At 39.7% G+C, this 144,179-nt stretch overlaps 2 protein-coding genes across 3 annotated transcripts; both read right to left on the bottom strand.

The window, feature by feature from the left end:
- Nucleotides 1–80,820: 80,820 nt before the first annotated feature.
- Nucleotides 80,821–125,337, bottom strand: EFNB2 (ephrin B2). The gene is made up of 5 exons (XM_065638287.1): nucleotides 124,889–125,337; nucleotides 103,450–103,733; nucleotides 86,949–87,041; nucleotides 86,075–86,188; nucleotides 80,821–84,446 (listed from the first exon to the last, which is right to left on the bottom strand). Exons 1-5 carry the CDS (start codon nucleotides 125,014–125,016, stop codon nucleotides 84,064–84,066), a joined length of 1,002 nt encoding a protein of 333 aa, XP_065494359.1. The 5' UTR covers nucleotides 125,017–125,337; the 3' UTR covers nucleotides 80,821–84,063.
- Nucleotides 125,338–133,298: 7,961 nt separating this feature from the next.
- ARGLU1 (arginine and glutamate rich 1) lies at nucleotides 133,299–142,551 on the bottom strand. Of its 2 annotated transcripts, XM_065645539.1 has the most exons (4): nucleotides 141,948–142,549; nucleotides 137,867–138,092; nucleotides 135,436–135,519; nucleotides 133,299–134,174 (listed from the first exon to the last, which is right to left on the bottom strand). In XM_065645539.1, the coding sequence occupies exons 1-4, from the start codon at nucleotides 142,295–142,297 to the stop codon at nucleotides 134,010–134,012; spliced, it is 825 nt and encodes a 274-aa protein (XP_065501611.1). In that variant the 5' UTR covers nucleotides 142,298–142,549; the 3' UTR covers nucleotides 133,299–134,009. The 2 variants fall into 2 exon arrangements, 1 of the variants encoding a protein (XP_065501611.1); XR_010607039.1 differs by lacking the exon at nucleotides 133,299–134,174 and having other exon boundaries at nucleotides 135,435–135,519; nucleotides 135,947–138,092; nucleotides 141,948–142,551.
- Between the last annotated feature and the right edge of the window lie 1,628 nt (nucleotides 142,552–144,179).

The raw sequence follows: 144,179 nt of genomic DNA, 5'->3' as shown, positions 1-144,179 counted from the left end.
TGTCAGCCAGAAAAGGAAGGTCAAAGAAGGCATACCCTCCCTGATGAACATGACCGGCAAAGTAGTGACAATGGATTAAGAGAAGGCTCAGGTACTCAGCAACACTTTTGCCTCAGTCTTCACTGGCAACCTCGCTTCCCACACGTCTCGAGTGGATGGACTGCAAGACAGTGACTGGGGGAGCAAAGTTCCTCCCACTGTAAGAGAACACCAGGCTTGTGACCACCTTGTGAGAAATGTGAACACGCATAAGTCTATGGGACCTGTTGAGATGCATCCCAGAATCCTGAGGGAATTGGCTGATGTAGTTGCCAAGCCACTCTCCATGATATCTGAAAAGTCATAGCAGTCAGGTAAAGTCCCTGGTGACTGGAAGAAGGGAAACATCACACCCATTTTTAAAAAGGGTAGAAAGGAGGACCCTGGGAACTATCAGCCTGTCAGCCCTGCCTCTATACCTAGGAAGATCCTCCTAGAAGCTATGCTAAGGCACATGGAGAACAGGGAGGTGATTCAAGACACCAAATATAACTTCACCAAAGGCAAGTCCTACCTGACTAACATAGTGGTCTTCTACAATGGAGTAACTACATCAGTGGACAAAGGAAGGGCTATGGATGTCATCTATGTGGACTTCTGTAAAGCCTTTGACACACACCCCGCAACATCCTTCTCTAAATTGGAGAGGTATGGATTTGCTGGGTGGATTGTCCAGTGGATGAGGAATTAACTGGATGGTCTCCCCCAGAGGCTAGTAGTCAATGACACAATGTCTGGATGGACACCAGTAACAAGCAGTGACCCTTAGTCGTCCATATTGGGACAAGTACTGTTTAATATCTTCATGAATGACATAGTGGGATCAAGTGCACCCTCAGCAAATTCACAGACGATGTCAAGATGAGTGGTGCAGTTGACACACCTGAGGGATGAGATGCCATCCAGAAGGACCTGGAAAAGCTTGAGTAGTGGGCCCATGTGAACCTCATAAGGTACAATGAGGCCAGGTGCAAGGCCCTGTACCTGGGTCAGGAAAAATCCCAGTATCAATATAGGCTGGGGGGTAAAGGAATTGAGAGCAGCCCTGCCAAGAAGGACTTGGGGGTACTGGTGGATGAAAAGCTGGACATAAGCCAGCAATGTGCGCTTGCAGCCCAGAAAGCAAACTGTATCCTGGGCTGCATCAAAAGAAGTGTGGCCAGCAGGTCAAGTGAGGTGATTGTCCCCCTCTACTCTGTTCTCGTGAGACCCCACCTGGAGTCCTGCATTCAGCTCTGGGTCTCCCAACATAAGAAGGACATAGACCTGTTGGAGCAAGTCCAGAGGAGGCCATAAAAATGATCAGAGGGCTGGAACACCTGTCCTATGAGGACAGGCTGAGAGAGTTGGGGTTGTTCAGCCTGGGGAAGAAGGAGGCTCTCGGAAGACTTTTTTGTAGCCTTTCAGTACATAAGTGGGGCTTATAAGAAAGATGGGGACAAACTCTTTAGCAGGGCTTGTTGCAATAGAACAAGGGTTAATGGTTTTAAATTAAAAGAGGGAAGATTCGGTTTAGACAAGAGGAAGAAATTTTTTACAATGAGGGTGGTGAAACACTGGCCCAGGTTGCCCAGAGAGGTGGTAGATACCCCATCCCTGGAGACATTCAAGGCCAGGCTGGACAGGGCTCTGAGCAACCTGATCTAGTTGAATATGTCCCTGCTTATTGCAGGGGGGTTGGACTAGACCTTTGAAGGTCTCATCCAACCCAAGCTATTCTGTGATTCTATATACCAGTTAAATTGTTTATTTTTCAATCTCAAGAGTCCTCGTCTATTAAGTTACTTGTTGTATTGAAGCCATTCCACACTTTTCATCATTGTCATTCCCTCTACCATTTTCAGCTTTACTGTATAGTTTTTTACTTGCCAGTCAATTGCCCATTCACTCAGTTCAGTGAGGTCCTTCTACAATGACTTTTGCAGGAAGTTTCTTATTCTTACTATATTTAATAACTTATGATGCTTAGATAAATCTATCTTTCTGTTAGTTGCTCTGTCCATGTAATTTATGGCTATGTTGAAAGGTACATGATCTAGTAAAGGCCCCTAAGGGTCTTCACTTGATATATCCTCCCAGGGAGAAAATTCACATTAATTCCCTACTCTTTGCTTCTCACTTTTTAAAGTGCAACTTAAGTATTCACCTCATGGTTCCAAACTGCACCTGAAATCCTTTTAGGTGTCAAAAAGGTGTTCGCTATAATGCTCGGCTATGCAGTATATAGCATCGGGTTTGGATCTAATCAAAATTGCAACTGTAAGTTCTAGGAGACATCTGATCATCTGAGTAATAAACATTGCAATAGTTGCTCATGCACTATTGTTGCCATAACTTCGAATTTCTAACATCTACGGTAAAAAAAAACAATTTTTAATGCTTAAACACAAGTCAACATGCCATACAGTGCTCTATTCAAGACTCTGCCACAGATTTGTGATGTGTAGCAAATGTTTTTGATAACTCTTTCGGTTTCAGGCCCCAATCATCTGCTCAGTATTTGTCATACTTTTTAAACTTTACATCTTCAGCGCACAAGCTGTGTTCTGTTGTGGGTGTCTGTGACAATCCGTACAGTGATTCTTGATTTGGTGGCAATGCTTGGACAGAGCTTCAAGGTACTTATTGCAATAACAAGTATAAATAATGATGTGTATCAGACATGTAGGACTGTGAATGCCCTAGCATTGTTCACTGTTCTGCTTCATGATACTTTCTATCACCAAGCTATATCTTTCACAGATATAGGTCCAGATAGAGACTAGACAATGCTTTTTTGCTGGTTCAGTTAGAAAAAAGTTCTGTCATGGCAGTCAGGCAAGCCTACTGATCTAAGTACAGACTGAGTGTTCATTTTGCTGGGAAATACATAAGGATGGCATATTTAAGTCCCATGGTTGTTAACCTTGGGTCATCATTTAACTCGGGAAGTAAGTCAGAATGATTAATCAGAAGAACGCAGATGCTGCTGCAGTTTCTTAACTCTTTGAATGTGTAAAGGAGGTGGACCTCTTTTTTAGCTATCTCCTTGCGCCACGCTCATCCCACCAGGACTCTTAGTTCAGGGATCGGTATGCAAAATGGAGATTTGGACAAAATAAAGAGAAGACTCAAGTTTATTTAGGTATATATTTCATCAACAACATCTAGATCCATTGATTTATTTAATAGCAGTGGAGTAAGACCTTAAACAAAGTAAGCACCTATTTGAGATCCAACCGTGATGTCACGAACTACACTTTCCAAAAGACTCACCTATGTGTCTGGTGTCTCCTGACTCTCTTGAAATGAGGTCCCTGCTCATCCAACAGGAATGAGATTCTACTTCACTAGCTAGAAATCAGTAGTTGCAATTTGAAAAGTTATGAAAGGAAAAGAAAAATGAAAACGAACCAGAGATGTTTGAAGTTACATTTTCAAAATTAGTGGTTTTGTGTTAAAAAAGACAGGAGGATTACTGACAAAGTGATCACATCTCATTCAATCAGATTCAGACTCAGATTTTTAAATATATTAAATGTATTACAAATTCACTTTAACATTCATTTTTTTAATTCATGAAAAGTTTTTAATTTTACACAGCTGAAAAAAAATGCTTACAAAGAATTGTAATTTGTAAGTTGGTAGAGGATGAGTATTTCCATTCTTCTATTGTGAGAATTCCTACATGATCTCTTAAATTTGCTAATACACTGCAGTGGAATATCTGGTTCTCAGATATGTTTTGTGACAGTTTAATAGAGAGAGGAAGAAGCCATTACTTGCCACAGTATTTCAGGACTAAGTTCACTCATGCAATGCCTAGAGCAGAGACGAAAAAAGGATAATCTGTGTAAAAGGAGATCAGACATCCAGTGCTCATCCTGAAACTATTCCCTTTGTATTGAAGGCATGTAAGAGCTCATTTAATGAGCTCTGGGTAGAAGTGTTAGTTTGAAGGAAGTGTTACCACACAGAGGCTGCAAATAGTGTGCCATTATCTTCACTTTCATGAGAGAAGCTGTTTGGAAAGTAAATAAAAAAGTTTATTCTAACATGAGATGTTAAGCATATGTGATCAAAAGATGTGAGTTTGACACTACATACTGAAAATGAGACTTCAGTAGTAGGAATACTCAATACAGCAGGAGTTCTAGTGGGTTCTGTCTCCATCTTGTATGGAAACAATTACAAAATTCAAGTATTTATAAATGGCACGCACCAAACTGCAGTGTTCAGTATAATTTCTAGAAAAAATGAAATATCTTACTATGAAAGTGATCCTACCCTGCTGTTCAGAGAAAATAGAATAAGAAGTTCCTACAGCGTCAGATGATTCCTGCTTTGTTGAACAATATTGAAATCAGCTTGATTTTCCATTGATGTTTTGTTTTTCTAATTCTTCTTAGAAGAGTAAATGCTGACAATGCAAATGCTGAGCTTACAGATGGAAGGACTGAATTTACTGAACTGGAAAAAAAATTGTCTTCATACAGAGAAGAATGGTTTGTTTGGGTTTTCTTTGTTATTTTGAATTTTATCTAGAAAATAAAATTAAGGATTGGAGATACTGGGATCTCCTGAGTGTAATTTTGGCAGCCAGTAACTGAACTTAAATAAGTAGGCATGCAACTTATCTATGGCTGAGCCATTATACTGTCACTATTCAAACAATTTAGATGCTGTTTGGATCTACTTTGCTGATTTCATCATGTTTTATGGAATAAATTAGGGGACGCAGAGACTCCCCATTTCAAACACTTCCAGTTATATGTAGCTTTTCAGAAAAACAAGCTTCTGTATTCAAACAAGTTGTGGAGAACAAGGAAAAACACCCATAAAATTGGATCTTAGTTGGATTTTGTTTCCCTGAGAAAGGAAGGGTGCCAGTGACAAGAGACTTAGAGTTGATCTGGGATTTCTCAGCAGAATATTTATTTATTGTTAATCTACTATCAGTTTTGAAAGCAAAGGTAAAAACTCTCCACACATAAGCAAAACATTTCAATATTAAACAAATTTAATATATCCCTTGCTAAGCAAATACACACAGAGACTGTTTTTGAGGGTAGGGCTTCCTGTCTCAAGCATTAGTGAGAAATATTATTAGCTATCTGAATCTTTAAAAGGGGTATGTAAAGGTAGAAGTTCCCTTTCCAGACCTAAATGTTAATGTGGTGTAAGAACAATTTCCATCTGCCAAAGGAAAAATCATTGGTTTCATACTTAAAAGTTACAACATTATATTGCACTTACTGAATACAGTAGACTAAGATCAATCCCTAAGTGTCAACCATTGTGTAGACTGTCACTGTAAAGCAATTTTTCAATCTTTCAATTAAGCACACTGTATAATTTTATAGCTTCAGCCTGCACGCACAGTTCATGCACAACTGTGTTAAACAATGACAGGAGCAGCCTGGAACGAGGAAGAGACTACAGGGAGGATCCAGTCTGACAATGAAGCCGACACAGCAAAGGTAAAAGAGGCTTAACGGCTGACATACACGCATGATTTTTAATTATCCTTTCCCACATGCTGATTGTTGCAACCCCTTCTCATCCACACACCTCTCCCTTTCTCTACCCTCATCTTCATCGCACGCCTGCTCCCCCTTCTCTTCTCCACATCCCCAAATGCTCTCCCTTCTCTCCTCCTGCCTTTTCTTTGTCCCGTTTGACTGATCTCCACCTACCCAAACCCCTATCAAACAAAAATAAAAATGTTTGGAACTTGCAGGGTGTTACTCATTCCTCCCCTGTGACTCAACCTTTCTCATCCTGGCTCTACTCCTGTGTGGTGAGCCCTTCATTTGCATGTGCACACCCTCGCCCGACGTCTCTTTTGTATTTTCAGGTGGTAAACTCCTCAAGGCAAAGACCATCTGCTCCTTCCCTGTGCAATCAATCAGACCTTTCCATGCATTAGTGTATATTCTGTACCAATATAAATTGCATGTATTTTCAAAATTAATGAGAATAGTTGGCCAGTGTAGTACATAATGAACTTTGTGGTATTTTTAGCATCTTCTTAGATGCAGGTTCATATCAATAATGAATGACAGAGGATCACAATGTTCTCACATCACTCATGTACAGTAATACCTCTGGAAAATGAATGTATCAAAACTATAGAAAATATCTCCTATCTTCACTCACTTCTAGGAATTCTGGTTTTCAAAGCAGTTATAAATCTGGAAATATGTCAGAAGATAGAAATAAGAACAAATAAAAAAACTCTGTTCTATTTGTGGGTGGCCACAAGCAGGATTTACCAAAGTAACAAGTAATGCAAGTAATGGACTGGCTCTTAGATGCTTCTCTCAGATTTTTTTTCATCAGTTCAGCCTTCCTCTGGTATATTCTGGATGTCAAGAAGTGAGATAGCAAAGAAAAAAAAGAAAAGAGAGTATGGGAACAAACTTTATAGAATATTTTGAGGACAATCACAGTGACTGTGGGTTTACAGGCAGGGTGACAGGTACTCTGGAAGTACTGATGTGCATTCCAGGTTTACTCAGCTACAGCTCATTGAGTATTAGGCACAATGATTACACTGCCAAATATAATGACACTTTCTTCCTATCTGACACAAAAAAGACTCTTTCAGAATACATTATTGCACTCTAAAGCAGTCTCCTTTATGATAGTCATTACCTAAATATTTCACTCAAGAGATTTATTCTATTAAGAAGCTCTGAAACGTCTATAAAATTAATTATATTTTACTGAAGGTTTTTTGATTTGTTCTGATTAATTAAAAATATGCTTGGATTGCAATAACTTTGTGCTATTTAATTATTCACATACAGGCTTTTGATTTTTCCATTTCCTTGTCTGTTCCGTATAGGTTTCTTCCCCTGTAATACAGTACATGTAGTACAAATGTGAATAAAAAAAAAAATACCTGCTGTAGCACATCTCACTAAAAGCTGTACATCATATAACGAAATCTTATATGGGAATATTTCAGATGTTGCAGACAATATTTTAAGATCCTCTGAGGTGATAGTCACTACTTTACATAACGTTCTAATCTCACCAGTGCTTCTCTCTCCTTCTTACAGGCTGTGCAAACTTTCTCACATGCTGAAAGCTAACTTCACACATACATGCAGGCTTTCAGCATCGAGTGCTAAGGTTTAATTGCTCAAAAAAATGCATATGAGTTAGGTACCTATGTTCTATTCTAGGCATCTAACTTCACAGCCATGTACAGTGTGGCATTTTAGGTTACAAGCATGATCCCCCATAGTTCAAACTGCTAAGAACTTGCCTTTCTAAGCTGTCAATGGAAAAAAAAAAGTAGTCACAGGATTTAGTCTAAATATTGTGTATATGGGAACCATATCCAAAGGGGAATATAACAAATTAGCTTGATTCTCCTCTGACATGTTTATTAGAAGGTGCGGCATGTTCTGTAATTAATAGCAAACAGCAGTTATTAAAATCCACATGTTGAGGGGGAAAAGAATCCCAAACATCTTCCATTGTTTTAATCAAACCATTTTCACCTTTTTTTTTTTTTTATATCAATCTCTTTGCATCTGTGAAATTTTTGACAGTTCCATTCTTGGATCACCTAGCTAGAAAGGAACTGCTTTCTGGGAACACTGCGCAAAGTGATGACATAATTAAAAAAAGAAATAAATAATCTGGCCTTGTATGCTGAACTGCACAGAAGTATGTAAACCATCACATAATCCAAAATGAAGGTTTTTCGTCTGGCAGAATTTCCCGTTGTTGTTGCTGATACAAGAAACAGCTGATACAAGTCCTGAACTTCAACGGGTCAGAGAGACCAGATTCCTTACTGGAGTGCAGACTGACTGTTTTAAGAAAGCTGAAAGAATTGTTGATTATTATGAAAACAATTTCAAGTGTTTCCTCATTTGGATTCCTTCACAAGAGGTGGGAACTGTGAATTTAAAGGCAAAGATAAATAAAAAAACACTAGGGAATAGATGCAGAAGTCTCACAGAGGAAAAACAAAACAAAAGCCTCAAAAAACTTCAACCCAGATCACTTTAGGAGTATGCAGTTTACACTTAAAAGCACTATTTTTTTCTAAAGATATTTGTTTAGGAAAATAGCAGTAAGTCACTGTGGTTTTAGGGAAGAACAAACAGCCACAACTAATTGGTTCCCATGGAAGCCTTGTAGGCTGTAAAAGTCTGTGAATAGCTGAGTTCTTGTCCATATGCGCAATTCTGTTTAATTAATCTTTATAATTACGGGGTGATCCCATAGGAATTACCTATATGTAATAGGAAAAAGAAAGAAGACTGAAAGGCTATTTCCACAAGGTAGTCATTTGCATGTAGTTTGGAATAGCTTTTCATGAGACCAATGTCACAAGAAAAAGCCACGTAAGAATCTGTATTCCTGACACTAGTGGACTGTGAGATACTGTGACTTAGTAGTAACTTTGTGACTTTGTTGTTCAGCAGTGACTAGACAAGCTGAATGGCTGTTTTAAATGAGGTACAGGTCATATCAGTCAACGGTGCTGCTACTACTGCTGAAATTTTTGGAAATAATTTGGAATGAGTTAAAAGAGCTGTGTTTCAAGGAACTGTGAGAAAGAAAGCAATTAAACTTGGCACTACTTTTATTATAATCAATGCAGAGCTAAATAAAAAATGTGGCCTCTGACACAGAAAGTCATAAGCGACAAAGCACTGGAAACTAAGGAACTATATAAAATATCACTCTATGAACAGTAGGTAAAATAAGTCTTCAATTTGATCTAGCGCAGGTTTTTTTTACAGAGCACATCTTTTAACAATGATGAGAAGGAGGTAGCACTAGTCAGTGAAGCCTCGTACCCAGCAAAACTGATTTTTTACTTACTGCATCCAACTGTGCATGTCAGACTCTAAATGTATTTCATTTGGCAAAGCACTGGAGCTGTTATACTCTCTCTGAGCCAAATTCTGCCCTTGGCTTCAGGCACACAGCTCCCATTGACTCCAGTGGAAGTTGTACAGAAGGAGATAGATTGTGTAAATTAGGCACACTCTTGAGATAGTGAAGGAAGGGAGATTCGCTGCTGAACCCCAGAGTAGAAGTTCACCAAGGGCCAGCGAAGTCAATCTCGCCTTCTCAACTCATCAAAGCAATGGCTTGCAAGATCCATAAAATAAATAGCTCATATACACCGCTTGAAAGATAAAAAGATTTTCTCAGCTTTTGAGGCAGGCCTTCTCTTCACTCATTGTCTCAGAAGCAGCCCATCCTCAAAGCATTTTGGTTCTGTACTATAACTGCTTTCACCTACATCTGGCCAAGACCCTTTCTTACCTATATTGTCATAAGCCACATTGTCCTGTCACCAGCTACATCCCTCCTTTTTTCCCTATCCTGTCACTGGTTATTCACTTTGACTTTTCTTGTTGTTTGACTACTGTTGATTCCTTTCACTCCTGGAATCACAGGATTTGTTTCTAATTTTCTTATGGGTTTAGAGTAATAAATTTTGTGTCATGCAAAGTTTAACAGGTGGGTGCTTTAACTTGGACCTCTTTGTCTAACCTCAGTGGCAGCAGAAAAGGCCTCTAAGCATAATGGAAATGGGCCCAACTTACTGTAGTTCTCCCACGCCCATCTTCTTAGGCAAAAACCACGCATCTGTTGAAAATCCTAAAAGTCCCAGAGACTGCAGTAGGCTTGCAAAGAAATTAATACCAGCGCCAAATCAGTAGCACCAATTCCAGTTTACTTTGTTATGTCCTTTTAGTACATGGATAAAAAATTCTATTTAGGCCTATTTACAAACCCAGTGAGGGTCAGATTCGGCTTTGCTACTTACATCCCAGGTTCTGCTTGTCTTGCAGATGAAGTACATATGTTTAGCAAGTGGATGAGAAGGCTGCAGCTTAAATTTTATGCATCTCTTTACTATGTTCTCCTAAGAAAAAATATTTTTCTTTATTATTTTTATTTATAAATACTGCCATACCAGAAGAACAAGATGTACTGTGCAGGTACTTGCAGGAAAAAAGAATCTTGTTAAATTAAGTCAGTGTAAATATGTTGTATACTTAGATGGAGAAACAGAGCATAATAAAACAGAAATAATGGTGTGATGGAAGAAATGAGTGACTAAATGACTGACATGTGTTGGGTTTATATGTTACCAGACAGAATAGTATTTTTTCCTGTTGTTTCTGTCAGCTAACATCAGTTTGTCTGGGGATTCCTGCCTACAACTAGCAGACACTGCCATTTTCAAGCAAGGAAAGGAAGCAAGAGAGGGAAAGATCAATTTTCAGTTGTCTCACAATGACTGTTTTTGTCTCCAGAAAAACTTGAGTCCATTTCTTGCTGCTGACTGGTAGCATTGTATAATCTCTTCAATACATGTACACTCAGTAACTTCATAACATTAGTGCCTGGCCTGTTATAGAAAGTGTTTAAAATATATAATCTTAGCAAATATAGAACTTTCTGCAAGCAAAGAGGGAGCTGAGCCTTCTCTTGTTTCTTCTCTATTTGACAAAAGCAGCCTTCAATGAAATATTCCAGGATGCAGCCACTTGCTTCATCCAAGAAAAATCTTAGAAAGAACTTGAAACATTTTAATGTTCTGTAAAGTCACTATCCACCTTGCTGGTGAAATATGGATACACCATCCTTTTCCCCACTTCTCCTTGGATTGTTACTAACGAGATCTTTCAAAATATTCAGTCATTAATTACCAAGTTTCCATGAATAGTCTATTAGTTTCACACATAGACATGCAATCTACTGCTGACAGGGTTTTCTAAGTGACTCCAGAGTCTTTTTTTGCCACTGGATTTGTGAATAAAATTGCTGAAAGGCAGATCTGTATGACATTGATATTTGTCCAACTTTGTTCAAATGAAGGCACAGTCACTTTTTGTTATGTCCCTCATACCCTACCTATAAATCAGATATCTGAAAAACAAATTTTATTATAAATGACATCTTATAAAACCTCCTTATCAACACTGAAGGTTCAAAGGAATGAAGAGATGCCTGCCAGCCCTGTTTGATGAGGTATTTTCTTCAATTATCAGCTATCAAGGATCTCCTAAGTACTCCAAACCCTCCTGACTGGCTTGTCACCTTTTAAAATCTTTCAATCCATCTCTCCAGAAAATAAACAAACAAAATTGCTCCTTGATCTTTGCAAATAACCAAGGTAGTTTGGTGGAAGGTTTTTACAGCTTTTTAAACTCATTTAGCAACTCCTGGACACCATAAAAGACCAGCAAGTGCCTTAAACACTCAGGGCTCAGCAGAAAGAGGGAGAGGCTACTGTAATCGAAGGCATTATAACCCACTTTATTTCTCAATTTGCATTCCATATATACAAAAAAACCCCACTGACCTGAGAAATCAGTTCATCATGCAGTTTCTTTCCAGTTCTCTTTCCTCCTTCTAATTCTCTTTGGGTATAAGCTATCTATAAGTTAAGCAAAAGAATGATAAATATGTTTAAATGTAAATATTTTTATTTCAATAGAAATGGTCAATTTCTATATAATTTAGAGTATAAATGATAGAATAACAAGCACCTCACTTGTTTTACTTATTTCTACTTATTATTATAAATCTATACAAACTCTGTAGTAAGAAAGTATAAATGAAATTTTATTTTAAAAGGATGACGGAATTAGTGTTTTATAAATGTCATGGGTAAGTAACTACAGTTCTTTATCTGCGGACTGTTAACAAAAGAGCAAGAGATATTTTATACCAGGAAACTTTCCAGATAGAAAAAGTTTCTTTGCAGATTAGGTTATACCAATCCTTGAAGATCCAACTAGTTATATGGAACAATTAATCCCAACAGCTGCTTTCCACAAAGCTTCTTTTATCAATTTTACAAGCAAGTGAAAATATCAGACTTGCTAATACTAATTCAGATGAATAACAGAATCAAACACAGACTATATGTAGTAAAAAAGGACAACTTCTATCAGAGATTTTCAGCCATAGAATAAGATAACGAGGAAGAGATATTTTCCCTTTTTGAATATTACTATTCTTGTAAGGTCTTTCAGAATATTTCTTTAGTGCTTCCTTTCAAAACATACTTCCTTCCTTGTTGATATGGCTGGATTAAACATTAGCAATTTTTTTTGTGACCTTTTATGTTCGTAAGTGCTACAATCCCGTTGAAGTTCACCTGATTCATTGTGGCTTATTTCCCACTGCTGATGATTACAGTGGGAGCCATTCTCTAGTGGGTTAGAGCAAAAGAGACCCAGGGAGGAAATGTTAGTGGCAGCCAGGTTAATAAGGGGAGTTTATACTGAAGTTTTTGTGGGAATGTTGGTTTTTTTCATAGCAGTAAAGGGCAGCACTCAGAAAACTAATTTGGATAGCACTATGAACACCAGCCAGTTCATAGAAATTTACTTCTCTAAGGTCTTTTCCATCTTACTGTTACTGATTTTTTTTTTCTTCTTCCATTGTGCATACCATATGATTTGTAACATTCAGTCACAGCTTAGGTCAGACCCTGAGAACTGCAATTCAGTTGAAATAACTGGATTTCGTAGTCACTTGGTAGTAATCTTGGAGCCTTCTGTGGCTCAGAGAAACTTGGTCTCTCTGAAAAAGACTTCTTAGAGCTCCTCTTACAGTAGAAGCATTTGAATTTCTAATATTTATTGCAGATCTTAACAGAAATTCTATAAGGTATTTGCCTTCAGATATGAAATAAACATAAAGGTTAAGTTTGATTTTTCTTTACCAGTTTATTCAATTTTCAGAAGAGTTAGACAGACGATTTATTTCTTAGTAAAGTAAGAATAACAATGTGATGGAAATGCATTGATCTGTTTAATGAAGGAATGTAAAGTCAGCATCATCGGTAAAACAAGGATTATTGATTCTGTTAAGTAATATTTGAAGGATTTTATTCTTTGCCTTAGAATTAAAGTGTGTTCCATACAAAACAGTGACCTACCAAAAAGCTTGTTAAAAGATTTGAATACCTAGAGACATCTATCTGTACATAGATAAATTACTGGGTATTGCAGTTTAGTATAACATACATCTTGCTATAATAATGGAAAAAGAGCACATCACATAAAAATTGCCAATAGCAGCATATTCTGTGCACACATGTGTTCTTCCATGATTCATAAGGGAAATAAGCACATATGCCTGCCATTTTATTTACAGCATGTACTGGAAATCAGCCAAAATCACAATAAAGATGGAAACAACCTTGTAACAAGCCAGCTCACTCCTTCTAGTAGTAGAAAGCCTAAGACTACCATGACCCAGACAATGAATATGTCCCATTCATTTGTGACCGATTAACAGCAAATATTATAGAAGCCACCTGGCTTCTGCTAGAAAAGGCAAGATAAGACAAAAAAGATGCTCTTAAAAAGCTGTGGCAAGCAGGAAAGGAAAAAAAAACCACTGAAGTCTTAGGGGATTAAATCTAGAAGTTAATGTTCCCGTGGAAGAACTGGAGCAGTAGAAAAGATTGTGTGCAAGCAGGCGGTGTTTATTTTAGGACATATGTTTTGAATACTTCTGCAGGCAATATTAGCTATAGCAGCCTCCTCAAGAGTCTCATTCCATAAGCATGCCATCCTTTGAGTTGTCCCTATGTTGCTATGTGTCAGAAACGTTCTCATAAAACAGAATCCTCTACCCATTTTTAGGGGATGTGCTGCTATTTGCAGGAAAAATGCAAATCCCACCAATTTTGGAGGTGCAGCATACATTAGGTGTTATAGCACCTCCATCAAATTTTAAGACGCTGAGTATCTGCACCAGCTGGGGTGCAATGCCAACAAATTCCTTCACCAGCTGACATGCCTGACATGCTGCCTGAGCATTGGCACCTTCGTCTCTTGTGAGTCACTGTTCCAGGTCACGACTAACTCTGTGCTTTCTAGGATACTGAAGTTGCTTATGTTTTTTTTTTTTTTTTTGGCTAGAGTGGCAGAACCTGGAATTCCTCCATGGAGTCTCCTAGCAGGAAAGACTCAGACCTGAATGTCAGCTGCTCACCACAGATACATCCAATTAACCCAGACTTTCCAGTTGAAGTGCAAGCTACAGGTGCACTGAGGATGCTAATCATGTAGTCCTCATTGGCCTGGGGCCACCTGGCCTTAAAACAATGATCTATCCCTTTTTAATCTGTCCTCCCTAGAAGACTCATATCACTATCACCACAGGGCTCCTAGTTAGCGTGAATCAATGTGTATGCTAGTCTCAGCAAATATCACACTATCTTTTCCTCCCATTCCAGGAGAAATTAGGCCCCTATGGTGTCAGGGCTCTGTATAGCTGAAATTTTGGCAGCACTGTCTAAACTGGCCCTTCTGTCTACCTCCTGTGCCCGTTAAAAGGTACTTGAAGATATTATCTGAAGATATTAATTTCTGTAGTATTAAAGACAAAGGAAGAATCTAGAGAGAGACAGTAGAGAGAGAAGAATCTAGAGAGACAGAATTTATGGTTTGGGTCTCTATACATTTTACTTTGCTATGTAAGTTGTTTTCCACTTTCCTCTTCCAAATAATATGCAATTGTGTAGCAGCAGGTACCACCACCTACATTTTGTGACAAATTCTAAGTTCAGATATAGTCTCAGAGGAGACAGGTGGAAAAAGGAAGGTGAGAAAACATTTTTAAAAAATATTTCTGGGGGAAACAATTAATCATCTTTCACAGGTGCTCAAAGAAGAGAAAAAGCCTCACAGATCATCACTCTTTATTAAATCTCTGCAGCAAACTCAGCTGCAATCTCTACAAGGAAAACCAACATTGCTTTTACCTACAGGCAAAGCTACTGTGAGCCTTCACACACGAACTTTTGTGCTGTAATAGATTGAAACCCAAATACCTCCAGCAGTAGAGAGAGATTTGTGATGCAAACTCTAGTGGGAAGGGGGGCTGGCTTTTCACTGTGCTTTTCCAGAGGCTCTGGGTGAGACCCCAGATGGGATTCTTCCTTGGGATCTTCCACCACTGTAGCCCCTGCTTAAATCTCCCCTCAATGTGAACAGATGGGTGAGATTGGAAAGTCAGATCTAATCTGACATCTGGTCACAACAGTCTAGTGTTTCTGATACAGAAAATGAAAGAAGCTACATAGACATAAGGCAATTGTTCACCAGAATTACCAGTCGCAAGTGATTCCTGGAAAAATTACTTCAGCAGGGCATGACAACACTAACTGAAATGATTAAGCCGTTTCATATGCTGTATTCCAGGCCAAAGTCTTTGCTTTGTTGTTGTTGTTTTCTCTTTTATGAAAACCGGCCTTTTAAATTGAGCGGTATATAAGTCTATTTATCTTATGAATGTTTGGTCCTCAATACACTCCAACACTGGAAAAAAAACCCAAACGCTTTTGAATGAACCCATAGAAAGATGAACCCTCCACTCCAACACCATCCTGCCAACAAGTCTTTAGTATCGTATTTTCTTACATTTATCCCAGACCCACCAAAACAACACATAAATGTTTCCATATGGTTTCCAAATAAATTTCCCATATCCTGTACTCCATAAACTGTTCCCTCAAGAGATGAAAGCTAAAGAAGGTTAGTCATCTATTCCAGCTCTCATGGGGGCACCAGGCCTGATTTTCCACTTGGTTGCACAGGCTTTGCACTCAGACAACTCCACTGAAGGTAGCATCTCCCAGAAAATAACAGCCACAGGGTTGGTGTGAGTGCAAAGAATCAAATCTGCCATCTTTCACCCCCAGACTGAAGTTGTATCCAGATTTTTCTCCCTCTGACATGTTCAGATTATGAGGATCAGGTAAACATGCTGTGGCAATGGTGGTGGTACCTGATGTACCCTGGCATAGGCTGCCAGGGCTGCAGCTCAGACAAGAGCCCTCATACACTATGTCTGGACTGGGCTAGTGGGATGCAAAGCCCTACTTCTGACTATAATTTCAGGTTTCCCTCATATATTCTGTGGGACTATTTGTAATGTTTATTTATAAATGATTAATATTTCACCACGGTCTGTTAATGCATTAGCACGGAAATAATGCATGTGAAGAAGGAATTATTACAAGCTTTTGGCTTGTGCAGCATAAAACATTGTCTCGTCCAGTCTCTCCATCGACATCAGTTTCAGCTTTAAATAGTCTAACTACAGCACCCTGAGTATAATATAAAAGGCACAATGCTTATAAATGCAGTGAATGCTCAGCACACAGGATGGCTAGACTGGCTGAGTAAAGTGGCAGTTTTTTACGGTCACACTATTCGTTATGATTCATTAGAGTAATTCATCACTTTAAAGATATATTCTTATAATTCAGGAAAAAGTTTTCCAATAGAACTCAAATTCCCTTTGTGGATCTAATGTGTACGAGATATGGTTCATAAATCTTATTTGTAATCCAATTATTTTTCTCAACAAAACATGAGCGTCCATATAGGTCTGCATGTAGGATTCATGTTTTCCTGACTTTCAGCTTTCTTCTTTTTTTTTTTTTTTTTCTAGAAACATAAGAAATACTTCAGGAAGGGGAAACTAATTTGGCTTGATTTCAAACTGGAAGGGTTTTTTCTTGCCAGAGAACAAGATTTAAAATAAGTGCTGTGGAAATAGTTATTTGCAAATCTGAGTACGAATGTGAACTGCAGCTTTGTATTTCCTGACCAGGATGGAAACAGAAACATCGACTCTTCAGACCTAAACCCTAAACTCAGAGAGCACCATTCAAAAACACTTTCTCAAGTCAGCGGGGTGGGCAATGAAAGGCTTGATGAGAATTTGGTGAATAAAGGGGAAATAAGGGAGGGATGATGAAAATGACAGTGGACCCTCAACTCCATGCAAACTCCTTTTTAATTCTCCTTCATACACATACATTGTGGTTATTAGCATGACCAATCTGCAAAGCAGGATTTAGTTGCCCCAAATGTGAACATGCCTTTTGCACAACAGTTTAAGCTCCCTGAACTCATACACTGGAGAAAGAGTCATAACCATGCAGAGGTTTTTAAGTGAAATATAATTGGAGAGGCAATAGTGGTAACAATATTACCTTATTCAGCTCTATGAAAGATATGTCACTACAGCATTCTGTTTGTAATATTATTACATGTATTTTAACACAGACAAGAGAATGTCTATAATTGCAAATTACTTATCAATATTTTTGTTACTTAAGCTGTCTTGAGTTAGGTCTGCTGTAAATAAATTGTAAGGTCAAAGGGCAAGTTGTTTACATCAGTAACTAGACCAGATTATTACACTGAGAAATGGTCAGCACATCCTGTTATTGCTACTACCAGCAAAAACATTGCACGAAAAGAACTAGACAGACCAGTTGCTCGAGTTCTCAAAAGGCTTTATTTTTAGCCTAACGACAAAAATGTCTGCGTTCGCACAGGAAACCAGAATGATTGATACAAGGGAGTGGAAATAAAATTCTTCACCCAATTTTCAGTGGTACATTGAAGACTAGACCACTGGAGTGTCGGAGAAGCCTTTAGTGAACCTTAGAAAGATGACTTTTCCACCAGTCTCCCACCACCCTTCACTTCTCTGGTCTGGAAAGCTGCTACATGCAAATCAGTTCCTTGTGCAAGTTAAAGCATTTTCAGAATGACTCTTAGCAGTGCCAGTGAATAATGATGCTACAGAGAACAGCTGGCATAGTCGAATAGCCTGTCCTTCCCCCAGGGCATTTCAAGTTGGCCCTGTGGGAATGGAGACAGAAAGTGGATAGATGTCTTGCTGTTCCACAGGGGAGTCATTTGCTGTTGCTGTAAATTGATTTAAGCTCTTTTTTTGCCACAGTTGAGTAAAAGGTACTTATTTGGGGCTAAGAACATGGGTCAAAATGTAATCGCCCTGGACCAAGTCATCAATATCCACTTTCCATGGACCTCAATAAGGCTTCCACACATAGGGCCACCTTCCAAGTACTTATAACAGTTCTAAATTCTAGTTCATTTTTACCCTAGCTAAACTAACATTTGAAAACCTGCTGTACTAAGAAAAATGGATAAAGTCCTGCCTAAGCTGGCATCAACAGTAGTTTTGCTATTATTAATAACATAGTACCAGCAAAGCTAGTATTTCACTGAGTGCGGTAAAAATAAAATATTTATTTTATTGAAATTAACATTATGCTTCAGTTCTGAATGTTCAGAGAATGTTCATTGTTGTTAATTAGGTTACTTATTAATGCTTCAGAAATGCCCTGAAGTTTCAGTCAGGAGAAGTGCCCAGTTCTGCTTTAAGTTAAATGAAATTAAGTGGAAAGGGCTGTTTTGAAAGAAATACTAAGGCTTGCTCCTACACCCCCAATCTCCATAAGATCATAAATCAGAGTACAGGATCAAGATAGCGTTTCAGGAGGAGTTGCTCATTTTGGGTGTATTTCCAGTGAAAGAACAGGAATGTCCAGGTTTGTAGACACATAACTAATTGGTGGTGGTTTGTGAATTCCTTCAGCAGTGTCCTTTGTTAACTGGTGGTTACTTGATTTAAAGCTGACCTGGAGATTTCAATTAAGCTAGTACTTGGGGAATTTCTGTTCTGCTATCTTGACCATTTTTTAAAGGCAAAATAAAGCAACTTGCTTATTAATTACAACTATGACTCTGTTTCTTGTACATCCTTATGTTCTTTAGAAGGAGAACGCAATTCACTCTCAGCCAAAAGTCTCCATTTGCTTTACAAGAGCCACTTTATTGTGGAAGCACCGAACCCAATGGAGGAGATATTTCTCTCAGACTGAAATACTGGAACTTTACATGTGCAAAAGGGAAAGACAGAGATGCATGCTGTAGCTGACAGAAGCAGGGAGGAGGTACAGAGAGGCTGGGAGTTGGGGAAAGGAAGCTCAGAATTTTTCTCCTTAGCTGGTGGAGTTTTACAGTGGCTACACTGCCTTGTGCATTCAGTAGCTGAAATAGTTTATGCAGGAATTTACATAAGCATTTACAGAAACGATGGGAACAGTATTCAGCAAGGCAATCCCATTGTTCTTTTTTGCTCTGCAGTTCTGGGGGTTCACATCAGTCAGGTATAAATGACAGGTACAACAAGCATCTTCCACTATTCTGGGATAGCCTTTCTCTAACAAGACATACCACTTTTTAGAAAACTTCCAGAAAGAGCTAGGAGATGAAGGAGAACAGTATAAAAAATTTGCCCTTTAATACCATGTTTACGGTGGCTGGAGTTCTCAAGCAACTGCACTCATATCAAGAATGAGGAAGAGGAGATTTTAACATTTCTTCAATGATCAAGAGGTGATGAAGAACAAGCTTTTTCTTTTTCTCTGGAGACTTTATGGGCAGGGGTGTCAAATGTAACTACTCCTACATTCATGCAGTCCTAAAATTACATTCGGCCCTTTGAAGGCAACTACGAGGCTGATGCGGTCCCCGGTGAAAATGAGTTTGACACCCCTGATATGGAGGCTGGAAAGAAAACGGCCAGCACTCCCAGCTTGATCCCACTTCGACTCAGAGGAATGGATCATCCAGCAACAGGAATCTTCTGTGTGTTTTTGAGAAAGTAAATTGAACTAATGAAGCTAGAAGAGCAGAAGTTCTGTGCACTATTTTCTTTGACAACTAAATGACTTTGTGGTTAGCTTAAAAATCTTAAACCTCCTCGCTTCATTTAAAAGACTGAAAGATACAGGGACAATGTGATAAAGTGGATATTTAAGTAATTCATACACTGGAATATTTATCATTCATGTTTCTTAAGTAAAGCCATTTGAAAGGCACTTTGTGGAGCTAAAGACAAGACTGACCTGAAAAGTATGCAGGTACATTATTTCAGCAGAGAACCTGAAACTAATCAAACAAAGAAGGAATTCTGGAATACAAGCGAACAACATAAGTCATTTAAAACCAATACACTGTGATTACAAGCTCTTGCTATTTTTAAAAATAATAAAGGGAGAAGATAAGAGAACACAAGGAAGAGGAAATAAGATCAGGCTTCCTAATAGCCATACTTTTCTGTTTGTTCTAAAAAGAGTCTTTAAGCTCAAGCTTAACTTCCAAGCTATGTCATTTAACTGCACGCAATCAGTGATGCTTCAGGATAACTGAGTGACCAGATCTTGGGCTGTGGAAGAAAGCATGTCAGGAGGGACTTCTGGGGACAGCATCACAGATCCCAGCAACACAACAGTCTGCAAAGGGCACATGGAATCTCCATTACTTTTTTCTCCTCCATTAAGCAGCTCCAGATACACTCTTCCTCTGTTTCTCTGAGCTCTGTGGTATCAGTTTTGAAGCTAGTTCTCAGTTATTTGAAGATTTTGGTAGGTAGCTTGTAAAATCAGGAAAATTTTCCACCACAGTCATTTAATTTTTTACCTTGCTAAGATAGGTCATTTTGTCATAAAAGTACTTCTGTAAGATATATGAGTTTCCTCTGATTTAAACCCAGAACAAATACTGGTCAAAGATAGATGTCAATGCCAAAAAATCAGAAGTTCAAATTCCAGAGATGGAATATAATCCTATCTTGAATGAGGCCTATGTGTTGTATTTCTATAGCTAGCATGGAGGTCTTGTTTTACCGGTGCTTTAATACAGTGCCTGTACACATTCTCATGCCAACATCATCTCCTGGAATTCAACTGGTTTATATTTGCTTTTCTCCTAGGCCCAGGGAACAGTGTGGAAGTGTCATAGGTTCAGCTGCAGCAACGAGATATGAAGAGGAGGTCCTATAAAGAGGAACAAAGTGGTGGGGTGATGAAAGATGAGATGCTGGGGCAGAGCTGCAGAGAGCCCTGAAAACCCATCTCTGGAGTAGATTTAAGAAGCCACATGATAAGATAAACTGAACAGTGTGGGGTAAAGAAATAATAGTTATTAAGGGAGCTGAGATAAAAAAAGGATAATTTTGAAAATTAATTAAATATCCTGAGGGTTAGGCTGGAGGAGAGGGGAAAACTCCTGAGTAAAAACAAAACAAAACAAAACAAAAAAAAAAAAAAATAGAAGGAGGAGGAGGTAAATAGCAGCTGCGGAAAGGGTTGGGAGTACTGATGATTAGGCAGGCAATGTATGCTTTTTCATTTTCTGCCAGAGTCTATAAATCTCCCCTGTTACCCTGAACCTAGAGGTGTGGAAGCTTTAGTATAAATTCAGAAGTTTGGATACTTTTCCAGATCTTACCTAAATCATATAAACCTCCTTATATACAGTATAACTTAGCCAGAAATAACTTAAGAACTCATTTTTTCTCATGCTACTTAGCACAGCTGGATGGATTATTCATCCTCAGTAATACTCATAGCAAATACAACCTTTTTTCTGTTTGAGAATCATTTGTGAATAGGCTTTGAGACTTATCTCTAAAATGTGAAATGCCTCTTGATCCTGTTGATTCCTCTGAGCCTTTTTTTTTTTTTTTAATGTAGTTACTGTCTGAAATTAGCATTTTGCACAGGTTAGGTGAATAGACTGTAACTTTTCAGAGCATCATCAAATGCAGACTACATTTGACTATAAGTAGAATATGAGGAAATATGTAGAGGTGCAGTCTCAGTCTTCCAACTGCTCTCTAATCTCAGCTGTTCTTTCATAGGCTATACAGTAAATGTTGCTCAGGTGTAACTGATACCTGCCTGAGTCTGCAGAAAGCCTGGAAAAGTGGCTCTGAGGTGTGATGGCACTCTTCAAGAGAAGTTAACTGAGTTGTCTTAAACATCAACAAAAAGTTTCTTTCTACACTGTTCAAAGAATGTTTTGGAAGGAGAAATATCTGAACTTGGAGACTTCTCTTCATTTTGGTATGCTTTTAATAACACATGGGAGGCGTGAAGAGTGCAATTGATCTTATTTTCCTAAAGGGAGGGTTCAGCTTTCAAAGGTTTGGGAAATGCCAACTTGGGGGTTCAGATACTGTGCATTTTAAGTATTCACTGCCTCCTATTTGGAGCATGTTATTGGTTAGTTAAGTCACGGGATATTCTTCCAGCTCACTAATTGGGTTAGTGTATCCTTTTAACCAGAGGAATAATGAATGCTCTTGTTTGTAAAGGAATAGCCTCGTTCGCATGCAAATACGGGTATTCACACAAATCAGCCATTCCTCAGACCTCCTCAGGAACAAAAACCTTTCTGTCTGAAACCACAGGAGTAGCAGATAACAAGAGGCCTTGATATGGATAGATCAAACAGACATTTCAAATTCCTCCAAATGTTCATGAATACTGTTGTTTAATATTCATCCAGATCTGGCTTTTCCTGCATTATGGAAAACAAAAAGTTAAAATAAGTTGTAAAGGAATGAAGAATATGAAATGGTTATGCTTTCCAAACCAATATATGTATTCCAGTTTAGTACTTTTCAGGTGCTTGCCTTGTTTTTGCTTACAAAACATAAATTATGTAAAATCACTTTTTGGGATTCATTATTTGTTCAAACTGGGTGTTGCTGTAGCCCAGACAACCGATCCAATAAGTATGATGTAATCCACAATTTCAGATGCCTGATAGTTCGAGATACACGGTACCTAGGCAGATGATGAATAAGACTAGCTATTTGAAGGTTTACCAGAAATTCTTTGCCAATTCTCCAACACTCCTCGAAGAATGAGTTATGCCCTCATCTGGCTATAAAAATAGCTGCTTAACCATAAAGTATTATACAAAAGTAAGTGAAAAGAAAAGAGCCTTACAAAGAGTGACAGCTCCAAGGGTAACTTGGCTCCCTTTCCTCACTCTGTTTTTATAGCTGTAGGAATTCCTTATTACTTTTTCTCAAGCTGTCATCAGAGCAACAGAACCCACCGTTATTTGGGTTTCTCTTCTCTTCAGATGGAAAGAAAGGGATGTAATAAAGGCAGGTCGTGAGCAATAGGTTGTAATCTATCCACAAAATGGCCCCACCTTGCCATTTGTTCCCTTGTATTGTGTCCGAGCAGACTCCCAGTAAATATGTCTGCTTCACATTGATCACCACTGATAGTAGCATCCCTAATAGTGGCTCCATCTTGACAGAAAAATGGTAAGCGCCATTGTGCTCCAATGTTTTTGTCTCTTTCTACAGCCACTGAGAAACAAAGCTGTTAATTCATCTGACGAAAGACACGATGGTGAATGTTATGTACAACCCAGATGTTTCCTCACTGATTTCTTAAATAGGAGCACGTAATTGTGATGATTGGGAGGCCATTAGTTCAAACTACTTGTAAGCAAAAGGAAAAGAAGACATCAGCTTACACTTTCACTGTGACAAGCTTCTTTACGTGAAACGTCTGTCGTTCTACTCACTGTTTTATAAACCTAACCAGTCAAATAATTCCCCCAGTTCTTCTCCATCTGTTTTCTCACAACAGTGTTAATGTTCACTTAAATAAGCATAGCAGCATTAACCTTTTGAACTCTCTGTCTCTCGACTCTGCTCAGATCAGATTTGTGGTCTAGAAAGTCGACTCTTCCCTCAACTTTGACAGATTTTCTTATTATCCCCTGCTGACCTGTAGAGAATTGCACTGGCTCAATTCCTGAGGCACCTACAAGTTTCAAATGGACTCAGCCTCCCTATCTGATTGCCTGTCATGAGAAGAGCCAGTGGTATGCTTTTTATTTCAGTTTATTCCCTTCCTCTCAATAGACATAATGAATTTTTTTGCACTCTTGTGCTCTTCAGCAGGTCTTGCATATCACATTTTCATCCACAATGCAAGGACAGCTTCAGAAAATCTGTCTGTCTTCAAAAAAAAAATTGACAGCACACATAACAAGTACATTCATATGTGCTTTATACAGATCTGATTTTACTGATACTGTTCACAGTGAACTGTGTATAAGTTGCATAAGCCATTATCTCTGTGATCCAATATTTCTGTTTGCATAAGTACTATAAGTACTGATAATTAAGGCAAATAATTTAGGCTTAGATAGAGAAAAATGTGGATGAAAATGGTTACCCTTCACGTATGAAATCTATCAAAAGAATTATGATTCCAGATAGAGTAAAGCTGAAGCTTTGGATAGTGCCATTCAACACAGAGGCTGGTAAGTAGCTAAAAGCCTCAGCACATTAAAAAAGTAGTTTGAATAAAGAAATTACATGCGTTGGTGAATCTCCAGTAACAGTCCAGGTATGTATTTTTAACACCTACTGCAAATATGACTTAGGTCAGCCACTTTTCACTGACATAGGTTGATCTCTCCTCTTTCACCGGCAGCTGAGCTAATATGAGTTACATCACATTAACCGTGCGAGTTACAACAAATCAGCTGGCCTGTAGTAAATTGGAGTGAACTCTAGACCAAGAAAGGGTTTTTAGATAGGATTGGTGGTGCTGTTTGAGTTATGCTCAGACAGAGCCAGAAATACAAACACTCAAAAAGCTATGGGCAAACAGTTGAGGTATGACCTTGGGAAAGTGTTGGAGGGGAATATAATTGGAAAGAATTCTTAGAACATGAAGCAAGGAAGCTGCTACCTGCTTAGTATTGACCCCATTTGGCAAACACACCTTTGACGTACTTTTAGAAATGAATAGAAATAAGAATTTGTCTTTCTCTGAGGACAATGGTCAAAATAAAGGCCAGCGCTAAAAAAAGAGAGATCCCAAGAACGTGGTACAATGTATGAAAAGTGTAGAAGAAAAAAAAAAAAAAAAACACAATGTGGATCTCCACCCTTTTAGTGCAATTATCCCTTTATAGCAGCTTCTGTTTTCTGTGTCCTAGGGTTTATGCTCTAGTCTCTCTGTAGCTCCCCCTGCCCTAATCTAGACTTGTTCTGCTGAGAAAGAGGCGTTAGAATGACTACAGAGATGAGAAAGGCCAAAATTAAAGACAAAGCTGAGATTACTCACATGGGGACAGCTATAACTCAGTGATTCGGGAGGGAAAACACAAGCATAGGCAGGAAAGAGCAAAGCCAGGTGCATGGTGGTTAGAGTGGTGAGATCCCAGACAGGAGCCCCAGGCTGAGCTGTTGAGTGTCATCGGTGGAAATATTGGCACCTTCTTGGTGCTGCGAGGCCTCTGGAAGAGCTGTGAGGGCCAGCCTTAGCCCTTCCTGGAAAACACTGGTCTGAGCGGCACAGCTCTTCTGTTGTCTTATTCATTGAGGTGGTGAGCACGCGAGTGCTTATCCTAACATTGACTCCCAGCTATCTTCTTTGTGTGCTAGCCTGTGAATAACTGCTTTACATGGTTTCCTTGCATATGTTATTCTTGCAGAATATATTCATATCTGCATTTCTGTGAAGATGCCTGAACAAGCCAACAAAAGAGGGGCTGTAAGGAAGACAAGGATCAGAGAAGGAGCAATGCCACGACTTCTCTGTCAACCCAGCATCTACAGTATTTCATGCGACAAGACAACAGGGCTGACACACCGCAGGAGCACCTGATCCAGCCTCAGTGCTTACAAACCCCTTGTTCTCATGTGGCCCAAGAGAACCTTTTGAAGACTACACTGATTTAATACCACTTGCACAGACTAGTGGCACAAAGGCCACAGTTTAGTACCTAGATTGCAGAGTCCAATCCTCCCCTATTATGCATAGCGGCTAAGATGTGAGTCAGAAAGCGATTCCTCAAGGAGCAGCAAGACAGCTTGCAGAGTGCCATATGATGCTGTTGGAGCAACTGACAGGGAAAATCAGACACCAGTTAACTGAGGCACTGATCCAAAGCCCCTTTAAACACCTCGGTGACTCTCTTGAAAATAAGATGTAGGAGCTTTTCAAAAGATTACCCTTAATCTGTCACAGCGTGCAAAACAACTTAATACATTTATCATTTTTTTTTCAGCGAGGGAATTCAAATCCCCCTGTGACATTTCAGCTAGCAAGTCAAACTTCTCCTACATAGAAAATATCTGTCCTAATATTGCAAAGGGTGGGTCCTTTTTTCACTGACTTGTTCTGCACAAGCCAGGCCTTCTATCAATGGGAGTTTTGCCGCTGAATCACACAGCAGGAGCACTGAGGGACCAGTGGTCTTTGTGTCTCTTTGAAATCTCAGTTTATACTATCGTGTTTGATCTAGTCACCTCTCAAGCACCAGCTGAGTCACTTTCAAGCACCAGTTCAGGTCAAAAGACATGAGCTTACTTGTTAACCTGGACCCAATGCACTGTGGATTGCTTTTAACCGTTTAGCAACTTTTCTTCTCAAGTAATGTTGAAAGCTCATCATCTCAGCAAAGCAAATGAGGTGTCTTTTTTCCCTTTTGGTAATGATCATCAGCTTGTGCTTTAAACAATAACTCAGCCCTCTGTCAGGCTTGTAAAAATCCTTCAGATACAGTGCAATAGAAATCTGTTTCGTCTTTCATTTTATATCCTGCTTCCCAGAAAGTATCAATATTTGCTTTTCAGACGTACCTTTTGGGTATTAAGGTATTTCTTTCACCATCCTCAAAAGCTGATTATTCTAATACAGCTCAGGAAAAATCTAGTATTTGCCTTCTTTCAAGTCATAAATACACAGAGTTTTATGTTAAAAAATTCTGTTAGATCATTTGGTATTAGATATATTCAAACCAAAGTCACCTTAATACTAAAAATCAAATTGTCACATATTAAATGCTCTGGCTAGTGACTGTTAAAGTGCAGTAGTTGCTTTGGAGTAGGTGCACATTTCTCAGTGGCCAGATATAACTTTTGAAGTGCTTATTATCCATCTGAGCATGGATTTTTTAAATACCTTGTTCTATTATATCCATTCTATTACCTCCATTCTTTCAGCAATTTCCTTATAAAATTAGATTTGTTCTAGGCTTTTCTCCCTTAAAGCAGTGAACCAGAGAACCACACTAATCTCTATTGCCTCTCATGCCATATTTAACCTTAAACATGTATTAGATATAGATTAACATCTTGTCTTGGAGAAGCTTATGTTTCTAAGATTGTGGCAGAGTTTCATTTAAAAAAACAAATCAATATACCCTTCGTGCTTTAGGAAAAACAAGAGGGTGTTTTCAGTGATCTCCCTCACAGGCACAATTCTCAAGTTTTTCCAGTGTGACTGGGCTAATGATACTATCATGATCAGTGTTTTTACAGTGTAATGAAATCTTGTTGCAAAAAATGGCTTTTTTTCAGTCACATAAATCATTATTTGCAACCTAATAAAATGTGACAGTGTGAAACTTTTTCCAATCTAATATATGGGTGTGGATTTAAAAATTAAGTTTTTGAGTTGAAGAACACAATAAACACGAGAGAGAGGATTCCATTCTGGAAAATTTGTATAAGCCATGAGGCATGCCATTTTGTTTCTGACCAAAGAAAGAAAGTGGGGAAGAAACAGAAAAACCTTGTAACTTCACCAGGCAGTCTCCTGGGGCTCCCAGGCATCAATGTTGGCTAAACACAAATGCACTGCACTCCAGCCCAGATGGACACAGCAACCTGTGATGAAGTCACAGTTATTAGATCAGACCCTTATCTTCAGGCCCACTATGAGTCCGGTGGGAACATAAGGCTGATGAATATACGCTGACACCATGTAGAGAACTGATAGCTGTCCAGGGCCAGCCAAAGCAAGGCACGATGGGGCTGGTGGGGGTTGTATGGTACAAGAGGAGTGGGGCACCTCCTCTTTGCGGGGGAACAGGGGCTGGGAGGACACCAGTCCCCCTCCGGCTGCAGCCCTCTCCTCTGCTTGGCTCAGCTTCTCTTTCTTCTTGGCAACCACTGCTGCTCCATATTTAAGGTTTCTGTGCTACAGTGCAAGGGAGGGAGGGAGGAGGGCACTGGGGAGAGAGGAGTGGCAGGACAGGACCACCCAGGTACTTTTCCAGGTGAGGAGTGAGGGGGAGAAGAGTCTGTTTGCCCCAGGACCCAAAACAGCTCTTGGTGTGGGCTCTAATACCACTGCTGGAACAACCAGACCTGCAAAATATTCGTAAACACAAGGGGTTATATTTTTTTTTCCTTTTTTATTTATTTTCTCTTTCCTTCTTCACTTTTTTCTTTCCCTTTGCGTCCTTTCTTCCTTCCTTCCTTCCTTGTTTCTCTGGTTTTCTTTCTTTCTTTCTTTTCCTTCCTCTTTTTCTTTCTTTCTCCATCTCTTTCTCTCTTTCTGGCTCTTCCTTTTTCTATGGTTTTCTCTCTCACACACATACACAAATACACACACAAACACATGCCATTTCTCCAGAGAACACCACTCTATACTTCAGTGGCAAAAAGCACCAGGGACTCTCAGCAGCACCAAAACCAGTGCTATTGCTCTACCAGTTCAAATCAGAGATGCTCCTTATAGATAAACTGCTATTTTTAAAGCATAGATTCATAAAGAATTCATTGCAAAACAAGCTAGTGTGTGCATTTATAGTATCAGTTTTGGGGCAGGAATTGTCTGAAAACAGCCCTTCTAAATGTTCACAGGCTATGTAAATATAAGAAAAGTTGCTGCTGACAATGATTGCAGTAAATCTCTTTTCCTTTTGCTTAGGGGAAGGGTGCATGCAAAGACAGTTTATTCATAGTAACTTGGTCTAAATCCATATCCTTATCTCACAGAAATATTCATAAAATCAAATCCTTTAATATAGTGTTCATAGTGTTCAATTACTAACAGATCCTAGAGGGAATATTACCTTCATTTTCCTGATAAGTTTTAAAGATTTTATTTTCATGATCTTCAGTCATTATGGTGGTACAATCTAGACACTAAATTTGGTTTAAAAAAAACCCACATAAAGTATTGCAGAAACAGAAAAAAATGCAGAGGCTGAAAAAGAGAGCACAATAAAAACCTGTGATTTTACTCTCTTTTTATTAGATAATTCTCATTCCAAAATTTTTCTACTAGCAAAATGTCTGGCCAAAATATTCCATAAAGTTTCAAAATAAAAGTCATTAGAATAATACACCTTTGACTGGGGGGATGTCAAAAAATTGTGTCAAAATTACATCCTTTCAATGAAGTTACAAAAAAAATTAGAAATGCAGGCCCAAGATTAATTTTTACTATGGTAATGTAGTTTTCCCAGAGGTGTAAATTATTCTCAAAGCTAAATAAAGATTTTTTTTTATTGAAGAATAAAATTTCAGGAAAGGAAGTTACAGTAGTGTTCAGCTACAGCTCTAAGAATGAATCAATCTAGAATTACAAGTAACACAGTGTTCCGCACCTCTCCTGAAATAGAAGGGGTATTTGAATCTTCTCCAGTTCAAAGGGCTGGAGCAAAGAGTACTTTGAGGTCCTTTCCATCACTGTTTTTCCATAATGCTGTGATCAGAAATATCCATAAAACCACTGCTCCAGGTGACACTGTAGTGTCTTCTTACCTGGAAGATAAATAATGCAATCCTAGTGCCTAGTAATACAATATCTTGGTATTGTCTCATACTGACACTTTCTTCATTTATTGAGCTGGAAGATACTTTGTTAGTACATCCTACTGTAGTAGGGCAAGATCAACATGATGGTGTATGTTGTACTAAACTCTACACACTAGAGTCCACAGTCTATCTAGGAAGCCTGTTCCAGCCTCTTTTAGTTCTTGTAGTCATTCTTTTCCCTCAGAAATTTAGAAGGAACATATTTCATATCTTTCCATTGGTGAGTGATTGTGTGGAACTAATCATCGCCCTCTTTACAGCATTTTTTCCATATTAGAAGATATAATCATGCAACTCCTTAGTTCTGTCCTATTTTAGATTAAGCAAGAACAATCCCCATCATCACAGGACATCTACCGAACATCTTATGCTTCTTGTTACTATTTCATGGACTCTCACCAGTTTTTCTTGAAGTGTGGTAGCTGCATGTAAAGATGAAGCTTAGGCTGATGAAATTTAAATAATAATGGGAAGCAAATAATTACTTTCCCTTTCACATGTACAGTACTCTGATCAGTATATTCCTGAAGAGCATTTCCTTTTTTCCTTTTCAATAGTTGCACAATGGGTGTTTCAAGATTTCTTATTTGATGAGTGCCTCCTGTAAGTTATCACAGGGTCTTGCCATCTTCATTCTTCAAAGTGGCACAAACACACTTTCTGTACATGGAGCCAGGGCTTTTGGGATGTAGATGCTTTGTGCATGTGGGTCCCATCCTAGTGTGGATTTGTAGTTGGCTGGCATAGAATTTCTCCTGACTGCAGTAGTACAGACATAAATGTTACTAAGTCTTATTAAGGTACAATAGATATGATCCAAGGTAACCTCCTGCCTTCTTTTTTGCTATATTAATCACCAGCTAGTTAGTCCCTTTTTCACATTGGTTCTTTTTTTTTTTCGCTCTTCTTAGGCTTAGCACTTTATGCTTATCTATATTGGCTTTACTTCGCAAATTTCACAGTTTATCACAACCATTCTGAACTCTACTTCTGTTGTCAAAAGAGTTTGTGCATTTCTCAGCTTATGTCACTATCCAATTTCCTCTTAAGTCCAAGTTCTTAACTAAACCATGAAGCTGAACCAAGTCTGGGACAGACAAGTCATTATTGTTTACCTGGATAACAAGTATTACTTGGAGTTATTAAAGCAGAAAAGAATGTTTAGTATGACAGTTTGGGCGTCAAAGAAGAGTTAACGGTCATTGACCATGGCTGTTTAGCAGAATTATGTTTGCACCAATTAAAGAGTCAACAGTCAATAAGTGAGGAAAAGCATGAGGAAAGAGAAAGGCACTACAAGAAATACAACTTCAAATGCTGGCAAGAAACATGAAGACCTGAACAGAAGGAAAATGTAGTGAAATAATAGCAAGAAAGCAACAGAAGGAATTAGAGAAAGACATCCTTAACTGCTGAGCCTCATGTGTTTCAAGTTGTTTCTATGGTCACAGAATAAGAAGGTCAAATCAGATCAAATAAAGGAGGGCAGAACTGAACAGTACAATTAGGCCATAGTCAAAAAGTAATTACTTTTCCATTCAGTAGAGATTGCATGTTACTCCTTGGAACTGTACATTATTATCTAAATAATAGATACTAACCAGTGAAGCAACTGGGAATGAATGGGGGAAAATCAGCTAAAAAGTCACTTGGCTAAATATTAGAACATTATCATTTATATTAAAGCTCAGATAAACTTGAAAGTTAAACACTGGTGGGTCTTAACATATTTATGCCAACACATCAAGAGACTAGAGAAATAAAGAGTGTAGCACAGCACTAAAACAGAATAATACCAAAAATAAATAAATTAAACTACCAAGACAGCTAAAGCAGCATTCCCTTTGCTCTATGCTCTTTGCATTTTAATATTTTGATATTATAATTATGATTCTGGTATGTATCCTATACTACTGATGCTGTTGGTACATGAGATAACTTTAGCTCTCTATGGAGTCTTATTTTTACTTCATCATCCTTTATCCCAGTCATACATTTTTCCCTGTTTCCTTCACGGGAAGCGAGAAATACTTCACAATGCATGCAGTCTTTGCATTTTTGTCAGTCATATATCTCTCTATGATAGTTCACTAAATAAGTCAACTATTTTTCAGTGCTGAAGCCAGTCCTTGGCTGAATTAAATGACACAGTATTGTGGATGTGAGTGGAGCTTCCTAATCTATCCTGCATGAAGATATAACTTGGTGTTTGAAAAGATATACCTGTCTTTATGTATTCTTTTGGATATGTTACCCTTAGTAGCATATCTTCATTGGGCATGGCAAGATTCGTCATGCAGCACCTGAAAATCAAGTAGGACGACTCCACTACTGATGGAAATAAATTCCAAAGTAGCAGAAGTCGTCCTCCCTAGTCAACAACTGTCTTTCTTCAGAAACCCAAATTATTCTGTGTTATTTACAGCACAGCAGTGGCTACCAAATCCAAGGAAAGTTTAGTAAATTATTCCCACATCAGAGAGAAACCATGTCCTGATCATACTAATTGAGTTACTGTCATCACAAAGAAGTCATATTCCTGCACTGCACTATCACTTAAAAGAACCACTCATAACCAAAAGTAATTCCTTCCGTTTCATCTGCCAGCCCTGGAATCAGGAGGGTTAAAGAAGCTGCAATTTATTTCTACCAAGTGAATAGAAAATTAGGATCTTTCACTTTCTCTCTTTCTCGTGCATCACTAAGAAAAAAATTATTTCTCTGGAAATTATGATTTCATCAGTTGAACTGAAAATCAAGAAATAGACCACTTTAAATATTCACACCATCTTGATTAAAGCAGGTGTCTCCAAGCCCTATTATTGCAAAATGATTGTCAGAATTTCCATTGTAAATCTCTTCCCTCCATTTCAGTGGTTTTATACTTCTGCCTTGGCTACAAGAGCACATTCCAGGCTGGAATTTAGCCTGGCTGATTATTAAAAAGAGGAGAATTTTCCTTTACAAATTATATTAAAAGAATTGTACAACTAATGAAATGTTGGCTTTTCAGTATGGGGGAAAGGCAGGGCATGTTTTTCTATATTACACATGTTGATCCAAAACAGTAACCACAATCTGGTAGAGAAAGCAGAGCTGAAAAATTGTCACATTTACCCAGATGGCAATGTAATACTCCAGGCTGGCAGCCCATTATCCTACTTTACTCTGCTTCATTCCCTGCAACTCCTGGAATGGAACAAACTACATGGGACAGGAAGGGATGCAGTTATTGTCTCTAATTACAGAAATCACAGGCCTCACTATCATACCATGCCTAGTCTTTACTATGCTTATTCTCCTGATACCCCGTGAAGTAGAGAAATGCTTTTGTTCATTTTGTAGTTAAGAAATAAACAGAAGAGATTTTCACCTAATAAGGTTGAACATCAAGGCACCAGCCAGTTCTTTTCTTGTATTTAGTGTTTAGGTTATGTGCCCACTAATAAATTGAATTGTCTCAACAGACATACCAAGAGACACACCTAGGCACTAAAAATCAACTGTAGTTGCTGTAAAGTGAGTATCAATGTCACAACAGCCTGGGACATGCTTTTGGCCTATGCCCTCCCAAGCAAGTCTTGAGCATGCCTCAGGAGTTAGCAATGGCCAGGGATCATTCCCAGCAGGAGAGAAAAAGAGTTTAATAGCATTGGCATTAGCTGTTCCCTGTCAGCTGGCCAGAAAACAGTCCCAGACATGTTTAATTTAGTACTGTACAGAAAAAGCCACAACGGTGAGCACCAGTGAGCACAGTGCATCTATATTAAGGTTATATACTGATTATCAGTGTAGCAGCAATTTTTAGTGCAACTCTGGTGAGTAAAAATTCACTCATATTGATACTTTCATGCAAAGAGAAATACAACTGCTCAAAGGAACTGGCAATAAGACACAGACTGCTTTTTCTGTGCATTCTCTGTAACAACGTTTCATAAGTCTTTTATTCTCTTTTAGTAAAGATTCAGTGTTACAGGTCCATAAAATAAAAACATGTGTTCTCCTTAATATGCATTCAGAGTGAAAATCGCTTCACTCACATAAAACCTCATAATTGGACGTTATGTAGGGAAAGTATGAAAAAAGAAATGAAGTCTCCTGCGAAGTGGCACTAAAGATGTTTTGCAGTTCTGACATCAGCCACAAAAATGTCTAAGCCATCATCCCCCACTGACTTGAGTAAATACTACATTTTCCTTACATCTGCATGCAAAAACTTCTAGGACACAAACCTGTATCTGACTGAAATAGGGAAAAAAATAAAGTAGTGTAAGAGTGTATTATTAATAAAGCCCAATGTTCATTTGATTATTTGAAAATTATTGTCAAATAATCTTTTTAATTATTAAGCCCGCATGTGATTAAATGGCATTGGTCACATTGATTTAAATATAGATCACTGATCAACCCCTTTAAAATGTCTGGGGTCACAGAGGAGGGAGATAAACTTCTGTTTCCTAAAAGCCAGGACGTGCACAGAAGACGTCCCTTCCTCCCACAAATTAAAGGAATCAGGGGTTGGATTACTTAATACTGGGCACAACTGCATGCATCAAGGAGAGGATTTTTAATTCTAGATTCTGTATACACTTTGGTTACATACCCTTCATTTTACATCATTTAAGCTTTAGCATGCCAACCTACAGACCCATCAATACTGATGGGAAGCTTTTATCATTTTAAGGAGGTTGAGCCAAACACTGACTCAAACACAGCTTTCAAAAGGAACAAAATGAAAGTGATGTCAAATTCAAGCCTACAATCAGCTCCAGAAGACTGCCTATTTTTTTCTTCTCCCCTTAAGGTATATAACACATAGTATGAAAAGTGCCTTAATGTTTAAAACACAGTTTTGTTTCAAACTACAGCTTGGAAGGTAGGGGGCTGCAGATTCTATAATGTCATTGAATTCTTTTTATGATACCACTGCGGAAATGTCGAGGCAGCAATAACTCTCAGTAGGATTACATCCTGGCAAGAAGCAAAGTAAAATGCCTGAAGTGATCCTACTGTGTGTGAATCACATGGTTAATTTGTTAAATTTGCATTTCATTTGTTTCTGTAGCTTGGCAAAAATTTTATTGATAAAGGGGTTTTTTATTGTTTTGGTTTGGGTTTGTGTGGTTTCTTTCCTTTGTTTTCCAAGTGATTCTGCATTGATCAACCTGTTTTCTGTCTGCGACTCTGTCATAATTAGTGACTGAGTATGTAGCTGAGTAAGAGGAGTTAATGATAGGGCATAGTCTTTTGTGTAGTCTTGTTGTGTAATTGTTACTTTTCTGGGTTCGTAGGTTGCATGCAATTTGCTTTGGTTTTGATCTTATTTTCTTGTGAAATTGCTTTAAGATAAGCCTCTCTCAGTGATTTTTTGTAAGTCCTTCTTCTTTGTTTGATTAATTTTCATCCTCTTGATTTCCTTATTTTCCTTTATAGCAAATAATTGGGGTGAGAATTCTAATATGGGGCCAGGTGAAGAATCCGGCTCTCTTGCTCCCCCCAGCTGCTGAAGAAAAATAGCAGTAGCAATGTCATAAATCCTGAAATGTGCCCGTCACTTCTCTGGCCAGACACCTCACTGAAATAAAAACAATAACTTTTGAAAGAGAAAAATATTTGCATCCAGACCTAGACACTCAGCAACAAAAAATCCCTGCATAGCAATAACTTCAGCCCCATTGTTAATCCAAAATAATATGTCAACCCACAGGAGAATCTAAAGGTAAACCAAGCATTTCTTACACAGCTTCTTGCAACTCATTGGAACCAAGTATAAGTATATCCTTGGCTAGATCACAGTCTATCTAAAATGTAGGATGTTGCAAACACCTTAGAGTAACAGAAGAACTGATACATGAAATAGCTAGGACATTAATTGGTTAGACTTCATGGACAATATTATTAAATGTCCTTAAAATAGGCAGGCAACTAGTCCTTGATTACACATATGGCATTCCTCTAGAAGTATGTATTTCTTATTACCCTTTGCCTGACTTAAAGGATCAGTACTTCATTTTGCATTCCTGAAAACTGCAACTGCTTTTCAAAGACAGCTCCAAAAGACAGCACTATATAATGAATTATGTCTCAGGTATGGATCAAAGCCAGACTGGTTTTGACTGGAGTAAGGCTTTGGGTCAAATATTTAGCAGAGCAAGAAAAGGAAAAATAAGTTGCAATGGCAGACCCAGTGTCTCCAGGTCTTGTAGAGGCTTCTGATTTCTCTTTTTTTTTTTTTTTCCTCTGCAGGAGCAATCACATACCCCTGAAAGTTTTTTCAGACAAAGAGGTGATATTTGCATCCTTGATTCATTGTGACTAAAGGAATCTTCTTTGGATAAATACAGGGTTTCATCTTTCAGTTGTTCCAGCCCTCTCTTGCAATTAGTTTCACTACACTCACTGACATTCCTTCTGACACAGTTCACTAATGGATCAGCAAGCTCAGTTTCCACGGTAGATATGTATTCCCAACCAAAAATCTTTTACACTGAGGAAACCTTCAGAAGATCTCACCACTTGCTACTCTCTCACTACTGCATCTGGAAAGGTAGAAACCGTCAAAGTCGAGTCTCCACTCAATGCCATGACATCTCTCACCCAAGAGAATGGAAAATTAGGGACATTTCCTTTAGAGGAAGGAGAAAGGTCCTTCTATAGGTGTATGGCATTCCTTTTTTCTCAGGTATGACACGTGCCTGCAGGAGGTATTATCTTCTAGGAGAAATCTTTCAAGGGAATCATTCAGGAATGATCTGAAAGGAGACGTAAGTGCACAGCAAAAGTCTGACAGAGATCCTTGGGAGTGGATAGCGAACTGAGAAAAGTGTAACAGGGAGTTCACGGATCCCAGATTTTCTTGTCCTTCTAGGAAGAAGGTAAATGGTTTGGACTTTGCACTGTCTTTCAGAGAATACCATCCACCATGAACTACCTGACTTTTGCTTTGAAGGCCTGGGCAGGGGGTGTAAGACCACAGTACTGTTTCTGATAGATATATTTTCCAAAATAAACATGGTTAGAAAATTAAAGTGTTTAGCAGGCAGAGGAAAGCTTGCAAGGTTGTTTTCACTTTTTCAGAGTGAAGCAAGAAATACCTACTAGAAGTCAATGCAACAACAACAGTGGGCCACTGTCTCAGGGTCTGGACTGCAAGGTGGTAAAGAACATAAACCATATCTCACAACAGTGGAGTAACAAATTCATCTTCCAGGTAAAGTGCTCATCAGGGTTCAGGCTAGCTTTTATCATCAAAGCTGATCAGTATCAAGACAAATTTCAAAATCTGCCACCACATTTTACTGCAACCACTACACTGTAGTTGTACAATCCCTGCTGTTTCATCCCCTTTGTCCAGATCCAGCTTGGAACCAGGAATAAAGTCCTCTCTAATTTTGGCTGTGACATAGGTACCTGTCCAAAGTCACAGAAATAAATTCTGAATCTAAAATGTCAAACTCAGAGCTAAGTTTTGATCTGGCAGTGTGGTTAGAACTCAAGCTGATGGAATAATTCAGACAGACCCTACCTACTCAATGAAATGATTAGAGAAACACCAATCCAAACTTTTACACTTAGGTTTGACAAAAACCTTACCTTTCCTTCAGTATTCTTGATTTGTGAATGCAGAACATATAAAAATTTTTCAGAATATCACTTTTTAGATGTATTGCCCCAGAAGAAACAAAGCCTGATTTGTTTAATCTCCTGTTATCATCAGAACTACCCAAAACAATAAAAGCAAGAAAAGAAACTCTTTGTCCACATTCACAGAAAATCTGATTAAGGAAAGCACTTTAAAAACACATGCGAAAGATGTCACATTTTAGTTGATATTGGAAAATGTCCTACAATGTCAATAGTGGGTCCATTATTTTAATCACTCTGTAATGTAGGACTTGTGAAACAGATATATTAGGAGAAAAAATGAGTCCAGTAGTGTCCGCTCCTTGTGAACTCATGTCTATTGTGCATAGAAGAGAATGCCCTAAAGAAAACCCCTAAAAAGTGGTTAATTAACATATAAACCACAAATGTCGAAGTATCATAAATATTCAAGAAATGATGGATAGTAGGATAAACCCTGAGTGCATGCTGTAAGTTTTTTATCTCCATAGCTATCTTGAGCTGGATATTTACAGTAAATTACAGCTGCACATGCTTTACTCCAGAGCCATATGTTTTATTATTCAACCAGATGTAAGCCATAAAACTGTTTTATCTATTTTGTGGTTCAGCCTAGTACTAATAAAATAAACTACAAATACCTGACTTATAGCTTTGCTGGCATTTTTGCACTCCAGTGAAGTGCAGTGCCAATGCCTCATGCAGTGAAAGTGATCTAAGAAAATCATATGTTCTTCCCCTTTCTTAAACTTTCATAAGGACCTTAAATATTCGAATGAACAGTGTTGAGCTATAACTTGTTCTTTTATTGTTTTTCATCACAGGGACTATCACCATCACTGATAGTTCATTTTTGTTTCCTGCAGATTGGAAAGGACATTGTAAGCGGCCTGCACTCTGTCTTGGTGTCTACATCACTGTTTTTCCTTAAGTGTTACAGAACAGCATTAAATTACTGAAGTAATCACATATTGCAGGAAGGATGTATTCAGTTATATAAAAAAGATAATGTTACAATTAACAAGACATTCCTCTTTTCTTAATCTATTATATTAAACCTTGGACACAAGAATCAAAAAGTAGTCATTTGTCTTGCCACTATTTTGGGATTAAGATTCCTTTAAGCACCTGTGAAAGCTGTCCTGAGTGCACACACAAATGTTTTCCGTTTGTGTCAAGTGTCTTGGAAGACAAATTCAGCTTTCGTATCACTGTTTCTGCCAAAAAAAAAAAAAAGTTCTCAGAGGTATTAAAATCCTATTTTTGGTGTGGAATGTGACCATAAGCAACACAGTATATAACAGCTGTAGAGAAGTCAAAGAATATTGTGAAAAGATCACAAAATACAGCCAACTTTTCGAACATTTTTAGATACTCTGCTGGCCTTGGACTAATATGCTCAGTCTCAAGGTTGTCGTGGACATCTGTTAATAAGTCTCCCTAGCCCAACAACATTCATTTGACTCTCAAAATGCATAACCCTAGCAGACTAATGAGGAACTGAATGCTGAATGTTTATCAAAGGGGACTCTCTTCCATTCCATCCACCTCTTGCATACTTTCAAAGAATTAATCTATTTTAACAAGGGACCCTCTCCCTATTCTGTGGCCTCAATTCAATCCCTAAAACAGGGGATTAAATCCAACATTCTGCAAGTTGAAATTAAAGTGGGTTTGGTTGCTTTTCAAGCTACTCTGAGTGTTAATTGGGGTAAAATCTGCAGCTTCTGGATTACCATTCACATTTCGATTAACAGAGGAGGAAAACTTTGCCAGAAGTACCACAAGGACTAAGGAGAATGAAGTCTTTTAACCCTTTCTCAGCATAGTAAGCAGATATCACTTAGAAGAACATAGGCAATTTAAAATGCTTTGATTGTTCTGCACACAATACTAAAGTTGAAGAAAAAATTAAGCACTGTGTCATTTTTTATTCCTCAAAATCCTTTAGATTTCATTATAATTGATTAAAAATAATCAAGCAGATGTTACAGGCAGTAATGCTTTTAAACCCTTTGTGCTTAGATTTAAATCTGAAAAAAAGGCAGATAAAGGAAGTGTGAAGGATTTCATACCGTGGTCCCTCAAGTATTTGTAAAATGTAAGTGCTGTTTAGATACTTTCTTATGCCCGATACTTTATCATTTTTATGTTGCTGCTGAAAAGATAAGGTCTCAAGTGTGAGTTCCTGTGATAAACACATTTTCTTTTGGCTCATGAGTCATAGACAATGTAAAAAGACATTTCCTTCTCAAAACACCAATATTATGAACATCTGGTTCATACCCTTCTTAACAGAATTTGTTCCACTGCTCTATTACATATAAACATCTGTCATTTATATCAAGCAGTTGACAAATGCTCTATCATGAATTCTAAGAACTGGCATGTTAGAACATTAAATACCTTTTTTATACAAAATGAAAACTGTTTTTTTGTGTTGAAGACTGAATCCTACTCAACAGAGGTGACTTGTTTATCAAATGAGAAAAGGGGTGAAATTTATATCAACAGTCTTAAATTTTCTTTCTCCTGACAACTGTACATAATTATTGTAAATCACTCACATAAAAGACAATGATGTGCTACTGGGTGACACTACATGGATACAGTTTAGTGAATGATTTTGTCTGTGTAAAAGACTGAAAGTTTTGAGAAGTTTCAGACCCTCAAAGTTTTTCCAGATATTCATGGTTAAAGAATTAACTTGTTAAAAAAAAAAAAGGTATTTTTCTGCTGGTGTTCAGTGCTAAAAGGTTGTTTTGTTCCTTCACTTTGTTTGGCAGGGACAGCCGCAGCCACACGGATGAGCAATGTGTTCCAGGAAACATTCTTCCTCCAGAGGTGTGGAATCATTTCTGCCTCTCCTTTTGGGGACTTAGAGGCCCAGGAAATCAAAATCTGAGGGAACTATCACTGACTTTTGTAGTGCCTCAAGGACTGTTCAGGAACAAGGAGATCACTTGGTTTTCCTTGAGGCCAAATGGCTGTTGTGTGGCCCCCTCTGTGCTCAGGAAAGAGCAACTTCTTCTATGGCAGGATAGGACACTCTCAGGAGGCTTCAGCCAGAAGAATCACCACAGGATCCTGTCTCCCTGAGTATTTTAAGTTGTAACTGGGACCAAAGCAGGAAGGGCTTTCTGTAAGTTTGTGATTTGTGATTCCAAGAAATGAATCGAAAATCCATGTATGACTTCCAAAACCAGCTGCATTGGGTAGAGTCCACTATTAAGAGTAAGTCAAGATGTGTAAATGAGGTGTCTCCTTCTCTCCATTGACTGTACAGACTAAACAGAGAGTCACCTGGCAACAATTAGTAGAAAAAATGGATTGCATTTCCTAAATGAGGTGCATAAAGTGGGCAGTCTGCACCTGGCTGTATGAGTTTTAAATTTGCCATCCTTATTCACAATGTATGAAGTATTTTTCATAGCTGTTCAGGACAGGCATTGCACAAGACATTTGTAACTAGCTGAAAACAAAGGAACCTTGTGATTCACTGAGAGAAAGGATATTTAGTTAGATGCATGACAGAGCCAGAGGCAACTTTGGAGCTGCAAATGCAATTACTGCTGGCCAGAGGCATTTACTTTTCACTTGAAAAAAAAAAAAAAAGTCTGCTCTGATTTGTCTGATTCCTGTCCAGAGGAGAACAGCATAAAACACATTCAATCTTAGGAGATCTGGAAGATCCTCCCTAAGAAGAGAACAGATCTGGAAAAGGTGCCTTTACCTGCATGTGTAACATGAAAGAAGATAATTTTGCCATCCTCTGCTTTCCTCCTGCTCTTGTTCTAATAGGCTGAACATTGCTTTTTCATTGCAGGATGAGCAAAAATATGGAGCAATTTGATATGCAGCCTGTACTAACACTGAGAAAGCCAAATCTAGTGTCCTAATGAAATCTATTGCAATATAAAAATGGTGTGTTTATTAATAAGGCAGAACATTATTAGATTTTCTCATTGAGCTAGAGCATCTCAAGGCAATTGGGGCAGGAAGAGAGAGCAATGCCTTTACAGTACATTCTTTGTTTCCTTAACACTGATCACCTGTCATACTTCATTCCCAGCATGGACCTTTTATAGCAATTTGCTGTTCTGACCTTTGCATACATTTTATGCAAGCTTTACTCTGGGACCGTTTAAGCTGGGATGGGTGGGCATATGCTGAGCAGGGTAGCAAAGAGCAGGGAAGGATTACATTTCAGCTGTGAACTGGCTGCATCTCTTGAACCATTCATTGCCAGATTCCCTAACATTTGGGTTTTCAAAAGGTGATGAATTTTTGTGTGGAAAAGGGTATTTTGTTGGCTGGAATCCACTGAAGCATACTTTCAACATTAACTCCCTATTGGCAGCTGCTTATGATTTGTTTTAATGAACACCAGTTTAAACGGGGTTAATCATAATGCCTGCTGGAGAAAGGTTAAAACCCAGCATATTTTATACATGCCTGACCCAACCAGAGCTCATGTGCTGTGGATGGTAGCCATGCAAAAGGACTTTTTGAGTGTGAGAGTTAAGTCTGTACAGGATATGGTTAGAATACATGGGGGAAATTAACATTTTTTCATTTCTTTCTTCTTCCTGTTACCTCAGTTCCCCCATCTACCTAACCACTGCACGCACCCACCACCTTCTGTCTCTCTGACCTTGTTGATGTCTCCTCTTTGCCTGCGAGCTCTTCTACTCCTACATCCCTCACTGATATCAGTTCCTCCATGCTCAGTTTACATCCTCTCAATACCCTGATCTCACTGATCTTCATCGTCCCCCGGTCACACATCTTCTCAGCTTCCTCACGCATTTCCGTGGTTTCTTAAATCCTCTCTCTCACATCTTAGGCCAAACAGCTGGAACCAGAAACGGAACAGTTTCTAATTAAAAACCTCCAATTGTAAATATCATGTATTTAACAACTACTCTTTGAATTTATCAGAACTGTCCCTAATTAAATCCCGCTGAAAATACTGAAAGGTCTCCCTTACCAAAGTCCACAGAACAAAACCAAAGCAAAGTTGTTATGTTTATTACTGATGATACAAACTGAAAAGGTATTTTTCATTAAAACTAAACCGTTAACAAATACCATAGCAATAATAATTTTTATTTAAGCTTTACCTAGCTATTCAGAATTAAATTTAGAATAAAGAATTTCTGAAATAAGTGTGTACTTCTAATGAAGTTTGGGAATCAGCTAGCCATCAGCTTTACAAGAGGACATTAGCTAAACCCCTATTGATAGAATGCCCATATCATTCTGCATCCGGTTTGCATCAGTGTTGCATTTCTAATTAGACCTGGCCAACTCATTTGCCAGTACTGGTATACAAGTGACAGGGCTGAAATACTTTTTTTCTGTAGAGATATCTGCCAGTGTTTCATGCATTTTGGTTTAAAACAGGCTAAAGCAAGCATGGATCATAGTAGAATGGTGAAATTCTCTTTGGGAATAATAACCATTACAAACTGAGGACAAAATTGAATAGGTTAAGCATTAAATATGAAGAGACAGATCCTCAGATAACATAAATTGTTATTGCTATTCCACTGATGTCATTAAGGTTGTATTGATCCAATCCTGTTGAGAATATGCTGAAAAGTGGTACTACATCCCACAGGCAGAAGGAATACTGAAAAAATGATACCTGCCTCTTATCAGAATCCACTTCGCTTACAAAAGAAAGTTATTTCTTTGGAGCTTTATGTTAAATTTTATTCTTGTTAATATTTCTCTCTGAGTTACCTTCAGCTCCCTTGGAGCCTTTTCCCTTTGAAATACAAGGGGCTCAGTGTTTCATTATTGCAAAGAACAGTAACGTTATGCAATTTACATGTATAACTAAGCACTTGGATTTCAAACCTCAAGAGTATGGTATTGGAACAGTAAAAGTTCCTTTGTGAATACATAACCCATTTTGATTATACTTATAGTGACTCTATTTATTTAAGAAAATAAAGCAACACTTATTTTATTTGCTAGTATGCTATTAATTCTTCCCTCCTCCTTCTACTGCAAACATCTCTCTGTGTACTGCTCTGTTTAGTAACATTAACAGATAAGCCTATGGAGGCTGGAAATCCTGCCTCCTAAGACAGCAGAGAAAAAAAGGCTACAAAGGACTCAAAAGGAGCTGCGAATATGGAGACCAGAGGTGAGATTTCTAATGCATCAGGCATGTAATTGCATTAATTCAATACAATGATTAAAGAGCTTTGAAGCAATGCTACTGCCTTATCCAGACAGATTCTGATTAAGCAACAAAGGTGTGAGAAACTGTTATGGATCAAAGATTGAGAAGATATAGGTTGGGGAAGAAAATAGGTTGGGAAGATTTAGAAAACACATTTAGTGACTCTGAGAAAAAAGAAAATGTGTTAAATATAAGCTATGCAATAGACTGATAGGTAGCATTACAAATTTGTTATTAAATGCATACTTCAAGGAATGCAAAGAGATAAAGGATAATTTAAAGACTTTGTTTTAAAATTATTTTAAGGAAGAGAAAATAGTTCAGCTGCAGTTCAAATACCAGCCTCTTATACCTCCAACTTAACTATCTAAATTCAAACACTAATGAAATAGCTCAGCTTCTGAAGGATCTAAAATCAATGGTGGATGTAAGGAGGTATCACAAGGTCTGTAACACATGTCCCTCTCAGCACCACAAACCCAGTGTTTATTCTGGGCAGCCAAATCACTCCAACTTGATTTTCAGGTCTGCAGAGAATTCGTTGTAATTAGATTTCTTCCTGACTATAAATGTCTCGATCAAAATCATAAAAAAACAAGGCAATACATTAAGCCATTCAGTCGTATAAAACCCAGTAACTTAGTATTGTCACAAGTCCCAAAAATAAACAGCCAAGCTTAGAAACATTGTTTCTTATTCCCTTTCTTTGTTGTTTGTGTTCAGATTAGTGCCTTTTTTTGAGAAGAGTTAGTCCAGAAATAGAGTGAGGAAAGCTGAGCACCTTGAGTCAAGATATGGTTGATGATCGTAGTTTCTTTGATGCATGAAATGGCCATGAAATCGCATGGGCCTCTGGAGAAGGCAACATGAGACTGATATGCTAGCAAATAACTTTTTCAGTTCCCTAATTTTTTTGTGGATGTAAGTTCACTGAACCTGCATTAATATGGCTCCCTGCTACTTCTCGTCAATTTGCTTATCTTTGTCTTTTTAAAAAGGTATTTTAAGAATTCAGTGGGAAAGGGCTACTGCATGAGGGAGAGAGGAGTTGGCTAAACCATGACAAGGGTTTGTGAGCCATCACTGACATAATAAAATTTATGTACTAACATCTGCTACAGGTGATCATTTATATTCCAGAAACAATACCTTCATATCATAAGCTTGTTCAAGAGTTTTCCAATGGACAATTGCTTGATCATACAATTTTCCTTGTGATATATAGCTGTAAAAAATTACCCAGAATCATCTTTCTTCTATTATTTATTTTACCAGTTTCCAGTTGCTTCAGATCTTTTCAGGATACACTCCTCTAACAAATGAAATGGACTTAAACAGTGTTTTTTAGGGGAGTCATCCATCAGGAAGAGATAATCAAGTTGCTACCATAGAATCTTCAGATGGTGCTAAATTCTGATCCTCCCTATGAGAAGATGAAGAGAAGTGAAAAATACCACAATGCAAAATAAGGATAATACTACACAGAAGGCCCAAAAATGAACTATGTTTTGACACTGTTCAGGGAAACCACTTTCTATACCCAATTCAAAACCCCGTGTCAAGCGAAATACAGCCGTGATGTCTTTCTCAAATACTTCAGCAATCCGAATTACATGTTGTAACTTTGGCCAAGCTATACCAGACACCAGAAACAGGAAACAGGTGACAAAGATTCCCTGTGTCCACTCTGTTGTCAGCTAAAGAACAAAAATCTAGTTTCGACTCGATAATTTCAGCACTCTCAGGACGTCTCCACATTACATTCACCCAAAATAGCCTGCAAAGCTTCTCCAAGAGCCGGTGTTTACAGTGAGACAGTAGGTTTTTCCCTTCAGAATCTCCCTTCTTTTGGGGGAATTCCCCCTGATAACACCACCTTCACTTGCCTTTTTGCCATTTCTCACTAGTGCTATGTTGCAGCTCAACGAAAACATAAAGCTAATGAGTTCCCACATACCAGCACTGACTAAAATGACGGGCTACAGCTCGCTGAACCAGCACTGTTGCTTTCTACACTATAAGTGGTTTCTGGCCTACTTTAACATCTCTTCCAAGTAGCCGTCGTGCTCCTTTAGGCCCCAAACCATACTTCTTTTTTTGACAACTGAAAGGAGCATAGCACAAAATAGCGTGGCAGCAGAGCCTCAGTCACTGCATAGATATGGTTTGGAGTTCTTAATATTATGTTTATCCCCTGAAATTGTTTATATTTTGAGCTTTCTTGTGCTTAGCACTTCTAATCCCACTGCTTAAAAGGCTGTATAGAGGAATACATGCTTTGCATTTAATTATTGTCTCCAGCAAGTTGCTCTGTGAAAGTTATGATGTTGAGTCCTCAATGCTCTGCATAGCAGTTTTATTAATGTCTGGATGAGAACCCCCAGAAAGAGAGTAAAATGTCTCTTCCTAGTATTCCGTTGTCCGTCTATCTGGTGAGTGAAGAGCTAATTTCAATCACCTGTAGTTTTACTTTTTCACACTGCATGCCAAATATCTCTTATTGCTTTTAGTTTGGACTTTTGGACTGAGCAGAGATGTTGGTATTGAGTAGATCAGCAGCACATGACAGAATCCCTGGTGTAGAGAGGAAGAAAAAGAGAATTATGTAGTTAGCTTCATTGCTCTGTAGGTTTCCATTAAATGGATGTCTCTGGCTTACCATCATTCACTGTAATTGCGGTGTCTGGAAAGTTGACTTTCCCTTGAGACTAATCTATTTTAAGTTCAATGGATCAAGGGAAGCTTTTGAAAGACTTGTAAAATTCTTTACATTTGACTTCTTAAGTCCAAGGAACGACAATGTTGTGTACAATATGTACTTCTTAGTCAAGAATTCATTAGAATACTAATTTGAGACAATTTCTGGTGTGAATTTCTACAGGAAAAAAACCTCACAGTGGATCACCACACATACATACAATTATGTAGATACTAATTGTTTTCAGGTACCACATTTAGATACATTTAGCTGTCACAGTTGGAATTATGTTCTTTCTATTTGACTATATTTCCTATGTTTGACCATCAGCTCCAGCAGAACTATCTAGGCAGTCAAAAGTTGCCACTGAGAGCTTCAGACATGCTCTGAAGGAAAGAATGTTCTCCTTCAAGATATTTTTTGCATCTTGTCCCAATATATACGGTATAAATAGGATAATTACTCTTTTAGCACTTCTTAAGGTTCATTTCTTCACTGAAATAACTCGGAGAGACTATTAGAAGACCTAAACTCACCCCCAAAAAAGATGCAGAGGAGTATATCCATTATGCCCTGAAATCTCTAGTGGGCAAATTATCATTTTTCTTGCCTAGACAGACTATGGCAACCCCATCAAATAGGCTAACCAAACAAGAATGGGAGAGGTAGCCTTCCAAAATCTAATTTCTGTGGCCCCTGTAATCTTTTTGACTACTGTAATCTTTGTTCAGATTTCAAGATCAGCCCAAGATTCATACAGTATATCAGTGGCATACTTACACCTTACTTACTCCTCTGAACATTACATATCTTAAGGTAAGAGCCCTATATTATCTTCATGGTCAATGGCAATAGAAAGAAAGCAGTGGTAAAAAAAATGAGTGGTTTAATTTCTTTTATCAAAAGCCAAGAGTGACCAGCCTTGTGGCTTTCACTGAAAAAAGCAATGCTACAGGGTATGTACTGTTCCTAGCCCATAGCATTGCCTACACAAGTTCCCTCTTGAGAAAAAGAGAGAACCACAAGGAACAGTTGTTATGCATGTTGCTTAATGCATGGCTAGAAGGTGCATAATTGCTCTGTAAAGAAAAACATGTAAAAACTGAAGAATATTTGTTTTCAGTCTTCATAATGTAGCATGCTCAGACCTTTATCAGTCTCTGTCTTGTTTCCTTTTTCAGGCCTGCATAGGAAGCCCATATAGCAAGAAGTATAAGAGGTATTAAGAAATCCTGGTGCTAAATAGATGCATAAGTAGGCAGTGAAGTACTACATTCCAGGTGATAAGCCTTGAAATGCACCCAGTCTTCTTCTAAACAGCTGTGGTCAGAAATCAGGAGCACTGGAGATACTCCATATCCGGGCTCCTTTCTCTGGCACCTTAGGTTAAACTCAGCACATATATATCTTTTTGAAAGAAGGAGAACATTATTACACTCAAAGACTGATATTAAATTGGAACTCTGATTTAAGAAAACCTAGTGTTTCCACCTTGCCCACTCTTAGAAAGCACTAGTGTACACCCTTCCTTCCAGGGTCTGCGTTGAAGAAAGGGCACTGTGAGCTTCGTCCCGAGGGAATGCAAAGGCACAACACTACCTTGCACCGATGGTCTTGCAGAATACTCTATATCCCACTGTTGATCTGCTTTATACTCAGTCTGGAAAGGGCTGCGTGGGTGTGCCCAGCAATGCCCAAGCATGCCCAGCTTTCCCTTGTGCCTTTGGCTGCTTCAAAGTCTGAACTTAGAAAAGGGGCAGTAGCTGAGTCAAGTAATGAAGTCACTGTACAGGCATTTTTTTATGGCCAGTGCCATCCATGTAGACTTCACCGGCATTTCACAGAAAAGAAACAGGAAAGAGAAGCATGCCCACTACATCAGCCTTGGGCAGTGGCTGCAGACTCCCCATTGTATGACTGGCTATACAACAGGAAAGCCACAGCTGAAGATCAGACCCATCACATGATACAATATCAGGGATTACTGCCATCAAAACCATAGCAAGACTGTACTTGCATTTGTGGTTTACATGAGAGAAGAAGGCTCCCTCCTCCTCCTGTTTGGGTAGACGCAGATTATACACATTTGATCCATGTGTCTCTGTATTCCCACCAACAGTGTCTCATTGCATAACACAGTCCTGTGCTGATGTTGCTTTTAAAGGCTTTCTTCTATTCTGTTAGCATTAAACATCCTTTGAAATCATTCTTTCTTCCTTTTCTTTTAGGATTGGATCTGCTGTGAACTCAACAGGTTTCTCCATATCTGGCTGTATGAATGAGAGACTTTGAAGATTTTGCTGATTCAAGAAATTGGAGTGATTGACTGGAACAGCAGTACAGTAACAAGAGAGAATCACTCAGGAGATGTTGGAGCAGACAGCTGTTATATTATTTCGGACAGGCAGTTTTCCTTATAAATATTTACTGTATTGAAAAAAGACAGCTATTGTAGTAGTGATCTGGAAAAAATTTTGAAAAATGACTGGGATTTTCCCTGTGAGACTAACATCAAAAGCTGTAACTGAATATACCTATGGTCCAATATTGCACAAAATTTGGGCTCAACCTCAATTTAGGCAAAACTTCCAGGGAAGCACTATATGTTTAATGCAAAGGGTCAGTGTAATTTTTGTTTGAATAGACATTTCAAGACTCACGTATTGTTCATAAATCTTATGCAACCTGAGACATGCCTGACAAAAATGGGCAAATGTCCCTCTGAGATAAAGGGGCGTCTACAGCCCTCACCAGAGCTGGCTTGATTTACACCAGTGGAAGATATAATCTAGCACTGCAAACCAGTATATTTATTAAGAAATTATTTAAATGCATCCAAAATATTTTTCTGAAAAGCTGTTGCTACTTTTATCATCAACTTCTGAACATCTTAAATGTAATAAACCATTTCTAACAGCTTACCAAGCAAAGATTCCTTGAAAAAAAACCACTATGAAATTTCAAGAACTTAAATATTTGAGAGCCATAATTTAGTTGCTCTTGTTGTTGTTTTTAAATTGGCTCCTTCGTTATGTAAAATGCTGTACCTATGAGATAATTGACTTTTCCCTGTAATTAAACCTGCAATTAAAAAATTGTTATCATCACTTAAATAACTGCTTGGGAAACAATTCAATGAAAAGGTGAGCTGAAATCGAATGAATGGTCTCTTCTCAGAGTGTGAATAACAACAAGGTTTCATAGTCTGTCAGTCACAGTACCAGCAAGCTTGTCTTTGAAAACGCTTCCATTTTTCAAGCTGTTAGAGGGATTGCTATAGATCCTGGGGGCATAAGCCTGAAAGAAAGATCATAATTCAGCAACAGGAGGTCTGCTTATCTCCCTCAACAGTGAGCTGGCAGAGGATGGGGACCCGTGCTTTGTTCACACGTGGAATAAACAGCATAAACCTGCTTCGTGCCTGGACCGGCTTCCAGCCCCCCTGGTATAGAGGTGCTGGATGGAGGAAAGAGCGAAGCAGAGACAGCAACGAAAAAACCGTGTACATGAGTGTGTAGGTGTGTAATTAGTGGGGTTATTCACAGCTTCAAAAAAAGAGAAAAAGAATCTGCTTCGTCCTTTACAGTATCCCTTGATCTCTTTGTTAAACTGTATTTGTAGGTTTCTATTGAAATGTCATTCAGGAAATGCCATTCATCTTCCCTTGACACAGAAAGAGGGAGGGTGGTATTAAGTGACCTGTGTAGTGAAAGGAAAGATGTGACTCAATTTTACATTATTTCTAATTAAACAGAGATAATTACAAAAGAGAAGGGGAAATTGGAAGAAAAAAAAAAAGAGAGAAGAAATTAGATCCTATTTATAACACACATTTCACAGGGCTAAATTGTGCTATGCCTGCTTATCCTGAAATATTCTTCCACCTGGGGTAGCCCCCTTGATTTCAGTGGATTGGTCTGCTTGCAAAATATTCCTCTAAAAAAAACACAAAGGTGCCAGGAGAGGTTAAACTGATTATAAGAGCAGTGTGCTGATATATCTAGTAAGAGCTGGTCATTTCACCCTTTTAGATGAAATTTATTTAAAATCTAATTACAATGGTATATTTTAATTTGGAGTTACAGGTGACTTTCTCCAAATAGAAAGATCAGCAATTACCCTAGTTGGCTGCTATAAAGCCAAGAAAACCAAACCAAAGAAAATGAAGTCTTGGCTGAAAAAAGAATTTAGACATAATAACATGATTGTAACAAATAGTGATAAACTTTGACTTTGGCTTCTGATTTTCTCTGTAAATTTCTAAATAGCTTCTTGTTTGGATATGACAGGAAAATAGATTGGGAGGAGGGGAACAACAACAAAATAGTTATTATATTTAAGTGCATCACCTTTAAAAATGACCTTCTACAAGTTACAAACTGAAGATAAAAAAACACTATTATGTTCTGCTATCTATGGTCCAAAATATAATCTGACGTAATTTTAGAGGTCTTTCTACTTCACTTTTTTTTTTTTACCCCATCAAAGCTAAATAAATCTAAAGCAGTTTTAACTGTTTTAAGTAATCAGCTTGACTGTCTCAGTTCTTCATGAAAGATAATGAGTTGTATTTGATCAGAAGGTTCATTAAAAATGATTACATGAAAAAAGGAAAGTCATTCCAAACACTGTTGTTAATTGGAAAAGATGAGTTGACATGTGACTGAAGTTTGGATCCAGGTTCAGAGTCAAAGAAAATGTGTAACAATTTGTTTTCCCATGTGCATTAGTTTGTGTGATGTTATGACATTAACAAGTCCCTCAGTTATATCAACTTTCATTTCACTGTGTGATGTTGAAATAATTTACATTTTTCAAAATTACATTTGAGTTTCCGAGTATGAATTACCCAAGAAAGTAATTGCCTGTTTAGAAATCAATGTTTCTAATAAGCAAACAAGTGTTGAATCATTATATTTTCAAGCGTCAGTCATATGCTTCATATGGTTTCTGAATTGAGCATGTCACATCACCAATATCTTATCCCTTTTAAATTGACTTAGAGTAAAAATGGTAGCCAGAGAAAGTAGTTATTTTTCATGTTTCATCTGCATAGCTAATATAATCAGAATAGCAAACAGTAAGCTTTCTTTAACTTGTCATCTGTAAATATTGCTTGACTAGCCCTACAGACCTCACAGAAGCCACATGTCTGATTAAGATCTACAGAATTGACCATCATGTACCATTGTTACCTTTTCACAGGAAAGCAAGCCTTGTCTTTTCAGACATAACGTTTTTCAGACATAACATTCAAGATACCTAAAACAATCAGGTAAGGTAAAAGGCAAGGGGGAAAGGAGGATATATAGAACTGATCAAAAGGAGATCTCCACTGAAACCTACAGTAAGATTTCAGCCTATGGGGAACAGATTATGCCATGAATACCTGCTGAATAAAATTTTCTTCCTCAGCAAATTACATAGTGCGTTGGAGTACAGATGGGCAATAGGACTGTGAGTTCCCCTTCAAAACCTATCTACCCTAAACACCATGTTGGGACAGAATGAATGGCATATCTCTCTCCATTTCTGTAGAGAGAGTTTAGACAGCAAACTTAAACTAGACTCCTGACTTCCACACAGCTGACAGATGAGATGAATCCTGAGTGCTCTGGGCTCTGTGTTATTTTGGGGGATTTTGCAACAAGTCACCAAAGTTCAGAAAGTTGCTCAGGATCTATGGAGGATAGAATAGGTTTACTTCCAAAGACCGTATTAGGTGGCATTTTTGAAAATCAGCCAAAACTTCAACTTGATGAAACAAAGTAAGTTGTAAAGTAATTAACTACTTTAAAAAGAGATTTTTCTTAACTGTTATGTCTTCAAGAGTGAGAATGTGTTCTTTATCAGGGACCCTAATCAAGGAGCAACAAAGAAAAATACAGTGAAGACAATGTTTGTTCTACTTTTTTTCAAGAAGTTGTTGTATCTCACGTAGTTAAAACTGATACTGTGAAGTAAGCAGGAAATTATGTCACTCATACTATTTTTCAAGTTAAATTCTACAGGAAATAAATTCAATTATAACGCTTTTAAGCACCTGGAGCTTAATTGTTCACTGCCTTGCCCTTGACTGAGGGTATTTTTTTGAGTTTGTACAAGGTAATGACAATGCAAGATATGAGGCTGTAAAGAGTTCAGTCACTGCATCCTAAAGTTTTGAATCTGAAACAGTCTCTCTATAAGCAAATTTCTCTTCCAGAACATTCATAGAGGGCATAAATATTATTAAACAGGCATTAGACAGAAGAATGTTTTACAGAAATTGTACTGTTGATACTTGTTTGAGGAAAGCCCAAAAATGTTGATGGAATTTATCAACTGATGTAGGTTGCGTCACCAGATTGCAGAATATATCTATAAAACTGAAACCATTAAAAACTTTGTTGGGATCCAGGGAATCATTAAACATCCTGGGACCCTTGTTCTATAAAGAGTTGCTTCTTATTACACTTGCCCAAAAATAGTTTCCACAGAGAAATATCTAGACAGTGCACCACTGTAGGCTGCAGATCCTCTGAAAAGGCACAGTGCATTGAATATTAACACCATTTCACACATTCCCAAGATGTATGCAATTACCTCAGGGAGAGGAGCCGGGAATGTGAGGTCTCAAGGGCTTAGATAATGACATAAAATAAATTGCAACGATTACCCGTGTATTTTTCCAAGAGACATATTATTTAAAACCTGTCTAGGCTTTTGAGAATGAAAGACAGAGGAATGTCCACTTTATGAAATTGCTATTAATGTGTGACCTAGAGTTGAAGACAAGGTTAATTATAGGTTTTTAACAGAAGTATCATTCTGGTTTAATATCAGTACCCAGGCCTTAAATATTGAAGTAAGTCACATTTTTCAGGGACAATTGCCTTTGAATGAAGAATGGCGGGGCTCTGATCTTTGCTGACCCTACTGACTCCCACTGTGTAATCCATAGCAACAGCGTTGCTACAGCAACTGGGGAACACGTGGTAAAATAGGGTAAGACCATGAAATCTGATGTCATACTTCCACGAGATACAAAATTGCAAATAGCTTCCTAAAGCAGATATATTGGATGATTGATATATCATATACAAATTATGTGGAATCAATTTGAATTGAACAGGGATGGTCATGCTGTGACACCATCAAAATAACTGGAAGGCAAGCCAGTCTTACTGGGCACGTTCATGTTCTGGTCAAATGTTTGGCATTTAAGACAATTATCCTCAAAATGTGTGTATCTTTCCTTAATGTTTTTGTTCTCTCAAGCTTTCTTCTCTCATCTGGCTGTACTAGGTGATCAGGTACACTTGATCTAGTCCCATACAGTTATTTCTAAATTAAATGGTGAAGAAGATACAATTGTAATCAGTGTTGTGTGAATAAGGGGGAATTATTGAGGATATTGCTTATAGAGTTTCATTTTGCCGTGTTTACAAGATGTTTTTTCCTTGGGTTGGTGTACATCCATCCAATCAGCATGTAATTTACATGGATGTTCACAAATACAACAGATAAGGTGGTAACACCAAATTATACTTTCTGACAAAGAAAAATTATTTTTGACCACAGTGTGCTTCAGAACAAAATCATAAATGGCACCTTGTGGCTTTTAATCATAAGTATAAAAAGCTAAGCAATAAAATACAACACCACAGAGGCTGAACTATCAGCAATTTTTAAAAGGCTATGTTTTATCAAGAGCACAACAAAAGAATCTGAGATAGAATTCCTATTCTTCAGAAAAAAGTTCTTGCCACTCCACCCGCACAACATTTGTTAATTAATGTAACTGTGCAGTAAGCTTAAGTATGTCTCACTGAATGGATGGATTGTGCTATACATATTATAATAGGCTCAGTAGCTACATGGCACAATGCAGGAATTTTTTTTTTGAAGGATCAGAAGGACTTAGACTAATCAATTTTGTACAGTTTTTTTTCCTGTGTTTAACAGTAGTCAAAGCTGGATATTTCAGAAGCAGCTGTAAAATCTTTACATTGTATGCAACCATAGATTTCTGTAACATAAAGCTAAATTTCTGTCAAAGCACAAAGGGTGACCTACCTGTTTCCCCAAGCATAAGGTCTGATGGCTCCTGTAATTCGATTCCCTTTTGTTTGATACAGATGGTCAATGAGGAGTGTCTGTCTCTGAAAGTTTTGCCTGTATATTAATAACTTGTGATGCTATGCCCTACTGCACTTATTATGCTGGAGACATTCTGCTTCCATGGGAGATTTTTAAAGTATGTTGGTCCAAAATATGAACCTTACCAACATATGCATCTTTAAAGATGACTTTTGATACAGAAAGTTCAAGGAGACGTTCACATAAATCACAACTTCAAGCAACAGTGATCCTACTCCAACAAGGTCTAAGGGGATAAAAAGGTGTGAATTGGTATATACATTTTGAATGCCCATATAGATGATCACTGCCAAACAAGAATGTTATTTTCCAGTTCCTTTTTTTGGATATTTTGGATATTTTAAGGCTGTTATGTGTCAAAATATTTATTTTCTCTAAAATTACTCACTTTTTCACTAAACTTATAAAAATTGATAGCGTGCTTCTAAAAATGTTTTTGCTTTTAATCATCTAATGTTCATATTTATGGCTCGTGAGAAAGAAACAACAGTCTTTTCTTTTTCAATGAAAAAATCACCAGTACTTTATTTTAAAAAATCGTTATTACTCAACCAGCTGTAACATTCCTATAGTTATCTGCCACTGAAGTTTCATTGGAAATACAAGGTTATCTTTGTAAACTAATTGGAACAAGGCAACAAAAGAGTTTGATTTTATGGCTGAAATTCTACTGCTGACATCAGATTTAAGCTGCTTGTGATATCTGGCAGCAAACTTGGGGCATAGAATTGATTTTATATTTTGGGGGGGGGTGTACGGAGAAAGGTAGGATATTCACAGCCTTTGTCTCCCTGCTGAGTTATACAATTATGTCCACTAGCCCGTAATACAGGAAAATCTTCTGGGACATCTGTTTATAGAAAGAAAAGATTTTCCCCTGCCCATTACAACAATACCTCTTTCAATGGGCTCATTTTCAGAGTTAAAATAGAAAGTCCCTCAACAACCTCATTCAGTCACTTTGACTCTTCATTTCTATGGTGTCTGAAGCACTTTTAGCCAGGTAAAAAAAAAAACTGTATTAAACTGAAATTATGATATTTTTGGGAAAGCAGGAAGTTTCTTTTAGGTTTGGGTTGTGTGTGTGTGTGTGTGTGTGGTTTTTTAACAGTGCTTCATTTTTTAGCATCCCCTTCTGCTGAAGAAAGGACAATGAGCAAGTCCTGCATGTCATTTGTGAAGGACATCACTGAAGAAGGCCTTGGCATGCCTAGCAGTCAATAACCGCTCTTCTAGCCTGTGGGGCAGGTGTGATCCAAAGCGTGACCCATAACCTCAGGTGACTGCCAACCCCTGACTACAGGACTGTCACTCTCCACGGTGTACCCTATAGAGAGGGACCCCCGACTGCCCAAAGTGGGGGACCTATTGGCGTGTTTGTCAGCACTTTCCTTGCTCACGTGCCTGGGTTTACTTCAAACAGGAGACTTCTAACTAAAATATAGATGCAAGCAGGGTGATTTAAACTCTTGCCTAGATCCTTCCTTTTATGGACTTTCAGTTCAAGAAAGCATTTAGCTTTCTTGTTTCCTCAGCTGAGATGGTCTGAGACAATCCTGAGCATCCTTCATTTCCCTATATAGCACATAAGATCAGGATTTCAGTCTTCCAAGATCAGCCATCTGCCATTTATTTAAATTATCTCCCCTTACTTCAGATTCTTCTGCCAGTCTGATGGGAATTACTCATCCATTTTGCTTTCTCATATCTCTGGATACACACATACATGCACCAATGCAGCAGGTCAAGCACAGACTCTTGTACTGGGGATTCACAGGCAGCAGGAACACCTAAATCAAGCTGTGCATCCCACCTCTGCTCCTTCCAAATGCAGGTCGGAGTCTGAAGATCTACTGCTTCATGCTACCGATTAATATAGTCTGCAACCAGTAACTCATAAGCTTTATTTTCTTTACTTGAAATAAAATTAGTCACAAAACATCCCATGAGGGTTGAGCTATTTTCAGTGGATATAGTTTATTTTATGGATTATTTTTTGTCTACATGAGCTTCTCTATTTTCATAGAGGTCCTCTTCCCTGTTATGAGTAGTATTCTGTGTGAAAAGCAAGCAACACTAATTGTTATGTCTATTCCCCTTATGTTTCCTGGCATCGGGAGGAACTTTGCCGTTAGGTTCAGAGGATATTGGATCCAGCCCTAAACAGGCTCATGGACTGCAGTAACATCGTTTCCTCTTGTTTTCAATGGCAAACCTTGTTCTTTCTATTAATGTCCATGCGACACATCAAAGACTGATTCAGTCAAGGCAGGTTATAGCTAAAAAGAACATAATCCCCACCAACAAAATTTAAGGCTGAAGCTATGACCTATTTTGCCTAATAAATAAAATGGGCTTCACAGGTGTCAGAATTCCACTGCAATCAACCACTAATCTTTGTTTTGCAAGAGTGAAATAACAACAAAAGCAATTTATCTGTAAAATGACAAGTCAACTCTTGCCAGTTTTGTGTTAAAACAAGAGACTTCTGTAGGTATTTTTGAATATATTTTTAATCATGAACTTTTAATTCTTCACATATGTGAGGTAGGGAGGCAATATTTATATTATTTGATTGTTTTATCTACTTTCCAGGCTCAATTATTTTATCAGCTGAAAAGCTGGAAAATATTCTTATGACTTATAACTTCATGTTTATAATTAATTTTATTTTTTTTAGCCAGTCCCCATGGTACCATTCTAATTCTGATAATGTTGATAGAAGGAGACAGAAACATTTACATTTAAGTTATCTAATAATTCTAATCATTCAAAGACATTGTCAAATATATAAACCACTTGCAAATAAACTGGCAGAATAAATACACTTCATACTGCATAGTTCTCTTGCACAGACAGATCCTGATCATTTTTTGCATGTTCTATATTTTCATAGAGTTATACATAGTTTAGTTTTGTATGTAAGTATTGGTGCTTGGAAGAACAAATCATAAATAAATCAGATTCTTATTAAACTGTAAGATCTTTAGAGCTAACATTCTTGTTTTAATCTGTGAGGGAGGATTTACAAGAACACTGATGCTGGGGCATCTGTAATAAATAATGATAACCTACAGTTTCTTTGCATTTTCCCTATTTTATAACCTGTTGTTATCAAGTAGACTTGCAGAATCAGAGTGAGTCTTTATCTTGCAAGCTATGTAGGTAACTTTGATTTTTCACAAGCAATTTTTGTGGCAATTAAATTTTGATGGTTTGTCAGACATTCAGCCAGTAATGTAATTGGCTCTAATTTAAAAAATAATATTTTTTGCTGTACAAGTAGCCAAAGAAAACAAAGAAAGGTGACAAAGGGTTAAAATCTGAACCAACTGCCTTTCCTCAGGAAAAGCCTGTAGTTGAGACAAGGGGAAATCATAAATGAGAATCGTTTTCTCACTCTATATATAAATAAAGGGAAATTTTACTGTGAAAATATTAGCCATGAGGTTGTTTCTGACAGATGTCCTTACATCTTGATTCCATCACAGCTCAACATAATGTTTTTGAACTCTACCTCATTTCAATATATATTTAGTCAGAGGAGAGGACGAGAGCAAAATGTAATATTCAGAGTTTTTATTATCATTTATTATCATTTGAGAGTACAGAATATGCATATAGCCATCATCCAAATCATTATCAAATAGTGCTGGGCAAGTAGCAATCACAAGATTTAATGTGTACACAAATGTTTCACATTAAAATCTGATAGACTGTATAGTACCTCCCACTAAAAGGAAAAGGAGGGGAAAAGAATAACAAAAAGATGTGGAGAGAGCTATAAATTTTTATGCCTTTGTTTGCTCCTGCTTTCCCCTTTATACCCATAAGAATTCTGTCCCTCTTCAAGAGGCTGCTATTTTTTTGTGACAGTCACTGCTCCCACTCAAGGCGACTGGATTTTTGTTCTTTCAGGTTTGTTTGTTTTGCATTTTTGTGGTTTCACTTTAGACACAGCACCCTGGAATAAGAATAAGGAAGCATTTCTCTTCACCGTATATGCATATACAGTGCGTACAAGCCCTTTCACTCCTTAGCTTAGTGCAGCCCTTCTGTGCTGGTTGCAGGTGGAAAAGCCCCGATAGGTTTCAGTTATTCCCACTGGAGTTCGCACTGCAAGAGATGTGCTTCCATTAACACAGATCCACGTGACCTCTGCAACATTTTGCCACAGTCCTCACTTAAAAAAATCAAGAGTTCTCCACAGCTCCCTATCACACGTGGCTCTCGGGGCAAGACGTGGTTTGTGTCTGACAAAACTGAAGCACCTCGCTCTTCAGCTGACCCTCGCCGGCTGTGGCCTGAGCTTCTACAGGAGCCAATGCCGCTGAGCTGTCTCATCTTCTCCTTCTCTGCGACACCTCAGAGCGGAGATGTGGCTATCAACAGATACTGCGAGAAGAGGGCTTCTGATATATCCTACTGAAGTCTTCCCTTCACCAAAAAGAAACCTCCCCACCTCACTGCAGAGGTCCCCTGATTCACTTTTGCCTCCTCAGGTTCCACAGGATCAATGATTGTGTTCCCCATCGTTTTATCTCTGCTGTTCCCTTAATGACAGGATGCCTATAAAAACCCTCGAATACATGCTTTCAATGTAGTCTAGGTAGATCTTCCCCACAGTTGTTGGTTGGTTTTGTTTCGGTTTGGGGTTTTTTTGTTATTTTTAATGGAGGCAAAAATACAACCATAAAGGTGATGTTTAAGGAGAAAAAATCCTGCTGTGAGGAAAAAAAAAAAAAAGAGAAAAAACCACAACAGTCAGTCAGAAGAGTATCCTGTTGTTTGTTTCAGAAGGATCCCACAGAGATGACTAGCTTCACCTAATCATGGCAGAGTCAGGTTAATTATTATTAAAAAAAAGTAAATCTGGTGCACAGTCAGCTCCATATGCTGTTTATGAAAATCTTGTTTCACTCACCAGAAATTCATTGTTTAGTAGCTGTGAAACAGGGCTTAAAGAAACATCATTAATTAATATGGTACAGACTGACACAACCACCTCTACTTACTTTAAGCATTCACTTATCATTATTTCAGATACTCAATAGGTATCTGGAAGAAACAAAATGAAGGGGACTCCTTGGACACCCCATTAGGCTTTCTGAGATCCAAAGAAAGGGATTTTTTTTCCCACCCTCACAAACACAATAACCAGAAAAGGATCTCCTGCACAGAAGTCGAAAATAAAGTTACCATTGAGGTTTGGCTACTGAAAGGGATTTGCAAAACATCCAAGAAGATAGGAATGTTTTTATCATCCTCACAATGAAGTCAGAAAAGCTACTGATAATCAGGAGGTAACATAATTCCAAACATGGCCTTTTAGAATACAGTACCATTGTGTTTAACAGTGTTGTATGATTTTGATTGCCCTCACTTCATGTAAGCATCCTGAGTTCAAAGGTTTGATTTTTAGAGTATGGAGCTGAATCATTAGATTCACCAATTCACCAATTCAAAAATATCCATTTTCTAGAATATACAGCAATACTTTAAAAAAATGAAGTTCTGCCATCAGTTTTCTTAGATTGCTTCCTAATTATCTTGCTATTCCTGGGATATGGCTGCTCAGAAGTGAGTTCCCTGAAGCACGGAGTTATCTGGACTAAAACTAGTTAGCTCAGACATCATTACCACTCCAGTGGCGGCAGTCCGAGCTAATTTCTCTGCCTCAACAGAGCAAATTGCTTTAACTTCAGCAGAAATAGTCTAGAATAAGAAATTGCCACTTTCCATAGACACTGTGTACAATCTCTTCTTAAAGTGAGCTTTTAATGTGGGCACAGTAAATCATCATTAACATTTGTGTAATATACTGGGGATTTTTCAAATGGTGACAGATTTTCAGGTATGTAATGAAACTTTTCTTTGCCCATGAACAGATGAAATGATGAAGCAAAACTGAACATTTACAAATGTTATCATTCGTGGTACTGAAATATCAAGTAGCAGAACTAAAGACACAAGCAGATGCACTTAGAAAAAAATCAATGCTTATGAGATATTTCTTTGATGACACATGCCTAGTTTTAGACTCCAAAGAGGTGACAGGAGAGGGAGGCCAGCTGCAGGGATGGAAAAGATGAGTGAAGCAGAGATAAGGCACAAGAGAAACAGGATAATATAAAAGATAATGATTGAGTAATTGTGAAGACAGATATTAAGAGAGGAAGGAAGCATGGCAAAAACAGTGAATGCAGTAACAGTGTCTAATATATCAAGTATTGGATATCATAGGTGGTGAATCAGAAGTTTGAATACAACACTTCAAAATAAATAAGAAAAGAAGTGACAAAACAGTGTCATCCAGCCTAGAATATTTTTCACTAGTGGCAAAATTAAAGCATAGAAGGGAACACTGAGAAAGAGAGAGGCATTTCAAAGAAGAAAAATTATAGAAGCAAAAACATTGTGATTTTTTCCCTTTAATTAAAGTTCATCTGCATTCTTTTGTCTTGGTCAGCAATAGTTGCTGCTTGTTACTGAATTTTACTTTCGTTACTGCATTGGCTTTTTTATTGTTATTGTTATTATTGTTATTATTGTTATTATTACAAAGTTTTGTTCATTTAATAGCTGCCTTTGTTAGGAAACATTTAATAAAGACTACCTTTATTAGCAGGTACTCTCAGTACCAACCTTGCCCCTTAGGTACTGGCCTCCACTTGGCAAGTAACACTGCACAACCTCAGCGAAGGACAACTCCAACCAGGCAAACACTCCACCGTGTGCCGCACAGTTCCCATCAAGACACCAGGACACACAGCACACATCCATGGCAGACCTGTGTCACTAAGAGTGCAAGGAGATGTGCTCAAGAGGAATAAGTAGAAGACACGTCATGAAGGAGGGCCTGTTCCACAAAGCGATAGCCAGGAATGTGTCTTCTAGTGAGAGTCTTTTCCACATGGAGGCCAATGAGAAGATCCCCTCCATCTGTATTTGCACCTAACACCGCTAACAATGCCTCCAGGCTGACAACATAAATGCTCTGGTATCATCGCACCAGCTACAAATTACACAGTAGGATTAAACAGTTTGTTCAAAACATGAAATGTGAAGGGTGCATCAAGACTTTTTTATTTTCCTATTATCCCTCTTAGTGAACTTCCAAGAATAAAAAACAGTATGATCTTTATGGCAGTGGTGGACCTTGCATTGCAGGGGAAGGAGGGTGGCCCACAAGAAAAGTTCTACTTCCAGCTTAAGGTCTAATACAAAACCTTGTCTCCAGCACAGATCCTGACTTTATCATTATGCAAAGAGCTATAATTAAATGCATCAGAAACCACGTGCCTCTATAAAGAATTCAATAAAAATTATCAGATTGCCCATGAATCAATCTTATTGAATTTTTGACTGAGATATGGAACAGAAAATGTCCACATGTGCTATGAGAATGTTTGCTTTTCCAACAGAGAAGTTAATTGTTGATTGAAAGTAAAACTAATGTTAGATTTATGTAAGGTTTTTGTCTTACTCTTTGCCCTAACGTTAAAAAAAAAAAAAAAAGTATTTTCTTGGTGTAATTTAAGCCAGATCTAGTATGGAATTATTAATCTACAAAAATAGGACACAAGAGATGAAATTAGCTCATTCTTTTTCATATTGTTATCATAATCACTTTGTTAGTAGCTGCTTCTCACTGTTAATTCAGCTGTAGATAATACCAAGTATGCAGGTGTCAGTTGATTTTTCTGAAATTTATAAATGTTTTCATTCTATTTCTCATACTGAAACTACTGGATAATTTAGCTCCCACACCATTCTCAAATTCTGTGACAGCCATTGCTTGTCTTCCGTACAAATGAAGTTTAAGCATCTTATTACCATGGGCTTCACTCTCTGCAAGTTGCATTTATAGTAAGAGAGACTGAAAGTTTAAATTATTTGAAAGTACAGCCAAAGCTGTAAGTTTTCCAACTGAAGAGAACTTTATCTTAATAGTTAAAACTCACACCTGTTCAGAGGACCATGCCAAGTCCTTAAAATGAATTTAAGCCCTCTAATATTGCTATAAATTTAAGCAATAACTTATCACATGAGCCTTGATCTGGCTCTAGACACAGGAATGAATTTCACCTGTGGTGAGTGTTGTGTGAAGGGAAAAAAATGTATGAGAAAGATTCCACAGAACTAAGCAAGCTGATAAGTTAAACAAGAGGACTGGCAGAGAGCCTGCTATGATTGGTCATATTGGATAAACAATGTGAGAAAAGTAATCTGAGATATTTTAAAAGCCATTCTAAATCCTTACCTAGAAACAAAGGAGAGATATACTACACTTTCTTTGTGTTAGCCAAGAAGGAGTGAGGATATCGTTCTTCCATTCATGCCTTTGTTGAAGCTCTGAATTTTCAAACATACTGAATTAAAGCCAGAGGAAAATATGAGCTCTAGAGATACAAAACAAACCACTGATAAAGGAAAAGACTGTATAATAGGATAGCTATTAAACACTATTTTCCACCAATTAATATCATAACAGATACAGCTCTAATAGGATTAGAAAAATGTAGTTTGACATGGTATCTCTGTCATTGTAGAGCACAAAAAACCCAAAGGCTATAGCTGAAGAAAACTGAAAATGTTGAGTTGTCTGAGCCAACCAAAGAGATTAATAACTATCAAAAAAACCCCAAATATTTAATGCAGGCAGTAAAAATCTAGTGGCAGATATCTAAAACCAACTTTTAAATGTTTCATTGATCTAGTATTCAAGCTGCAAGGCTGCTATTTCACACCTGTCTGTGCTGCCAACTTCTGCAGGGATTTATCAGCTTACAGGGCACAAGTACTTTATGTCTTTATGCGCCTGACCATGCAAACTACACATCCAAATGCAGGTTGTACATTCATCTTCAAGCTTTTACACATGGTCAGTGCCTGTAACAAATAAGTGGATTTGAAGTAAAGGTTAAATGAATTATCATATTTATCTGGGCCTCTGAGCTGTTACCAGGCCTTCCACAGGCTAGAAGTGTGCTCAGAAATGCATATTTCAAAGTAAAAGGTTAAGGGTTTTTATAGAGAGAAAAAATCAAATAATCAACCAATTCATTTGCTAAGTCAGATGATAAAGACACTTTATGCTTAAAAGTCAGGATAGAGGTAACGTGATTTGTAAAATCCTTTTTGAAACTTGGGAATGTTGAGAGTTTTCTTTAAAACTTTGTCTTTCAGAGGGAAATGCAATTTCACTTAGCAAGGAAATATACATGCTTTTGAATGACCTTCCTTTTGTTTTACAATGACATCAGATATTCTGACATAAGACTAGAACCAAGTAGAATAGAAAGCAGATGGGAACTCTTGGTAGAAAATAGCAGATTTTGGAACTCAGGTTCATACAGGGACTCAAATATGGATTTCACTTCAGGAAATACAGCATACAATTACAATAAAACTGTCCAAACATTACTCCTGTATGGCAACTGTATTTCGTTTCCCTATTATGCATTATTTCTGAAACTATTTTCAAAGCCGTACTCTGGAAATGGCTTCGTTCCAAGTCATTGTGTGTTGGATATTACTGAATATAATAAAGCCCAGTTACTGCTGAATATGAAATGGCTGTTATTCATCTATCCGCTGCACTAGTGACAAGCTTACCCTAAATTTGTGGTTAACCAAAGTAAAACTTCGTGTGCGATGCAAGAAAAACCTGAGCTAATTAAGTATCTAAAACTTATATCAGCAGTGAGAATAAAATGCTTTTATTCACACTTACAGAGGCTCAATCTTATTGCTTAAATTTAAAGCAGTCTTTTGAGGGCATGATTACAGTAGTGTTCATTAGATAGAACCAGAGCCATCCTTCATCCTGCTGTACCTGAGCAAATCTCGTAAAAATGAGCTCTAACTAGGAAAAAAGTGTTGCCACCTATCATAGACTAAGTGTACAGACCTTCTGCAGAGTGTGAATGCATAACATGAAAAAATTATAATAGGCTACCTGGTTTCACTTGTTTTAAATATTCTGCATGCTTTTCATAAATGACTGTTGTTCTGAAAAGGGGCGGTTGTGACTTATTGTCCTTCTTTTTCCCCCAAGTATTAATGTAATGAGTTTTAATTAAATAAAAGCGTATGAAGATTACAGCAGTGTGAATATAGAAGGACATACTGTCGCACACACGTGTACACATTATTTTTAGGTGAGGTTTAATACACCTGCAAGTGAATGATAAGGTCGAATTTGAGGGTTCTAATTTCCGTCTAATTTAAGGCTAAACCAATAAACAAATTAAACATAAGATGAGGTAAAATTAAGTATACACTTGCTGGACCAAATTGTCTTTTCCTCTCCAGCAAACCATAATGTTTCACAAGAGAAAACAGTAGTTAACTATTTCAGCCATATGCAATGGATAAAAATGGCTGAATCAATATTTCTGAATGTTAGTGTTTAACTTCATTTCACCATATGCCACAGGAGCTTCTTGGATTTAATTATGACTCTGCATCAGAAAAATTAAAGATTTTAAATCTCCCAAGTAAAACTTTCCAGAGATCTCCTAAGGGAATCCCATTGCCATTATTATTGTTTTTGACAGACCCACTGTGTGAAACAGACTTATCATGTCATTACTCCAGGACATTAAATTGCTCAGTGGGGCGAGTGCATTCCCATCTCAGTGTGTTGAGTCATGCAGCCTCTATGCAGGGTTTGCAAAATTCCTTTATCTCCTGTAACCCCTGTGACCCATCCCAGTGACTGACTGGCACCTTCACTGTGTGGGGTTAGGATACCTCCAGGCTTTCACTTTGAGGAGCTTTTGTAAACTGTTCCTTTAAAAGCTGAACAAGGCCTTCACAATTATGAAGCAATCAAGGAACCTTTTCCGCCTTTCTAAATTCTTGCACAAGAGCCTAGTGTCAATGAACCCATGTGCCTAAATGAGCTCTGTTACAAAAAGAGATAAAGATGACAATTGCAGTGTTTAAGCTGACCTGTGATTATCTGAATTGAATCTGACACAGGTATGCTCCATGCTAGAAGTTGCAGTGGCCACAGGCAGATTACTAAACACTATCAACTCGACAATCATTTTCCTTTTAATTGTATCAGAATTATGACCCACTTAAATCTTCCTATTTTTATCATCTGGGTTGGAAACATCAGCTGATAATGTTGTCGGTAAAATCAGCTGTCCTACCCACAAAACTGACAGCCCTGGGCAACAGTGGCTTCTTTCAATTAGCACTGTGCCTTGCAAAGTTGGCCCATGCATAAATTGGCATGAACACTTATTGAGCTAAACCAGATGAGACTGAACAGCCAAACACGTGAAAAGAGATGGTATTTGTCCTGACCAAACAGGAAAAAAACCCTGAAAAAAATAGCAATTTTTTTTAATAAAACAGTAGTACAACAATGTGCCTAACAATTCTGCCTCAAGGAATGGGTATATATGCAAAGGTGCAGACTTGATTAGTTTGGACTTGATTTTTTGAAATAGATGCTCAAATACAAACCTAAAGAGGAAAAAATGATATACTGTCACCTATTTTTTTGGCTGTGCATGAAAGATACAGGTTTAAAGTATGAGATATACATATAGGTACTTATTTTTCAATTCATTCTTTCATTTATATCTCTCTGAAGTTACACGATATTTTACAGTGTGAGCACACCTGAAAAAATGAAGAGACAAAAGGAAGATAATGGTTCTGTGCCTATTCAGAATAGTTGCGTATTGCCTTAAGAAAAATAAAGGTTATTGCACAAACAAATTAACAAAAAACAGCAGCCACAATCCTTCTGTGAGAGCAAGGTAATGTAAGCCTACAGCCACAAAGCACTAAAGGGCTTTTGAATCACATGATTAGTCTTGTGGTAATGTCTATGTGTTTCCTTGAAACAATGTGGCACTGACATATGCTACTGTGACATTCGTGGCACCAAGAAAAAAAAAAAAAGATAAAATATTTTTGGAAAATAAAATAACGAATATGTAAAAAATAACAAAAATGTAATAGAAGAACAAAAAAAATAAACAAAAACGAAACATTGATCTGTTCTATACCAAGTGTATATGCTATTATAAAATGAGTAAGGAATCAAATATAACCAATAGAGTAGGACTACTTTCTGCCTTCCCAGAGCCCCAGATCTTAGAGGTCAAAAGCTTCAGGATATTTCTGATTACTCAAGACCAGTTTTTAATATGTTTGTGCTGCACCCTGTGAACAGCCACATGGATTTCAAGCTGCCTGTACAAGGAATAAGGAACTAAGAGGACATGAGGTGGCTTTCTGCAGAGCATTGCTCCCTGCCTACCAGCATTCCCCTCCACATTTGTCCTCCTGGTTCTGTACAGCGTTGCCCTCACTTTCCAAATCCACCCCATCCCGCATCCCAGTCTCCCTGCCCATCCTTCTCCAGGGACACCTCCCCTCTGCACTCCCAGCTCTTCAAACTCCCAACCTCTTGATGAACTCTTCCTTGACACAATACTGCACTTTGACAACTGATGATGAAATAGTTGTCAGGCGTGACTGTTTTTCTGCATTCTATTCCCTTTTCTGAAGCCAGCCTTGCTGGAAAAAATCAAAGTGATTATCGTGACATTTCTTATTACCTATATATAAAAATGTGCAGGTCTAAGATTAATTGGAAGCTATATTTCATATGTGATTTCACTGCAAAAGGGGATTTTAGGTTTGAGTATTTTTTACTTTCTTTCAAATGGCCAGCAAAAGGGCACTTAGAACATGGACATCTTCCTCAGCTGTTCAGTAGCATTTTGCACTGATATTTCCAAAATATATTTACACTTAAAATGGCAGTGTTTTTCCTTATTTTATTAGTCATTATACTCCTGGCATTTTCCTTGTGAACTTTCTCTTCTAAAAGTTTCCTCAAAGACAGCCAAGTGTACGAGTTTCCTTTTATTTCTTAATTCCAAAAGGGAATATGGTAAGTGCCTGCTCTGCTTTTTATTAATGCATAGTTTACAGTGGAGATAATCCTCATGATCCAAGGAACAAAAACACCCACTTCATGCAGGTGTGTGGGCATGGCTGAGTTTCACTGCACTGCCAGAATTCTAACACAGGCCTTAAGATTTATGCTCACTGTATAAATATGAAATCCTTCAAATGATTTTGTATCCAATGTATCGCTAATTTATAAAAGTAAATAAATAAACAAAAAGCTAGCATGTGCCCCTTAGTAGAGTCTTTGAAAAGCCTTAATAAAATAATGGTTCATCTTGCTTAACAAGTGGAAAATAATGCCTAGTATGCAGTTGTTAACACTTCTTAGAAACCTCTAAAACAATCTTTTTTTGCTCAGTGACAGAAGAAATCTTCACAGGTTTTCACACAAAATCTCTAAGCAGCTATCCAAGATCTGCAGGTTTTTTCCTCCAGCGTTCTTCCTCCTTCTGTTTGCTATTCTACTTGGCTCTGCTCTCATGTGTTAATATGAGGTGCCATTCTAAAAGAAAAAGAAGTTTAATCAAAAGCATATAAATTTGCTGATGTGACAGTGTATCAAACACAAAGGCTGCTAGAGCAGGTTTTAAAGAAAACCCACAACATTCTGCAATACTGCACTGGAGGATGTGCATGTTTCATTATTACATCTCAGAAAAAAAAATTCTCCATATCCTGACATAGTGAGAGAATAAAAGTTGGGGGAAGAAAAAAAAAAAAAAAGGAGTAGTAACTGCTTGTTTCTTGATCTGACCCGGTTCATACAAGATGCTGTCTCTCCATCTCCTGCTGGGCAGCTACTGCTCTGGGAGGGGTTATTTGCTCAGGTGCAGTGGTGTGTCAGCACAGGGACCCAGCTCAGGCCACATGGTACTGCAGCTTTTTTTTCACAGAGACCTGCACCCTACCTATCAAGCCCTCTTACAACGAGAAATATCGGAATACTAGAATATTAACCTTGGGCAAAGGCTGTTCAAATGCAGCTTCATTCTTTCTGGACAACAGCACCAAGTATTCATGCCACAAAATACCTGATCTAATAAGTGTGGCCAGATTTATGTTGCTTCTGTGGAGTCATACCTGACTTTACATCATGGCTCTACTCAAGTTTGACTGTACCTACTGAGATCTCAAACCAAGCTTTCCTTTCACCAGACCTGATCTTGTGTGTGCATGGCACATGGAAGGAGGAGAGACTGGTGATTGCCAGGAGCCAGTATTGTTAATAGAAACCTTATCTCCTGATTCACAAAGCAGCATAGTGGTGTTTTGACAGTACTCTCCCTCATCTTCAGATGAAAGTGTTGGAAAGACAACTTCTACCTATTCATTAATACATTTTAATCTTGTGCCTTACTTCACAACACTTGTTTAAACTTACTCCACAAGTCCTCCTATTGAAGTTATTAAAATGTCAGCATACAGTGATAGGGCTATTTTGAAGATCCTTCCTGAAAAAAGATTAAGCAATTTTATCTCTGTAAATGTTATCATCTCATGCAGATAAAAAGCCCCTTCAAACAAATGCCTAATAGAACACATATAATAAGAAATTATGTGGGCAGGTAATTTTCCTATTCCTAAACTATTGGCTATTAAGACAGACAAATAATTTCACCCTTAACAAACATCAAATGATCTTCATGTTCATCGATTTCGAAAACAGAAGTTCTCGCAATAGGAGAAGCCAATATATGACTCTGTATTTGGGCTTACAACAGAAGCGAGTATCTGGATGTCACCAGGAATGCCTGCAGAACAGCAGGCCTCGGTAGGGTGCTGGGCAATGTATGGGAGCACACCAGACAACTGGGGAAAGGGTTTTTTACATAAGATATGCATGTAGCAATATGTAAGTGCATGATGTTTTTGATTACTCTCCTCCATCTTCTACTGTTTACAATTATCCACAGCTATATCACGTTTCTCATCAGACTGCAATACTTCTGAGACACGGCTTATGTCTAGCTGAACGGTCTCCAAGGCATATAAAATACTACGAGGCTGTCATAAGTACACATTTTTAATCCTTTCTTCTCCCTAGTCGTATTCTCGTTGCTGCTTACTAACTGCCACTCTTTAGAAATCCTGGTCTTGAAGATTTGCTGCTTCCCTGTTTCTCTGTGATGTTATATGCTGCCTTCAATTCAACCAACTAAATTAAGTCAATAGCACCCAGCTTCTCTCTCTAGGCTTTCACCTGCTGCTTCAAGGCAGAAAAAAGAGCAGTTCTCCCCAGTCTGCAGCTGTAGGCTAATTATCTTTTGTCTGTCAGCACAAAAATTTAAAGAAATACACACTCTTACCCTTTTTTTTTCCTTTTCTTTCAAGTAAACCGTAGGCCAAGTGTTCTCCATTTAATTTTTTATTTAACCCTACTGACTTCAGAGCCTGTACATAATAGCTGAATTTAGTCAAGTAGATTATGATTCACCTAGTTATTCTCCCCAAGCGCTAGATGGGGAATTCTCACACCACATTTGAGTCTCTGGATTCCACTACAGAAGTGAGACATGTAAAATTTGGGTTTGAGCATTGCCATGCCTATGACTCTTTCTGCATCTGAGGCACAGAGACCTACATCAGCTGTGCCTGAGGCTGCTTTTCCCTCCCACACCTCTTCAGGCTGAGGTTTCCTGCCCCATCTTAAAAAATAAATGGATGAAGGGCACTAAAGAGGCAGAGTATTTATTTCCCTCCTTCAGATTATAAATGTTTAAGATGGTGCCTCTGGTTTTAGAGGAAATTCAGCCTGATTTCTAGGGATACAGAGTTTTTATAAAAGCAGGAGTTGGAGAAGAACTCTAGATGTGCTGCCAAAAAAGAAGTTTATTATTCCTCTTTACAGCAGCAGAAAGGAATTAAATAATAAAATAAAAGACAAACAGTTAAATAGGCGACAGCTTCCTTTAATGACTCACTTAAATATGAAACAGTAAGGTGACCCAAAGTTTACACCTGTGCTATTTGAACACCACTAAAAGAAACATATGGAGCAATGCTGAATTCTCTGTTGACCTAGCAGTGAATTTTATTCATGTTGCCATGGGGAATACACTGCTCATTAATTAGTTTACTTATCCTTAATATTTTTTTTTTGCATTAGCTTGTAAATAGACATTTCTGGGTTAAATCAATCATTTGTCAAGGATCTGATGGGTTGGCCATGTCCTTGTCAGAGAAGATGGTTAACACTGCATTAAGCAGCTAAAAAATGTCATCTCTCCTAATGGAAGAGAGATAGGAATCTGTCCAAATCTTGTGGAACTAATTCTAAAATAACAAGAGAACCCAGGGAGGCTCTCTTTTCTACCTTGTAGTGGAGAACTGAAAGCAGTTGCAGACACCTAAGCAACTGAAGCCCATGGAAAAGGCATATGGCACACGATACATCATGTGATTGCTTGGATGCAAAATACTGAAGACATCTGAAAATGTCATCTGTGAATCTTGACTGTTGGTGGGAACATCTCTCACCCAGAGCTAAGCTTTTTGAAGTGCAAGGCTTCAGCTGTTTCCTCAGCTCTTCCCGCTGACATTCTTCTCTTTGATGCCAGCACCAGCTCTGCCTCTTTTAGGATAAAGTTCATGTCTTTAACATGAGGATAGATTTTATTTATTGAACCTTAAACAATGTTTTTCTCTTGCTCCATTTTCCCAACTGTTTGTAACATTGTTTGGTTTAATAAATTTGGGCTGTGACTGCTAGAAAATAAAGTCCCACAAATGCTCCAGTGGGGTGCTATTTTCTTCGGTTATTGTACACTTTGCAAAATTGTCCATGCTGCCTGACCATTTGGAATAAGCCAGTTTGTTTTGGCTCTTAGCAGTAGAAAATGCACAAGTAATTTGAACTCATAAGATATGTTTGCAGCAGCCTTCCTTTCTGCCTTTCCTCTTGTTGGTTACAAGAAGGCTATTGATTTCCTATTATTTTTTTGCACTGTTCTAATTTTAAGACCTTTGTAGCTATATGAAACTCAGGGGATCTAAAACCACAGTGCTGAAGGGGTTAAGCGGTTTTTAAGCAAAGAAAATGTGTCCAGACTTGTTGAAGCTTTTAAAAGGCCATCTAAAAATCAGTGTATAGGAGTCAGCACCAGCACAGCCACTGAACACAGAAAGCAGTACTTTAAAAGAGAACTTCTTCATTCAGGTGCTTTAAAAGTTCATTTTTAAACCTGGAGAGTGGTGAAAGCTGTGCGGCTGAGGCTGTTCACTGCAGGAGGAGGCAGGGGATGGTGAGCAGCTGTGGGATCAACAACATAACACCTGGTTTCTGACCTAAAGTGACTAAGAAACTGAAGATCTCATCACTGGCAGCCACAGCCCCCTGGGACATGATCTCTCCTCTGATATATTTGGCTAATGCTCTTTGTAGGCCTCCAGTAGGCTCTTGCTCCAGTAAACAATCCCTCTGAGTTCTTTCTTTCCTTGTAGAAACTCACAGAGGTGAGAAACAAACTATGGAAGATGGGAAATGGATCTCGAAGGGGGGCGCCCCTTTCCTGTTATAATGGACAGCCAGCATGCCCGTTGCTCCAGGTTTTGTCTTTAAGATCACCAGGTGTCTCCTAGGCCCCGTGGATTCCCTAATCTTTCCTTCAATTCCAAGTTATAGCATCCATGCTTCCTGCTATAGGAGTCTAGCTGCATCAAATGTTTCTCAGTCTGCCAGAAGGATTGCTTACAAGCATCATAGATTTGTTTCAGTCCTACGCGCTTCTGTACATTTTTTTCTGTAGTCGTGTACAAAGTCAGTGGCACTTTTATGCCTGCATACACCAGAGCTGAATATGGACTTGGATTTACTGTGTCATCCAGTATCGGTAACACAATAGCGTTTGTCAAGGTGCCAGTGTGAAGTGCAAGTGGATTTCAAACAGCTGTAGTGCTGCCATATGCTGCCCTTTGGTTAAGCCATGACTTAAAGTTCAGCTTCCCATTTAGAGCAAAAAATTGACAGATTCATCTTTTTTTGGATCTTCAGAAGCAGTCGGGCTCTTTGCTGTGCCTTATTCATCTAAATCCTTCAGATGGGCGCTGCTGACAATGCTCCCTGACATCAGCCCCAGCGGGTGCCTTGATTTCTGAAACACAGCCGCCGTATGGAGTTCACTGCCCATCAGTAATGAAGTGTGTAAGATCTCAGCCCAAGCCAAAAGATCAGAGGAGCACTCACAAACAGGCACAGTGCTAGTAAGACCTCATCTCCCACTTAGGACACGTGCCGAATTAGAGCCATGTAAGGGTCAGAGGCCTCAGACAAGATTTAGGCTGCTTAGGTGGGCTTGCAGTCTCCTCTGCAACATGAGCCATGCCCTCCATGTTAAAAGGGAATTCCCTAAATGTCAGGTTTTTGGGATATCCTTGGTCTGTCTCTCTTGCTGAACAGTGACAGGATAATGCCACTGCACTCAACTGGACAAGCAGGGTTAAAGTCTGACCCTCTAGATCACTGCTTTGTGAATTTTAGAAGCTTTTCTGAGCAGTGGCTGTTCAGCTATCATGAGTGATAAAACTCCAATACAAAAGAACACCAGAGTCAAAATACCTGGCAGAGCACTGACCTGAATTCATATATTTATATCCCTGCTTTGAGTCACCCTGGCCACATATTTCAACCCAGGACTCATGCACCCCTAGTGAATAACCTAACCTGGGAGGCAAACGCATGTTTCTAGAGGCAATGGAGATGGTGACAGTCTGGCTGCTAGCAGGGAACCTTAGCACTTGGGAAAGGACCAAGCCTTTGCTTAAAGTGTGGTCTGTCTACAAAATATGGATTGAGAAACAAAGCAAATCATTAGTACAGACGTGATTTATGTGGTTTGTGAGGAAAAAAAATGGTTTAAGAGGCCTATTTGAAAAAGGAGTTTTAATGCACCAGGTTGGAAGATACAATGACAGTGTATTCAGAGAAATATTTCTTCTTAATGGCTTGATTTTGCTGTAGAGAAACACAGGTAGAAACCTCTTAAGCTTTGTGACTGCAGCTGAAAATATAATCCTCTCCTTCTGGATAGGATGCCTAAGAGGTGCTGAGCAGTTTCGAATCCTGCTAATATTAATGCAAGTTTAAAGTGCTTATCACCATTCAAGGTGTTTCACAGGAACAGTTTGCCACAATGCTGTGGACACGATACTTGGCCATGATGGCATCCAAACTGTTTTTTATGCGGTTCCTTCTCAGCTCTTCTAAGATTACGCTATAGGAAAAAGCCATGCAAAACTCGACCAGCAAACTATATATTTTCCCCTCTCTTTGTTTTTAAAGGATAAAGCAGAACTAAGGGAGAGTTCAAAGTACAGCTAAAAAAATTGTTTGGGGCATGGAAAATTCACTAAATGGAAATAGACTGAGGAGCATGGGTACCATAAGAATGAGAATGAGATGAATGAAATTCTTTTTTAAAGGTGGAGATATGCTAAGAAGTGATGGAATTTAGGAGTTGATTTCTCTGTCTCAGAAGAAACTAAAAGAGAGAGTTTCAAAGGTGGAAAGCTAAAAATTGATCAAAGAAAACACTCTTTCATATGATGTGTGACTGAACTGTAAAACTCACCTCCACAGAAAGCCACTCAGGCCTAGAATTTAGGAAGATTAAAAAAATCAGAATTTGAACACTGATTAAGAGTGCTCAGAGTTCTGATTTTCACGGTTTTTAAAGAAAAAGAACTTGGTACACTCATTGATTATGTTTATCTTAAAATAGCTGGCAACGGGTAGGATTTTTGCAAGAGTGATTATTTCTAAGACACTTGGAAATGTTACTAAATGGGTCTTATATTTCACAGCGATTTAATTGCCACTTGATTCATGGCTGTCAATTTGTTAGTAATCAGGGGCCAAATTCTTCAGGGCACTGAAATCAGTCAACTGCATCAACAAAAAACTCCAGGTTTAAGAAATGACGTTTGGGTCACACACTGTTCTAGGAGCCAGCAGTAATGTTAGAGCCGTCAAATAACAAATAGGGAGTGTAAGCCTGCCCAAACCTCCTCCTGCAACCCAGAAACAGCCTCTTCTGAGAAGCTGATGCCCACTTCTGGGTCTGCAGAAGATGCTGCTGTGGTAGTTGCAGTTATTTCTCTCTGCCTCCATGCTTCTCACCACCCATGCAGCTTACAAGGGTTTAATTACCATAGAATCATAGAATAGTTTGGGTTGGAAGGGACCTTTAAAGGTCATCTAGTCCAACACCCTTGCAATGAGCAGAGATATCCTTTATCATAGAATCATAGAATGTCCTGAGTTGGAAGGGACCTGTAAAGACCATTGAGTCCAACTCCTGTCCCTGCAGAGGACAACCCCACAGTTGACACCATGTGTCTGAGGGCGTTGTCCAATTGTTTCTTGAACACTGTCAGGCTTGGGGCCGTGACTCCGTGACTGCCTCCCTGGGGAATCCAGTGCTCCACCACCCTCTGGGTGAAGACCTGCCCCTCCTCCTCTCCTTGTGAGGAAGCTGTGGGCCAGGATGAGGTCTCCCCTCAGTCTCCTCTGCTCCAGGATGATCCTTAAGCCAGATGCTCCTCATTGTTTGTTTCTTGCAAAGCATGGCTGGCAGAGCACTCAGCAGCAGTGCAGAATATGAACTAAGGCACACCAAAAGCCCTGGATAAGCCCCCATGTACCTTCCTTATGCAATCAGCCCGTTTCCAATAAATCTTTTGATTTCCAAATGGCTTCTGTCACAGCCACATGCAGAAAGCTGAATGACTGAGCACCATCACTCGGTGCTGCGGCGAGGGCTGTGCGAAACTCCGGTTTTGTGCAACACAGAGCAGCTCTTCCCTTTGGGAAGAACCATCAAAGCTCTGGGGACTGAGGCCTTGCCACCTCCTCCCCACCTCCCTGCAAAGCCTGAACAGCCCAGGGCAATTCCTCACAGCTGCTGGCTGAAAGAGAGAAAATATAATCCGTCCTTATAACTTCTGCAAGCAGGGAAGAGGCCTGTCTGGACCAAGGTGTATTTCCATCTGTCAGTAACGTAACACAAGTTAAACGTGACGGCAAGATATCTCAGAAAACTGATGCAAAAATAAGTCTCCCAAATCTCATCTGCATGTTCGTAGGTACTGGTCTATTACTGGTGTCTTAAGCGAGGGGAGACTGTGGAAATGTTGCAATGAGCCAGCTACACAGAAAAACAACAGTGTTGTATAACTTGATAAATATAGTTCTGATGCTATCTTTGAAATATTTAGGCTGGGTGAAAAATCCAAAGGAGTAAATGTCTGCTGTTTTAAAACGCAGCACTAGAAGGGGGTGGAGGGGAGCTGGCAGAGGGGATTTATGTTTCTCCTGCAGGAACAATGTCTTAGTATAAATCCTTTGTATTGTGTGTAATCACATAGGTTACACCTACCAGTGGCCAAAGCATCCAGACTTTAGTTTTATCACTGCTCATCGTAAGAGACTGAAACGACAAAGCTACGTAAATAAGCCCCAAGCTGGCTGCCACCAGGCTGGTGCACTGACAGCAAAACCAACAGCACTTTCTGCTTCTCGGTGTTGAGCTGATGTAAGGAAACAGAGTAAAACCAAATATTGGTTATTGCCAAAAGTCATTCTGTCTTTCAAATACGCTCACTCAGTTCTGAGCTGCACGCCAGTCACTGCTTCTTAATGCTACTCAAATGATGCCTTCCAAAGTGAACTGCTTCCTCTTTTCCGACAAGAGATTTGAATAGATTTATTTTTTTTAAATACAAGAAACAAGACAAAATAATCCGAGATATTTTTAGCTTAACGTATTGAAGAATGGAGATGCAAAACCAACCCGATTGAAACGAGCTATATTTAAATTGTACGTAGGCTTTTTACTCCATGCTATTTTCCTTCAGATGCAATTGAATAAATATGAAAGGAAGAGATAAAGCCACATAAAAATTGAAACTAAAGCTGATTGGAAAATAAGGGGCTCAGAAGAAAACACACTCTTGGTACAAGGACTGTTCATGTGTTCCATCAGAACATTTTTTTTTTAAGAAAATGTTGTCATCAGCTGAAACCCAGAGCCAGTCATATAAAAGGAGGAAAGCCTAGGGCAACATTTGAAAAGAAACTTTCAGGGTGAGCAACAAAAGCTTGTCCAGAAGTGAAACCTTGTTTGGGAAGACGCAGAGCCCCAGAAAAGGCTTTGGCACTGACAGGGCTGGCCTGCTGAGCAATCGGGGCATGGCATCAGGGGATGTGATAAACGGGCCAAAGGAAAGCAGCCACTGATTTCTTCAGTCATGGGAAGTTGAGAGAAGACCTCCAGAACCAGGAGTATGAATCTTTACAGCTTGAACACAGTGTTGAGGCCTGGAAAATTCACTCATGCTTTGTTAGTTATTTACAAAAAGAAAACATAGCACATAATGAAGGAAAGAGTGTGAAGCAAAGGCAGCACATGCAACTATTTTGAACTCTTGCATTATCATTTGGGTTTCCGCAAATCTTGAGATTTTTCACAGTCACGCACAGATCCTTTTGCATCTTCTGCCTTGTAGTCTCGCATCCTTCAGTATTCCTCAAGGCTAAAATGCTATTGCTTCTGAATAATTACTGAATTGTTCAAGTGATCATATACTTCTAACAGCTGAGTTTAAAGAAAGCCAACATTCAGTATTTTGATCTAATTATGAGATTTGGAAACACTGGGAATATGGCATGTGGGGATGAACAGATAATGTAATAACAGCGGACAGCTGACCTGCCAGTTATACACATCGCATAGAATTGAATGCAGGAGTAAGAAGGAATGAGTTTCAACATTAGAAGAGGGGACAAAAACACACATCAAATTGCGAACAATTTTTATTATACATTTTCTAGTAATCCAACCTACTTTCAATGAAGAGGTACAGCAAATTGCTGAAGATGTTCCATAAAATACAAATTACAATTTTTATGGCATTTAATAGCAGTCTTATAAAAGCATGTCATTGTTGGTATGCTTTTGAGTACAGTCTTTATAATATTCAGGACAACACTTATAAAGCACTTTCTCATAGCTAAGAGGTATAATAAAATCTGTATGAGTATTGCTTATGCAGTTGTGAACTGTGATAAGCAGGATCAGATATCAAACTGAACTATGCTAATTTATATCCACTGAAGGTCTGATCCAGAAGGAACCATTGTCCCATCCTCAATGGATTTCCCATATTATTAAATTAATTGCACTTCTTCAGCAGCCTAAGCATATGAGGGTCTGTCAATGCACAAGTCCTGTTCCAGAGGTTATGACAGCTATGCACAAGGTTCTCTGCTATTTAGACTTAAAATAGTCCTACAGTTATTCAATTCTTGCAGATCTTTGATCTCTTTTTCAAAAGATCTTGGCTTGCAGAAAACACTGAGTTCTGGTCTTGGTTCTCCATCCCACGTAGGGGCTTTCTCCTCTCAGCGTGTAGCAAAACAACCTGGCCTGATCTCCTCACCCGCTTGAAACAACAGTCATCACTTATCGAATGCTACACTTACTTGCCAACATTTCTCTTCTGCTTGCCATTACCTGTTTTCCACTGAAGCCTTTAGAGCTGCGAGTATCATCTCTCTAACTCCCTCCACAGCTGACCCTCTCATCTTGGTCTGACTTCTCCCTGAGATTTTGTTATTACAGTTGTCCCCAAGCTTCCTCCTTGGCAAGTGACGTCATTGCCCTCTCACATCCCTTGCCTCTCCAATCCTCCTCGTCTTTCTGCTCCACAGACCTTCCTCCATGAGCAGCCACCTGCAGCTCCCCCTCCTCATCCTCACCACACATGGGCAGGCTCTTGCCTCTGGTTTGCAAGACTCGCCAGCCCCCATTTACCAGCATCTCACCCATCAGCAGCAGCAGATCCAGGCACAGGCAAGGATATAATCTGCACACTACATCCAACAGGAGCCCCGGTTCCACCATCAGCCCCATGATTCTATCTGCAGGGTAACTCCTATGGGTTGCATTATGCTTTAATTAAGCATCAAAGTATTTCCATGAGTCATGTGAAAGATATTATTTTATTTCACAGCTGATAGCTCAGTCAACTGAATCCAGCACCATTTGGATTATGAAGGGCACAATCATGAATACACTGTGGTATATCCTCCAACAGTCATCTTTTTCCAAAACAAATATTAGTTGATTTCTGATCTGGTGCTTCGTGTAATGACATGCCAACTGTATAATATGTTTGGTGGTTTTAAACCCTGGGCTTTTTCCCCACCAAAATTTCTATTGGGGCTATGAAGATGAAGAGTATCTCTTATAAAGACCAAGTTTTGTTTTCTTTTATTTTGCTCACTGCTACACAATTTTAAGCTTTTCTGCAAAAATAAAATTTACAGTGCCTATAGAAACTGAACAAGCATGCTGCTGACTGAGTGAACATTTGATCAATGCATCACAGCAAAGCTAAAGAGAAGGCTAAAGGAAGAGGTATAACATTTTAAAACCTAGGCAGTAGCATTGTTATGCTTACTTTGTGAGGCACTATTTTATGTAACAGATCCTTATTCCACTCTAGATGGGTAACAACTGTGAATTATAATTTTATTTTCCACTTAGTGGAGCCTATTGACTTGGACTAGTTCTTGCCAGGAAACCAGTTTCGTAATAAAGGCAGTAAATTCTGATTTTGTGCTTGTTTGATAATTAATAGCGCGGTGTCAGCAGCAGTGCAAAATGCAAGTATGATTTCTTTTTTCTTCTGCAAGTCATAAAAGATGGGTTATAAGTCAATGACTTGATGCTGAATGTCTAAGGCACATATCATTTGCCAAATGCAGACTCAGTGATGGTTCAGTTATGTTGGTGAATGTATGTGTGCAAGGTCCTCTACTAGTATCTTTGTCCCCAGGCATAACTATACAGATACAGTTACACTGGCAACCATTTTTTCCCCTCCAGTGGAGACACCATTCATAGCAACACTGCTTTTCCTTTATTGTAAAAACAGTGGCAAAAACAGGTGTGCGCAGGTGTTGGTATACTTGCTAGTTCTAAGTATATATATGTTTATCATAAATGGAAAAAAGAGACACAGAAATGAAAATGCCACATAAACTTGACACTATTGAATTAATTTTATCACCATCTTCCAGTATTTACCAAGGCCTAAAATAAAAACAATAGCTTTAGTCTTATCTAAGCTAGGGTCACAACTCTAACAGATGGTTCTATCAGACAAGCTTTTACCATAGACCAGACCTGAGCACCTCACAGCCATTACTGATGTGGGGACCCTCATGACAACGCATCAAGATAAGCATGTGAAATTCCCCCTGGCAAGCATGAAGCAGGGAGTGAAGCCTCAGTCCAGCTGAGTATGAGTGTGCTTCTGAGTACAGAGGACTACCTATCTCCTCTGAAGTGATTTACAGCCCTAAATGCAGGACTAGGCCCAAGTGATTTACCTGAGAAGTCACTGGATGCTCACATGCTCCACCATGGGCGCTCAAGCCTTCTGCTGGACCAGGTAACTCTCCCAAGGACATCTGTAGCAGACTCAGGATATGAACCTGAGTGACACTGTGTGACTTTCCCTCTAAGCTCAACTTCCAGCATAGATTCTATAAACTGGGCCTATATAGTGAGCTCCTTCAGCAAGGAGCCACGCTAGCCCAAAGTGTTCTGCGGTCTCTGGGGCTAAGTGTGGTTTCAGAATACTTGTGCCATTGCAACACACAGTGCCTTTTCTATACAGTCTTTTTTTCCCTGATTATTCAGAAATTTTAAAAATAATTTGACAACTGGGAATTGCGTGACCAATACTAACTAGCTGCCTTTCTTCAATGAAAACTCTATGACAAATCGGCATCTGTTGTAAAGTGACAAATGCATCTTTCCCCCTCTATAGACCTTCCCACCTGTTACTCCATGGCTGATCACACCATTTATGTGCTGCTAACAAACTGAAAGTTGCTTCACTTTCAGGGTGACCGCCCTTTGTAAAGAAAAATGAAGGTATTATTAAATGAGAGAATTGCTTATCCTAGTGAAAATTAGAGCAACACAACCACAGATCTTGTATTAAGGCTTGTGTCACTTGCACATGTTGGCCCCCATCTCCCTGAATTTAAGGTGCAGTAAAGCAGGAACAGGAGGATATGTGGCCCCATGGAAAGAACCATGCAGATATTTTGACTTTGCAGCATTTCTAATCCTTCGCCATCCTCCTGACACCTTCCACCTCCTGCCCCTTCTTGCTCAGCCACACAACCCTGGGCTTGCTGCTCCTGCTCTTCAGGAGCAGCAGCAACACCGGCACTGCCCAGAAGGCTTCAGGTATTTTTTCTTTTTTCTCTGGCTCTGCCCCCAGTATAAATCTACTCCATACTGTCTGGGAATTATTTATATGGCTATAATCTCACCTCCCAGATCATCCAGGCAACCTGGCTGCTGCACCTGACCGAAGCTCACTGACTTCCAAGGGCATAACACCCCCATGTGCTTTTTAAAATCTGCTGATATATGTAAGAGAAAGTCTGGGAAAGAAGCAGGTTAACAGAAGTCAGTGTATTATAAGGTATTTCTTTACTATAAAAGTGTTATTCTTTCCTAAAAAGCACTAGCAATCAAGGTGGAGAGATTGGGGATGCGGGGAGAAAAACAGAGAAGGGAAAGGAAAAAGGGAGGTACGGAGGAAGGAAGGGAAGGAGGAAGGGAGAGAAGGAGAGAGGGAAGGAAGGAGGCAGGTTTGGTGGCTTTCTTGTTTATTTTCATCTTCTAAGAAAGAAAAAAAAAGGACAAAACAAAAGAAGAAAGAATACTTAGAAGGCAAGGTTTCCATAGGAAAAAAATATTTTATTTTTTAAGAACAAATTCAGTTTGAAACAGACGTGGAATGTGATTTTCATAATTTTCATTTTCTGGGAACTAATTGCAATGTGGAACTAAAGCTGATTTCAAACTTATGACCGGCTAGTTTTAAACAGAACAAAACAAACAAACAACAAAACAAAAAAAGAAATTATTTATAACTCAAGCATAATACTGTGTTACTTACAAACTGGACAAAGAAATTTTTAAATAAATATTCATGGTACACAATTTCAGCACAAATATGCGGCAATTTGGCAACCTTTTATACCATTTTTTTCCTCAATACAGTGCAAAGGGGAATGACACTGCCTTTAAACAAGCTGTAGCTAAATACATTGCAAAATTCAAATTTTATACAAAACATCTTGCTCAGACTTTATAAAAAACCAACATTGCTCTATATACACAATCTGGTTAAGAAAAGCCATTTTTGTCTTGTTTTCATGTGATTTTTTTTTTATTATTTAAAAAGGTGAATAAGGCTACTGTAACACCCCAAATCCATATACAGTAAATCTGAACCTATTTACAGCATCTTCACTTAGACATGATGGTGCAAATTCCAAGTCGGGTGACTAAGGATGATCATACAAGCAAGGCATTTACAGTAACTTTTCAAAGCTGGACCAACGTCAAATAAAGGAACAGTTGGTAGATTGTCATAATTCTGCACCAGACACAAAACAGACGCACAGTACATTTTTTTTTTTCAATTGGTTGCAGGTTGCTCTTGAGCAATTCGTCTGATTTTTTTTCACAGTTTAGTACATAACTAGAATGTAGCCAACTGATGAAACACAGATTTGACTTAATAAAAATCAGTATCAGTAAACCCATATTTTCCTTTCTTCCCCCTCCCCCAAAATAAAATCTTAATGACTTACAAGAGAACCTTGTATGGATGGATTCACAGAAAGGAAGGGTTGTTGAAAAGAATTACATATGTACTGTAGTTAGTCACCATGGTAACCTTCCACAGAACCACGGGTTGGGATTTTTTTTGTTTTTGTTTCTTTCTTTTGGACCAACATCCCAACATCATTTTCAGGTTCGGGAAACAGAGAAAGTGATCATTTCTCTGACAGAGTTTTTTATTTTTTTGTTTTGTTTTTTTTCTTGCAGGTGCTCACCGGAGGTCTGAGAACCTAAAACGCTGTTGCTACATTTTCTTTCCAAATCAGAAAGCAAAGTGTTACCATAGTAACATGACTATGTTAGAAATGTCTATTTGCATAGCAGATATAAAAGTAGAGTTTTTTTATTTCCTCCCCAGGGTGGGAGCTTTAGGGGAATAGGCATGCTAAAGAGAAAACTTTAACCTGAAATCCCCCTCTACGAACCTCAACGGAATCTACAGAACACATCAACCTGTAAGGCAAGGGAAAACACAACACAGAAAATAAATGCCGGCACACCTTGTCATTGTTAAATACGTTATGCAGTAACATTAAGCTCCTGACATTTTGGGCCTTATATCTCCCAGTTTTCTCGTATGAGATGCTTTGGATTTTTTTTAATATATGCTCCTATTCTTATTTTTCGATGGCTGATGATTTTCCCAGAAGCAGTTTCTTTTTTTAAAAAAATGTGTGTATATATATGTGCGTGTATATACATACATACACACACACATATATGTAAAATGATGACAAGTTAAGACTATTTAATTGCCACAAATGAATTTCACATCTTCTGGTGTAGATTCTGTGCAATCTCAATATATATATTAGTAAAAAAGGAAACCAAAACAAGAAAGAAAGATCGAATGAAATAAAAACTCTCACTTTATATCCCTTGTGTTCTATACACCTATTATAAATAAGACGTATCTTCCTTCTCTATCTCAGTGTCATAATTTATTTTATTCTTACGGACTGCAAGAGGTTTGCCACATGTGCTTTAACTTTGCCACAGAGCACCAAAGAACGGCTGTGTCAGTCACAGTACCTACACACACTGTGCAGGGACAGCACTACAATAAACCAAAGTGTCAAAAGGCTCAGTCAGAAAGAAATTCTGTTCTGCTTTTAGAGATGACAAAGGTTGTTTTTTGTTTTTTCTCCCCACAGCTTTACCAGTGATAGAATTACAGCTCATTTGACCTGTTGGCTTATAATCATCTTGGTCAGATTTGGCTCTCTGCTATTTTCTTAAATGCTTTCCCTGTATTCAGTATAATGCGATAGCATAGCAGCTGAGTCTGCTTAAAAGTCACCCAAAGCAGACTACATTTTCACTACAGCTTCAAAGCTGTATATTTTATTGCCAGTACCACAACAGCCCTGCCCTAATATATCCTCAGTGGCCTGCTATTGTCTTGTCCTCTCCAAGCTTGTTCACTCACTAACAATACCCCTTTGTTCTACTGTATTGAAGGTAATCTATTTTTTCTGCACACTGGTATTTGATAACCGTGAATTCCTTCAAATGCAGCCCTAATCCACCGCGTGTGTTATTGTGTCTCCTACTTGCCCCTTAAAACTTAGCATAACAAAGTGCTGTGCTACCTACATGTTTTTGTTGTTGTTTTTTTTTTTTTTTCTTCCCAGCTCCTATTTTTGAGGCAGCAGTATTCAACTGCAACTGCAGTCAGCCCTTCCCTCCACCACCCAGTCCTGCTCTTGACTTTGTTGACAGCCTAACTTTTTGGCTGGAAGGCTCCTTACTATCAAACACAATTTCTATAAATGCATTACCCATTCGAGTGAGGCTGCTATAGCAGATGGATGGAGCACAGATCTCCAAACATTAATGTTCCATTAGTGATTCAGGAGGTGGAGTGAAAGGAAATCTTATGTGAAGGATGGCAGAAGCCCGGAAAACAGAAACAAATGGAACAGTGACAGACTAAAAGCAAGAGAACTTTAACAAGTCTTACTTAGACACCAAGGTCTGTGTGACAAATCCAGTATGCACTGAGAGAGACACACAAAAGTCAGAAGATTGCATTTCAAGCTTGATATATCCTAGAGCACCTTCCCAGGATGCCTGGAGCTATTAACATCCACGGATCACTCCATCTTCCCTTGGCTTCTGTACATGCCTGAAGGCCCACAGCACATGGCTTTGAGGATGATGAATGTAACAAGAGTACAGCAATCAGAATGGGCATCTTCTACGTAAAAGTCTTCCAGCTTTTCGTGAATATTCATTCACCAAGATAGGAATTCTACAGACTAGGTAAGCTGTCCAGCTCGCGTCGGCTCCCAGAGAAAGAGCTGTCGCCTTCTCCCCCCCGTGCTTGAGTCAATGCCAGTGCACAAGGCGTCATCACAAACCCCAACAGAAAGCATTTGACCAGTGAGTTTCCTCTACGACTCCACGGTACCACAGAGCTGGTTGTGTGTTTCTCAGACCTTGTAATAAATGTTTGCCGGACTCTGAGGAGGCATCTCTTGAACTATGTACACTGGATGTCCATAGTCGCCACTGACCTTTTCATAGTGGGGGCAAAAGACACTGTCTGCAGTCCTGAGAGGAATGATAATGTCACTGGGCTCAGAACCATTGTTGTTGCCACTGCGTTTTGGGGTGGCTAACGTACTAAGTGAGAGAGTTGTCGTGTGTTGTGGGGAATGCTTCCTGTGTCTTCTCCGGTACTTCAACAAAAGAACCACCAAAGTGATGATGATGACGATGAAAATAATGCACCCTGATGCAATCCCTGCAAATAAGGCCACCTCTGAACCCAGTATACTGGAATGCCCAGCCTTACTGCCATCTGTGCTAGACCCTGGAAAGAATGGAAATAAAACAGACAAAAGTTATTGCCATCCTGCCACCCGTTTACACTGCTTAAAAATGTGTAGAGTAAGCAAGACTGGAAGAATTAACTGACAGCTAAACTTTGACAAACCAATTACCCTTTTAGATAGCTAAATGCAAACAGCTGAAGTCAGCAATCAATATTAAACAAGACTTTGTGTCTGTTGGTCTCACTTTTGTGCTGCTCCCAAATCACCCTGTTTCATACATCATCATCCATCAGCGGTGAGGACTGGCACTGACAAGGCAGCCTTTGATGCACTCTGCATCTTTTAACAGATGCTGGCCAGCCCCGGGCAGCAGAAAGGGGTGGGACAGGACGGTGAGGGGAAAATAACACAGGGAAATGACAATTCTCAGGACAACTGGTACCGTTCAGTGTCACACTGTTCTTCTGCTATTTTATCTTTTGCATATTGATTTAAGTTAATCCGTCCTTAGTGCCGCTTTACATGGACTTGTTATGCTTGCACATGAAACAAACGAGCTTGAGGCAGTGTGGGAGACAGGCAAAATGTCTATGGCATATACCTGTTCGTATGAACTTACATTTACTAAAAATTAAACACCACAATGTATTTGGCAGTCAGGAAAAGCTCATGTGCTGAACAGCCTGTTGAATATTTGGTGCCATCCCACCGTCATATTATTTGTCACGAAAATTAGAAAATTAAATAAGCACTCGTTTGACACTTTCTCACTTGAAAATTTGAACCGGCTTCTCTCTCTTGATGCTCACTCACATGTGGAGGGAAGAATGCTGCAGATGCTTCATCCACATAACTGAACTTTTCCTACTGGAACCTCCATAGGAAATGGCTAAAGCCTGCCCAGCAACAGCCATATCAAAGATTAATTAGCCCAGTAACTAATGACAAAGCTAGCAAGGAAAACTTGCAGTCATTTTCAGGAACCCTAGAATCAACTGTCAGCAAGTTTTGCTTTCTAGCATTCACTGAATTTTCTTCTAGAGACCTTGGGTCTTAAGAGTTAGTTTTTTTCCTTGTTCATGTGATGTCTGAAATGCACTCTCAAGATATTTGTTTGGAATGAGCTATTTATCATGTTTGGATATTTAAAAAACAACAAAACGGAACAACAACTTTAAATTTAGTGAAAGACCAACCATTCATGTGTAGACTTTATATGGTCAGTTAAAAGATCAGGACATTAATTATAGATGCCTTGAAATAAACTTTATAAATGGCTGTCAAGAACCACTTGGTAATGTGTTATACGGGAAGAGAAAGACAGAAAGACTCGTTCATCTGCCAGAGTACTAAATATAAGGCAGCATTTACCATCGTAAAGCTGCTTAGTGAATGTCCTATCCAAAAACTTTCCTGTAAATGAGTGATATTCTCACAAGATGTAATTAACTTCTACTGCAGAGTGTAAGAGGGGAGAGAGCAGCTGTTGCCAAAACTTGCAGCTCCCAGTCACTATCCACTGGAGCATCAGAACTGGCTTTTGCTTCATCTCCGTTCGAAAACATTTGTTCTTCTGGCAGTTTAATGGTAAAATAAAATGTGTCTGGGGACAAAGGAGAAGACTCCACCAGAGCCCTGTCCCAGGGGCGAGCACCACCACACCTACCTGAGTGGTCCTTCACAAAAGGGCTGGTGGTGGAACTCTTCCCGTTGGTGCCAGCTTCCTGCTCGGGGCGCCTGGTGGGATCCGTGTGCCGGGGCAGCCCCGCCGAGTTGGGATCTGGGGGAGACAAAGACGAGTCATGCAGCTTCGGCGCTTGATGGTACGAAGGAGCCTCGTGAGGCGGCTCTAGGTACCTCGTGAGACATGAATGGCTTTGAACAGAAGAATCTTTATGCAAAGGTCTGGGAGACATAAGTACGTAATTTTCCTTTTAAAGCAAAATGGTTATATTAGTTATTTCAGAGGTTCAAATTGTGAGGCCATCTGCAGAAACTATAGGGACTCCTGTAATTGGCAAGAAAAGCTCTGCAGATGACATTTCAGTTTAACTGAGGAAGCTGATTGACTACTAAACCAACTTCTACTTAGAAGAATAATTCTTTCTTCCTGCACAATAGGTTATCTATATGTGAAAAGAGACAATGAACAAAAACCTCACTGTAATCAGAATTCATAACAAGCAAACTATAGAAATATTAGCTTCCCTCCTTTCATGTATTTTAAACAATTTTGAACAGCAGAGTTGTGGCTTTTGTTTTTAAAATAAAAAATAAAAATAAAAATGACTGAAACACACTACTCCCAGGTGGCCTTTCCTTCTAGGGATCTCTCCAATGAATAGATCTTATTACACTAACCCTCCTCCTGTAGAAATCTGTCAGTAGCCAAGGAAGAGAAAATAGGCTTTGCTTTTAGACTATAAGGGAGGAATGACTACACTAGATTCGGTCGGCTCTCTGCTCTAGACTGCTGAAAGAAGCCTGGAAACTAAAAGGACACTTAGACTGATCAAAGTGAAACAGCAGATGGTCTTTACCTTGTCCAACTTTCATGAGGATCTTCATGGTTTTTGTCTGGCACACCCCTCCCTCCTGGTTATCCAGGCCCTCCAAAGACCCATTTGATGTTGCTGATTAAAAATAAAAGAAAAATAAATAAATAAAAATAAATAAAACTCAGGAAATCAACAGGCAAAGTGATGTGAATATGAATGTCTGAAAGCAGAAATCTTTCAATCTACCAGGACCTGTCCTTGTTGCTTGGGCTGACCTATGGAAAGTTGTGAAATGTTGAAAGCCAAAGGAATGAATATGCTAGTAATCCATACAATATATACAAATAGAGGAATGTGTTATCGAGGTTTCAAATTTACCCAGCAACCTTTTTTTCTATGCATAATTGACTGAGTGACTTGGATGAAAACACAACACCTAGCTAAAAGGTGATGTAGCCAGCTGAAAAGGAAGCCTTGGCAGGCTCAGAGGAGCAAAGCACTGAAAATTCACCTTTTTTTTTTTCTTTTCCCCAACAATATCTTTATAATCACCACATTACACCTGCTTCCTCTATTACAAATCTCCTGCTGGAAGAAGTGAACGCGTACAAAAGACCCAGGTGAAAGCTGAGATTCTGCACTGATTGGAAAACCATTTAATATTTTAAAGTACAATCTCACTTTTCTCAGCATTGAGGAGCCTCTGTGGGGGCAGGTGGCGGGGGGGGATACGCTCTATTCTCACGGAAACCTTTTAGCTCGTACAAACAAAAGGCTGCGTTTATATTGTTCTCGCTTATCTAGGCGCTGCCTGGAACCACGCAACCCCGCTGCAAGCCGACACTGCCACGCGGTTTGAGCACAAAGTACAACTCCCTTGGAGAATCCAAAACGTTGAGTCACAGTCTAGGGGTGCGTCGCTGCTGTCACCCGAGCCAGCTGTTGCTTGCAAACCCCCAACAGCTGCTGGAAAACGATTCGGCAGCTCCTCAGCCCTGGGCATCACTGTGACTCAGCTCTTCCCCGGCACTGGCCATGGCAGCAAAGCAGGCACGTCCACCTCGGCTATTTCGGGAATGCATCAGGGGTCTTCCCATCCCGGTTGTCCTGGGGTACAAATTTCACCATCATTTCTTGGAGCTGCTTAACCAAGGGCCAAAACGCAGGTGCGAGCGGGTGCATGTACATGCACCGGGCCACCAGTTGGAGAAAACTAATAGAAAATAGGAGATAACGGAGCTTGCTGCACGTCATGGCCATGCAGAACTGCTTAAACAGCACTTTCCTGCCTCTGCCCCTCTCCTTTCAGCTTGGGATCTAATTCAACCAAGGCGTCACACTGTTCGGACCTTTGTTTTTAATTCTCGCTCCTTCTCTTTCACCTTCCTTGGGGATTTTCTTTCAAATGCAGCCGATGTATATTTCCTTTTTCCTTCACAATGTCTTCCTAGCCCCATGGCAGTATTTTTCTTGCTCTAATCTTCTCTCTAGCTGTAAAGATATAAACCCCATACTTTTGAACCCTGCTTCCTAGCCTTTGATCTGCTTCTTGTTTTTGTTCCACTTCTGCCTCTTTTGTGACTAACTCGAATTACAGCCACCCTACAAACTTCCCAAATTGTGCTTTCTTTTCCTAAAATTCCCTTCTCCTCATATGTGGTCCCTCCCAGATCCTCCTCTTGTTCCCTCCCCCTGTAAAAACATGACAATGGCCATTCGCGCAACTACTTTTTTTTTTTCCAACTTGCAAAAAAAGGCTTTTTAAAATAAAAAAGAGCAGAATGAGTAATTTAAGATAAAAGCTGATCTGAAATATGCCACTGCATTGCCAGGCTCTGAAAATAATGGAGACATATAGGTTTGTTTTCTTTAGGATTTTTTTTTTCCAGAGGGAAAAAAAATCAATACTAAGAACAAGTTCTGGACATAAATCAAATGTGTCTTTGCTGAAAGTGTTTTTTATGACCTATTTGCCAATGTACCAGCACAAGGACAAGGGAAAAAAACCAGTAAATAGAAATACCAAAGCTGAGCATCAACTGAAAGTACAACTAATAAACACTGACTTTGTCTTGTGGTTTCTGTTTTTTAATCGAGGCAATGGGGGCTCACATCTCCTTAAACACCTTCTACTTGATTTTAATTGAATAGAGTGCTGCTGCTTCTGAACATCAATGCTTTTTTATTCTTTAAAGGCCTATCCATTTAACCCACAGAGCAGGAGACCTCAATAAGATGCAGAGGATGCAGTCTGACCTCAGTACAGAATAAGAAAGTAAGACAGCAAAAAGAATGCAAAATTACTTCAAACACAGTTTCCAAACGGGGAAGCCCAAATGTACAATGAGTCTGGTTGTATGCCTACGCGAGCGCAATCTGCCTCGCTTGCTTGCTAAAAGAATACTTTCATAGCTTTGATGTCAGATGAATGAATTTGCAGAAGTATTCACTTTTTCCACAGTTCTTCAAGGGGATTTTGGAAAGCCTATGTTATAGCTCAGAGTAGAGACTGCTACATCCCGAGGAATGGGGAGTTTTCAAAGAGGAGCATTTCAGTGACAAAGCAAAGTTTCCATCTCAGCTTCTTCCTGTAATTAAACTGACAATTACCCAAGGCCACTGGAGGAAATTATTTTTCGAAATTCATTAAGACTATCGAAATATAACCTCACATATCCCTGGTGTACCAGGAAGAAAGTGGGTAGTTTTAAACACATCGTTTCAAGCTTTGAAAAGCTGCATGAAGAAAAAGAAGTAATCTTCAACATCAGAGAAAACACAGTTTCATACTGCTAACGCCCCTTGACAGTTTACTTGCGGAAGTCAAACAAGGGAGTACACAATATTCCTCAAACACTTGCCGCTGCCCTTCTATATTGATCTCCAAATGAAAATTACACTCATCGTACCAGCTCCTCCACCGCACTCACATTTCTGCAGGAACGTGACCCTGTACCTGGAGCTCTGCTCACACTGAAAGGATATTTCCAAAAAAAAAAGTGTCTGCGACAAAGAATTTTGGATATAATCGCAGAAACGTAACACAGATTCTTTGCATCTAAAATGGAAATGCTACTCTCTAGTATGTTTATATGACCGAATTTTAGACATTCCATTCATTTCATTTTTATATACTTTTCAAATAATATTTAGCTCTAAATATGAATATATCTTAGAAGCAATTACTCACACATGAACTACCATACATGTCCCTGTGCTAAGAAGACTAGATACTACTTAAATATTAACATTAATAAACATAATTAATAATATAAAGTTTCTCATGAGTAGTACATGTTCTTAGGATCCCACACTTCACTTTGTATTAATACAGCAACAGACAGGAAACTAAAAGAAAGAACAATGTTGCTAGACAGGTAGCAAAATATTTTTAAATCTTTTGATGGATAGGTACCTCTGATTTTCTGAGACCTGTCCTGTTTCACTGGTGTCAATTGCAAAACTGATAATTACAGTCAAAAATGCACTAAATTATTCCGTCAACAGTTTATCCACACCTACAAATAAACACATCCCTCGTAATTTTAGGACTTTCTAACAAAATCATAATAATTTATAGGCAATGTTTACAGTGGTCAGCCAAAAATGATGTTTGAGCTCTGTATAAGCACTGCGGATCTGCATTCCTTGAACACATCAGCAGCTGCCATTTTATAAGGAATGTAAGTTTGGGTTTTCAACCTTCAGAAAAAAACCCCCAACTTCTTACGAAATTACAGTTAAAAGTCTGCTGATATGTACTTACTTTGGATAAGCTAATACACATTTTCAGTTTTGAAAACACCGCCATAACAAGTCATATCCCTTACACAAGAGGAAATGAAATTACTCAGACCAAAGAATTTCATTCCAGCTCTGCCTTCCCCTCTTGGAAATATAGAAATTATTAAAAAAAACCCAAAAAACAAAAAACAAAACAAACAAACAAAATCCAAAAAACAAAACCCCCCAAAACATGGAACTCATGTAAATCAATATACGATGTTTTACATTTATTTGCTTTTAAAGCTTCACAAGTGTTGTTTATTGTACAAAATGCATTAGTCATAAATGCAGATGCAGGGAATCTGAGTGAAACAGAGTCAGCTGACGAGAATAGTTCCTGGCTATGATTCTTAAGCAGTCCCCATGGAGAGGAAGTAATATTACATTTTAATATGTCTTCATTTGATTGTTATTACTCTGCCTCCCAGGAGGCTAAGCCACTGCATGGATCTTGGCTGTTTTCAACCTATCAGGTTGGTAACATTGCTCTAATCAGATGGAGAATTAAGCTGCTGGATTTGTGCCTGTGTATAGCTTTCCATTCACAAAGAGATTAGAAATGAAGGCACAGTCACAAAAATTCAACTTCCTTCACTTACAAAATGAAAAAATGCCATCACAATTACTTAAAAGAAAACATAGGCAGGCCAAAATCTCAGCCTCTTAATTCTGCCACAATTATTACCCGTACCTTTATGTTTTAGGACGATGAAAAACATTACCTACTTGCAAATTAAATGTCAAATCCTTTGAACCAGCACAACTTTATAATATATTTATTTCTGGAGTTTGAATACGAGATGGACTACATGGCTGAAGAGAGAAATTACGATCGTCGTGCTTAATTTTCCTGTGAAAACTAAATGGACCTTAAACCACAGACTATAGGAACGAATGAGTGATGTCAACTGATGGGTCAGGGCAAAATTGGTTTTGTCCCCCCTTAGTGTGCTGGATGACACAAGCCATTTGGTAATGTATCAAGGACAAATAACTGATGGAGTCATCACGAATTAACTGCTGCTGGTGTCCATCTGTTAATATAATAATGAGAATTACAGGTTTCTTTGGGGTAGATTAGCATTGTCCAACAGCAGTGAGTTTCACTTTTTTTTTCTTAAATACTGCTTGAATTCAGCATCATAAAATGGGTTTCTCAAAACCAGAGCTAAATAAAATCAAATAACCCTACCCACCTCCACTTTTCCCCAGCTGTGCTTAGAAATGGAATGGAAATACCGAAACAGCAGCAGAAATCCACAAAAGCTTTAGATCCAACAGTAGTAAGAAGTTATTCTTAAAGCAAAGCTGCACTTGATCTCATATGCACTTGCAGGATTACTAAGCCCATGTAAAGCTTTTGAGGGTTTTTTATTTTATTAAGTAATAGAACACTGTTTTGGCCAGGCATCATGTGTTTGTGCTCTGACTGCTTTCATCTGCTTTTGGTCCTTTTAATGACTCTCTTAGTAAAGCATCAAATAAATAATTATTCTTTCCCATAAATTATCTAAATTTATGGGGCAGGTTTAAGAACACCAGAAATCCCACAGTGAGAAACCACAAATCACAAGATCACAACATGGAGGTTGTTTCTAGACCAGCCAGGGATGAAGAACAAGGGAGCTGAGGTAATAGAAAGAGTGTTTTAATTAAATGAAATTAAATTCCTTTTTTTTTCTTCTTCTTTTTTTTCCTTTCCCACTTAGTAGCAAGGCCAGATCTGCATGGAGATCTGAAACAACCCAAAAAAATTATTCAAGCTACTCATGAAAGAACAGGTAGCTCGGCAAACACTATGTTGGGTGAGCTGCAGATGGTTTAGAGAGAAGATAAATATACTAATTTCAACTACTAGCAACTAACGGTTTACCCTTGCTTGTGGTGACAAAAAATGAAAATGACACTGAAACCGTCACTTTTGAAAACAATGAAATTGTCTTCTGAAGTGTAACTAGCAGTGGCCCCAAACCTGGACCACAAAATTTCAACGCATTAAGAACCTGTCAATGTGCCGTCTGGGTTTCTATCTACAGACTGGAGACCTCCTCTGTTTAACAATTTGTGCTTGAACAGTGAAAGCACACCCTACCTTTTCTAGTGATCTTACAGAGGCAAAGAAAGGATCTTAAATAAAAAAGATAAAAACCTGCTTGATTTGCTCAATTAATACAATATAGGACACTGAGACAGCAATGAAAAACGTATAAAAAACATTTACCAATAATTTTGCATTTTTCTAACATGTTTGGGTTTATATTTGTCCTTGCAAAGTCAAGGTGGTAGCAGAATTTGGGGAATTTCTCCACGTAAACAACATTCAGGAACTCTCATTCTCTCGATCTTATTCCATACATTTCTTCAAACTGAGATAGATTTTTTTTCTTAAACTAAAGCTTATGGAGTGTTTATAAATATTCTTGAAGCCAGTCTTTTTTTCTCCCCTATCCACATATGAGGCAAAACTTCTATGTGAAGGAAAGGACCAGAAATATTCCTTTTTCTTTTCCGCTTCTCATCCTTGTTGGTTTTTAAATTAAGTCCTATGTTGTAAGTCTCAGGATTTATATCTAAACAGGATCCGCAAATTGTATTCTGCACAGCAAGTAGGCAGCAATGCCCTCCCCAGCCAAGCTGAAACCAGAACAAAATGAAGTAAAATAAAAAACAGGCCTCTTCTTGCCTAGAAGGCGGCAAAGGCTCTGTAGTGAGATTTTGTGATTCACTTTTCTAACGACTGCTGTAAAACATATCTTGCCCAAATGTGAATGGCATGACTTGTAGTACTTAGATGGGACTCATGGTACAGGGTCCTTTATATAATTCCCCATAAAAGTCTTCACTTCTATTCATAGGTTAAGAGAGCAACAGATTTTGTTACTGTTTCAATCTTTTTTGGGGGGTGCAATGCAGAGGACCCAAGCCAGACAGAGCAAATCAGCTCTGTACTGTAATATACCTCAGTATATACCAGTGTTCTAATTCCAAGCACACCTCTGGAAATCCACAGACTTTCCTTCCTGCATCTCATGGCATCCAACTGAGGACTGCCCAAGCACAAAATAGGGAGCGAGTTCTTGTAAAGTTTTCTACATTCAGAATTATTCTATTAATTCCAGGGAGACATGGCATCATACAGCAGGAATACAGGTGGTGTTAGGAAAAAAAAAAAAAAAAGGCCTTTATGTCAACAAAGTCTTTCCATAAAGGGAAAAAGGGACAGTGAGCAAGACAGAGTTGGAAAGTTACCAAAAATCTGTGAGCTCTGACTGGTTTCTGCTGCCTTTCACTTTAAAAACAGCACCACTTTATCTCTGGGTTAAGGAATACCACAGTTGAAGTGTACTAAACAGTAACTATTTGCTGAATTATCATCTATTACAGGGGGTCACAACATCCACCCACCCACAACAAAATCCTACTTGCTTCACTGCTGTCAAGTGTCCCTTTTCAAAATTCTTTTGGAATGATTTAGAGATTATATATTAAAAGAAAAATGAAAACATCTCAATACTGTATCACTATGAATGACAATTTAAGTCTTTCATTACAGTTCAGCATTTCGAAAAGTATTTCAGTTCTATATTTCACATACGCTGCGAAATGTTGTCAGATAATGATCTACTGCACACATGGTTGCTTCTAGTTTACATAAACAAATTATATATTTGTGAGTGCTGAAGTAACTGTGGCAGATGTAAGCCCACTAATTATGATGTATTCAGCGTGTATCAGAAAGTATGCATCTCAAACAGATTACTAGCTAGTTAACTTCACCAACCACAAACAGGTATTTTATGTAAGTTCATCCTTTCTCCTGACACACTACTGGCAAAAGCCTCTCATGGATGGGGAGAAACATTTCCCCACTACCACGGCAAGCTTTGCTTAACAGTTCAGCTGAACAGAACTAATGCAATTAGTTAGCATTCAGGTTACACTGATTGTTGCTAATGATAAGCAGGCTTGCTGGAAACAAAAGCAGCAGCTTTAACATTAAATGAGGACGTATTTTCTGTATCGTACAAACTCAACATCACTCTTCGAGGATGTTCATCTGCCTTGAAAATCTCTCTGGTTTCTGCCTGTAGCACTTGGATATGAAAGGGTTATAGTGAAAGTTCATATTAAATAAATAACAAACCTCTTGCTCATTCTACTGTCACTAATTGCATGCAATGATATTAATGACCCAGTAATTGCTATACGAGTAGCACTGAAGTGGAAAACATCATTTTGAGGCAGAGTTCACCTCTCGGTGGTAGGACTTCACCAGTGACTGAGTTAATGGCTAGTGACAGTTTAGAATATAACACTGTGGATGAGAAAATGTGCCAGTCTCATGGTTGTAACAGTTTAGATGGACATGACGTTATTTGCTTTGACCACATAGAGTCCAAGAGTAACCCCAATAAAGTGCCACAGTCAGAGTTTGCCCTATGGATGAACCTCATTCCTTTCAGGGGAGATGCTCTGTACTATAACAATCTAGAGCAATTTTCCACATGTTTGCTTCAATAAAAGAATACCTTCATCTCCTGCTTTTACATCAGGCACAACAAAAGTGTGCTTTATTGCAAAACACAAAAAGCTATTTACATCATCTAACTATCCTTCAGCAACACAGAGATTGGCACCTTAATACCAAGATCAATTATGATACTATTGGATGACTGTGCACTTGGCAAAGATGATCAGAAGTTAAGCACTATTTTGATTGCAGTATGTTTATGTTTGTGTTTAGAACTTTCAAATACCCATGGAGTAAAACTTAGTGAGGGAATGTTGCTGAAATAAAGCAATCTGAGTTTCCAAGTTGCTACAGGACCTCGAGTTCAAATACTCACCATAAGAAATTAAGGGGTTTAGCTTCTTAGAAATTATCACATAGGCACTTCTCTGTTCATTTTAAGAAACTCCAACGGGACACGTATGTTAATCCTCCAGTGTTGGAAAATTTGAGAAGTCATAACTAGACAGGAGAACTGACACATTTAATAATGATGTTCATACAGTTTTTAATATTTCACTATTGTTTTAATAGTGTAACATTATGAAGTTCTCTTTTTTTTTTCTTTTGCAACATAAATTATTTAATTAATGTCTTGATTCTGCTACCAAATCTGCCATGGCAGCCTCTGGACAGCAGGTGGAATCAAGTTTCCGCGCAGGCTGGGGCCCAACACCTGGAAAGCAACTTTGCAGAAATGGCACCAGGGGTCCTGGTGGACACCAAGATGACCGCGAGCCAGCAACGTGCCCCTGCAGCAAAGGCGGCCACCAGCCTCCTGAGCTGCATTTGGCTGAGCACTGCCAGCAGGCAGAGGGAAGTGATCCTTCCCCTCTACTCAGCACTGGTGGGGCCACATCTGGAGTGCTGGGTGCAGTCACAGGCTCCCCAGTACAAGACTGATGTGGTCTTGCCAGGAGCAAGTCCAGTAAATTCTCGTGGTCTAGATGATGAAGGAACTGAAGGATCTGTATAAGAGAAGTGGCTGAGGACCTGGAAAGAGAAGGTTCAGGGGGACCTTATCCATGGGTATAAACACCTGGCAGGGGGGGCGCAGGTAAGAAGAAAGAGCCGGACTCTTCTCCGTGGTGCCCAATGATAGGACAAGAAGCAACAGGCACAAACCGAAATAGAGGGAATGCTGTTTAAACCTGAGAAAACTTTTCCAATGTGAAGGTGACTGAGCACTGGAACCGGTTGTCCAGGCAGGCTGTGGAGTCTCCATCCCTGGAGACACTCAAAACGCAGCTGGACCCGGTCCTGAGCAACTCACTGCAGTTGAGCTGCTTGAGCAGAGGCTTGAGCAGGGGACTAGACCATCTCCAGAGGTGTCTTCCAAACTCAAACATTCAGTGTTCTGCAATCAACTGCACTACTGTGGTCTAGTGCATTTATGGGCTCATGTGAAATACTTGGAAAACAAATCCGTCTCGTAGTCCCCGGCAGGATTTGGATTCAGACTTCTGTTTCTCTTACAGCAGCTCAGTGTGCACATAAGGACAAGTCTGCTGCTGTGGTTTAGTTATTTTTGCTGTCTTCATCTACTGAACAGAAAAGAGATAAATCATGCTAACAAAGATCCGAACATGTTTTTTGAAGCCAGCCTTATCAGCTTAATACGGACTCTTCTCCCAGAACTGCTAAGACTACCTTAAGCCTAATCCTGCTTTTACTCACAGAAATATTTGCATGATTTCCTTGGAACTGAAAAAAAGCAACTGGAAGACTGCCCGTTACGGCTTAGTTTTATAGCCTGATTTATCAGAAATAAATCCTGAAATATTCTTCCTCCAAAGTTTCTAGGATTGACTGAAGTCAGGAAAGAAAGCCGAAGAGACATTTAACCTTGGTTTTCAACCATTTCAACTCTTGTGTTTAAGCTAATGCAGTTCTCAGACAAAAGAACATTTCTCTCCAATCCAGCTACATAAAGATTTTAATGAGGCCAACAATTTCAAGTATTTTAAATCAATTTCATTAAAGCCTTTATAAATGCTTATGCAATTCCTGGTCTTTTATGTTAGGACTTAAAATATTGTAATATGTAGCAGATATAATACAAGGAACTGTATAAAATAAAGACTGATCATCCCAACTTGATGAGATAAATGCCCATCACCAAACTGAGGTACAAAATGGAAGTTAAATGTTTTTCAGTATGCTACTGCACTTACAAGCTTCAGTTTAGACAGGAACTTTCCTCATAGCATGGCATGTCTTCCCAATACACACCCCTTTGATTTGAACAGTTACTCATAACCTCCACACTCAACCCAACCCTCTTCTGCATGTAGTCTTATTAAGGATGTATATGTAAACATGAGAATATATACAACCCATAGAAGATCAGGGTTTGTTTTTTGCAAAGCACTTTCTAGTGTCCCTTATTGTTGATATGTATAGTATAAACACTTCTAAGTGAGAATATTGTTCTTTTTTTTTGTAAATACTGTATTTCCAGTGTTTATAAATTGTTTATGAGGAACTGAAAAAATGAGAAAAATAAATACTGACTAAAAATATTAACCTGCTTCCTATGAAATTTTAAAACCTGTTTAATTCATGAGTATTTCCTGAACAATTTTTTCTTCCAGTCTGAATAATTATTCTTCATTTTCATCTGATTTTCTATCTATTTGGAATACTTGAGGTGTGTGGGGGAGGATAAATGTATTTTTTCACAAGATGCCATCAATTAACAAACCGAGGATTCTGATCTTTCATTTCCTTCCCTTAGGAACAGAGAAATAATAACAGATTTCCTGCTGAACTATCTCTGTCTACTTTAAAGGAGATAAACGGTCGGTATTGCCTAGGTAATGGCACTGAATATGAACAAAGTCCATCAATCTGAAACAGCCTTATTCTCTTACAAGACCTGTGTGGTCTGGGACAAAACCCCAAAGGACTATGACTCCATTAATCCTGTAGGTCTTAGACTCTGTTGGAAACCTGAAGCTGCACAGTGATTTTTTTTTTTTTGTCCAATCATATTATTTGTATGAGTGCTATTTATATTTAATTCAACAAGAGCTAAGTGCTACTGCTGATATGTCCCTTAAAAGACTCTCAGCAAAGTCAAAGACTGACCTCTGGATATCATTTTACACTAAGAAGAAATAATTTATCTAATTTTCTGAGGAAGGAGGAGGAGAAAGGCAAGGAAAAAATGTATCTTTGTACAGCTGGAATCAGGGTGGCTATCATCACATAAGCTTTCATTAAGATCATTACCACCAAAAAATAAATAACAATAGATTCCTGGACCACAGAGTATTTAACAAAAAGCATGGAAAACGTCTTTGTTGCAAAATAAATGGAATTGAAATTCTGATACAGTTTTTGTCCAGGTTTTGGCTAGTTCCGAATCAATCTCCAAACAAAGGAAAACCTACTGTTTGCTTTTGGGTATCTCTCTCTAGGTGTTTAGGGGGTTGCAGGGAGCTACAAGACTGAAACCTGCCTCAGAGAAGTGTCAGAATGCCCAGCCAGCCAGATTAGCCAGCACTTAAACTGTTTGGTTCGAATACTAAAATAACATTTTAATGTAAATCTATTTGGCCATGCAAAGAGATTTATTCTTCCCAGCTGGGCTGTATTTCAGGGCACAATCTATATTGTCCTTTAATGTGTTCTTCCTCAGACAGTTATTGCCCTTTAATTGTAACAGGATGACAAAGTGAAAACATAAAAGCCTTGTGATTTTTTTCAAACCCAGCTAATGCTAAAGTTTCAGAACGACTGTTTTGATTTCAAAAGCCACAGTACTATTAAAGCAGTTATCCAAAATGTAGTGCTACCAGCCAGTATAAACCTTTAAATCAGTCAGGGATCAAATACATACGTATGTTTTTTAATTGAAGCCAGAGGCCAATTATCTAAGTGGGTCACTTTAAGAAATTTGAAAAAAAAACCCCAACATTTAAGGAAAGCTGCATATTTCATTTTGCCAATGTCAAAGCCAATGAGCATCATTAGCTTGGCAAGCTTGATTAATTAGGCTGCAGGCAGAGCAAGCATTTTAGAGGAAGCTTTTCCAGGACCATCCTGTAGCCTCTTCCCAAGTCTCAAGCCATTGTTTTACAAATTTCAAACAGGTGAAGACCTCATTGCAGGTCACTTATTTTTTAATGCTGATGACGCCAGCCTATAATCTCCATTTTTGTTTATGCAAAAGAAGAGATGAAGTGCATGTGCGTGCTTGGCCAAACTATCTATGGAGCGTGCTGACGGCTGGAAGGCAGGCGGCACTGCTCCCTTCCCCCTGGCGCAGCTTCCTCAAGGAGCTCCCTCTGCAAACCCAGGGTGCCACAGTGTTCTGTGCCCTCTGACTAAAGGCTAGCTTTGTTGGGAAGGGTTCCTCAGGACAACTGCTGTTCAGCGAAAGTAAACATCTTTGGCATATTATGTATGCTTGTACTGCACTAACATGTCTCCCTCCCATACAAGAAATGCAGCATCTGAGAGAGAGAGTGAAGCAACTACACCATGACCCAAGTACTTGCAGATCAGTCCCCTAGCACTGAGAAGACACTCATTGCTCATTCTGAGCAACCCACAACAGCAGAAAATCGTACTTCATTCACTAACCATGCCAAGACATAAAAAGACTTTTTAACGCAAACATCAGAGTTGCAAATCTGCACACCCTTCTTCTGTGTAACTTTGCCCTTCGCATAGATATTTATGTTGTTGGGCATGATGTATCTTCCTTCATGCATCTGATTACGGATTTTCTTAGAGACTTATGACATGCTAGCTAAATGGTCGCATATTTTAGGGTAATCGAACATTAATACTTCTGAGATCTCAAGTACATTTGACCTTCTCCAGTTCCACTGAAAAGAAATCAGGTAACGGTAGGAAAAAGAATCTATTAATTTCCCAGGAACCAAAAATTGATGATAGCAAAGAAAAGAAAAGCAAGGACACTCTGTTACATCATTTATTCACTTTCACAATACCATTCAGTATCATCTTTCCAAGTACTGCTGTTCACAGAATTAACTCTTCAGATCCTGATACTCATATTGAGGAGTATCTTGCAAAGAAATGGATTATTTTCGGATTAAAGTACCACTAAATGTGAAAAAAAGGAATCAGGCTACATTTTTCCTTTTTTAAAAAATTGTGAATCGTGTAATGAGAAAAGTTTCATCTTTTATTTGCTTAGATCTAGGGAAGTACTGAGTAGAAAAGATCTCCTTCTGCTATGCCTATCATGAATACATCTGGAAGATATAAAAATTGTGGCTTGAAGAATTCCTGTACAATCATATTTCCCTAAAGGTACACAGGGTTCAGGAAGCTGTTTCATGCTGTGTCATAACTCCTCATCCCAAAATGACTAACTCCCTAATCTGAATAGAGATTTTACTGTTTAATACAGCTCCACAAACCACATGCTATTACCTTAGAAAAACAAACCATGTTTTCAAGTAATGGCAAGATGATAAAGCTACATGACAATGCACAAAACATTTAAAGGGCTGACAACAGCCTACCAACATACAAAGCGTGAGGTTAGGCTGCAAACGCAGCCATAGCCAGCACTGCAAAGATGCTGGGCTTGGAAAACTCTTGTATCATTTTTTTTTTAATGCCCCTTAGTCGAGGGAATACAAGATCTTAAACTACTTCAAAATCAAAAGCTGGCACATAAAATGCATCATTGACTTCACTTCATAGCACTCCCACCCTCCCCACAAAAACCCCAACAAATCAAGACAAAACTTCCAAACAAACAGAAAAAGAAAGAAAGGGCGAAAAAGGGAAAGGAGTCGGTGGGAGGCCCAGTGCATTCCCCTTTTGGGCCTGAGCACACCTGTTAAATTACAGGTCTGGGAATAGAGATGTACACAAACTATTTACGGCCTGATTTGCCTACATGATTAAGATGTATTATATTACTTATAAAAACGACAGTAAACATCCTGACTACCAGAACTCGCGCCTGACAAAGGCTGTCTCAGGTCATGAGCTTTTGAACACAGACTGTTAAAATCCTATCTAGCTCCAGTATCTCTGTAAAATGGTGTCCTAGCTGAGCCTTGGCCTAGTTTTCTACCCCTCTTAGTGTTTCTGAGACAGACATCACTGAGTTCATTGTTTTCTCCCTGAATGACAGAAGAGCAAGAGTTTCAGTTTCAGGATGGTTGGGGTTTCAGTTTGGTGGGGTTTGGTATTTTTGGTTTTTGTTGGTGTTTTTTTTCTTTGGTCTTTTTTTTGGTTGTTGTTCAGCCTATTAAAATGTGTGGGTACCCCTGCTGCAGCTCAGTTAGTATGCTAGCAATATAGTGATAAATTAGCCGTTTGTTTATGCCAGAATGAGCAGGGAAAGCAATATCCTAAGGCACTCCAGTAGTACTGCAAGGCCACTGCGATTTTTGAGGCATTAGGCTGAAGGCTGAGCAAGTTCTTTCAACAAAACTATACTGTAATCTTCCAGGAAATGCAACATCTATTGTGTCTTATTGCTATAATGAAATAATTATACAAAACTAATGAAAATGAGACATATTTAATAATTCTCTGGGTAAATCCATGACATAGATACGACAGAACTGACAGGGTATCAGAAAGCTCCATTTATGCTCATAATTTTCAGGTAATAATTGTAACAGTGCCATTTGTTCCACTACAGCTAGTCTGCTATGGATGTTTTTAAAAGCAGCACTAAATACTGAACATATTTCATCATTAAAGTCAACTATGTGAGCGTGGTCATTTTTATGCTATGCATTTTCACTGGAGTTATGGAAAACTATCTCTCAGCATCTCATCCTGCAGCTTTTTACTCCAGTTAATCTCACTGGATTTCAGTGGGAACTTTGACAAAGTTAAATGCTATGTAAGTGGGATCAGGCTTTTATGTACCTCCTGACTAAACAGAAAAAGCACCTATATTAAGTGATCCTTTGTCCAACCTAAAAAAATAAATGTTTTATATCTCCCACAACTGTTACTTAGTAATTTATATATCTAATTTTTAATACAGTGAATTCTTACTCAAGTTTCTGTGATATACAACCTGGTTTACACAAAATGACACAGTGTGTGCCATTCTGGATTTGACTGGGAAGTGAGCACTCACTTATACTACATGAATTTTCATTTCCATTTTAAAAGTACTTTCTCAGAGCACTTGTAAAATTACCAATATTTTTAACTAAGAAATTAAGAAATATTTAGAATGGCAGACATTACCTGAAATAGCTGTCAGCCCTGCTATTTCAAGAAGGTGCAAGAAATAAGACACACCAGTATCTAACTCCCTTGTAACTGCAGAAAAGACAATGCACAGGATTTTTCCATCTCCTACCAACTGGTGATCCTTGCTCAAGACTTCCAAAGTCCCTGTGAGGCTAAATGAGATCCATAGGCCATAGTATTACAATGACAAAACCTAAACTAAGCTGAGGTCTCGGCTTATGCTAACTCCTGATTCACATCATTAACTTTACACATCATAAGTAATTTGAATCACTAAGCACAGTGGTTACCTCCAGAATTGCTTTCAGCCATAAACACCTGATCAGATTAAAACTCACACAAAGTTTATATTGTTGGATACAGGTCAGTGTCACACACATTCTTTTGAGAAGTCCAGGATGATGAAAAAGGAGGAAACTCAAGATCATGTTAGCCTAGGTTTTGCCCAAGAACGCTCCTAGCTACTGTATGGAAACAGTGGGTATGTATTGCAGCTGGGTATGCTCAACTACAGACCACCAGTGACCCTTGTGAGGAAATTACACTATCAAAGTTGGCACCAAAATGGCCAAAAGATCACTGCCAGAATCCCTTGACCACATGAAGCAATGGCCAGCCATCTCACGTAGCTCAGCTCAGAACGGCTAGGCCACCCTACTTCTGGTGCAAGGGCCACCAAGGGCAAGGCCAAAGGCATGGCACGTCACTAGAGCTGCGAGCAGGAGACACACCACAGTTTAGCTGCACATAACTTTCAATGTGAATACAGGACACAATATTGTGCGCAGAAGGAGAAGCCCTTTACAGGCATACAAGTACAATCTGATTTGGTTTACACAAACCAAGGAGAAAAGAGACAGAGGCCCCACGGAAGTCAGGAATAATGTTGAAAATATGCTGGCATGGAAATATTTTCAGAGAAAAAAATACAAACCCCTTCACATTCTTCTTAGTTTCCATATAATGTACAAGACAACATACAAAAGAATAAACAATTACATTTAAAAGAACGAATAATTGATATTTTGAACTTACATATGACGTAATAATCTTTGTTCTTCTGAAATTCCAGGCCCCAGAGATTAGGACTGAACTCTTGAAACTTGATGGTAAACTTAACATCTTGATCTGGCTTGGCACAGTTGAGTAGAGGTGTATTGTCCTTTCTAATAGCACAGCTGTCTGCTTGGTCTTTATCAACCATGTAGACCTTATAATATTCATACTGGCCAACAGTTTTAGAGTCCACCTTTGGGCATATAATATCCAGTTTGTCTCCTATCTGTGGATATAGTACCAATCCTTGTCCAGGAAGGAATCTAAAACAGAGCAAAAGAAAAAAGAGAGAAACAAAAGGCAAAATGTGAGCCACTTGACAAAATCTCATCCAAAAAAGTAGCAATTGCAACGGACAGAAAGAAACAAACACACAGTTTCCAAAACCAAAATGACAGACTGAGCAAACCAGATTTTAATAGTTTGGGTCTGACTCAATTTAATATCAACAAGATGTTTATTTAAATCTTGGGAATTACAGATGGATTGAGTTTTATAGTCTTAATCCCAGTTCTGGGAACTCTAGAAGGTTTTAAGTCTCTGGCAGGCACTGCCGTTTCTTCCACATTTGGCCATTTACCGCAGCTAGTACAATGTCTAATGGGCTACAATCCTGGTTTTCCGCTTTGGTAACATTTCTACTATTCTTGCACATATTTTGCTAATTTTGGACAGGGGAGAATGACAAGAATAATCTTTCAACCGCCCCAGAGCAGCCATGTGGGAAAGGAAACATCTTAGACTTTAAGAGTTAACAACATTAAGATGCTGACTGATGTTGCTAGTATAACACAAAGGAACACCAGTCACTCACCAGGGTCACGCTTAGAGACCTGGGATGGACAGAGACCCACCTGACCCAAGGGCCATGCATGCCACTGATAAAACACTCTTCCAAAACAGCGTGACTGCAACACTACGATGATTTCTTCTTTTCATTAACTCTACCATTACCATCATTATTTTAGCTCTTTTTTCTTTCTTGTGCTACAAGTGAAACATGGGTGTGCTTTTGCTTTAATATAGATGAAGACTTCTTACGCAAACTGGCAGTAAGCTTTGTTTGGCATTAAGCTTGATATTGTATCCTTCCTACTTGTATTAATTAAGGGACAAACTTTACCACTTCTTCATCAAAGAAAAGCATAAATTTCAACTATTTATAGTATCAATTAATCCACAAAATGAGGAGCCTTGTTCTCATGAGGAGCCTTGCTCTCACAAGGACAAAAGACGCAGCAGGTTTGTTTGTTTCTTTGTTTTCTCCTTAAGATACACTTGTTCCAATTAAGGCCAAGAAGCGCATGTTTTAGAACTACAGCCAACGACACAACGTACTCGAATGCACAGACCTAAAAGCCTGACTTTCTTTCCTCTTTCTCCTGCCTGCCAGCCTTTTCCAAAGATCTTCCTTAATGGAGAATCGGACTGAAAAACTGACTGAAACAACTGCTGCTTAATGAACACCCTTCTCCAAGTGCTAACATTTAAACAGCACATGTACTAAATCTAGCTTATTCACAGGCAGCCTTTCTGGAAACTTTAAATTAGAGTATTAAGGCCCAAGCAGAACAAAGCTGTAGGCAATGGTGACCTCCAGCCTCTGGCTTGGCTAAAGAAGCCCACCAGCACACAGTAGTACTAGGGGAGAGCTTACTGAATTAGAGAAAAGGATGATGTGACACCCCAAATTTCGAATCCATCGTTTACAACCGCTTGCTCCCACACAATGCGAGTTTATGATCTGTGCTAATTGAGCAGGATTATTTTCACTCACAAAGGCTGTGCAAGAATTATATTTGTTGTGAAGCAGCACGGAGCAGGACAAAGACGTGTAATTACAGATTTACGGAAAAAGAACAATGAAATGTTATGGCAAGAAAAGCGACTGTTGATGTATAAATCACTGCGCTTTTTTGTGTCGTGCAGTGTGATTTCCAGTCTACAGAAACCAGGCTTGGCCACGGCTGTTCGAACTGAGATCCACTGGAGACGGCGCCGAGCTGTGCTTCCTCCTCCCCACCTCCCTGAAAGCCGAAATGCTGAAACAAATGGAAAGGTGGAAATGCATCCTCCTCGGAGCCACCAATCTGGTGAGGGGTGACAAAGGGAGTGGCCAGCCCTGCCAGGGCACTGGGGACATGGCGGGAGGAGGACCACAGCCAGCCAACGTTCCCGAGGGAGCAGAACGGATCCTGGCTCAGGCTCTCCCCGGGGATCAACTCCAGTCAGGCAAAGGGACAGTTTCTGAGCTAACCTCCGTCACCCGCGACTGACTTTGCCGCCTTGTCGGACCGCAGCCCCATTTTATTTTGCTCCTGTGCAGCAGCAGTGTTGTACCAGAAATACGAAAATTACTCGTATTCCCCCATTTGCATGCCAGGACAAAGGCTGGTAACCGTATGATCCCACCACTGCAAATATTTCTTCTTGCTAGTAATTCTTCTTCATGTAATGGGAATGTGTAATACGAAACATGTGAGATTTCAGAGGAATGGATCTTTGTTTTTAAATCAATCAATTTAGATTCCCATGCATAACAAATACGAAACTCATAAAGTTAGAAACGCACACCTGTCTGTCATTATCAATAATTTGACTAAAAGCTGTCCTGAAAAACAAAAACACTGATTCCTATTTTAGCTGTTGTGTATGTACGTGTGTGTCATGAAGCAGCAGCAGTATATATTCTGCATGCAAACTCCGAGCGCAAACAAGCTGGGTTTAGATTGCCAGGCGATACTCAGAAAGCAGCTACCAGAGAGAAAGCACACTTGTGTGCTGCAGTTAAGCAGCCAGGAATTGCCCCATAAAAGGCAGAGGACAGAACCACCCCCAGCAGACAGCTAAAACACATTTTACAAGTGCTTTAAACTGACGCACTCGTTAGACTTTATGGCAGGGGAATATTCTCGCTGTGGCTCTGAAGTCTGTACCGTTTGAGAACTAACCTCAGTAAATCCCCTTCCACTTGAGTTTCTGAAGTTGTAGGATCTAACGCTGATGGGATTAGGAAAGAAAAAAGGCTGAAAATGAAAGGATTAATCTGAGAACTTGATTGTATTGAAATTTTTTCCACAGTTTGCAGTTTTGACCATGACCCTTGCAAGAAAGATATTTTTCCGATTTACTTTCCTTATTTTCTTACAACAATAAAGCACAAATATAGATGGAGAGAATAAAAAAGTTTCATCTCATGCATTTCAGTTCAACCACAAAACCTAGTGGCTGATTAGCAGTAGGCATGATTATTATCCCTTTATTTAATACTTTTGCTACTGTATTTTCATAAAGACTTTAAATAAATCATTTGCTGGGTACTAAGCATTTTCTGAAGCTATTTATTAAATGTCAGGAGGATTAAGACTACTGGTTTATGATCCAATTTTGAAAACCTTACCTCTGAAAAAAAAACATATATTCAGCCTTAGTAGAGGTTAACAAAAACTTCAGGATTAATCCTGAACCTTTATTTCTGCAAGTGCTGACGTAGCCTTAAGCATTCTGGGGTAGCATCAACACTTATTAAATGTTTGCAGGATGGCATCTGTAAAAATAAAGCTAATAAACTGGCTAAGTCTGGATAGAATGTGCCTTCAACTAATTAAAAAGCTTCTTTTTTTTTTTTTCCCCCAAACAGAAATATAATAAAGATGGAACAAGAGGTTTTCAGGATCCGGTGACTGATCCTCGAGGAGGCTGCGTTACACCGATGGTTGCTTGGGACTGTGACAAGCTCTCTGAGCAGTCGGGATAGTGACAGCACTGGAATCATTGCTTTCTATAAAAAGCTAACTTTCTAACGTTCTGCTTTTCAGCTCCAAATGTTCTTTACTGGGAAATCTATATACCAATATAGGCCCCAGTGCCTCAACAGAAACTTAGGAGAAAAGCTTAGCGAGTTCCCTGACTCATGTCTGCCAGCAGTCAGATACAGTGAGACTAGAGCATTCGATTCATCTTTCCCACAATTAATTATCTTGGTGCTTACTGGGAGAAAGCACAGAAAAGCATATTAAGTACAGCAAAAGCTGTACGATGAAATTCACTCACTTTCAGTCTGGCACTTTTGGATACGGAGGGCATTTCTACTGTCAGCCCAAAATTAGTGTTTTGTGGGTGACATTTGACATCTGTGCAAAGCCCATGGATGTGAATGCGTCCCCCGTGTCCAACTAGTCAGGCAGCTTATCAAATAACAGCAACATGCAGAGTTCCCAAACCTTTTTAAAAAATAAATATTATATTAGATCAAAAAGTCACATGACACACGAACGCAAAATAGGAACAGAGTAGTCTGTTCCCCACTCCCACCAACGTCACAAAAATTTTCTTTACCACGCTTGTTTTAAGGCCCAGCAGTTCCTGGCACTAATGTACCCTTACTGGTCAAAGTCCTAGGTAAGTTAAATTTTATTTTGAAATTTTACAAAAAATAAAATTTATATTATTCACAGTTTCCAACTAATTTCTTACGAATCTACTTCTTGTTTAGAGAAACCAGTCACATTCAACCATATTAAATTATAAAGTTTTCCTTAATGATAATCACTCAAACGTGCCTTATTTCGTAATAGTAAATTCTCAAAAAAAATACAACTTTAACTGCCAGCAGTCTTTTTCACTGAGAATATTCTACTATTCCTTCCTACATAGACATCCCTAAAACTGCAAAATTATCAACAGAGAAAATTCTTAGAGAAATAAATTCTTAAAGAGATTGTGTTAATCTTGACTGATGTAACAAATGTGTTCTCATGCTTTTCCCAGCTTGCAAAACTACATATATATACGCGCATACTATAAATATATATATGCACACTTAGCTTTAATTATACCCCAGTAATTATAAAATAAATGCAATTTTAGAAAGCGTGTTAGTACTTGTCATGAGTTTTGTATATTTAACTGGAGAAACAGTGCCAAATTTCTGTGCTTTAATACCTTACCTGAACTAATTGGTGTAGGTAGTTAGCTTTAAATTAATGTAACAAAAATAACCCTAAAAATGCGAACAATCAAGATGCTTCTTAAAATGCAGCCTGAAACCTTCTGTTGGGGAACCCTACCCACTTAACTTTATGAAGTTAAACTACCAGCCTGACTATAAAGTTATTCATTGAAAAGTTTTATTAAGGAAATGTCATGAATACTAATAACACAGTATGTTAGTCCGTTACTTGTACAAGTGCAAACTGAAACAGAATACAGAACAGCATTTCGTGTACAAGTCTTTACTGTTTAAAAAGCGTGGTTATAAATAGTGTATGTATGCATCATCTGGCTTTTGAGAAAATAACAACATTCATATTTTGAGTATCATTTTGTCCACAGGAGAAATATTTAAACAGGGCGAAAGTCCTACCACCTTGATGAAAAGCAAATAAAAGTTCCAGGCTAAGGTCCTAGTGATTTCAGTGAAGTACCAGTGGGCTAATCACAGCCTGCTGAACGAGATGAAAACCAGTTTACTGATTCCCAAAGACTTTGAACTGAATAAAAGAAAAAAAAACAGAGACCAGGGCTCTCTATAAGACTCCTTTGCTCCATACAGAGCTTTCACATTAGTTTCTGTCATATTCAACATCATATACAAAGATATGCCATGGGGATATAAAAGTATACGCCCAGCTGTAAACCTGAAATGCTTTTTTTGCAGAAGCAGTGGTTTTACAGGACTGATCTCACCCCAGTTTAAATGGATTAAGTGAACGTGAATTCAGCAAGAAGCAAATCATAACTGCTGTGGAACAGACAGAAAAACAAGCTTCATCAAAAAAGATTGATGTGGAGTCTCTGTCTCAAAATGGGTATGGAATTTGGTTAAAAAGAAAGGCACTACTCTCACATGAAGTCTCTGCAAGAAAAATTACCATAGTGTGACACAGCAAGATGACAGTCTGGCTTTATACACGGACCAGCAGATGAAACTTTGAAAACAAAAGAAGTACAGCATTTCATATTATTAAAATTCTTTTAAGTGAGTTTTGGAGGCTACTTTTCTTTGTCAGTGCAGTATTATCAAATTATTTTAATACTGTAACAAAGTTTTACAGAGCATGCTAAATAGGGATGTTTTTTAATTTGAATAAAATTTAAGAAGTTTAATCTGCTGACCTTTATTTATGTGTAACATTTTTCCACGCAGTTAATGAAACTATTCATGTAAGCAATGGTTACTTGCATTAATAGAGCTTGCAGGCTAGAAACTAAATGGAACTCAAACAAATAAATAAACAAATATATTCACGCTCATCTCTTAAGATCTTTAATTGTAAATACCTCATTATACAAAGCAAGACTATAAAATACCATAACAAAAGTTTCTAAAGCTGCAGCTCTTGTATTTCTTACTGCCGTTGCAAGTGAAGAAGCTCTTTCCAGGGCTCAGGCTCTCCTGCAATAAAACCTGCAGCAAGCCCATAAATGCCTTGAAGTAGTTGCTTAAACTGTTGCTAAATCTCCACCTTGGGGTTTGTGGCACCTCCTTGTCCCTTCCCCTTCCTCACCTCCAAAGGAGCCCACCTTTTTCGGACCACCGGGGGGAAATGCCTGCAGTGCATTGAAAAAGGGAATGGCCAAGGGTTTATTTTGTTCTATTCACCACCCTGGACACAAAATGGTAGTGGTGCCACCATTTTGTGTGTCTCAAGTAGCCACGCAAATGGACACAATTCTTGGTGCCTTTTCCGGGACCTATTGTTATTGAAGTCGGTTGCAAAACTTCCGTTAACTTCAGTGGGGCAAGACAATGCAATATGTTTATAACTGAAAACTTCATAAGCTACACGAGAATAATTCTGCAGGACTATTATCTTTTCTCAAAATTTTAAGTGGACAAAAACCACAGAGGATGTATGAAATTGTAGCTGTTCGCTTCATCAATTCATCGCACTACCTTTTGCAAAATATCAGAGGAAAGCATTAAAAATACAACGAAGGATTTCTAATAGGCATAAAATAAGGAAGGGTTGAGAGTGTATACAGTTCTCCTCAAATAAAACATTTTTTTTGCATGGATGTGCAGGATTTGACAGTCAAATTGTACCATCCCATCACAGTCCCAGAGGCACAGAGCTTCCATTGTATAGACACCCACATACACCATTCCTCTTCAAACACGATGCAAAATGCCCTGACTGGTCTTCTAGAAGCATGTGTCAGGAATTGCCCTCACCAAATAACTCATGTGCCTGTTGCAGTTGCAGAGATACACTCACTCCTTCGCTCCGTTCAGCTTAGGATGGTCTCAAGGCTAAAGGCGCCATGCACTTGAGAGAGCACAAAACCTGCAGCTAAGACACGATATTTGGCAAGAACTGTACCCCTTTCACCCTTCACGTCTACGCAAGATCACCTGCAACTTAGCATTGAGCACACCTTATTGGAGAAACTCCAAGAGAGAATCCGCTTCCTTAAAAGCTATGATGTACGAGGTTACGGATGTGATCTCATCCCATGGAAAAAGAAGCCAAATGAGGTGCCACAGATTCTGCTTCGGGGCTACCCCAATCCTGGGCTCGGCAGGGGCAGCTGACTTTGCAGTTCCTGTCCGGGGGACGGTGGCATTTTGGGGTGACCACGGACCCGGGTGCACCAGGGGGCCCCTGTCCCCAGGCCCCCCATGGAACAGAGGCAGTGCTCTGCCTTCAGCCCCCCGGCGCGCTGCTGCCAGAAGGGTTTTGCTGTAAAACGAGCATATCTGTTTCAACTGGACACCATCTCCGCCTGCAAGAGATGGTTGAGTTTCGCTGGAAAGCTGCCCTTTCCCTTCCTGCTTGGCTCTCACTCGCAGAACAAACCAAAAAACCCACTTACATAACTAAAATCTTCAGACCAACTTGTGCTCTACCCCTCCATCCCCAAAGTAAATCCAGGGTGTGAAAATGGATGTGCAGTTTTCCTCCTGTAAAAGGGAAGCATGTTTTCCTCTGCCTTAAAAAAAAAAAAACTCCGAGAGCAAACACTTATCTGTTTTCTTTTTTTGTTGGGTTTTTTCCCCTCTACAGTGGGAAACAAGATCTAGGCTTTTTGCACAAGAACGTGCAGCCTGGCTTAGAACATTTACCACACGAGTAATGCTTGAAATACTGAAAAGATGTACGATTTGATTTTTTACTACGGTTGACAAAAGAATTTTTTTTTAATATAGATTTTATATTCAGTTTTCATACATGACCTCCACATAAAGCACTATTAATAGCAATTAACTTTTTGTATTGTTGTGCAGAAAGCAATTACTACTCTGCTAAAAGTACTTAAAGCACTAGAGAATTCTGATCCATTTATAAAATCAATTCTGGTTACCACAAAAGAACCGCTAATGTGCTTCAAGACAGTCTCCTAACTAAGAGAAAAAAAAAAAAAAAAAGAAGGGATGGATATGACCAATGTTCTATTTTAAAGAGTATTATATTAACATTTCATCAGCATTTACAGAAATATGAACCCGCACAACAGGGCTGGACTTGGCTTCAGCAAACAAGGAATCACTCCTCACATCACTGATCGCTCGCTTGCTCTCATGCACAAGCACGGAAAAACAGGCAAATTCCCCTTTTTATTGGATTTCAGCAGAAATATGCTTTCTACATAGAGTTTAAAAACTGCAAGTGGCTGCAGTGGAGTGTAGTGGCCAATCTGTATAAATGGCTTATTCTGAGGAATTTCTGAAAGAGAAAACACTCAGTAGGTGCATTGTAATTAGTTGCTCTTTCTAGTTACCTCTTGACAAATGATGCATGCGGGTCTGGATGAGAGCCCAACTCTTGACCCATGCCACCACTACACACTTTAGTACTTCAACCAGAAACCCTGAGCCTCAACATTCTTTTCATTTTGTTTTTCCAGAAACTCAATGCTGGTAATGCACAACATGAGAACCAGACATGATTAGCAAAGTTGGAATTCTTTCAGAAGTGCTTCGTATAGCTATGTTCTAAATATATCTGATGAAAGCTTCTTGCCTTCGATTCCTTCCAAATATGTAGCATGTTTCAGGACTGGGTTAAAGGATAGAACATGGAAGTACAGCAAACACTGTTCCCACAATGCTTAACAATATGCTTTAGTGACATTTGTGAGCCTTTCAAACAGAAGATATTCATGTGATCATTATTTTAAATGAGAGGTTATAAGCCTATTGAGAAATGCAACTTTTGCCACAAAAAAATACCCTTTAAAAAAAACAAGCATTTTTTGGATAGCACTTTACTGCCCCCTTTTGCACTTTAACATTAGAACAGGTTTCAACATGAACGTATGTCTGAGAAACACTGTGAAAATATGGGGTAAGAAGACAGAGCATCATGTTTACACGCTAGTAGACTATCAGGCACAGCTTTGGGGACATCTTCCACTTAACCTACACTGAAAACTAATGAAACATCTAGCTTTCATTGACCCTAGTCTTCCATGCAAGAGATCAGTAATGGATGGTTTAAATTACCATTTTTATCTGCATGCATATGGGCAACTGGGAAAGAAGGGGATATTGGTCATTAAGACTAGTTGTCTCTCTAGCACAATTTTCTAAAGCAAAGATCATCTAGATCATCTGCAACTTGAATTTGGTTTTATTCATCAGGAAGAAAAGAATGACAAAGGGCTTTCCAGTCTGAGGCCATTCATGTGTTAGCAATCCCTTAACTGAGCGGATGGGTGTATCCTTCAGAAGAAAACTTCACAAACTGGCAGGCAAGAATATTTTCATGAAAGGTGAAGATGAGAAGCCTAGACATTCAAATACCCTGCAAGTCTACAAGAATAAACCCGTTCTGCAACTCTGCACTGCAGTTACAGTCAGTACAGAATCCATGTATATCTGCGTGTGTCCACATAGATCTACAAAAGGTAATAAATCTGTAGTCTAGCGGCCAGTTATTTACAAAATACTGATTCATTATGACAGAGCCAGAAGGGGACCCGTCCTGCCCCAGCCTTCAGCTTCCATTTGACAAAGTCTATGTGCTGCTGTGTACACTTACATTTAAACTTAATCCATTTTCCTCTGTCATCCTACAATTACAATACAAGTCACAATAATATTAAATTTCACTGCCTACAGCATTGCACAATTGAACCATTACTGTAATGAAAACTGACTCCCTTTGATATTAACACTGGTGTTTTCTCTCATTTGCTAGCCATGAAATACAGGAAGAGAGCAATGTTGTTTTAATTAAAGAATTGTTGCTCAAAATATGCTACTGGGAATATTAAAGTACTTCTTTGCTCTTGCAGCAGAGATAATCAGGTATTTATATATGGTTCGGATTTTTGAAAAAAAAAAAAAAGGAAAATAATCTGTGCCATGGATTCAGCGTAACACAAAACCACTGCTCTGCTTGACGTGCTCGCCGAGGCGGGGTGTGCCAAACCCAAGAAAGATGGTGCTTTGTTGAAAAGATGCAGAGCAGTAGTTAGCATGGAACGGAAAGTCAAACCAAACCATGTGTGCTTCTTACACAAGTCACTAAAGTCTTTGCTTTTAAAAAGCTAACAGAGAGCAGCTGGCATTTGCCAAAGAAGTACTTTTCAAAAAAGGCACTATAAATCACAAGAAAGAAACAATAAAACCAGATTGTTCTACTGCTGTGCTATTCTGTGCTCTTCTCCACCATTCCTGTTACATGAACAAATCTAACTTCAGCCACAATACAAGGACACCAACCCAAGTTTGCAGTCTTCCTTCGCTTAACTACAATTTGTTTGCACCTGTACAGTCTTGTTCCAAGACATGCTCCAAGCAAAGTCAAGGGCGGGGACTGTCTTGTTACTTGATGAGACATTGATAATCGGTGATTATATCTCAAATTCAAAGAAAAAATTTCAGCTGCTTTGCACTTATTAGAAAATACATTGCTGCATACCATTCGCCTGCATAAGTAAACACTGGAAGCAGAACAAGTTGTTAACTCAAAACTTTCAGGAAAAGTTATGCCAAATCAATAACAGCACTGTATCACAAACCAAACCTGTTTTGGCAAATCATTGTTATGCAAAGATTTTCAGAATCCAGTTGCAATTCTCTATCACTCCTATAACACATCCTTTTTGTATTAAAAAGATGGTTTTGAGGTGGGAGAAAATGGCATAAAGCAAAAATCTAAGTGGCATATCTACAATCAGTCTGCACTTGCATCTCACGTTAAACCCAAGATTCAGCCTCTTGCAAGCACGGAGATCCTACATTCTTACATTAAACACAAACTCTTCCAAAAGTTTGACTGATTTTCAGAATCAGAATAAAACTGGGTGGCCACTGCCACCTCCAAGATAGTAGCAGTATTTGAGCTACCAAGAGCCAGCTTGTTGCCCGCTGCAGGTCTGAGCCTATCAAATTAAGCTAAACTGACACTGGAATAGTTTAAAAACTCCTGTAAAGGTCCAGAAGTGCATTCATCGCTAGACTGGACATCCCCGCCCTGGGTGGAGAGTCCATCAGAGAGGTTCAGCAGATGGCCAGGGACAGCGGGAGCTCCAGCCACTCCATTTTAACTCACTGACTATGGGCAAGCTACACAAAAGTTGAGACTCTTTCCAAGCGCAGACAGGGCCGTAGCTTCTGACATCATTTTCTCATTTAAAAAAAAATGTACCAAAGCTTCAGAGAGATGTGTCTTTGTCTAACCCCAAAAAATGCTTTCACTCTGGCCTTGGTTCAAGACAGCTCATGCTTAAATTCGTTCCGCTTCGGCAAAAATATTCAGTATTCAGCACATGCTTAACATGAGCTTTTCTGAATAAGGACAGTTTCCTGAGTCAGGCCCTAGGAGTACAGTGCCGTCTTGCTCGCCTTGCTGTCACAGACCGACCCACAGAATGGAAAAGACTATAACAAGCAACACATTTATGAAGATTCGGCTTTTGTTTTTCTTCAAAAAGTGCCTGAAACCCATCTGATAGAAGGAACAATGATTACCACTAAAAATTGTCTGGTTTAAAATATTTATCACACAGACTAGTAATCTCACCTGCCAACGTGACCTTCCCTGTTCAGCTAATCTATATAGCTCGGAAATGCCTTGGAAAAAGAAAACAAAAAAAAAAAACCCAACCCTAAATGTCAAGTGTTTTGCAGTGATTAAGCTAGACTGCTTCTGAACTAAACTGAAATTAATTAAACATAAAGAAAGCAACTGAAGTCTGGACAGTGACTGCTATGGGATTGCAAATCCTCAAAAGGAGTCAAGATGCTCGCAACTCCAAATTTAGACTTTTATCCAGTCAGGTATAGAAACTAACTGCTGCTCAGGCAGTAGGTAAGCAGATGGCAAGCACCAGCAAAAATGAAAATGCGAAGCGATGTACCACTCGAAGAGTCAGAAGCGCAGTTATGTGTGCTTTCACCAGTGCTTGCTGCATAGGTTCCTTAAACAAACTGCTTCAAACTTGCAGAACATCAAAAGCCAGATGGGTCTTCCCGAATGAATCCACAGGCAAGGAGCCAGGATTCCCGTTTGCTGCAGAAGTAGGCCTGGACTTGATTTGAGTCTTCTCAGCTCTGACAGGCTGAAATCTGGCAGAACTCCCAATCCAAAATAAAATAGCATTCAATTGCAACTGGGCTTTAACTAATAACAATAAATTTTAAATCCTTCTTATTAGCTTTAACATGCACTTCCCTTTACAGTGCACTGTTCCCCCTTCCCACCGCCGGTCTTTGGTTTGGGTACCTAAGTAAACACACCACTCAAATAAAAGCTAACAAAACAGTGAGAAGTCATTTGCAGCATCATATATTTTTCAGCCTAGCATACCATCCCACCATCTAACCTATCCATATAATAGCCATATAATTTCTCTTTTTTTGTTGACAGGTGTAAAACGTGATTATACTCTAAAGTGTACACAGGTCTGAATCCTGCTAAATAAAGTTTCATAAATCCTATTTTAGCCATTAGCTATGAGACATTTTAAAAAATCACTATAGGTAGAAAACTGATCTTATAGTCATGTATTTGCCATACATCAGGAGTGATTCACATAGCAACATAATCCTCTATCAGCCTTTATCTTTTTTGGCTTAGAACCTACGTGTAAAACCAGAAGAAAGCATAGACTATTACATCAAAGTTTAAATCAGCTGCATTATAATTATCATGCTGATACCGCAATAAGCACTGGGTGTTGGCCGGCAAGGATTGCCAAAAAAGATAGAGGTCTTGCCCTTATTTTCTGTCTTTGACAATGTATATAATCGCATCAAAGGAAAGTTCTCTGCATCACAGTCAGCAGAAAAAAAAAAAAAAGAAAGAAGTATCTGGATGTTGTCTTTGCTCGAGTAAAATGATAGATTTTGTTCATTATAAGAAAATTATAATTTTGCCTATAGTGAAAAAACAATTATAACGTAAAGCCCTTGCAGGCTAATGTAATACTCACTGAAATCACTGGAGGTATTTTCATGGAGTTGAACAGGAGCTACACAGAAGCCTTGAAAATGTTTATCTACTTGCAACTAGAAATATAAAATACTAAATGACATTTTCAAATGCAGAATATAAAACTATCCATTATAATTCTGCATTCAAGTCTGTCTGAAGACTTTTGAAAATCTGGCTAAGATGAAACATGAATTTACAAGCACACCAAAAAAATTTCAAAATTACAATGAAGACACTTCAAGTTTAGGGAATTTCCATGCTTTATAGTTTCAGTTTTAAAGCTCTACCCACCCTTGGGGGCGGAGAAGAAACGGCAAAACTGCTTTTTGTTCTGCCATTTTGCTTTCATACTTGGCTCTTGGAAAACATACTGAGGTGCTTGTTGTCTCCAAGCCTCTCCACTCTTTTGGGTTTGGGGTTTTGGTTTGGTTTTTTTCCAGTTAGGGAACAGAAGTGCAAATTGCAAATCCTCTGTGTTTCAAGTCCATCTTCGAGTTAATGTATGTCAGTGAAGACTTACCTGGGGAGCGGGGAAGCTGCAGAGGATTCTGTATGGGAAGAGGGATGCGCCCCATAAGGAATTTCACCCGCTCCTTCCCGTGCCCTGCCAAACCTCCCCAGCCTTATCTGGTACATTTCTGAAATGTGACATGACAGGCAGGTTCGAAAGCTAAATGTTGGATAATGGTAGGCAAACAAAGGACATCGGTTTTTGCATTATTTCTTTAATTACTTTAACCCTTGTTCGAACAGAAAGCATAAGGCCAGAGTAATTCAGCTTCTCTCTTTGTCATTTGCCTGCCATAAATATGCACCAGTCTGCATTTGAAAAGCTGAAGGAGGCCGCAAGCTTGCTGGACATTTATCATGCTCTGTTCCCTGTTAACAAGCAAATACTTTAGTTGAATGGCCCATTAGCAATCATTGTCAAATGCAGAATGCAAGGTGCTTGGATGTGACCGGCCTGTAAATTAGATGAGGGTGCCCCTGCGCTTTGGAGAATTTCAGCAAATGAACTGGATCTTTTGATATAGATTTGTGAAGGTTAAGCTGCAAGAGAGTAAACGTATCTGAGCACTTCAGGCCCCGTATATTCTGCCAATCTGTTCAGCTCCCTATATGCACTTGTTTATTTTTCATTTGTTAAATCACATCAGCATCAAGCAGCTTGACAGTTTTGGTTCTGGAGTTCCTTTTTCAGTCAGAACTGTGAAGCTTTCCAGCTTACTATGGGGTAGGATAAGAATGATAAATTCGAGCATGTAATTAACATCTTTATAGAAAAAAAAAAAGGGGGGGGGGCGAATTTAAAAAGTGTCCAAGCCACTGCCAAACAAACAGCATGAATTCCATTTTGCCGAGCTCATCCCAGGCTCATTCCCACTAAAGAAAGACACAACTGTTATTGTAGGCTTCAGTGTTTTTTTCGCCCTGTGTCTAGACTCTGCCTAACAAATGCAGAGTGCTTTCCTTCCCCTCTTAGCAGACAAATGAGCAGGCAATAAACTAAATACTTCTCGTTTGAATCTTATCCCTGATTTGCAATGTAATGCTGACTTTAAGTTGTGGGTGTTTACGGTTTTCAGTTGGGTAAAAAAAGCAAGTCTTAACTATTTAGAAGGCTCTTTAAGAGAAAAGGCAAGAAGAAAAAAATCCAAGTAGCTGCACTAGGAATGATAGTTTACTACCTTTACAGCTACGGATCGCTTAAAATAAAGGACAAAACAATGACTAATTTGTCTGCCGGCTGAACCAAGGGACTGACAGCAAACTCATTCCAATGATTTTAAGTTGGGGTGGATTGGGGGGCGGGAGTTAGGCAGGTGCTTATCTCATTCATGTCCAGATTGCAGCCTGCCTTTCGGAAATAAATACCACCTAGAGACTCAGCCGGATGAATTTGGTTATCTGTAGCTTTATTGGTAAATAGGAATGGATGCTGTTAGTTTTGTTGGGGTTTCTTGGTGTTTGGTGGTTTTTTTGTTCTTTTATATTGTTTCAGGATGGGAAACACAAGAGATGCTGAAGTATCACCTGGCCAAGGCACAAACAATGCAGAGTGTTTATCTTTGCTGCTCCCACAGAGTGCGAGATGGAGACCACAGCCTGGAACACAGCTGAAATCAAAAGGTCTCCGTTTCCAGATAACCCCAGTCCTACCTATCCCTCTGCTCTCTGTTCCTTGCCAGCATGCTCCTGCCCGAAGCCCAAATAGATTAAAGCAACAAACCCCAAGTGCAGCTAATTCTTCAGAAAGGCTGCTGCTAGGGCAGGAGTTTAAAAAAGGGAAAAATCTTCCACACCTAACAATTGCAGCCATCTCAAGTTTTAATCGGTCCCCGTCTGGGCAGAAAGCAGTAAATGAAATCTATCTTTACCATATTATACGCCACCAATGAGCAAGAACTGAGCAGCTTTTCTTTACTGCTTTAACCATCCCAAGCCACAAGTAGGCTTTTCATGCGTTCTAATCCCGGCCCCCAAGTTTTGTGCGGTTCTCACATAATACCTTTACAGCCCGGAGCAAGGCCCTTAGTTTCTAACACCCCTTTGAGAGACGTGTCATTTCTAACATCAAGCTAATCTATATGTTGCCATGGCATCACCCTTTATCTGCCTTTACATCTTATGAACTGCATGGATTTACCACATTATTTTTATCTGAAAGACAGAAAATGGTGGTTTTATTGCCATACAATCAGATTACTGCTGCTAGTTTCTCTATGCCTTTTTACCATACTTCAATCAAAAGGGATCAGTTTCTTTATACTCTGCCCTTGATTTACATTACATCTGTAAAGACCTAGTCTGGGTTGTAATCCCCTTATTAACTATGACCAGGGTTGATTTGCCTAAAAATAAAAGCAAATTGTGTCAGACCTTTTCACTTTGTTTTTGATTCGGAACTACAAAATGGATTACTAAAGAAATCTTCAGAGTTCACACGGCTGGTATAGTACTGAATTTAAAATGAGAATTAAACAAGTTAAACATGGGAGCTATGTCAACGGTTTACATTTTCCATCATGGGAGAAAGGCTGAACTGCATTTGTCTTTGTGTTCCCTGGCTTTAGAGAGACAATGAAGCCACAGGAGTTTTTCCAAGCTCTTCTAACACTGTCCTTTTGCCATCCTCCCTTCCTCTGCTTTTCATGCAACTCCCCCCCAAAACTCTTCTCCTTCGCTGCTCCCTTCCCACCCCCCCAAAAAACTCCCCTCGCTCAAGACAACAGTGTTCTGGTTAAAAGTCTATATTCTGTGGCACTGCATATTTTCATCAAAATATTTCAAGCAGTTTAACATTCCTATTTAAGTTTCCACAACGCCTCACAAAGAATGAGCTCATAAGCAAATCCATGTAGATGTATGATAAATGACCAGAAAAACAGGTTCCTTTATGTCAGCAGCCAAAGTAAGCAGACATTAGGCACACATGAATACCATTTTAATCACTACTTTTTTTCTCAGAACAACACTTTCTTCTCATTTGCAACGAGCAATTTCAAGTACTGCAGGTTGCACAACACACAAGGACCAGATCTTCCACCAAAAAAACAAAACAAAACAAAAAAAAGAGCAAGCACCCCTGGCTCTGGCTACTGCACAGGGTTGAAAGTCCTGTCCTTGCCAGCGTGTCACGGCAGTCACCTCAGGCCCTCCACTGACTTCCTATTACAGGAACCTTGGCCGAATTTGAGACGATCCTTAGTGACACACCTAAAGCAATGTGATCTCCTTGCAATAAAACTGGGAGATGGGGAAGGAAAAAAAAAAAAAAAAAAAAGGGAGGGAGGCATTCTTGTGTGTGGGAAGAAGAAGAACTTAAGTGATTTTAGCTTGACTTTTAGTCACTGCCTTTCTAAAGGCAATTACTTCATTAAACAAAGTGAAATAATGTAGCACTGCTTACAGATAACATGCTTTAAGATAATGACTATAAATAATATAGCAATTATACTCCACGTATGAAAGGCTGGGGAAAATAACCAGCTCAAGAATTCAGCCTTCAGTTTGTTCTGTATTCATTTTGCTAATTCACTTGTGCTTTGGAGACCTGGCTACAAATGCCAGAGATATCAATGGACTGGAAGCCACTGCTCACTGCTTGTATTAGCATGCCAAGTGTCAACAGCTATGTTTTGGGTACAATTTAGGAGCATGTGTTTAAATCATTTTAACCTTCCACTCCTGTTTCTTCAGCTTGAAGCTGTAATTGCTGAGGTTAGAAAGTGTGGTCCCATGACACAGGACTCCCAAATAAATTCTTGTCTAGCTGAGAGGCTCCCAAACATGTTGTGAGATATCGGTTTAGCGAGCTCTTTGTGCTCCGGCTGGCTCGCCTGTCCTGAGAAACAACGGCTGTCCATTACCTACAGTTTATCATCCTGACAAAATGTGAGGAATGTGGATGTGAAAGCACTAACAATTCCACCCCTGGTGCTTTCTCCTTTTTTCCACTCTCTATATTAAAACCGACAAGATTAACCCAAATGCAAACTGCAGAGCATAGTTCAAGGGGCTATTCAGTCCGCAGTGAATGTGCATTTGTTTACCTACAAAAATAAGAATTTCAGATACAATGAGAAGCAGACTAGTCTATATGCTACTGAATAGACCATTTAACAGGGTCATCAATTGTAGTTTATTTTATCAGTTTCTGACATGTTAGCATTCATTCAGAGGCCGGCTGTGAAATATCCCATATATAACTAGTTATCAGAGGGAGAGAAAAACAGCTATATAATCTAACTTCATCAGTGTCAAACACACCACTTGTGAGGATAACCTTCCACATGTCACTAAGTGGAACTGCTTGGCTCACCGGCCTGTAGCACACAGGGAACAGCAGCATTTAGACATAAGCTATGTTTTTTTGGATGAAATTTCTCTACCATTTGACTACAAGGCAGCCCATAACACTACGTGCTGTCCTGTGTGCCAAAGGCGCACCGCCTTTGTGAGCCCTTGTGAGGTGAAACTGAGGTAATCCTCCTATCTATACAATTGTTTACCTTGGCAGAAACAACACAGGCAGAAAGTCCCCCATTAAAAAGTGTCAACAGGAGTTAGGTCTACAGAGTAATTTTTCTCTGTGTTTTCAAGATCATGAGATCTAAGGCTCTTCAGATGAGAAGTCTGTAAAGTCTACCAAAACCATCTGCAACAATGACATTAAACCTCCCAAGCAATAAAGTCGCAGGTATAATTATTTTCTCTATGTCATTTAAAACACACCTTTTGTGATTTGGTCGAGGCAATGAAAGTGGATCTCTAGAAAGGGAGAGAGGGGAGACCAGGGCAGGGAGCTCTGACTTCAAACAGCAACTGAGTGCTCTCCATCCCAGCCACCTGCTAGAAATTATACCCTCAAAACTTCACTGCAAAACCAATTCAGTTTATACATTCACCTTAACCTAAAATTTATTATTTCATACTTTATATTAACCTGACTAACAACTTCTCCCAGCATTTAATTGCCTACCTGTTCAGAAGATTTATGTGTTGAGGCTTTCAATAGAGTTAAATGCACAGCTTCCCTGAATAAATTAACTGGCACCAAAGATAGTTATTATTTCAAACCTAAAAAGGAGCTTTATTATTATACTACGCCAAGATCCATTCAGCAGCTTACTCCTCAAGCTAACATTCAGCTTGAATCCAGAGTGAGGACAACCTTGTCTAAGGAGAAATTATTCCGTATCCTTCAGGCAAACAATTGTGACAAGAATTAGTAAGAAATCTTGTTCAGGGAAGTGGAGCTGTCTCACCAGCAGCAGTATCGGTAATGCATTTGTAAGCTTCCTCAAACTACAGGCCTCCAAGTGGCCTATAAATCACTAGCCCCAGCAATTGAAAAGACTAATTTTAATAGTGTACTTCTTCACTGTGGTGATTAAGCCTCAATGAATCACTCAAGAAAACTAAATTACATCAACAGCACAACCTATTTTTAAGCGTACATTAAAGTTGAAAAAAACTAATTAGATATTATCATTAGATCTACCATTAACAACATTCAAACCTTTTTTCGTAGTCAAATAGTTTAGAATTAGCCAGATGGAAACACAACGTGTATTTGATAAAGGAAGGGTATCCCCAGGCACTCTAAGATGGGTTGAATTCAGCTCCTGGGATACTTTCATTTCACTGATGGCTAATAATAAATGTTACCAAGGTTAAGTTAAAAAAGCAACAGCAGGTTGGAGCTGGCAGGAGAGAGGCTGGAGCTGCGAACTCTTCTGCATTGGAAGAGTGACCTCTGTAGGCATAAACGCAGCCAGGGCTGGGGATGCAAGAGCCTTCCCCTTCGTCTAAGGCTGAGCCCAGCCTGTCTTCCACCAGCACAGCAGGCCCACTCACGCAGTGCAACCCCGGCTCAGAGCTTCTGACCTTCCAAAATTCAAATAGCATTATGAAGACCACTTTATAACCGGACAGGTCGCTTTATTCTCCGATGTTACATCGTACCTTTCCTAAGCCAAAGAAAGGCTTTGGCTATGTAGCATCATGAAAGTGCAGAGCCAATAACTGGAGCTCAACTTCGTTTTATTTTAACTGGCTTCCCAACTGGTGCACACATGAAACGATCATCTGTCACACAATGTTAGGAATAAAAACACAGAACTGCGCAGCCCACAGCATTCCTGTCAATTTCTTTAAAAAAAAAAAAAATCAGAGAAGTTTTATGTAAAGAAACCTTAAAGAGATCCAGCAAATATGTCCATTATTGAAAAACACTGGCAGAAATCTCCAACGACTTTTTGCTTCGGCAGGAACAACGGTAGGTAATGATTGTAACACAAGACTACTTGATAAACTTGAGATGCTGCTCCTAACTCAAACTTAGAAATCCTCACGGAACTCCTAGAGATCCTGCCACCTACACGGAATTAATCCCTGATCCAGGAAATACTCCATTCTTCTTGTCTCATCACCACCTAACATTTCCTCTAAAGAGTCCCCCGGGAGAACAAGATGTGTACTTACTGGATTTAATGGGAAATTCTAAATTCAATTAACGCAATGCATGTGGTATGCTTTTAAATACATATAATTGAATATGTAGCATGAGTTAAAAGAAATTTTAAACCACCTCTATTGCAAGACTTCCTAAACTCTTTACAGACTATCCTTCCTATGATGATTTTTGCTTTCTAAAATAGTGGTTTTGATCACAAAAGTTCAAAGGATTTCACAATTGAACAAAGCCAACCTGTATTTTGCATGTTAAAACGAAAGGGGACAAAAAGAGAAGTAAAAATAGTTTTTCCATCACTGACTGCAGATTTCTCTTTAGAAAGACGGCCCACTTCTCAAAAAGTTCCTCTTCCCAATAGCAGTGATTTTGTATGTTTCAGTATAGAACCTTTTTTAGAAAGATATGCTTCTATTTTAAGAGCATGCTTTGATAGTGAAGTCCTGGGAACACATGTGCTTTTTTTGCCTGGGTTTGTTAATGAAGAATGACACTAAATGGTCGTGTGATGGGTAATGCTTAGTTCATTACTCACTGACATGTGCCTCGATACCATCAACTCCACAACCAAATTTAGCCCTGTTATAAGCAGATGTAACTTCGCTGGAGTCAATGGGATGAGTTTGCATCTGCAGACGGAGAAGTTGAAGAGTATCACCCCTTCCTGGCAGCCCAGCGCGGCCCGGCCGGCCTCCGCCGCTACTCCCGCCCCGGGGAGGCGGCGGCTCCGGCGGAGCGGAGCCCACACCCGGCCCGCAGGTTGCAGCCCGGTGCCCCGATCTCGGCCCCACCGCCCCGTCCCATCCCATCCCGCTGCGGCTCCCCCTCCCTCCCAGGACCCCCCCGCCAGGGGCAAGCGGCGGGGAGGGGCAGCTCCGCCGGGACACGGACCGCCCGCCCCGGGGAGGGCCAGATCCTGCCGCCGGCCCAGGCTGAAATCCCCGGCAGCCACCTCTCGCAGCGTCCCCAACCCCGTCCCTGTGGCTCCCGGCGGCTGCGGCACCGGCCCCCCAGCCGGGGGGAGGCGGCGGGCAGGAGCGGGATGGAAACTTACTTGGGGTTGGAGGAATTCCAATATATGGGGTCTAAAACGATGGACCTCGCCAGTGCAGTTCTGCATAAAACCATCGCGACTCCCCAGCAGTACTTCCAGGCGGAGGCGTCTCGCCTCCGCGCTGCCATGGTCGCAGGCGGCACCGAGTCCTTCCCCGGAGCTTCGCCAACTCCGCCGTGCGGCTTCCGCGCACCTGAGCAGCAACAGCAGGGTGGGTGCCCGGTATCCCAACAGCCGGGGCGATGAATAGGGAAAAAAGAATTTAAAAAAATAAAATAAAAAAAAAAATCACACGCGAAAGGTCGACGATGCACTTGGTGAGAGACGCAAGCAGATCTACTGAGTCATGTATGCCACTCGCATGTAGGAAATTCTCCTGCGAGGTAAGATCCAAGCTACCTCCGAAGAAATAGCAATAACAAAAAAAAAAAAATGCAAACGCCTCAGTCCTTCCTCTTACTGGGGGTCTCCCGGCTGCCTTGGAAGATGCCACTCAAACTGCCAACTCCCATTTGGATCCAGTGCGCCATACACGTTCACAGTGTCTAAGGCTCGCGTGAAAAGGAGTAAAAAAAAAAAAAGGTAAAATAAAAGAAATGGTGGTGTGAGAAATAAATGGATTGAGAGAAAGGGTAACAGCCTCGTCAGAAAGCTCCTTCTGTGTGTCTCTCACTGCTCCCTGCAGTTTGCAAACCGCACAGGCACCAGCCCGGGCTCTTTCGGGGAGCTCGGCAACAACCACGAGTCAATAAATCCACTCCGAGAGTCAGCTCCCCAGGTCCCGGGAAGGCGCATCCGCAGGGCTCCGGCTTCCCCGAGGGGCACCGCTGTCCTTCTCGCCGGCAAAGACCCCGGAGCGGAGCAGGGAGAAGAAGCGAGTGAAAAATAATAATTAAAAAAAAAAAAAAGAAAAAAAAAGAAAAACCCTGGGGGGGTTCGCAGCGTCAAAACGTCCCTCGCGCTCCCCTGACGAGATCCGCAGTGCGCGCCGCGGCGGCAGGAGAAGTCGGGCGTGGGACTTGCGCAGCCCAGCGCGGAGGAGAAGGAAGGAGGAGCCGCTCCAGCCGCGGCCGTTCCCACCGCGGCGCCTTCAACCCGCGATACCGCCGCTCCGCTGCCGCCGCTACCACTGCCCCCGCCGCGGCGAGTCCCCGGCGCAGGAGCGCGGCCGGCGGCAGCGCGCCGCCGTAGCCATATAAGCGCGGCCCCGCCGCCCCGCCGCCGCCGCTCATAGGGCCGCCGCCGGGCCGCCGCGCTGGTTGGGCGCCGTGCGTGTCACTTATCGCCGCCGCCGTGGCGGGCGGGGCCACGCCGAGCCCAGCCGAGCAGGGCCGGCAGGTAACACCCCCCGGCCCCCGCCCCCCGTCCTCGCCGCGCCGCGGGCGGCCGCCGGAGGGAGGGAAGAGCCCACTCGTTCTTAGTCACAGAGGGGCTGGGCGGGAGGCGCAGCTGGCCCACGCGGAGCGAAAGCAGGAGGGAAAAATAAAATGAAATAAAATAACTCCCCAATCTGGCTTTGCTAGAAGTGAGCGTTTTTCAAGTACACTCCTGTTTAAAGAGCGGGGAGGGCTCGGGGGTACCCCGCACCTTCCCCGCTACAGCGGGGGGGAAGCACCCCAGGGAGAGCCGGGCTGCCGGCCCTGCGCGGGGAAGGGCCGGGTCTCCGCTGGCGCGGAGCTCCCCGCGCAACTTTCTGCGGGTGCCTCGCCGGAGGTGGGGAGGGGCAGGGGGGCTCTCCCGTGCCCGATCCAGGGCTGGCCCCTTCCCACGGGGTCTCTGAGTTTTCAAAGTTTACTTGGTTACGTGACAGTTAGCCACGGGCCGTCCCGAAATAAAGAGGAGTCGGACACGCGGAGCCCCTTCGAAGGGACGCGGAGCGGAGGGTTCCGAGGGGCACTGAAGCCGGCTGCAGGTTCCCTCGCCTTTCCCTGGCGATCACTCAGTGCCTGTTTCTTCCCTTCCACACTTTTTTTTTTTTTTTTGGAGGGGGGCGAAATTTTTGGATCCAGTTCTTTTTCACACCCCGCGCATCTCGCCGGCACCTGGCCCTTTTATTTCATTTTATTATTAATTTCAGGCCAGAGGGAGTTACCCGCGGGCAGCTCTGGAGATGCTTCCCCAGCGGCTCCGGAGGGCCCCCGAGGGGGTGCGGAGGGCTCCGGAGGGGGGGGTGCAGGGGGTCGCCACGGCCCCCGCGTGTGCGGCCGCCGCCGCGCTCGCCTCTCGGCGCGCCGCGCCACTTCCACGGGGCCACAGCGCCCACTAGCGGCCAGCGGCTGCCCTCCGCGGAGGGGGGTGGGGAACGGTACCCCTGGGCTGTGCCCCCTCCGCGGCTCCTTACGCGTCCTGCCCTGCCCGGCGCCTACGCGGTTCCCCCGCAAAAAGTATCGGCCGGTACCGCTGCCGCGGGTGGTGGCACCGGGCTGGAGAGGCGGCACACGCGTGCGGTCCGCGCCAAGTGCCGTACCGTGGCTAAATACTACTTATATAAAGTTATAGTCACTCCTGTAAAATGGGGGGGGGGGGGTACCGAATTTCTTCCAGGAGGGATTCCTTGCCAAAATAGTATCTGCAGAAAGGATTAAAAGTTATATCCCAGTTAAATTACGGCGCTCTTTCTGTCATTTCCCTACCTTTTAGTTAAGGCATGCAAAGAACGCGCTGCAAAAGACCGTAATGAAGAGCCAATTTCGTTTAATTTTATTCCCGAAGAAATGTGGGCATTTACTTTAAAATCGGGTGCTCGTTAGGCTTTTAGACGAACGCGAAGAAATCCTTATAAGGAAAGCGACTGGCACTGAAATTTATTTCCCTGATCAATTTGAAAGAAAATCATCGCCTTCCCCTCTTTTTAACTAAACTGGTGTTTCAGCCTTCGCTGCCCTGCCTGGCAGAGACCGCTCCTCTCGCCCGCATCAGAAGGGCAAGATTTCAGGTCCGCTCGATGCCCCATAGATTTTGTGTTAATTGTGTTTGGTAGCTCTCTAATGAAATCTACCACTCAGGAAAACAAGGAATTCAGTTTGCTTTTCGCACAAAACGTCGAATCCGTTTTAAGTAAACTGCTTAATTAAATTTAATTTGCAGTGAAGAAGGAATTGCAGATCCGGCGACACAATTTGGTGGAAAAGGATCTGATACCCAGGACGGAAACTTAGCGCTGAAGTGGGAGAGAGATTGGGTATCTATGCACATCGAGGGGCATCAAAGGAGAGCTTCGCCAGTGAGAGGAGGAAAGTACTTAATTATTAAACTTTTAAACAAATGTGTGGTGCGTATCTAGTCGTGAGCCAATGTAAACACTGAGCCTGATAAATGCTTCTAGCCACAGAGACGTGTAGAAGAGGTTTACCTCAATTTTGTAATGCTGCTCCTTCTGTTTGTTTTGAAGCAAAAGGTTACGAGCGGTGTTTTGTAAAAGCTGTGAGTAAACTGTGACCTCTAGCTCTCCGTATCCTTGCTTTAAGTAAACGGGAGGAAATGAAGAGCCCTAGTATTGTCTGAAAATATCCTCCTGTAGCTAAATATATCACTCGACTTCTATTGTCCAGCGGCTAATCATTTTACGTAAATACAGCTGGTTTAGCATGCTCACCAGCACCTTATTGATGCACAATGTATAAAAATACGCGTTAATAAAAATCACTTTTAACTAAGAACTTAGAGAAAACCGGGAAGTTATCTCCGAGATAGCCCAAGCAACAAAGGTTAAGACATCCAAAGAAACGCGGGCTCGGTGGCTGCTCCGCTTGGGTCACCCTTTTTGCCCGAGGGGCCGATCCCCGCGGCTGGGGTGGGTGAGAGGGGCCCTTGCTGCGCCGCGGAGTTATTTGCGGATCTGAGCGGGGACGCGCCGAGAGGCGGGAGCCGGGGCCGGGCGAGAGCGGGCGGCGCAGTGGCGCTCGGAGGGGCGGCAGCGGCGCGGAGCCCCTGGGCAACCGCGGTGCAGCCGCGCTCCCTTCCCGGCCCCGTCCAGCCGACGAGCGCTGCATCGGCCTCCAACTTTCCCATCTGGCTTCCGAGGAGCAGCAGGAATCACCTCGGACAAGGAGGAAACGTGAGAGTACCGGTTGGGGAGGGGGATTTAAAGGCAAAAAAAGCCCCAAAATATTAGGGAAATTAGCAACCGGCTTTGGCTGCAGTAGTGGCTTCTCTGGGGGCTATGTCGGGGTGAGATCCCGGCAGGTATTTCGGGTTTCGCGGGGAAGGCGGTTTCCTGGCAGACGAACTCGCAGGGGACAGGCTTCTGGGGGGAGGAAATCCTGCCGCGGCCGTGGGAGCGGCGCCGCGGTCCCTCTGAGCCCGGGCGGCCCGGAGCGGCGGCTGGGAATGGACGGACGGAGGGATGAGCAGGGCCAGCGAGCAGATTAAATCTGCTTTTCCCCTCTATCTTCAGGGAAAACCCGGGGCTCTGACATTTGCACCACTTAAACCTTTACTTCCTGTACTTGAGCCGGCCTTACGGCAAAAATCGGGTTTATCGTACAATAACCCGTTTCAGCTCCTTTCCGACAGTGATGGGGGCAACAATTACATAGATATTAGCTACGATCCTACGAAATCTATAACAAAAAGGCAGCTAATCTGAATGGGATCAGGATTGGGCCCACAATCCCCAATTCTCTTTTAAAAATCAGTCTAAACATCAGGAATGAGAATACATGGGACATGAAATTTTTTATTAAGCGGAAAAGCTCAACATCATTCATCGCTACTTGAAAACTTACCAATTTTGAAAGTCAAAAAGAGATAACGCTATAGGTTCAATTACTCCTAAATTTAATAAGGACAAATGATCGTGTGATTGACACTTACTGATTTAAATGGATTGTTTATTGCTTGTACAAAAGGCCAAGTGTGCCAGATACTTGAAAGAGCTCTTAAAATAACATTCGCACCATAACAATGTATTTTCTGCATTTACAGTAGAGTGAGTATGTATCTAGATGTTAATTTGTCTCTCCATGTCTGTTTTATAAACACAATTTTGGTTAACCATAACTTCTTAGAAAATAAGCTTGGCTCCTCCAAAATACAGCCATAGAATTCAAGCAGCCTGGTAATGAAAATCAGACAAAAGTTGGTGCATCCTAACCACACATTTTAATTCTACATTTTCACTTACTTTTTATAGTGAGTTTCAGTATCACTCTGTGAAAACAAAAATTGGTAATTTGTAGTTTGCGATATGTGGGGTGGGAAACAAGACCTGGGATCAAACCTCTGCTACACAACCAGACTTTAACAAAGGTTTATGTCCTGTTCTGCAAAGCTGATGGTTGAGCCAGCGTAACCCTCGGTTCTATGTGTCAGTCCAGGAAAGACAATCAGAAGCGTTTGCTTGTTCAGTGTGGAAACGTCAACAGAGGCTCAGCACTCTCCAGTTGACTAACAAAACAGTGGCATGGGGAGAGGGGTATAACCCTGAAATGCACAAATTTGGGGGTAACTAGCATGAAAATGGAACAGAGGTGGGTGAAAGTCATGGTTCAGCTCCAGCTGGGCTGGCCTGTTGGTCCGAAACTGCACCAGCCTGGGCACTTCCACCACCTCCCGCCTTGAAATGAGCCTTGGGCACACAGGCAGCTCCACAGCTGTCTTCTGAAATGCAAACTGAAAAACATTTATCAAATTGCATTTCGCCTGACCTTGCACTGAGTTGAGACCCTACAATAACAGCTAATCATTTGCCTGCTGCTTGCCAATGGGACGACATATTCCCAAATAGTTTAATGGAATACTTCATGCAGCTAAAAGTGAACAATAACCAACACCTTCGTATTTGGTGTACACGCATATAACGGCACAGAAACTCAAAAAATGGTAAGAGGGTGTGTCAATGGCATCAGAAACAGGTTTATGATCTTCAAGTCAGCAAGGACAAAAAGAGAGGGTGAGGTATATGAAGTGGCATGAAGCTTAAGAGAAAAGTAGAGACAAGGAAGATAGATCCTTCTTTTTCAAGACAAGATAGGTGCAGATGAAATATTGATATTTTAGTAAGATATAATATGGACATATCTGTCTATACATAGGTATGCAGTTGTTTGGCAGCTTAGACATCTCACCAACCTAATTGTCTCTGCTTTGCTAAGCTTCAAGGACACCAGCTCTCTAAAACATTTCACAGCAGTCAGCTTTCCACTTGTGCTTGGAAAAATGATGATAATGAACACGGGAAGTTCAAAGGGCAGTTTAACAAATCTCCAAAGTAACAGCACACTACTAGGATACTGCTGTAAGGCCTTCCACTCTCTCCTGCCTCTGCCAGATAGATGGATTATTTGGTGTTAAAATAATTCTCCAGGACATTTATGAACAGGGGTTGGGAAAACTTAAGATCTCTTCTGTCATCATATAAGGGAAATGAATTCTGCACAAGGTAGGTGGCAATAAAAAAATGCCTACTGGCCTCCCTGGAGCAGGGGAAGAGGAAGCAAAATAACACCAAACATACAAAAAACCCCCTCCAGAACGACCCAAAAACTGTCTAACCAAAATTTGAAGTCTGAAACTTCAAACAGTAATGAAATAAAAACACCCACCACAACTTCTAATAGCAATTTCTCTAGGTAAGTTAATATCTCCATGTAGATTCCCCGCCTGCCCCCAACTCATACTCAATCACTACATACAGTCTACATTCTAACCTACTTGCTATTAGACAGAAATCAAGTTTTAAGGGAAGGTAAGAACATTTCAAGTTCTTATCATCAAACATCAACTTATCCTCTTCCCATGTGCACCTCTCTATTTTCCTAGAAATCAACAGTACCTCTGAGGTCTTACAGTAATTTTAAAAAGACAACCACAGAATAATGCAAATGTGACGTCCATCCGCACCAGGTCTACAAAAAGCTATCTAAGAAATACAGAATGCTTTAGGACAGTAAAGAAACAGTGGTTTCTATCAGCTGATCTTCTGCTCCTCCCCACCCACAAAAAAAAAAAAAAAAAGCTGTTTTTCCTTCTGTGAGAGCACAGGGGAAGAAATGCAGGTAAGAAGGTGTGGAATGGCGGAAGGGGTGATCAAATTGTGATAGGACGTTTTGTCCACAGAGTAGTCCTAAAGGTGTGATTGAAAATAACATTGTATAGGCTTAGACTTTGAGAGGTTAAGTGTAAAGAACAAATGCTACTGTTTCACAGCAAATTAGTGATGCAGAACAAAATCCCTGAAACCACAGCTGCATGTATCAGAGCTTTGCTTCTTGCATTTAGAAGAGGAGAGGAAACAAAAATGCGTAGGGATGGTTTGAGTATTGACTTTTAATAGCTTGTTTCTCGTGAAGGAACAGGGGATGTTTTTTGTTTTAGAAATATAGGTTATCAGTTGAGCTTTAAATACAGCCTGCTCCTTCCAACAGGTCATGTACATGATTTATTTGGCTTCGGCTTTTGCTTCTATGCATTAAGCAACCTTCAGCTTTCTTTTGTAATACAATATATAGACAAATTTCAGTACAGCAGTAGTGTACGTGTTTTACTGTCTTCACATTTTTCTTGACATACTGGACAAAGCAATACACAGTCTGCCCCCAAGTCAAGGTATCATACAAAGCATGTTGAATACTGCTTTCAGTGGCACCCTGAACTTGCTCCCATATTTGCCAAATCTACAGAAACAGATCCTTTGGGAGGATCAGGAGTTATTTCCAACTTTGCCAAGTGACATTCAAATGCTCAGGCAACCACTGGTAACTTTCATTTTACGATTACTACAGATGCTGCATACCAACAGGAAAAAGAAAGTTGTAGAACTGGACAAGCTATGGTAATCCAAGTTTCGGTAGAAGAATTATATACAAAAAGGGGGACTTATATATATAGCTTTCAATCCGTAGTCTCATTTTCCAAAATAAAACCTGTATATATAAATGGATAACATTCAGGATCTATATATGAATAACAGTTGCTTTCTGGCTAAAACAATATATTTAGATAGAATCTCACCTTCTGTTTTTCACTTCAAGTATGCTAGCCAGTCCAGTCCTTTGGGAGAAAAACTTCCACTTTTAAATCCTTTAGGATCTATCAGATTCATTATATGGTAATGACCTTAACTTATACAATATATTATATTATGAGGTGAACTCAAAGGGATTAGACAGCTAAGTATCGGCTCGTGTGCAGTTAAGCCAAACAGCTGTTTAAACACGATACTACAGCTGAAATAAGTCTCTGTTAGAATAAAACCCAACATTCATGAAAACAGCAGCAGCCATCAAAAACATTCACAACTGCAGGGATTTTTTACTGTGTGTAACTTTGCATTATAATAGGAGAAGCCACAATAGTTTAAAGCAAAATTAAAAAAAATACCACTATAGTTTCGAATTTAATAATGTGAATTGTCACTCTTATAGCCATTTATACAAGTGTACTAAAAAAATTTACTTAAACATATGAATTTAAGACTTTCACTTTATTCAGCAAATTGGTTTATTTACACAATGGGGAACGCTGGTTGAATGCTGTCAATGTAATAAAAACAAACCTAACAGAAACAATACTGAGCTCTATGTATTCATAGCAGAAATGACAAACTATTTCCTTACCTGTATCAGGAACATTAAGCGCAACAATGGGACAGTATCATAGGACACTGATTTAACAATAAACCACAGAGGTCCAGTAATACTATGGCAATTTACTCACGTATTTACTGACTTTTTAAAAAAATTAAAATAATTAAAAGTCAGCAATACCCAGTATAAAGTTTTGTCAATTATCAGAGTCAAACTCCGACGAGTAGGTCAGTAAAACCTTATCAGATCATCCACAATTCATAAAGCGACCTGATCTGCTTCAGACCACTAGTACAGAAACAAAATTGATGAGAACACATTACCCTCTAAAAGGCAACAATGATCTGATAAGGCTTTAACTTAATCAAAGTTTAAAAAAAAAAAAAATTAAGAATTGCAGAGCACAGCCCCTATTAGAACAAGCTAACTTTCCAGACTTTCAAAAAAGACAAAAAAAAAAAAGAGGGGGGAAAAAAGAAAAAAAACACTTCAACATGAAGCTACCATACAAAGTTTTTTTTTGTTTTCCTTTTTGTTGGGGTTTTTTTGTTGGTTTCCTTTTTTTTTTTCTTTTAGGAGTTCAGAGTTGCAATTTAATCCTGGCTCTTTAGTGAGAAAGACAGTTTTGGCCTAGACTTTCCTTTGCCCAGGATAATTTTTTGCTCTTCCTTTTGCTGACGTTGCCTCTCTTGTTCTAGTTTCATCCTCTCCTCATGAATCTTTCTTTGTTCTTCAACAATTTTCAATTGTTCTTCAGCCTATGTATGAAAATGGTAGAATTTAGGCCAGCATATTTTGTAGTCATAAAAGTAATTTACAACTCCGTATTAACTTCCAAACAGGTCCAATCCTGCACAGGTATGTAAGCAGTTCTACCTGAGCTAGACACCATAGCTGGTTTCAGTGAAACTGTTTATAAAATGGCTATTTGAATTGAGTTCAGAAGAAACACTGAAAATTTTCTACAGCTAATGTACCAAAAACTTGAGTGCGTGCATGCAATGTTTTTCAGCATTGCTTTGCAAACAACACATTACATTTAATTATGGAAGTCGGTGTATATTGAGAGAAATTCCCGACACCTGTCACATGTCAGATGAAGGCACAATAAAAGGAAGTAAGAGACCTTCAAACAGAGGTCTCCCTGCTCCCATCTAAAATCCCCTCTTAACTGAAAACCATCTTTACTTGATTTGTAACAAGTCAATCCTTACACTGACTTATGGTTCTTACAGCTCTTCCAAAGGTCTTCTAAAGGTGCTTATTTTGTTCATTACATCAGTTAATACTTTGAATTTTCTATTTGTCCTGTTTCCATAATGTGAGGTTGGGAAAGGGTAAAACAGAAAGAGATCTATGTAGTTGTAGAGATGTAGTTCAAGCAAACATTTTTAAGCATCATCATCTTTACCTGAAAAAGGTGTAATTACTTGGGTAATTGAAACCAACAGAGTTCAATCAGGATTTAGAAGCAGCTTAGTTTGGCTTACCATTAATTGATTAGAATCAGCTAAATCATACTGAATGTTCTCATGAAGCAGCCACCTGCTTAAATAGGCTTGGAGACCAACACAAGCTAGAATTTCATAAGTTAAGACATCTTAAGCTTATGCTGAAAAGTCCCTTTCAGCACTTGTACATCAACATTATACTACTCTCGTATCCAGTTTGTACTTGTCCTGCTCAACAAAACAGAATTAGTCACTTCTGTTCTAGAAGCTGAACATCTGTAAACAGTTCAACCTTCCCTGTGAGATATAGATAAAATATACTTTTTGAATTCTGAAGGCAGCTATCTTCCTCTAAATTAACTGCACCTGAACTATTTTTTCAGATGAGTGTTACTGCTAAGGATCTGGTCTCTTATGCTCAAGGGAAGGAGAGCAACATTACTGACATAACCAGCAATAGACAAGTTAAACTCTAGAAAGGGCTGATTTGTTTATTTTTAATTGTGTTGTAAATCAGGCAGAGGGACCTGTATTCCCCTACAGAATGGTTAACTGCATCTTCACATACCAGTTTAGCTTGTGCTTCTGCAATTTTTCGATTATTCTCTTCTAGTATTCGCTCTAGTTCCTCACGCTTTGCACGCTCTTCTTCCTAAAGGGGAGGACAGGGCAAGATGTTAGTAAAGTAAAATATTAATTTCTGCATGTTCACTAATCTTTCTCAGAATTCTTCTGTGAACTGACTTAAAGTGGCAGCTTTACAGCCACCTATTTTGTCTCACAACAGTAAACTGTGCAGCCACTAAAACTGGTTTCTAGTACTCAATTTATATCACCCCGCCCAGTCCAAACAGCAAACAACTAAACCCTCCCTAATCATAGAATCCTGACAATTTATTACTAGAATTTTAACATCACACAAATCAACAAGGACAACTACAAAAACTGGATAGTATTTACCAAATTAAAAAGTAATATAGAAAATATAAATAAAGTGAATAGTTTGTCTCACCAATTAAGTATACCTACGTATTCTTTACCTATACTCCTTTAATCAGCATTAAAAGTTGAATATTTACTGTCTTGTCCAGTGTCCTGCAGAGTGTGCTCCTCGGCTGCCATACGCGCCAGCTTCCTCTTTAAAATGATTTGTACTGTTAGCTTGGCAATACCTGCATCAGCAGCTCAACCATTTATAAAGAAACAACATACAAGGAAGGCTGAGCTGAGGAATGCAGATGTTTATGATAAGAAGGAACAAAAATATGTAAATCATTCCTAAGGCAAACAATTAATAAGAAAAATACATTTACTGTTAGTGAAAAATACAAATGGCAATCCATACTTCATGGAGCTATGGGCTTCTTTCATGGGGAAAATGGACTTAACATTCAGTATTTTGACAATTTTAAGACAGCTGAAACTGTCATTTGCAGTCTGAACTTGGAATTCAGGAGTCCAGGGAAGACAAGATCAGGAAATAAAGCCTTGTAATTGTTGTTTTCTTGGTGAAATTTATGGAATTCTTTTATGCAACTTATAAATATGAAGACTGCGTAAAAGCTTTTGAGGTGTTTCAGTTCACGTAATATATATCCGGATTATTTTAATATTTGGAAGATTTAAAGTTAGCCAGAGGTTTGTGTCTGTGCAAGAAAAAAACGTTAATACGAACAAAGCAAGCATACGAAGAGAAAACTTCTTACTATGACTAGTAACCAGCTACTAGCTAGCACGCTTCACTCCAGGCATGGAAGTTTATTATGCGTTACAAAGAACTGATGGGAATTCTCCACATCACATTGACAATAGCAAAAATACTTTAAAAAAACCCCAAAAGGCATCCATCTGAACAAATTAAAACCTCTATACATGAAGCATTTTCTGACTACAGACATCTAAATTCAACTTAAACTCTTAGTAGGGTTTGAATTTGCAAAATAAGTGTAATATTCTTCATATTTGTTTTAACTCAGTGTTCCAGGTTTTTTGTTTGTTTTTTAATCTAAAGGTATTATGGTACAGAAAAGCCATGCTTAGTATGGAGGGGAAAGCTTCATTGCTACTGTCTTCCCTTTGTAAGCCAATCAAAACATTAATTTTAAATAAACTGTGTAGAAAGTACAGAGTGAAAAAAGCATTTTAGACTTATGACTGTTTTGCACAATCTTCCTTTACAGTTTAGAAGTTTGTCCTGAAATTTCTGGATCCTGGAATGATTGGTGCAGGCAGGCATCAAAGCCTTTAGTAGCAAATTACTGTCTCACAGAAAGACATTTTCAGCTTCTGCTCCAGCTGCTGATTTAAAAAAGAAAAAATACACAAAACACAAAAACCCAAGTCACATGTTCAGCTTGACTTCAGACAAGGGCAACCTGCTCTTTTATAACTTCTAGGGAAAAAAAAAAGGAGTTGTTAGTAGTTATTAAAAATGGATATAATGATTTGGACATAGATCCTTCGTGAAGACGTGGGTGGGCTTATACTCGAAGTCCCAGAATTAGTCCAATGTATGCTCAAGGAAAACGTTCATTTTAAATGAAGAGTAAGAAACCTATTTGTTAAAGACAGGTACTGCAGCTCACTGCTGGACCCTGCTTTTTGCCTGACTGAAGGCAAAAGCCTCTTACAGTCTAGGTAAACAAAATGAAACAAATGAAGGATACATAATTACAGATTTTCAATACCCTTCCCCAAAAATGAAAGGACCGCTGATAAATCCTGCAGCCATGGCAAAAGTTTCAAACAATTCTGAAATATGTAGGTCAGTTCCATTAAAAATCAACTATCCTTGTTCAGGTTTTAGGAGAATAACTGTTTAAGTATCAGTGAGCTCCTCTGAATAGGCTAGAAATTAAGTTTCGCAGCAATGCAAGTTTATACGAGAAGGGAATTAGATTTGCTGTATTCCATCTCTTTCTGAACCGAACAGGAGGCACAAACCGACACTGAAAGTTTTGCCATGGACTGTCTCTACTTTCCAAACGACCGAGCGTTACCTCTCTGGCTTTTTGTGCTGCAAGTTCAGCTTGTCGCTGTCGCTCGAGTTCTTCGAGCAACTGTTTTTCCATGATGCGCTTAGCCTCCTCCACCCTGCGGAGAACCTCTCGCTCAATCTCATCCTTCCTTTTCTCCAACTCTTCTTCTACACGTTTAGCCACAAGCTCTTCCACTCTTCGAGCAGTTTCTTCCTCTATGAGTTTCTCTTCAATTTCTTGTTGACGACTACAAAATGCAAACATGAGGATTACCTTTTTAATCTATAAAGAATGGTTGCACTGAAACAAACTATTTCAAATACACAGCATCGGCCACACCACTGAACCTCTTTTAAACAGTTTTATATGTTATACACACAGATCATATATTTAAAGAATGTTTTGCCCTGCATTTAAGGAAAATTAATATTCAGGCATACAGTATTCCTACCACAGGGAACCCATTCAGACCATACCATAGTTGGCATCTCTTCATATCTTGAGACACTAAGCTTAAGCAGATAGCTTATCATACTACTACTGCTACTCCACCCAAGTTTCATCATCCTTCATATCCTTCAGGAATTTAAATGGTCTCAATTTTAAGCCACATGTAGCAATAATATCTTGTAAAATCTTGTCTTAAAGCCACCATCTCAGAGGCACCAAAAACAGAAGCAATAAAACTTGTAATTTGAATATTTTAACAAGAATTCCAGGTGTTGCATCTGTAATCTAGTTATCAAACCATTTGTCTTATCAAATTGCAAATACCTCAGGTCTCCTTAACCTCTTTATTGCAGCACTCTGTTTCTACTGTAATTATCCAAAATAAAATATACCAGTACCAAGCGCTGAGTAAATCCTTGCAAACTTTACAGTTTTCCATGCTCTTAATTTTGGAAGTGTTTTCAAATGTCATTTTGTCTTTATTTTTCTTTAGCAGCAGCAATATCATTTAGCCTTATCACTGCTTTAAGTTTTCCTTAAAAATGATACGAAAAGATTAGGTCAGTTTGAAGGTTTATTACCAAATGCAGAAAAAAAATCTTCCAGAAACTAATTACTATTACTATGGCAATTAGATATCCAAAGACCAACAAAACTGAATACTGTATAATTATGCTTCACGTAGTACTTACAGTACTATTTATTTATTTAGAACTATTATGAGCTTTGAGGAGAAGGCTGTTCTTTTTAACCTTGAAATTGAACTTTCAATTTAAATATTCCATGAAATACAGAACAATATTATAAACTTATCTTCTCGCCTGTCAGCAGCAGAAATCCATGATTTAAAACAACTACTGTTGTAATATCCTAATATCCTGTCATTCTCATAATGTTTGTATTTTCCTATCTTATTTATATCGAGAGACATAACCCCAACCCATTGGAAAAAAAAAAGCTACAGGACCTACTAAGTTTCAGTGTACGATTTGCAAACACGCAACAGGAGATAGTGAAGTATGGGTTACTGGGCTGAAAGGCTATTTCCCCTGTTCATGTATCTTCTTTTCAAAAGTGTGCCAAAACAGATAGATAGTCCACCTCCTTCAGTAAAAAGTTTTGGAACCCTCAACTTAAACATTCAGGCCAGAAGATGAATTTTATTTTTATGTTCCTCAAGAGATAGCAAACTTATCTGGTGGCACATTAGGCCAGCATTCACTTTTCCTAAAGCGACACAAAATACCTTGTGGTGATTTTTTCAGAAAAATAAGAAAAACTAGACCACCAGCACCATCTAGAAAAACGGACCAACCTCCTTCAGTATAGTGTGTCTGCCAAGTCACTACCTGCAATCCTTTTTAGACAAGTTTTTAAATATGCTTTATATACTAAATACCCTTTTAAAGGTTTTTCTTCCCTCTTATGAGTATTTATTCAGCAGCGAGTACCCTCACTGTCCTGTACTGAAACAGCTTAGCACACATAAGAGGCTGCTCTACAGAAATTATTCTTCAGAAAGCCTGTATGTTCTATTCAACTATTTTAACTTTAACATCAGGGAAATCTAGAATAAAAGTTAGCTAATTGAATAAGATAGTACATAGTTACAACCCCCCCCCGACACTCATGTCTAAGATAAGTTTTCAAATATCCTCAGCAATTGATGATGTACTCAAGCACTGTGCCTGCACGTTTCGTTCTTCTTACCCAAACAAATTTCATTCAAATTTAATTAAACTAAGCAAATGCATATTTTCACATTCATAGGCAATAACAAAATTACAAATATATAATAATATATATAATGCATTTGAGTTTATCAAGAAAATCAAATTCTAAACACAGATAGAAATCTCAATTTATTCTGTAGTTTATACCAACTACTTTTTTTTTAAATTGCATGAACTTACAATAGTTCATACACAGGTGTAAGTTTATAATCGTGACCTACTGGGCCACAACTCCAGAGTGAGATAAGTCATTAATGTAAAACTATTCTACCACACTCCATTTACTTCTTAAAGACTTATTTTAAAAAATCTCCAGAAAAGAAACTGCTTACATCTCAGCAGATTTCTGAAGGGAAAAAAAAAACCACATTTGCAACACCTTTACAGAAAACTAGCATTATACGAAAATGCATAAGTTAGGCTATGTATTAAGATTTTAACAGCTGAGAAGAAAATCTCTTTCAGTATATGAACTGTCCTCTAGTTAGCTCAGTCAGCAAGAGTATACACTAACATATATAACACAATCTACAGATGACTTACTAATATACCGTAGTTTTCTACTCTAACGTTTTATTACTTTTTTTTTTGAAATTTGAAGTGGAAGTATCAAATTTCTATACCAGATCTTTTCCAATATTGTTTCTCTCTCTAGAGTTTACTATTTTGTTGCCAATATCACTCAAATGCCATATTCCTCCTATATAGACTTCATGAGCATCTTAATATTTCAAAGCTAACTTACATAGAAAACTTGCTCACATATGAACTAAAACAGTTCCAGAATACCAAGATAAACTATTCACTATATTCTCAAATTGTTAACCACATTACAATTCTTAATCGTAGATGTGCATGGAATATTTTTATTAATTGAGATACTGAATAAAATTAGAAACCATAAAATTAGGATCAAGACCCAAAAAGCCTTCCACATTTTCATGTGTGTTTGGGTTACTATGCAAGTTTTTGATGACATCGCTGTCCAATTCTGAAGTTGGCAAAGGAGATTATCGATAAACAAAAATGGAAGTGGTAATTTGGGGTGATCACGCCTTCTGGACTACAATTAATATTGCATTAGAACAATATCGCTAAAATAAAACTCGAAGCTCCACCTGAGAATTCACAGAACTCCTGGGCTCCACACTTACAAACAAGAGCTATTTCTGGATTCAGTGCTCCAAAGAGCAAGGGTAACATTCAAAGAACAAGAATCACTTCAACATGACTGTTAAATCCGTTGTTACCTTCACTGCATAAAGGTCTGTTTCATAACTCAACGATATTGCTAAACATCTTAATGCACATTCAACGTTCGTTAAAATAGAATGTATCTATCTCTGTAGACTTTATAAATAACCACATTCCCCACCACGAAAACTGAAACGGGGTTTCAAATGAAACAAGTCACCGTATCTCACCGTCCCGTTTGGTAAGAAAACTTAAAAAGACCCACAACAGCGTTAATATAATCGTTGCATAGTACTTCCTAAAACCCCAAGTCGAGCAACTCCGGATGCCTCGGGGCTGGACGCGCAAGGAGCCCCACGCCGGGAAGGGGAGGGGCGGGCGGTGCGGCAGCGCAGCACAAAGCGGCGGAGGCCTCGATGGCAGGGAGCAGTCGAGGAGCGGGGCAGGGGAGCAGCGGCCCATCGAGCAGCGCCGGGGGCCGGCGGGGAGTTCGCCCCCCGCCCCCCTCAGTGGGCGGCTTCTAACGCACCCGAGGGAGCCGGGTTTGAGGAAAGGGAAGGAAGGCGGGAAAACAGGCCTCAGCGAGGGCCTAAACGCCTTTAACCCCCGGTCGCAGGCGGCCCTAGTTTGGAGGAGGATGGCGCGGAGAGAAAAGCACCCGGGCACAGAAACCCCCTTTCCCTCCCCCTTCCCTCCGCCGCCCCCCGCCCAGGCCCGGGTCTCACATTTTCCGCTGCCGCTCGAACTCCGCTTTTTTCTCCTCCTCCTCCCGCTTCTGCTTCTCGTCCAGGCTGCTGCGCTTGCTCACCGTGCGCCCGAAGATATCGATGCGGTCGGGCGGGGAGGAGGCGCGATCCCGATCCCGGTCGCGGCGGGAGGAGGGGGCCGTGTTGGAGCGGGACCGGGACCGGGACTCGCGGCGCCGGTTCCGCTTGCTGTCCCGGGACTTGGAGCGCTTCCGCGCCCGCTCCTTCTCCCGGGAGCGGGACCGCGATCGGCTCCGGTTCTTCTTGTTGTGCTTGGAGCTCTTGGTGTGCTTGGAGCGGGACGAGCTCCGGCTGCGGGACCGACCCATCCCGGCAGAGCAGAGGAGAGGCCGCGCCGACAACCGCCCGACCACCCCCGCCCCCTTCGCTAGCGGCGCCCGAGAGAGGTGCGAGGGGGCTCTGCGCGCATCAGCACTGCCCGGCCGGGCCCCTCGTCCTCTCCCTTTCCGCCGCTTTGCGCTGCGAGGAGACGGAGCAGGCCCCGAAAGCGGGAGCAAGTCCGGACGCAGGCAAGATGGCGGCCCTAGCAGAGCGGTGACTCTCCTCTTCCGCCCCACAATGCACTGCGCCCGCGTCCGAACCGTTTGCTTCCCCCTCCCCCGCTACTGCCGCCTTCGGCTTCGCGCCGGAGGAACACGAAAGCGCTCGGTTATATTCGGCAGCCAATAGCAAGCGTCCCTTCGGGGAGGAAACCGCGTTAGGCAGCGCTTGTGCTCCGCGTGTGCGCGCAGCAGTTGCCGCCGGGGCGGGCCTTTCGGGGCGGTTATTTGGCGTTGGGGCGGTTGAGAGCGTCGGGTTAGGCTTTCGGGGGTTAGGGTTAAGCGTTTAGGGGTCAGCCGGTAGTCTGGGAGCTGCCCCGCTCGGCGGTGTCCCCAGCAGTGGTGCTGGACTTGCCGTAGGCCCGTTTGCTGTTGGTGCTTCGGCCCGACCGCGGTGAGGGCGGTATCTTAAAGGGCCCTGGTGAGGGGTGTGTTTGTGTGGGAGGGGGGCGGCTTAAGAGGGAAAGGTTAGAGGAACTTAAGGGATTTGGGGGTCCTTGCAGCCCAGGGCGCCACCTTGGGAAGCGGCCAATAACGGGAAGGGTGTAAGGGTCAGGCCAGTGGGTGTTACCCCGGTGTCCCAGAGCAGCAAGGTCCCCCTCGGCTGGTTTCCCTGCGATGAACTTCGCGGGGAGCTGCAGCTTGCTGAGCAACCCCGCGGCCAGGGCCGTGGTGCTCCACAGATGGGGAATTACCATATGTTTCTTAAATTTAATGGATTCTTTTTTTCAAGCTTTGATTATATTTTCATGTTGTTTATGTTTGTTTGCTTGCTTTGACATAGGGGACAGAAGGAAGGTATCACTTCAGGTTGAGGAAGTTATGAAAAAAACATTTAAACTTGCCAATAAATTTTGAAAATTGTTTCTGAGTCCTCTGTTGCTAACGTCACACAATAAATGGCTGCTTTGACTGTACTTAGGGTGAGTTTACCTGTACGCATTCTTGTCTGACCGCAACAATAGGTATGTAGGGAAAGAAAGCAGTTTCAGGCCAGAACAAGAGTATGAACTAGTGGTTCAGTAGGCATCCATGCATGAGGTTTTTATCCCAGTTCTGCCATGTAATCATTAGTCTTTTCTGCTGTAACAAAATTTGTGGCTGATATTGCTCCTAATTTCAGGTGAACTGGGGCAAGCTATAGATAGTGAAGTCTTCTCTTTATTTTCAATGGAAATTAGCTCCTTGATATCTTCTACATTTTTTGCCATTTTTAAAAATAGGTCTGCGTTTTTAGTAACTTCTGTGAGTACGTTTTGTAAAACATTTCATTAGTCACTGGACAAAATCCAATTTCATCTAAAAGTCTTTTCATCTGATTCTTTCGTTTGACTTATTTTTCTTGATGGAGGGCTTTCTTATTATGAAATTCAGACTTACTCTGCTTAGTACTAAAAACAAATGAAATTGAAGCATCTTTGTGACAGACCACTTTGCAAGTAACAGCAGAGTAATGGACATTGTGAAACCTGCATGGCAGGAATTTCAGAGTCGTGGACCCTGGGCACACTTGTCTCTAGCCCTGGGAAAGTTCATGCAGCAGGTAACTAAGGAAGTTGACAGGCAGACCTTTAAGCTCTGGACTGGGTAGCTGAGTTTCCAGCTGGCATAATTTCTACAGCAACTTCACTACAATTGAGTACTGGAGCTT

This window comes from Caloenas nicobarica, chromosome 1 (genome assembly GCF_036013445.1).
Source record: "Caloenas nicobarica isolate bCalNic1 chromosome 1, bCalNic1.hap1, whole genome shotgun sequence".
Classification (NCBI taxonomy): Eukaryota; Metazoa; Chordata; class Aves; order Columbiformes; family Columbidae; genus Caloenas; species Caloenas nicobarica.
The sequence above is the reverse complement of the archived record's forward strand: the minus strand, read 5'-3'. Positions and strand labels throughout refer to the sequence as shown.

Coding starts and splice junctions, on each gene's coding strand:
- EFNB2 (XM_065638287.1), bottom strand. CDS start 125,016: ATGGCAGCGCGGAGGCGAGACGCCTCCGCCTGGAAGTACTGCTGGGGA. Junction 103,734..124,888: donor TGGAATTCCTCCAACCCCAA/GTAAGTTTCCAT, acceptor GCTCTGTTTTAG/ATTCCTTCCTGGACAAGGAT. Junction 84,447..86,074: donor TTTTGTGAAGGACCACTCAG/GTAGGTGTGGTG, acceptor CATTCTTTCCAG/GGTCTAGCACAGATGGCAGT.
- ARGLU1 (XM_065645539.1), bottom strand. CDS start 142,297: ATGGGTCGGTCCCGCAGCCGGAGCTCGTCCCGCTCCAAGCACACCAAG. Junction 138,093..141,947: donor TTCGAGCGGCAGCGGAAAAT/GTGAGACCCGGG, acceptor TGCATTTTGTAG/TCGTCAACAAGAAATTGAAG. Junction 134,175..135,435: donor CAGAAGCACAAGCTAAACTG/GTATGTGAAGAT, acceptor TTTCATACATAG/GCTGAAGAACAATTGAAAAT.